General features: G+C 45.6%; 4 protein-coding genes and 1 long non-coding RNA gene across 5 annotated transcripts in view; 4 read left to right on the forward strand and 1 right to left on the reverse strand.

Annotated features, from left to right (window-relative positions):
• The first annotated feature begins 2,082 nt into the window (after positions 1-2,082).
• Positions 2,083-3,375, forward strand: LOC122456388. The gene is made up of 2 exons (XR_006275306.1): positions 2,083-2,888; positions 3,028-3,375. It is a non-coding gene; the product is annotated as an uncharacterized LOC122456388 (long non-coding RNA).
• Positions 3,376-12,412: 9,037 nt separating this feature from the next.
• On the forward strand, positions 12,413-81,650 carry LOC119841808 (peroxidasin-like). Its single transcript, XM_043496088.1, is given in 26 exon segments — positions 12,413-12,576; positions 22,606-22,677; positions 42,748-42,819; positions 43,059-43,130; positions 46,494-46,565; positions 48,730-48,801; positions 51,710-51,879; positions 53,727-53,844; positions 56,284-56,453; positions 57,539-57,811; positions 57,970-58,086; positions 60,397-60,555; positions 62,445-62,557; positions 67,896-68,052; positions 69,446-69,550; positions 70,354-70,409; positions 70,411-70,513; positions 71,571-72,765; positions 72,767-73,044; positions 73,047-73,071; positions 73,530-73,664; positions 74,401-74,609; positions 75,345-75,459; positions 77,726-77,819; positions 78,355-78,472; positions 79,519-81,650. Coding segments are annotated over 25 exon segments (4,212 nt in total). The 3' UTR covers positions 78,451-78,472; positions 79,519-81,650.
• A 3,735-nt stretch (positions 81,651-85,385) lies between these two features.
• Positions 85,386-101,263, forward strand: SRMS (src-related kinase lacking C-terminal regulatory tyrosine and N-terminal myristylation sites). The gene is made up of 8 exons (XM_038369889.2): positions 85,386-85,763; positions 92,752-92,873; positions 94,184-94,350; positions 96,435-96,576; positions 97,592-97,750; positions 99,358-99,539; positions 100,078-100,234; positions 100,964-101,263. Exons 1-8 carry the CDS (start codon positions 85,408-85,410, stop codon positions 101,155-101,157), a joined length of 1,479 nt encoding a protein of 492 aa, XP_038225817.1. The 5' UTR covers positions 85,386-85,407; the 3' UTR covers positions 101,158-101,263.
• Positions 101,264-105,581: 4,318 nt separating this feature from the next.
• On the forward strand, positions 105,582-121,875 carry PTK6 (protein tyrosine kinase 6). The gene is made up of 8 exons (XM_038370055.2): positions 105,582-105,948; positions 107,022-107,143; positions 108,808-108,971; positions 114,833-114,986; positions 117,810-117,971; positions 119,360-119,541; positions 120,734-120,887; positions 121,688-121,875. The coding sequence occupies exons 1-8, from the start codon at positions 105,725-105,727 to the stop codon at positions 121,873-121,875; spliced, it is 1,350 nt and encodes a 449-aa protein (XP_038225983.1). The 5' UTR covers positions 105,582-105,724.
• A 19,216-nt stretch (positions 121,876-141,091) lies between these two features.
• PPDPF (pancreatic progenitor cell differentiation and proliferation factor) overlaps positions 141,092-143,871 on the reverse strand; it is a 13,196-nt gene continuing 10,416 nt past the window's right edge. The window contains exons 3-5 of the mRNA XM_038370044.2: positions 143,261-143,338; positions 142,733-142,829; positions 141,092-141,471 (exon numbers count right to left, since the gene is read on the reverse strand). Coding sequence (XP_038225972.1) covers positions 141,357-141,471; positions 142,733-142,829; positions 143,261-143,338 — 290 coding nt within the window. The 3' untranslated portion in view covers positions 141,092-141,356. The remainder of the gene's footprint in view (positions 141,472-142,732; positions 142,830-143,260; positions 143,339-143,871) is intronic.

The raw sequence follows: 143,871 nt of genomic DNA on the forward strand, positions 1-143,871 counted from the left end.
AATCTAAACCTCCCCCATTGCAACTTGAGACCATTACTCCTCGTTCTGTCATCTGCTACCATTGAGAACAGTCTAGAGCCATCCTCTTTGAAACCCCCTTTCAGGTAGTTGAAAGCAGCTATCAAATCCCCCCTCATTCTTCTCTTCTGCAGACTAAACAATCCCAGCTCCCTCAGCCTCTCCTCATAAGTCATGTGCTCTAGACCCCTAATCATTTTTGTTGCCCTTCGTTGTACTCTTTCCAATTTATCCACATCCTTCCTGTAGTGTGGGGCCCAAAACTGGACACAGTACTCCAGATGAGGCCTCACCAGTGTCGAATAGAGGGGAACGATCACGTCCCTCGATCTGCTCGCTATGCCCCTACTTATACAACCCAAAATGCCATTGGCCTTCTTGGCAACAAGGGCACACTGCTGACTCATATCCAGCTTCTCGTCCACTGTCACCCCTAGGTCCTTTTCCGCAGAACTGCTGCCGAGCCATTCGGTCCCTAGTCTGTAGCGGTGTCTTGTGGGAGGAGAAGAGAGAGAATTCCTCAATCTAAGTACAGTAAATTATATATACCACTGATTTCAAAATCTTTTTGTATGGAAGATGGGTTTGGGCCATTATTGGGGGTGGAGTTCAGATATGTGCATTAACTCTCTTCTGTCACTCCCAACAGCTGCTAAGTTTCAAACCTTATTTCCAGGACTGCACATTTATTTTGAATATCATTTGATGCTGATGGACAACCAGGTAAATTTAAATACATAAACAAAAGGGAGCTATGATGGCTAGGGTTCCATAATAAAGACCTCAACAGCAACCTGTTTTCCAAACAGAAAAGACAAAATGAGTAGGAGAAGACACCAATTTCAAACATCAACTTCATTTTCAAATGAAGGTTGACTTTTTTTTAAAGTAACTGTAAGAATAGAATCTTCCTATTCAGAACTGTTCCCCATGTGTATAGCTGTCATATCTGCTGACTTTATTAATGGTCAATTCTGCAGATGATAGCAACTGGGTGGACTGGTATGTTTGCATATTATCTATTGCAAGATCAAGGCCCAAAATAGTTGTTACCCAAGCCAAGGCAGCTACAGGGAAAGTGCACTGAATTCTAGTCTGGCTTTCATATTAGCAATGGAATTCATTAAACTTTGATTGCAATGTCTTTGGGAGATGTGTGAGCCAGGAAAATTATTCATAAATGATCTGGAAAAAGGGGTAAACTGGTGGCAAAGTTTGCAGACGATCCAAAATTACTCAAGATAGTTAAGTCCAAAGTTGACTGTGTGAAGAGTTACAAAGAGATCTCATAAAACTGGGTGGGCAACAAAATGGCAGATGAACTTCAGTGTTGATAAATTAGGGTTGCCAATTTTGATTGGATGTATTCCTGGAGGTTTCATCACATGACATCTTTAATTAAAGTCCTTAATTTCTTGAGACTTCAGGGCAATCCTGGAGGATTGGCAATGCTATGATAAATGCAAATAAATGTTGGAATACATAATCCCAACTATATATACAAAATGACTGGGTCTAAATTAGCTGTTACCACTCAAGAAAGAGATCTTGGAGCCATCGTGGATAGTTGTCTGAAAACATCTGCTCAATGTGCAGGGGTAGTCAGAAAAGCTAACAATGTTAGGAACCATGAGGAAAAAGATAAAATAGAAAATGGCATAATGCCACTCTATAAATCCATGGTATGCCCACATCTTGAATCCTGCATGCAGTTCTGGTCACCCCATCTAAAAAAAGAGATATTAGAATCAGAAAACTTACAGAGAAGGGTAACAGAAATTATTAGGGGTATGGAACAGCTGCCATGTGAGAAGAGATTTAAGACTAGAACTGTTCATCTTAGAAAAGAGATGACTAACGGGGGGGAAGGGATTATGATAGAGATCTATAGAATTATTAATGGTGTGGAGAAAGTGGAGGAAGAATTGTCATTTACCCCTTCATGTAACACAAGAACCTGGGGTCACCCAATGAAATTAATAATCAATTGATTTAAAACAAACATAAGGAAGCACTTCACACAGTGCACAATCAACCTGTGGAACTCACTAATAGGGAATGCTGTGAAGGCCAAAAGTATAACTGAATTAAAAAAGAATTGAATAAGTTCATGGAGGATAGGTCCATCAATGGCTATTAGCTATGATGGTCGGGGTGCTCTGCGTGTCCCCAAACTCCATCCCAGCTTCTGGCAGTCAGAACAACAAGGAATGGATCATTCAATAATTACCCTGTCCTATTCATTTCCTCCTGAAGCATCTGGCACCGGTCACTGTCAGAAGACAGGAGGGCTAGATGGACCATTGGTTCGACCCAGTATGGCCATTCTTATTTTCTTTTTAAAAAAAATCCAGTTTGATTTTAAGGTTCCAAGCTCATAGCTGATAGTTAGAAAAAACATATTGCATTATCAAACTGAAGAAACTTGATCTGGAAGACACTGACAAATGTGGGACATTTCATGGCCTTTTTACAGTAATTTTTCAGAGCAGAACAGCACCTAAGTTCTTGTTATAATGCTATACTGCTCCAACAGATTTCAGTCTGATTGGAAAGAGGAGCTGTGGAGCCCCGCACAGAAAGTGTCAGAAGAATATATGCCATTCATGGCTGCAAGACTTCAATCAAAATCTTGTTGCCTTATTTTATAAATACCCAGACAGGAAGGAACTGAATTTAAATCGTTTCAATTAGAACTTCAAGTTGTCATTAAGCTGAGGCTATCTGCTCTTTGGATGCTAGCAGTTTGAATTACAGTAAGACTGAAGTGGGTATTTTTTAGCCTTTCGCAGTATGTAATCACGAGGGATTTTTGACGGCCACTAGAGGTCACTCTGTTCATAACCAAGAATCAAGTCTACAGAGTAAAGGTGAAAAGAAAAGGAGTACTTGTGGCACCTTAGAGACTTAAAATTTTTTTTAAATTTGTTACTCTAAGGTGCCACAAGTACTCCTTTTCTTTTTGCGAATACAGACTAACACGGCTGCTACTCTGAAACCAGAGTAAAGGTGGGAAGACTTCCAACAAATTTGTCTAGTTTTCAAACTGGTGCCAATGTAAACAGACAGGAAATTGCTTGAGGGTTAGACCAGAAACCTGGTGTACAATGTCTCTCTTTTCTGGCTGGAAAGCGAATGACTTTTAACATCAACTATAAGATTACCACCTAAAAGGTTTGGTCAGATATAATGCAGCAGCCGCAAACTATTTATAGTATGGTTGGTTCATTGTACCTCCCCAAAAAGAATTACAAATACTGTGTGTGTGTCTGGGGGGAATTATTTTGGTAACATATTCTGGAATATAGTATCTAAACTCTGGTTTGGGAGGTCATTAAGTAAGGGAAAACGGCGTTTTGTTTTGTTTTTTTGTTTTTTTTTTTAAAGGCAAGCTGGCAAAAAACCACAAATTTTAAATGCTCAAATAATATAAAAGGCTTGGGGCCAAAGAGAACCACAAAAAGCAAGGAAATACAGGATGAAGGCTAAAATTCCATTAACTCATTCTGGAATGCTTACATTGTACAATATATGTTGGTAGCCTAATGTTGAGAGAATCTGTTCTGGCTGGAACACCATCCTCCATTCCTAATTTCCTGGGTTTTGAAGGTTTAAATCAGACTCTTGTTAATTATGTTGTTGTCATTTTAATTGTATTTTACAGTTTACAAGGTGGAAACAATTACTGACTTAAAAAGAACTTTCAGTTGATCCCAAAGACAGAGAAGCCTGGAAATTTTCCATGTTCAGTGTTCCTGAAATAGCCCTATCCACTAATGAACTTTCATGCTTAATACACAAATTTAAAACTACACATCACTTTTAAAAATCATTATGAGACTTCCAGACTCAAAGTTTAAGCTTTTTATAAAAGGCTGGATGTCCAGGATGAAGAACAGTTAGGTCTTACCTTCACTTCTGAATTTTCTCATATAATGCAAAACATGGGCGCAGGGAGTTGAATTTCCTTAATTTAGATAGTATCATGATTTCCAACTCTGGATTCATTGTTTGTTTTACTTTATGCAATAAATAAAAGGCAATTTTAAAAAATGCTTTTATCCATAATTCATATTTTTCTACATGTAGGTCATGGCATCCCATCAACAAAGCATTTTATTAGTTGATCAAATTAGACCATATTGCAACAATCGGAGAATCCTAGAAATGAGAGATGAGAATTACTCGTTAGGTCATTTAGTCCATTTCACTCTTGCCTTTCTAGTCTGTGCTGGATTGCTCCTTACAGTACTGTTTATCTGCAGGTTGTTTATCTTATTTAGCCACTAACTGTACAGAACAAACCCACCCCTATCTTTAGCTGAATATTGCTGACTTATTTGTAGCACCATATGAAATTGGGGACCCGTTGCACTGTACTCATGGTGCTGTGACTACGCTTTATTTTTAGCTTGCCAACTCAGAGGTCAGAACTAGCGCAGTCTCCTCGAGCTGGAATTTACATCTCCAGCTTGAAGTGTAGACCTACCTTAAGAGACAGAGGGCTTGGCTACACTTGCGAGTTAGAGTGCATTAAAGGAGCTCCAGGCGCACTAGTTCACTACCCATCCACACTGGGAAGGCAAGCAGAGCGCTCTGACTCCGTGGCTAGAGCGCTTCTGGTACTCCACCTCGGTGAGTAGAATAACGTTTTGTGCGCCCCCGCTGGAGCGCCGTGGTGCCAGTGTGGACGCCCTGTTCTGTTAGTGCGCTCTGATCGGCCTCCAGAAGTGTCCCACAATGCCTTTTCTAGCCACTCTGATCATCACTTTGAACTCTACTGCCCTGCCCTCAGGTGACCAAGCATCAGACCTGCCCTTTAAATTCTCTGGAAATTTTGAAAATCCCCTTCCTGTTTGCTCAGCTAGGCGTGGAGTGCTCTCAGCGAATCTTTCCAGGTGATCATGCCTCCACATGCCAGGCGATCCCCAGTATGGAGCAATGGCGAGCTGCTGGACTTCATCAGTGTTTGAGGGGAGGAAGCTGTCCAGTCCCAGCTGCGCTCCAGCCGCAGGAATTACGGTTTCTTCGGGCAGATATCAAGGGCTATGCTGGAAAGGGGCCATGACCAGGACAAACTGCAGTGCAGGGTTAAAGTGAAGGGGCTGCGGAATGCTTACTGCAAAGCCCGCGAGGCAAACAGCCACTCTGGTGCTGCCCCTGCGACCTGCCATTTCTACAAAGAGCTGGATGCAATACTTGGGGGTGACCCCACCTCCACTGAGAGTACCACCAAGGACACTTCAGAACACAGTTCAACAAGGCAAGAGGAGGAGGAGCAAAGCGGGAGTGAGGGTACTGTGGCAGAGGAAGACACCCCAGCATCCCTAGATACATACAGCCAGGAGCTGTTCTCAAGCCAGAATGAAGGTAGCCACTCATGCTTGGGAAAGGACAAACACCAGAGGAGGTTCCCGGTAAGCAGCTTTTAGTTTGGGAAGGAAGTTATTCGGTGCGGGCTCTTGGGGTGAGGAGGGTTAGGGCTGAATGCATGCCTTGATGTGGAATAGGGCATTGATGTGCTCTCTCACATCGCAGTAATCGGCCTCAGTGATCTCTTCAAAGGTCTCATCCAGAACTTGGGCAATGCGTTTGCGCAGGTTTCTCAAGAGAGCCACTGTGTTCTTTGTCCCAGTAAGGCTAACTTGTCCGCGCCACTGTGTCGTGAGGGGCGGGGGGACCATTGCTGCACACAGGCAAGCTGCAGACGGGTCAGAGCGGAAGCCACACTGCAGTAGAAGACCCTCCCTTGCTTCCCAGGTCACCCTCAGCAGTGAGATATCTTCCAGGACAAACTCCTGTGGAAAATGTGGGGACTGTGTTCAGTATAGGGGGTCCCTGCCGCTGTTGGCTCTCCCCAAGGCACAGAAACCCAGAGGACAGCCGTGAAACAATCAGTCACGCTTGACTCTGTGCTTACTCGCCATTTTGGGGCTCCTGTAGGTTATGTGCACTTGCTTTGGGACTGGCAAATTATGTTATTGTGTAGACTGTGCTTGCCCTTAAGTACAGGGGAATCATTGCTCTGTCTGGTGTGAACAATGCTGCCTCTGTTAAGTGTTGCATTTTGCCTTTACAGATGCAACCTTGAGATCTCAACCGTCCGAGTTATCACCGGCCGAAAGACTCCAGACAATCAGAAATCGGCCACGTAGAAGCAAGGAAGACATGTTGCATGAAATAATGCAGCATTCAAGTAATGAAAATCAAAAAGTGCAGGAGTGGCGGGACAGTGAAGGGAGGATCCGCCAGCAGAATGCTGCTGGAACATGGCGCTTTTGTGTTGGCGCTCCTCAAAGCACGGATTCGTTGATAAGCATCATGGAGCACCAAGTGGACTTGAGGCAGGTGCTCGTAGCCATGCAGATGGAGCACTGCCTCCCCTGCAGCCTTTGTCCCCAAACTTTCTTTCCCTTGTGCTCCCATGTCACTTCCAACCCACTTTCCCCAACATCCGTGTTCTTACTGCCACCAGCTGCCTCCAACACCTGTAGCTTCACCACCCAGCCCTGAAAACTACAACCCTTATCCACTGCACTCAACCCCCATCACCATGCAGTATAGCCATCCTGAGGTGCAGCACTCATTGCACAGCACTCCAGACAGGATATACGCAAGTCTGTGATTGTACCATTCCCCACCCCATCCCCTTGAGCTTTTTGTTGCCCAATGTTTGCCAAGCAGTTTTCTTTTTCAATAAATGGATTTTTTGGCTTTGAAAACGTTCTTTATTATTGCATAAAGTAAAAGATACCTTAGCCCAGGAAAGAAACAGGCACTGCAAGTCAGCGTAGCAAACACAGATTCCTACTAACATAGGAACCACTGCACTTCACTCCCATGCAGGACACCAGACATTACTGGTGGCTTTCAGCCTCAAATTGCTCCCTCAAGACATCCCTAATCCTTGCAGCCCCGCATTGGGCCCCTCTAATAGCCCTCCTCTTTGGCTGTTCAACTTCAGCCTCCAGGTGTTGAACCTCTGAGTTCCATGCCTGAGTGAATCATTCACCATTCCCTTCACAAATATTATGGAGGATACAGCATGCGGATATAACCATGGGGATGCTGTCATCGGTCAGGTACAGCTTCCCATACAGAAAGCACCAGTGGCCCTTTAAACAGCCAAAAGCACACTCTGATCATTCTGCACTGGCTCAGCCTGTTGTTGAACCACTGTTTGCTTCTGTCAAGGCTCCCTGTGTAGGGTTTCATGAGCCATGGCATTAAAGGATAAGCAGGGTCTCCAAGGATCACAATGGGCATTTCGACTTCCCCTATGGTGATCTTCTGGTCTGGGAAAAAAGTCTCGGCTTGCAGCTTCCTGAACAGGCCAAAAGAAAAGGAGTACTTGTGGCACCTTAGAGACTAACAAATTTATTTGAGCTTAAGCTTTCATGAGCTACAGCTCACTTCATCGGATGCATTCGGTGGAAAATACAGTGGGGAGATTTATATACACAAACAGAGAACATGAAACAATGGGTTTTATCATACACACTGTAAGGAGAGTGATCACTTAAGATGAGCCATCACCAGCAGCGGGGGGGGGGGGAGGAGGAGAAAAACCTTGAAAGGAGGTGACAAGCAAGGTGGGCTATTTCCAGCAGTTAACAAGAACATCTGAGGAACAGTGGTGGCTGCGGTGGGGGGGGGAGAAATAACATGGGGAAATAGTTTTACTTTGTGTAATGACTCATCCATTCCCAGTCTCTATTCAAGCCTAAGTTAATTGTATCCAGTTTGCAAATTAATTCCAATTCAGCAGTCTCTCGTTGGAGTCTGTTTTTGAAGCTTTTTTGTTGAAGGATAGCCACCCTCAGGTCTGTAATCAAGTGACCGGAGAGATTGAAGTGTTCTCCGACTGGTTTTTGAATGTTATAATTCTTGACGTCTGATTTGTGTCCATTTATTCTTTTACGTAGAGACTGTCCAGTTTGACCAATGTACATGGCAGAGGGGCATTGCTGGCACATGATGGCATATATCACACTGGTACCAACATACCACCTGATCAACATCCTCTACAGAAACAGGGAAAGATTAAGAATGAGCTCTCAAAACTGGATACTCTCATAAAGAACCAACCTTTCACACAAACTTCCTCGTGGCTGGACTTTACAAAAACTAGACAAGCCATTTACAACACACACTTTGCTTCTCTACAAAAGAAAAAGGACACTAAGCTATCTAAACTACTACATGCCACAAGGGGCCACAACAGTGGTTCCCGTAACCCACCCAGCAATATTGTTAATCTATCCAACTATACTCTTAACCCAGCAGAAGAATCTGTCCTATCTCGAGGCCTCTCCTTTTGCCCTTCCACCCCCACGAACATGATACAGTTCTGTGGTGACCTAGAATCCTATTTTCGACGTGTCTGACTCAAGGAATATTTCCAACACACCTCTGACCAACATATTAACCCACAGAGACCTTCCTACCAACACTATAAAAAAGAAGGATTCGGGGTGGACTCCTCCTGAAGGTCAAAACAGCAGACTGGACTTCTACATAGAGTGCTTCCACCGACGTGCATGGGCTGAAATTGTGGAAAAGCAGCATCACTTACCCCATAACCTCAGCCGTGCAGAACACAATGCCATCCACAGCCTCAGAAACAACTGACATCATAATCAAAAAGGCTGACAAAGGAGGTGCTGTCGTCGTCATGAATAGGTCGGAATATCAACAAGAGGCTACTAGGCAGCTCTCCAACACCACTTTCTACAAGCCATTACCCTCTGATCCCACTGAGAGTTACCAAAAGAAACTACAGCATTTGCTCAAGAAACTCCCTGAAAAAGCACAAGAACAAATCCGCAGACACACCCCTAGAACCCCGACCTGGGGTATTCTATCTGCTACCCAAGATCCATAAACCTGGAAATCCTGGACGCCCCATCATCTCAGGCATTGGCACCCTGACAGCAGGATTGTCTGGCTATGTAGACTCTCTCCTCAGGCCCTACATTACCAGCACTCCCAGCTATCTTTGAGACACCACTGACTTCCTGAGGAAACTACAATCCATCGGTGATCTTCCTAAAAACACCATGCTAGCCACTATGGATGTAGAAGCCCTCTACACCGACATTCCACACAAAGATGGACTACAAGCCGTCAGGAACAGTATCCCCGATACTGTCACGGCTAACCTGGTGGCTGAACTTTGTGACTTTGTCCTCACCCATAACTATTTCACATTTGGGGACAATGTATACCTTCAAATCAGCAGCACTGCGATGGGTACCCGCATGGCCCACAGTATGCCAACATTTTTATGGCTGACTTGGAACAACGCTTCCTCAGCTCTCGTCCCCTAATGCCCCTACTCTACTTGCGCTACATTGATGACATCTTCATCATCTGGACCCATGGAAAAGAAGCCCTGGAGGAATTCCACCATGATTTCAACAATTTCTATCCCACCATCAACCTCAGCCTGGACCAGTCCACACAAGAGATCCACTTCCTGGACACTATGGTGCTAATACATGATGGTCACATAAACACCACCCTCTATCGGAAACCTACTGACTGCTATTCCTACCTACATGCCTCTAGCTTTCATTCAGATCATACCACACGATCCACTGTCTACAGCCAAGCTCTACGATATAACCGCATTTGCTCCAACCCCTCAGACAGAGACAAACACCTACAAGATCTCTATCATGCATTCTTACAACTACAATACCCACCTGCTGAAGTGAAAAACAGACTGACAGAGCCAGAAGAGTACCCAGAAGTCACCTACTACAGGACAGGCCCAACAAAGAAAATAACAGAACGCCACTAGCCATCACCTTCAGCCCCCAACTAAAACCTTTCCAACGCATCATCAAGGATCTACAACCTATCCTGAAGGACGACCCATCACTCTCACAGACCTTGGGAGACAGGCCCCCTGCTTGAAGCAAATACTCATCAGCAACCACACACTATAACACAGAACCACCAACCCAGGAACCTATCCTTGCAACAAAGCCCGTTGCCAACTCTGTCCACATATCTATTCAGGGGACACCATCATAGGGCCTAATCACATCAGCCACACTATCAGAGGCTCGTTCACCTGCGCATCTACCAATGTGATATATGCCATCATGTGCCAGCAATGCCCCTCTGCCATGTACATTGGCCAAACTGGACAGTCTCTACGTAAAAGAATAAATGGACACAAATCAGACGTCAAGAATTATAACATTCAAAAACCAGTTGGAGAACACTTCAATCTCTCTGGTCACTCGATTACAGACCTAAGAGTGGCTATCCTTCAACAAAAAAGCTTCAAAAACAGACTCCAAGGAGAGACTGCTGAAGTGGAATTAATTTGCAAACTGGATACAATTAACTTAGGCTTGAATAGAGACTGGGAATGGATGAGTCATTACACAAAGTAAAACTATTTCCCCATGGTATTTCTCCCCCCCACCGCACTCGCCACTGTTCCTCAGATGTTCTTGTTAACTGCTGGAAATAGCCCACCTTGCTTGTCACCTCCTTTCAAGGTTTTTCTCCTCCTCCCCCCTCCCCCCCCCCCCGCTGCTGGTGATGGCTCATCTTAAGTGATCACTCTCGTTACAGTGTGTATGATAAAACCCATTGTTTCATGTTCTCTGTATGTGTATATAAATCTCCCCACTGTATTTTCCACCAAATGCATCCGATGAAGTGAGCTGTAGCTCATGAAAGCTTAAGCTCAAATAAATTTGTTAGTCTCTAAGGTGCCACAAGTACTCCTTTTCTTTTTGAGAATACAGACTAACACGGCTGCTACTCTGAAACCTGAACAGGCCAGTGTTCCGAAAGATGCGTGCGTCATGCACCTTTCCAGCCAGCCTGCGTTAATGTCAATGAAACACCCATGGTGATCCACAAGCGCCTGGAGAACCATAGAGAAATTCCCCTTCCGATTAATGTACTCGGAGGCTAGGTGGGCTGGTGCCAGAATTGGAATATGTGTGCCATCTATCACCCCTCTCCAGTTAGGGAAACCCATTGTGGATGGCTTTGCACAAATGTCATGCATGTTACCCAGAGTCACGGTTCTTCTGAGCGGGATGAGATTAATGGCCCTGCAAACTTGCAACAACACGATTCCAAAGGTCGACTTTCCCACTCCAAACTGGTTAGCAACCGATTTGGTAGCTGTCTGGAGTTGCGAGCTTTCAGACTGCAATGACCACCCACTTCTCCACCATCAGGGCAGCTCTCAACTTTGTGTCCTTGCACCGCAGGGTGTGGGCGAGCTCCTCACACAGTCCCATGAAAGTGGCTTTTCTCATCTGAAAGTTCTGCAGCCACAGCTTGTCATCCCAGACTTGCATGACAATGTGATCCCACTACTCAGTCCTTGTTTCCTGAGCCCAAAAGTGGTATTCAACGGGGGTGAGCATGTCTGTGTATGCCACAAGCAAACTTGTCATATTTGTTACTCAAGTTGATATCGTCGGAGCCCTCACTGTCATTTTTGGCTCATAAGGAATAACTCGACTGCCAAACGTGATGTGCTGGTGAGACTTGTCAGCATACTCCTCAGCAGTTCAGGCTCCATTCCTGCAGACCAAAAGGGAAGACAGAGCACGCAGTACAAAAAACATTGAAAGATGGTGCCAAATGTGGATGGAAGCACAGGGATCCCTGGGATGCGAACTGATGCATCACAGGGCATTGGGACAGGACCCAGAATGCCCCTCACACGCTTCCCACAAGCCACAGTGCCAGAATGGGAAGAGGTGCTCTGTAGGATAGCTGCCCACAATGCACTGCTCCCAATGCCGCTGCAAGTGCTGCAAATGTGGCCATGCTAGTGTGCCTGCAGCTGTCAGTATGGACATACTGCAGCACTTTCCCTACTGACCTCTCTGAAGGTGGGTTTAACTCAAAGCGCTCTACATCTGCAAGTGTAGCCATACCCAGAGATTAATAAGTGACTTTCTCAAGGTTAGGTAGAATAAGTTAAACCCAGCTCTCCTGAATCCTGGGCCAGTGCTTTAACCAGAAAGCCATCCTTTCTTTCGCCTCTACAAAGCTGACTTTACCAATGTCAGAGAGCTGTTATTTGCGCTTTTAAACAAGTCTAGAAATGTGCCAAAGAGGGACATGAGGAGTTAATTTCCTATTCCAGCTGGGAGCCAAGGCGGGAATAAGTCAAAATCAATTGTGGATGACTGTGTACAAACTTTTAAATGAGGGTGGGGGAACAGTGTGATCTCAAAAATGTACATTATGGCAGAGGGGGTGGAAGGTTACACTGTCAAATTGCCTTAATTTAATTGAAAACACATGCTGATGAGTCCCCTCCTCCTCCTGGACCTCAAGGCTGGGAAACTTTTGTCAGCTCCCTGCAGTTCAGAATCAGGGAAAGTACACTCCAGCAAACGCAATGCTGATCAAATCTGCAGTTGTTCCCGGCTTCTTGCTTTTTCTTCTCTTGCCTGATTTCTCCTGCTCCTGTCCTAGCCGCTGCTTGTGCTTTAGGACTACAGTAAGATGCATGCATCTGATGCTGGAAAACATCCCTGAAGTCCCACCTCAGACAAACATATTGTAAGTAGTTGATTTCATTTTCCTGGTTATTTTGCATGATCAGCCTTTGAGGAGAGGAAAGAAAGCCATGCTTTCTACACCTTGCTTTTTCTGCAGGAATGCCTGTTTTGCAAAAGCCTCACCTCTTCAGAGACTGTCTCACTTAATATCAGTTAATGATCTTTAACTGGACACCTATAGGAAACTAAAAAAACAACTAAGATCACAAGAAAACAATGACTTTTAGCTCCAAAGCTAATCCCTAAGCAGAGTTTGTTTAAAGGAAGATGATAGATCACCTTTTACTATTGGAGAGACAGCTTTGGGGAAATGGGGGGACACTGGGTGTTTTAGTTTTGTGTATGCAAAGAGATGGTGGTTTTGTTTCTTGCTTATAAATGCAACTCCATTCCCTTATCTCCTCTTTCCTGTAGGTTCTTACTTTCCAGATCCAACTGGGGGAAGGGAGAGGGGAAGAACTGAAGGTTTATTTGGGGTGCCAAACAATAGTGACAAACCTTATACGTTCTTAAAATCCACTGGATTGGTAGTATTTTTTTTTTGGAAGTTGGGGTTACAGTGGGGAAGACTATGCATTGCTGGTTGTGTCTATTTCAATGGAAGATCTGAGCAACAAAAAGGGAGGGAGTTCATGTAGCATTTTGGGGCCAATCTGGGGCTTCTGTAGAACTTCTGGTAATAGATATGGAAGAGCAAACTTCCTATGCTTCTAAGGAATGGTAAATCCTAAAACTGCGGAATGGCTTTAAGATACATCTGGCCCATACCAAAGTATCTTTACACGTTATCCAGATATGATTTCTTGGTTTGGAGGAGTTGGGCAGTGTCAAAAGCAGACAGGAATTGTTAAAGATGTATAAATAGTTTTGTTCTCAGTTAAGTTGCTGTTGATTATGGAATTTGTTCAAAATTAACTAGCTGAGGATCACTTCCATGTGACTCTAGTGGATCAAATTCTGATCTCAGCTGGGATGTCTGTCTTAGCTTTTTCTCCCTAAAATTTTTCCACTGTTGTTGTTAGTGCAGCTTTTCTATTGGCAACAATGGGAACGCTGCAGGAGAAAGTCTGGCATTTTAACCACTATGGCATCTTCCTGCTCTGAGAGCAGTTAGATAACACAGTGGTTCAAATGCTAACAGTTCACACTACTGCTTCTCCTGTGCTACCACTGGTCCTTTTTGCATGTTTAAAAGTTCAGAAAATGTAGTTATTTGGGTTAATGTGACAGGCAAAGGTAGCAAACTACTGAGATCCAAATGGGATTATTCGGGGTTGGGCCCAGATGTCAAATTAAATAAGAGCCATCACATTTTGATGTATATTCCTGCACTGCGTTTAATATTTCAGACACTTTCTGAGGAAGATTTGTGGCTCCTTCTAGTCTAATGTGGTCCATCTAATTAAAAGCAAGGCTCATATTGATAAATCTTTATGGATCACCTGAGCCAAGTTAAATATTCTTTGTTGTTCATAGATCACTGCAAAGATGTACAAATAAAAAACACACTGTGGCTCTGGCCGTCCTGGGGATTTTATAATCTAATTGAAATAAATAGTCTTAAGAGGCAGCTTTCTGTTTTCTCTGTTATAAAAATGTTTAATAATTCACATGCTGTTTAAAAGTTGCCAGCAATCAAAAGGTACATCTTAAAAACGCCCACTGTTCCAGATTTTTATGACACAGTAGTACTTCTTCCTCTCAGGAAATGGCCCACTGCATCTGTGTGAGCATCTAGAGGTCTGGCAAACTTAAGATCCAGGTCATGAAGTTCTTATTTTGAGTAACAAATATGGAATTATGGTCATATCTCATAAGAGTCATCATTTTGGTATGAACAGAATGTAGTGGTACGAGATACAAATACAGAAACCCAGATTCTGGGCCCCAGCTCTGTCTGTGCTGCTATAAAATTGAAAGCATCTCCAAGTCCCCTGATGGGCATTCCTGTGATGGGTGGTGTAGAGCCAGTGTAGCTGGCTCCAGTGGCACTCTCTCTCGAGCACCCGGGGGAGGAATTGTGGCCAGCACAGACTGTGCTGCAGCAATTTCCTGCTACAGGATGGCCCTTGGGGGTGGGGGCTGTAGCCAGCTGGTGCAACTTAGAGCAATCCTTAGCCTGATCTAGGTGATCCCAGGACTGACTTAAACCATCCCTAAGCTGTTAATGGTTCCTTTTGATTCTCATTCCCCGCAGCTGGATGCAGCTGAGGATCAGGCCCAGTGTCTGGTTTTAGCAATGGAATATTTATCCTTGGTAATGAAGTCTGTTCATTTTATTCTGAGTATGGAACATGATGGCAGTAATGGCTACATGTGTACAGATAAGTAAGCTATAAAAATGCATGATGTATAACTGCAAATGTATTTTGGCTGCCGTCCATTCCACTGGAACAGGATTTGCCAGATGTGATTTGTTGGTTACCGCTGGGACTAAGGCAGTTCATTTAGCCAACAGCCCAAAGAAGGCAACAGCTGTGAAACATACACTCCGAAAATTTCAATAGGTCTTTAACCTCCTAAGCCATTTGTTTTAAAGCATGACATTTCCAACCATAAACTCTGAAACATATTGGTTTGGGGAGAAGAAGCCACCACTGGGAAGAAGTTCCCTGTAATGGAGGCTAATGGATTCCAATCATGTTATACATGGATTATTCTCCTTTGCATTATATGTAGATCTACTTCTGAGTTATGGGCTAACTAAACTTAACTCTGGGTACAAGAAAAGAACATGCAGCACCTGTGACCTGAACTCATTGCTGGCATGAATTGAAGATGACCCAGTCAGTCCACCTCCCTTTCACTGAGTTTGTCACGGATTATGCATTTTCTGTATCTGTCCAATCTGACAAATTTTGCCTTCCCTCGCTGTTTTGCAGCATTGTCAGGGTTCTCTCCCCATTCTGAACTCTAGGGTACCCGCATGAAAGACCCCCTAAGCTTATTTCTACCAGCTTAGGTTAAAGACTTCCCCAAGGCACAAATCCTTCCTTGGCCTTGGAGGGTACTGCTGCCACCACCAAGTGAGCTAGACAAAGATTCAGGAAAAGGACCACTTGGAGTTCCTGTTTCCCCAAAATATCCCCCCAAGCCCCTTCACCCCTTTTCCTGGGGAGGCTTGAGAATCATATACCAACCAAATAGGTAAACAAGGTGAGCACAGACCAGACCCTTGGGTTTTTAGGACACTAAAAACCAAATCGGGTTCTTAAAAGCAGAACTTTATTATAAAGAAAAAAGTAAAAGAAACACCTCTGTAAAATCAGGATGGAAGGTAATTTTACAGGGTAATAAGATTTAAAACACAGAGGATTCTCCTCTCGGCAAAACTTCAAAGTTACAAAAAAGAGGAATAAGCCTCCCTCTTAGCATAGGGAAAATTCACAAGCTAAAACAGAAGATAATCTAACACATTTCCTTGCTATTACTTACAATGTCTGTAATTTTAGATGCATCATTTCAGTAGAAGCTGGAATACTTGCTTGGTCTCTCTGTCTCAAGAGGGAACACACGGAGAGCACAAACAAAACCTCCCCCTCCCCAGATTTGAAAGTATCTTCTTTCCCCATTGGTCCTTCTGGACGGGTGCCAACTAGGTTAATGGAACTGATTAACCCCTTACAAGTAAGTGATTCTGTTCCTCTGGCTAGGAGGGATTTGATGTTACTGCATATATAAAGGTTGTTATCCTTCCCTTTATATGTATGGCAAGCATACCGTCTCAGCTGCTGTTCTCCTCCCCAGACACAGCTGCATTTAGTGGGTAAATCATGTATGTATGTAGTTTGTGAAACTCTTTGGGATCACTGGGGATAAAAGTTGTGATATAAAAATCCAGCGTATTAGCCTTAAGAAACCATATTGAGCAAATGTGTTCTTTTTGGAAGTGCTTCTCCCTTCACGTTGTTTCTACCCTGCTTCCCAAAATTTCTGTTTTACAGGTGAACTGGGGGGAAGGTGGGGGAATTGAGCAGTTACATTACACATATATGTTTAACACAGAGAGGAAGTTATCAAGTGTTATCTCTTTCCAGTTCATCCTCTTTTATTTAGGCTATGTAAATAGCCCTCAGAGTTGAACCCTTTTGTGTTGGTCAGAATATTCTCTCTGAAAACCTCAGTTTATCAAAAGGAAAATAGGAAAGATTTTCAATAATCGCCCTTTTCCCTATTTGGGGAGCACTTCTGCATCTTTCAAATGAAATGGAAAAACTTCCAGTGACAAAGGTCCCAAGATGCTCTTTGTAAGGGTAGTGGTTACCAAATTCTAACTTGGTATTGTATTCTGCCTCACTACTCCACCTCTGCCCTGCAATTCCACCAAAATCTTCTTTCCTCTTGCTGTCCAGCAATGAAGCATCAAATTTCTGTGTGCTGTTTATACAGCTGCCGCATTTCCTCAGAGAGGTGGCAGTGCTACAGTAGTGGGTGGGTGAAGCAAACCCATCATCTTTCTCTAAGCAAGTGCCTCTATTTGCGTGTGTGCGCGCACACACAGTAAAGATCTGTGGGCTGTGACTCAAAACAAGCTGAACAGATGTGACTAATGAATCAATATAGAGGCATGCCACAGCAATTTGTCTTAGACTGAGAAAGTCTATGTCTCCTTGTTGGACCCATTGATGGGGATAAATTTACCTTTGTGCTTCTGAAATTTCCTTTTGTTGCTCCTGGATCAGATTCGGTGCATGTTTTCAGGAGCTCAGGAGGAGGGGAGATCTGTCTTTAATTGATTTGGGCAATGTCTGAACAGTCAACATATGGGCAAGATCCAACGCATTGAGGGAGCCCTGCTGCTTGCTGACAAGAGTCCCAAGAAGAGGCTGATCTGGTTTAATTAGGATCAGACTGTAATCTCCTCCCTGCAAAAGAGAGCCCCTTGCTGCTGTTCTCACTTAATAGTTCAAATTATCTGGGATTGCTTGGGTCAGCAGTTGGCCATGTAATCTGCCAATTTGAAAATCTGTCTCAGGGCCAAATATTTATTCTTCAGACATCTTTTCTCCTCCCCATTCTAGCCACCACCAATTAAATTGTGGCTGTCTTGCCAAAGGTGCAATCAACAGAAGTGTTGGGCTAAGAGTAGGCTTTATGCATTAGCCCACCTCAGGTTCCCAAATGATGATTCACATAGTCTTCATGCATTTAGCCATGCAAGGAGCAATGCAAAGGGAAATCCGCACACTATCACAGGTTGGAATAAACAGGGAGGCACTCAATTCGCAAACCAGCAGAGGAATCATCTGCTTTCCTTGTACATAATAGGCCTATCCTCATTCTGTCTCTGTGGCATTTGTCCATCCCCAAAATAATTGGGGAGATCTCGTAGAATATTTGCTGTATTAGTGTTTTATGTGGATAAAATTCAGGGTGTGATGCAAATATTTTCTTCATCTGCTGTCACTAGAGGTAGGCCTGAACTGAAACCCCCAAATCTGATCGCATAGACGGACTCTGGGCAATTTCAAATTTGGGTCTATGCTTCATTCCTCAGGCATATCTCTACTTATCACATTATGGGGCAGTATCACTTGATTTGGTCCAACATGCTGTAAACCAAGTCAGACCCTGATCTAATTTCCATAAGCCAAAACCCAATTGAAGTTTTTGTGCCATAGCTATGTAGCATGCCTCACAGTTAAATAGCACATCTGCTAGTTAAAAGGCACTGGAAAATGTAGGGTTCTCCCTTCCGGAACCTTCTGAATGTTCCTGGCTATTGGGCTCCACTTTTAAATACGCTGTATACTGTCAAGTGTCTCCTGTGATGCTAGAAAAATGTATTTCCAGGAGACATGGTTCAATATAAACAGCCAGATCCTCGGATGGTGTAAATCAGTGTGATCCATTGATGTCAATGGAGCAATGCAAATTTGCACCATCTGAAAATCTGGGCCATGATGCATATGGCATCCTTAGGAAAAACTCTGTACTAGAGATTGTTCTATTAACCATGTTAGAGCTAGACTGCAGCCGTGTGGTGAGTAGCTGAGTGGTTCTATCAAGGGTGAATTGTGCTATGGAGACACCGTGCTTTTATGCAGATTCATTATAAGTCACTGAAGTATGACATAATTAAAAATATCAAATTGTCTTTATTCAAATGAACACAAGAGGAACTCCATTATCCTTAGTACAACTAGCTGTATCTCAATGTTTTCAGTCTAGGGTGCTGAAGACAAAGGCAAGCCGAAGTGTTAATGGTATGAAAGGAAAGTGAAATACGTTTTTAGTTACTACCGAACTAGTTCCTAGAAATTCTGTGTTGTGTGCGAAACTGAGTGTGGTGGTTATGGCCTGAAATACCATCTTCTGTTTAAATGACTGCCATCTCATCACACCAACATCCACAGACTGGGGTCAAATTTTCAAATGAGCATCGCATATTGGCTGCTGAGTTATGAAATTTTTGTCCTAAGTGTCACAATAGGAGCTTCTGGGAGAATCTGGCCTCAATTGCGGGTGCTGAGCACAGAAAATCTGGTGCTGAGCAATTTGGGAGACTGGCCTCAGGAATGGCTCTGGATTTTAATTAAAGTGTTACCAGAATTTTTCTCTCTTTCTGTGTAATCTTAAAGTTAAGCAGTCCAGCAGTAAATACAGAAAAGAAGAACAGCTGGCTCTATAGCGCAAGGCTCTCAACACTGGCTATATTTGATTTTTTTCCTGCATTTTCATCCTTATATGTAATCTAGTTTACTGATACTTGCTAACCAAAAATATTTCCCCTTGTCTCACAGGCCTGATCTACACAAGAAAGTTGCACCTGCCTAGCCTCAATCTGTTCTTAAACCGATTTAGATACACTGGTTCAAACCCCAGCACAGACGCTTATTTTGGTATGAGGGCCTTATTCTGGTTTGGCATAAACAGATTCCTAATTGACTTAAACGAAATCACATTAATCCTGGTTTAAACCAAAATGAGTATCCGTGCACCCATTTTACTAAATGGGTATAGATTAGCACCGTTCGCTAAACCAGTGCAACTCAGCAAGGCCTTGGATACTTAGGGTGTGTCTACATCAAAAGCGGTGCCCAGGATAGCCTGCTCAAGCTAGCTTGAATCCAGTTGAGACAGCACAAGCTGCAGTGCAGGTTAGCAAGCCAAATACGTACCCAAGGTTCATGTTGGACTTGTTCCGCCTACAGCAGGGGTCTCAAACTAAATTTACTTTAGGGCTGGTGACAGTCCTCAAATCCTCCCAGAGGGCCAATAATGTCACTGAGGATGGTGTTCGGAAAAGAAGATGTTTATATTGTATTTTTTATTTTGAATTTCTTAGACATAATAAAACTGTCTTACAACTTTATACAATTCTTCGCCTGTCAGAGTTTTTAGTGTTTGCCAGATACCTGGCAACGCTTCGGTTCTGTCAGTTTGTTGATGTTTGGCCTCAGTGACTGAGCAGTTGAAACCTTCAGGATTGCAGCAAGGTGGGCGTCAGAGAGTTGTGTTCGGGATTTTGACTTGTTTATATTCATTGTAGGAAAAAGTCATGCTGCCTCCATGGCTGACTCTGCCCGGCAACTAGTGATGGTATCTCTGTCCCTCTCCCCCAGCCAATGGGAGCTGCCGGGGGGCGGCACCTGCAGCCGACAGTGCTGGCAGCGTGTCTGCATGCGTCTCTCCTCCGAGGGCTGCAGTGGGGACGTTTTCGGGCTGCAGATGGCCCCTGGCCTACAGTGTCTTCACTAATACCATGGTGTGAGCTAGCTGGATTCAAGCTTGCTCAGGTAGACTAGCCTATGCTTAGCTTTCACTGTGCAGATGTATCGTTAGAGGGACAGATCCTCAGCTGGTATAAATGTTCATAGCACTAATGAATTAAGATCTCTTCAATGCTGAGTAAAGTTCAGCCCTGTACAGAGGGGCAGCATAAGGACTATACAACAGGTAGGTCTTGTTGAAATGGTACTTTAACTGCATTTGAATCCAATGGAGTCCACAGGTACTTAGCCCCTTGGATAGTCAGGTCCTAGGTATCTCAAATTGGGCCACCCCACAATTAGCAGCCATTTTGGAAAACACAGCTGTTAACCTCCATGTGCCTCAGTTTCCCTAGCTGTAAAACAGGGATAGCAATGTTCATCCATCATTGTAAATAAGTCTGAACTCTAGAGATGAAAGTGACCTGCTGCTATTTATCAGAGGTGTGCAAGTGGCAGCCTGAGCTGAGAAGCCAAGAACTGAATGAATCGTGAAGACTCCGTTTTCCTCTGGCCTAGCATGTTTTCCCTTCATGGCAGGACTAATGCCCACTGGCAGGTCAGTGCAAGCCGCACTGCTGTCACTGTTGTCCTGGGGGTTAATGGAAGAAGTCAGTATCCAGGGCCATCATTCTGCCTCTTTCTACCACCAGGAAGTTCATTTAAAAGCAGTGCCTAATTGCCCCCTTCCCCAAGGAATGTAGGGGATAACCCCCATGTCCTAGCCATTAACTCTGTTGGTAAAACAGCCCCTACTGTCATGTCTCTGTTCATAATAGATGGGCAGCTGACATCTGCTCAGCCAGTTCCAGCGTGAATGGTCCCAGAACTACCAAAATTTAATCCATTGCTGTGTAAAGCACCTTGTGTGTGAAAGATGTTACATTAAAGTAAATTCAATGCTAGCAGTAATTTCCATGGCATTGCAATATTCTTTCAATAAATGGCTTGCAGTTGATTGATTGCCTAGGTAACATAGTGATGTGTATGTGTAAATGCATAAATTGACTAAATAAAAACGAACACTGATTCCAGAAGCCATTAATTGCTTTGTATGCTCTCACTGATAATGATTCAGCGTACTGATTTCGGGAAGGATTATTCCACTAACAGCTGACAGGATCAGAAACAATACAACAAAATTCCTCAGGTTGGACTGTTACTATCTGATTTCGAATCCCCTTGTTATCATCCATCATTCTTCATGCTTCCCCTGGGTGAACGTTACTGGGGAAGGTGTGGTGGTATTTCTATGGCAAATGCTAGATTATGCATGTATTTCAGCCCAGTCTCCCTGTCCTAACTACAGCCCTTTACAGCAGTAGAGACAAAATTTGCCATAGCACATAGGACAATCGAAGGCGCCAAATGGATGCACATTTCCTGTAGAATTGTTTCTACTTGTTTACTTAGCTCTTATTTTATTATCCAATAAGCAGTCAAAATATAATATTTTAGGGTCCAAGTCAGTGCAGTTACACAGAGAGCTCTTTAAGTTTGCCACAATGGACTCTGCTAATTCTAAATGAAATGGAACTAACTGAAAATGCAGAATGGGAGAAGCCTTTGAGTCCTGCAGCATTTTGGAGCTAATTTGAAATGGTGACCGTACGAGGCTATTCAGAAAGATTTGACCATTTTAGGGCCAAAATGTGGGCCCTGAACTTAAATAAGAGTGTCTGCAAAACTGTGTGCATGCCTGTATACACCGGCATGTGCAGCTCCATTTCAGACAATGTGTTTGCAAAGACATGCAGGAGTCTGCCTGCAAATGTAGGGTTTCATGTGTGCTCCTCTATGCACCTGCAGCTGGAAACTTGGCCTCAGTGCCCATTTGGAAATGCCGAATCCTTGTTATGAGTCTCTAAAAATACAGACCCACCTGCATTCTGGCAACTAGGGGCAAAGTTTATGCTTTAGTTAGGTTTGCCCAAGTTGCATGTGCAGTTACCACATTTTGTGCATGCAAGTTAGGTAATTGTACAGGTAATCACAGAACATTAACCACTAGCAATCAGAGCAATAGTGTGTTACAAACTAGTGCAATTGATCACTTGACTCCTTTCAAAATGTGGCAACTGTGTGTCAGATTCTTAAGAAATGAAGGTGGAGCTCATAAATCTAGGGAGTCTCAGATTGCCTCAGCAAACAGTGGTAGCCACTCTGTCATCCCAGAAAGCATTCTTCATCTGATGTAGTTTCTCAAGCTCCTTTAGGCCTGACATGCTGAGGTCTAAAGCACCAGGATAGCTAATGATGTTTGTTGCTAATGGATAATCTTGCTCTCAGATGTATGCTGACTGATATCTCACTTTCAGGGATTTACGCTTCAATCGCATCAAAGAGATTCAACCTGGAGCCTTCAGGAGATTGAAGAACCTCAACACACTGTAAGTTGTCCCCATATTAAAAGGCGCCCAATTGTAGCGTGGTCGTGGTACAGAGAATGGAAGGAATCAGAAACATGAGACTCTTGGTTTTGCAATGTAACACTCGCTTATAGAAATTAAAGGATTTATTCGAACACTGCAAGTAACAACTCCAGCATATGCAGTCATGACATAATTTCCTCCTAGCCCCCATGAACCAAGACAGCAACATAATATCAAAACAAGATAACTTACCATGAAAATAAAGATGCAGGTCCACGTCTTGGTGGAGGTGCTGTCTGCACTGATCATTACGGGAACCAAATGGGTAGTTCACTGCCAATGTGACAGGCACCATTCTCTGGGTTGCGGGAGCTTAGGCATATAATGGACTAAAGATGTTTGGGTTAGATAAAGAGTATGTGCCATAAGTCTCACTGCTATATGAATGCATTGGTCGCTCCCTCTAATGGCTTAGTGAATATATCAGTCCTGCGGATTTGTTCAGCCCGGAGCTGTGGGATGCAACTAAATTCTCTGCATAAAATTTTGCCCCAAGTCCAACCCAGGCAACGTTTCTTACAGTTTTCAGTGAAACCTGCAGTTTAATGACTTCCATTTGAGCAATGAAACTCTTTTCTCATGGGGCATCCTGCCAACTGCCTAGGACATGTACAGCCAGTAGAGCTTAGAGAAGCCCCTAAGGACAGTTTTGGCCTTGGCTGACCCAGGAGCAGACGAACAGAGCAGTGGCTTAAAGCTCTTTTTTTTTTTTTTTTCCCTTGCCTGTCTCAGCCACACAGCTGACGACCAGGACACCCTGTGCACATACCACTCTTGGGTGGTTACCCTCCCATTACTCTGTGTGATATTCTGTAACCATGGTGTGAGATGAAAAAGCAATGTCTACATACTCTTTGCCTTCACTAGCTGCACTAAAGTGTGTTCTGCCGAGCTGCTGGTGCTCACTCCAACTCTAGCATTCCCCTTTGCTCCTCCTGTGTCGGTGGGAATTCAAGCAGACCACAATCCCTTCACTATACTCTTACCTCTGAGCCAAGATAGACCTTGCTACTTGTTCCACTGGGTAGGACTGATCTTAATTTGGTTTGGGGGGGCCTTTATTGTAACAGTTCATGTTTTGCATTGGAGAGAGCTCTGGTTCCTATTAATATTTGACCTTTTGTACTTGCAGCATCGTTCTGGGGCTTGCTAATTTATAACATTCAGGAACAGGGACTCCATATTCTTTGGCCTCTGAGAATGCCCATCGGTTTATTATAGCTTGCAGCAAGATTTGCTACTGACCCATCCACTAACAACTTCCCCCCCCCCATACTTGAATTAAAGGAAATTATAGAAGCCTTTCAGAGTAGCAGCCGTGTTAGTCTGTATTCGCAAAAAGAAAAGGAGTACTTGTGGCACCTTAGAGACTAACAAATTTATTAGAGCATAAGCTTTCGTGAGCTACAGCTCACTTCATCGGATGCATTTGGTGGAAAAAACAGAGGAGAGATTTACACACACACACACACACACACACACACACACACACACACACACAGAGAGAGAACATGAAACAATGGGTTTATCATACACACTGTAAGGAGAGTGATCACTTAAGATAAGCCATCACCAGCAGCGGGGGGGAGGGGAGGAGGAAAACCTTTCATGGTGACAAGCAAGGTAGGCTAATTCCAGCAGTTAACAAGAATATCAGAGGAACAGTGGGGGGTGGGGTGGGGGGAGAAATACCATGGGGAAATAGTTTTACTTTGTGTAATGACTCATCCATTCCCAGTCTCTATTCAAGCCTAAGTTAATTGTATCCAGTTTGCAAATTAATTCCAATTCAGCAGTCTCTCGTTGGAGTCTGTTTTTGAAGCTTTTTTGTTGAAGTATAGCCACTCTTAGGTCTGTGATCGAGTGACCAGAGAGATTGAAGTGTTCTCCAACTGGTTTTTGAATGTTATAATTCTTGACGTCTGATTTGTGTCCATTTATTCTTTTACGTAGAGACTGTCCAGTTTGACCAATGTACATGGCAGAGGGGCATTGCTGGCACATGATGGCATATATCACATTGGTAGATGCGCAGGTGAACGAGCCTCTGATAGTGTGGCTGATGTGATTAGGCCCTCTGATGGTATCGCCAACTCTGTCCACATATCTATTCAGGAAACGGGCTTTGTTGCAAGGATAGGTTCCTGGGTTCGTGGTTCTGTTGTGTGGTGTGTGGTTGCTGGTGAGTATTTGCTTCAGATTGGGGGGCTGTCTGTAAGCAAGGACTGGTCTGTCTCCCAAGATCTGTGAGAGTGATGGGTCGTCCTTCAGGATAGGTTGTAGATCCTTGATGATGCGTTGGAGAGGTTTTAGTTGGGGGCTGAAGGTGATGGCTAGTGGCGTTCTGTTGTTTTCTTTGTTGGGCCTGTCCTGTAGTAGGTGACTTCTGGGTACTCTTCTGGCTCTGTCAATCTGTTTCTTCACTTCAGCAGGTGGGTATTGTAGTTGTAGGAATGCATGATAGAGAACTTGTAGGTGTTTGTCTCTGTCTGAGGGGTTGGAGCAAATGCGGTTATATCGTAGCGCTTGGCTGTAGACAATGGATCGAGTGGTATGATCTGGATGAAAGCTAGAGGCATGTAGGTAGGAATAGCGGTCAGTAGGTTTCCGATATAGGGTGGTGTTTATGTGACCATCGCTTATTAGCACCGTAGTGTCCAGGAAGTGGATCTCTTGTGTGGACTGGTCCAGGCTGAGGTTGATGGTGGGATGGAAATTGTTGAAATCATGGTAGAATTCCTCAAGAGCTTCTTTTCCATGGGTCCAGCTGATGAAGATGTCATCAATGTAGCGCAAGTAGAGTAGGGGCATTAGGGGACGAGAGCTGAGGAAGCGTTGTTCTAAGTCAGCCATAAAAATGTTGGCATACTGTGGGGCCATGCGGGTACCCATCGCAGTGCCTCTGATTTGAAGGTATACATTGTCACCAAATGTGAAATAGTTATGGGTCAGGACAAAGTCACAAAGTTCAGCCACCAGGTTAGCTGTGACAGTATCGGGGATACTGTTCCTGACGGCTTGTAGTCCATCTTTGTGTGGAATGTCGGTGTAGAGGCTTCTACATCCATAGTGGCCAGGATGGTGTTTTTAGGAAGATCACCAATGGACTGTAGTTTCCTCAGGAAGTCAGTTGTGTCTCGAAGATAGCTGGGAGTGCTGGTAATGTAGGGCCTGAGGAGAGAGTCTACATAGCCAGACAATCCTGCTGTCAGGGTGCCAATGCCTGAGATGATGGGGCGTCCATGATTTCCAGGTTTATGGATCTTGGGTAGCAGATAGAATACCCCAGGTCGGGGCTCCAGGGGTGTGTCTGTGCGGATTTGTTCTTGTGCTTTTTCAGGGAGTTTCTTGAGCAAATGCTGTAGTTTCTTTTGGTAACTCTCAGTGGGATCAGAGGGTAATTGCTTGTAGAAAGTGGTATTAATTGCAAACTGGATACAATTAACTTAGGCTTGAATAGAGACTGGGAATGGATGAGTCATTACACAAAGTAGAACTATTTCCCCATGGTATTTCTCCCTCCCACCCCACCCCCCACTGTTCCTCTGATATTCTTGTTAACCGCTAGAATTAGCCTACCTTGCTTGTCACCATGAAAGGTTTTCCTCCTTTTCCCCCCCCTGCTGCTGGTGATGGCTTATCTTAAGTGATCACTCTCCTTACAGTGTGTATGATAAACCCATTGTTTCATGTTCTCTGTGTGTGTGTATATAAATCTCTCCTCTGTTTTTTCCACCAAATGCATCCGATGAAGTGAGCTGTAGCTCACGAAAGCTTATGCTCTAATAAATTTGTTAGTCTCTAAGGTGCCACAAGTACTCCTTTTCTTTTTTAAAAAAACAGGGGTTCCCTTGGTTTGTTCCTCTTTCACTGGAGCCGGCTGGCCAAACCACATGCATTCTGCAGAAACCCTCCTCTAGAGGTTCTCAGCAGGAGCAAACCAGGTGGAAAGGAAAGAGGTTTTCAGCCAGCCTCGGATTACGGGCATCAACCAGCTCTCATGATTTTATTGCAAGTCTCGCAACTGGTACTTGCATCTTTCCTACAGCCCCATTTTGTAGATTCAAGGGATTATTGCCTGAGAATCCAGGTCTCACATTTCTACAATTCTATGAATCTCGGCTTTTTTTTTTTTTTCTTAAGTTTCTATTCTCATGGTTGCATAAATAATCGGGAACCCATGAAGGAAATGTATTTCTGATTGTAGTGTGGCCTTTGGAAATTCCCTTAACCTCTCTGCCTTAGTTTCCTCATCTGCAAAGTGGGGGCAGGAATCGCCATTTAAGTACCGCTCACTGTGTTGTGGAGGATTCGTAAATGTGAAGTGCCCTACAAGTGCTAGGAAGCTTTTAGTGTGGGCAGTCTTGGCTAGAAACAAGTCCTCAAATCCTTCATCCGACCCCTCCTCCCACAGAGAGTAACACGTACCACTGGGAGGATCCTGAGAGGATTTCAGTCCAGAGGAGACAGGCAGGATGGCAGCAGGAGTGTGTGTGTGTGGCCGTATAAGGATGTGGGATGTGGCTGCAGGCACCAATGGTCACCCTCCACCTTGGAAGGTGAGATGACCGCACTGGAGAGGATGAGCTGCAGCCTGCACCTTACAATGGGCCCTGGGTTCACATGTTGGCATGTTATGGAAAGTTTAAATACAAATTGCTGAGTTGTTTAATACAAGCTCTCATTGCTGTAATTGCAAAGAACAGTGTCTGGCTATCATTTCCCCCTGGAAATGGCAGATTTTGATATGAGTAAGCCTTGTGTATATTACTTAGAAGACACAGGCCGGACCAAAAACTTGGGATCCCAGCACTTGGACAAAGTTTGGATCAGGGTCCAGGTTTTCCAGCCGAGCTTTAACTCTCTAATGAGCCAAACCAAAAGCCCTGGATTCAAACAGCCCCTTCGAGCCTCCTTCAAAATTTGGACTAATGGTTGGGGCTTTCTCCCATCTTTACTGTAAATAAATCATTACGTTACTGGACTGGGGCTCAGTCTGGTAGCGGGGGGCCCCATTTGCAGTGTACTGTGTAAACACGCACTGAGAGACAGTCCCTGTCCCCAAAGAGCTAAGTCTATACAGACAAGGAATGGGAAGAGACACCGAGATTTCACCAAGGGCCACAAGGCAGGTCACTAGCAGAACCAGGAATACAGCCCAACTTTCCTGACTCCCAGTCCAATCTCCTAGCCACTGGACCACTGAGCTCAGTTCACTTGGGGTGACATTGACTTCAATGGAGCCAAGATTTCACTATTAATCTCGCTCTGCTTCAATCCTTACCTTGTAAAAGGGGGATAATCTGATTCCTTTCTCCAGCCCTTTGTCTTATCTATACAGACAGTAAACTTTTGGGGCCAGGGACTGCATCTGCACTGCAGCCAGCACAATGGGGCCCCAGTCTTGGTTGGACTCTGTAGGCACTGCTGTAATACAAATACAAAATAACAAAAGAGTGTAATTTTTTATTCCTATGTGCTAAGTGCTCTGTGCTAAGCAAGAGAAGTTGTTCGTTCTTGTTCCAGTTCAATTGCACTCAGTACAAAGTATTGTCTAGAGGCTGCTTTCGCTTAATTGAGCCATTTTGTTTATACTTTAATATAAGATTTTCTGTTATCTAGCCCAGCCAAGAAGCCTGCTGTACATAGGATGAGGGAGATCCTGGCAAGATAAGACAGTGTTACATAGTATGTGTTTGCCTTGATCAGAAAAATAGAGCAATCTGCCACATGCTTCCTCCCTTTGAGGAGCATTGGGAGCTAGTATGTTTGGAATTAACATGATGCAATAATTAAATATTTATATATCCTAGGATTTTGTCCAAAGGCCAGTGAAGTCAATGGATAGACTCCTGTTCACTGAAGTGGGCTTGGAACAGGCTCCTAGAGTATCCATATATTGTGGGTGGGTGGAGAGAACACAATGTATCTGAGCAGTATCTCTGAATGAACAGTGATAGGGAAGAGGCTATGCTGGTACGATGTAGCGATTGTACCCAGGCCTGTTCCTAATGGGAACTGGACCTGAGTAGCTGGCTCAGGTTTCTGGGCTCTTAATAGCCCCGGATGGGTGGAATAATTGTGTGGATGACAGGGTTGGAGGAAGTGAGCTCTGATAGCCAGAGCCAAACACAGTGCAAGGTCACGTCCCACCTTATGCAGAGCTTGGTTGTCCTGAGTTCTGCCCTGTGCTGTTCCAGTCCTTGGCCTTACCAAGAAGAGCCTGCATTGCTTGGAGCCAGCCTAGGTATTGTGGAAGCTTCTTCTATTCAGCTTTACCAGTGTGCCAAATCAGTGCTTCGTGGAGAATACTGGTAATCCAGCCCTGTGCTTGAGGACCTCTAATGGGGCACCGGTTAATTTCACACCCGTCACATGCCGCTACTTGTGAGCTACCCACAATAGCTCTCAATGCTGTACTATTATTCTTTGGAGCATCTAAACCCCAATTAATATCTGGGGCCCACATTGTAGAGTCACCTAATGAAATGGCAGTCCCTGGTCCAAAGAGCTTATAGTCTGGCAAAAGACAACAGCTGGTTATAGCAAACAGGTGTGGGAAGGACAAGGTGGCAGAGGAACAATTATAATTAGAGTATTAAGCAGTGGTCACGGGAGGCTTTATGGTGACATGCGATATTGCCACAATAACTTGTTCTGATGGGTTGGGCAACAGAGCTGTGTGCCACCCTTCAGCAGTGGAATTGACCATGTGCTGTACATGCCCATCTAGCTCTGGCACATTATACGTTCCAGCAACTTTGTCTGCTCTGCTCCCAGGCCAACTAAAACTTCAAACCCCCCCCCCCCCCCCAGGCATGGCTGTGGGTCATTCTCTCGCTTCCCCCCCCCCCTTCACAGTTTTAAAATTAAATTGCAGCACAATTTAATCCTCCTGGAAGCAAGGGACTCATAATGCTAGCTAGAAATCAGACGTGTGGGCAGGTGCTATTAGGATGATGTATTGGTTTTATATAGCACCTTTCAGAAGGTCACATACAATGTGCTTGTGGATCCCATGCAATAATCAGTGCACTTTCTGTACTGCTGAAATTCAGCTACATCTGTGCTGATATGGGGCAGCTGTGATACTAGGCCAGCAATAAAATGCAGCAATGAAAAGGACAGGAAACAGAGGCAATACCTATCCAATTAAAGTGACTGGTAAATTAAAGTAGGTAAAATGTAATTGCTGAAGTTATTACTTGTCTAGAACACCAGGACCAATATTCCTAATCTTGCAAATAGCACCATGGGATACGTAAGTACCACGAGCAATCAGGAGAAAAGGCCAACGTAGATCTACATGGTGGATTTGTGTCATTTTGCAAGGGGCTCAGATAGGGCAAGGAGTGTGGAATGGATGTCTAGATAAACTAATAAATTTGTTAGTCTCTAAGGTGCCACAAGTACTCCTTTTCTTTTTGCGAAACCTAGATAGAGACAGAGAGACCTTAGACAGACAGGTGTGCCTCTTATCACAAACCCACGCAGACTTTTTCCACACAATACTGCCAATACACCTCAATCTAGGTGCGATGAGCTCCCTGCTCTTGCAGCCCTGGAGCTGTCCCGAGTAAAGAAAACAACTCATTCCAAATTAGGTCATGGTTTTGCGATGTGGACAGACGTTTGGCAGGAAGCAAAATGAGACAGCCAAGCTACTTTCAGAGGGACAATCTGCAGGCTGGCAGGCCTAAAATTGGAAAACACACCTCACTTTGGTAGGCTTGCGTGCAGATCTGCTCTACCTGCCTGACCAGCTGCTTGTGACTAGACAGGGCAGTGAAATGTACAAGAGTTCTGCTGTTCTAGTCCCTGATTCCGTGGGTTCTCCTTCAGGCTCCAATAAATGAGGACATGTGGTCCAGCCCAGATGGAGAGGGCTAGGATGGCTGAACTGGCCCTCTTTTCTTTTGGATTGGTAGCAGCCTCTCAGCTACCTCCTACTGATAAAAGGTTGCTCAGCGGGGCAAACTTTTTAGAAACACGCTAGTGATAAAATATCAGGCATTAAATGAAAGTGCTGCTAGGTAGTCTCCCAAATGAATTTTCCTTGGCTTAGGGAAAGAAGATAATGATTTCTCTGCCCTCTAGGCAGCACGACTCTGTGTGCATGTACGGGTACGTGTACACACAAACTTTTGCATTGGGGTGCCAATGTAACTGATTGCCAGAGTTGGGAAAAGCTACTGTAGCCGAAAGAAATATGAGCAAGCCCTGGAACTGCACATGCAAGTTTCTCTCTGGGACAACCTTACAGCTCATTGCTTCCTATCAAACAGAAGAATGGGCTTGCAAATTTCGCCCACTAGAAAACACACTGTGGCCATTTGAAGCAGCAGAAAATGACTAACCAGACTGAGTGGAGAGTAGCTGACCAGCACCTTCACTAGCATCCAGATAGCACTAAGGGGGAAAGTATTCAGATGGGAAAAATAAACCCAGGCCAGCAACAGATCCAATGACTTACTGAGGAAGGGGCCCATCCATGTTTCAGCTGCTTCCAGGGTCTTCCTCTGTCTGCCCAATCGCTTGGAACAAAGTTGCAAGCTAAAAAAGGGCCTTCATTTCTCCTAGCTGAAGTGCAGGCTGGGATAAATATTTCTTGAATCTAACAGCTGATTTTCAGGTTATGCACACAACACAGGAGCATAGTGTGTGTCATGTCTCCCTATAGTGGCTGGTCCACCTGAGAGGTTTAAGAGTAGTATTGCTACCAAAGAAAGGTGTTACTTCTTTAGTTCAAGTGGCAGAGACCCCTACTTTTAGTGTTTCCAATCCGAGGTTCAGAGTCCACTGGCATCCCATGTGGATGGTGCAGAGGAGTGATTGACTTTGCGGACTGACAATTGCCTTTTACCATAAAACCCACTGTATGGCCGTTTTCCCCATCACGCTGCAACAGCCATGCCTTCCTCTGGCTGCAATGGAATTTCCCAGGTTTATATAAATTAATGGAAATAGACTTCTTGAAACAAAGAAACAAACAAAGTCGGGGGTGGGAGTTTAGTAGATCAGAGCTCTGTGTTACCTATGCACCCTTACAAAAGTGTGTCTTAAAAATGTACAGCAACGTTTGACAGGAGGTTTTCAGGAGAGCATTTAAGCACATGCTTAAAACCAGTTGAAGTTCTGTGCTGGGGCTTTAGGCAGGAAGAATGGTGTACATGCAGTAAAATCAAGGTGTAGTACTTACGTTGTTGATTCAGATATTGTGTCCTGGGACTACAGGATAAGAATTCTGGTGGAGGCTTACAAAGGGCAGTTAAGTGCCCAATTCCCTTTGAAAGCCAATGGGAGTTGGGTGGCTAACTCCTGTTCCTGCCCCTTTATGACACTAAAGCATTTGGGATTGTCACCATTCCAAATTGGTATGCACAGGTCTGATATTTAACCAGACTGTAACATATCCTGCTATAGGACTAGCCTGACAGTAAAGCACAGCGAGAATCTTTGGGGGTTGACATTAAACTAGAACTGGGTGCAATTTTTCATACAAAACTTTTTGGGGGGGGTGGGGGAGCAAAAACTGCAGATTTGCTGTCACAGAAATGTTTCACGTATTTGTATCAGTTTCACTGGACTGTTCAGCTGGGAAAAAATGTGAAACAAAAATTCAAAAAAGAATTGAAATGTGTTGACATTTTTGAAACAAAGTATTTTGATTTTTCGGATTGTTTCAACACAATCTTTTTCCTTCAATCCTATGTTTAAAAAATCAAAAACATTTAAAAATGGTTGTAATCAAAACAAAACATTTCCATTTTTGTTGAATTGAAATGTTTTGTTCAACCTGAATTGAAAAAGAACGGATTTCCTTTTCGGTTTTTTTCAGAATTGCCGGTGAAGAGAAAAATCAGATATTTGCACAGTTCTAATTGTAACGTCCTGTGGTGGTGGTCAGGTTGCATCTTGCCACAGAGAATGGGAGACCAGGAGCCAGCAGCCCTACACAATTTGGGTGTTTGTCATTTGCTTAGTCTGTTTCCTGCAGCGAAACTGAAAGAAGCTGTGGAATTTGCTGATGGCTTGTTACAGGGAAATTTTTGCCCCATGCATCTTTATGGGTTTTGAAGTCACAAGGAAAATGACTTTTTTTTAAAAAAACAAAAAAAAACCCCACCCATTCCCTGTGAGATTTGTTCTGGATTTTTGTTTCTTTCTAATTTTCTTGATGCAAACATTCTCAAGGGTTTGAGGATGGGTCAGGGTCCATGTGCAGGAGTCCTGAGCATGCAATGCAAGGCCCAGAGGCAATGTGAGCTGGAGAATTAAATGCTGCTTCCCCACTGTTAAATACATACATACATACATACATAAAAATGGTCTTCCTGTTGGCTGGCAGAGGAAGGGCAGCAGATTGTGTGGTGAAGTCTCTGCTTTACGTTTCTTTCCAGGCAGGTCGGCTGTGGAATATCGGAGCTGACATTTGTAAACCCTCCCTGCGAAGGAAACCTTTGTAAACAGAATCTAACAGGGAGTGAGACAAGGAGGTGGGCTTTGAAACTGCCATGAAAGGAGCACACTGCAAATGTACTGAGGGTCTCTTGGGGCTTCTAAACAGCCTGGGCTGGAGTAAGATTTCCATGCTGGCTCCAGCCCCTTGCTTTCTTTCCCTGAAGCAGGAGGTTTAATAAACTGCAGTGCTTTTAAAAGAAACAAATCCAAGTTAGACTATTGAAAGGCTGCAAGCATAATATGCTCCTAGAGACCCTGTCTAGTCTTTTCGGTAGGGTCCTGCAGCGGCAATGAAAGATTATCCTAAGTTTTCCACCTTGGTAAGCTTTTAGGTCCTGTCGGCTGCCTGTCAGCTAGCTGGAACTCTCCCAGCCCCTGCTCTTCTGGTCCCTGTTGCATGGCCTATGCTGATCATTAATGAACTTGGGTTGATACAGAGCCATTCAGCCTTGCAATCTCTGCCTTGCGGTGATGAGCTTGTGGACAGAGTTCTCCCTAACAAAGCACAATGAGTCTTGAGGGTCCCCCCCATGCCCCTTTCTGTGACCAGTGTCAGTATCAGGAAGTTGGCACAACCCCTCACCTACACTAGCCTTTCACCACAGAAGATCCGGGAGTGCACTGTGGTTAGGTTCAAAGTTAATACGTTTGATCCCGTCTTAGCTCTTAGGCTTTAGAAGTATTAGTACCACCCCTCCCTTATATCCTTAACCCTCCCGCCTCGACAAGCCACTACATGCCACAGGCAGGATGACTCGGAAATCAAAGGATTAGGGTGCAGACCCAGTTCTGCTGTGCTGGTTCTGCTGCTCTGCGATGCCCTCAGCCTCCCTTCCTCCCACTCGCTTCAACCAGCTGGCACACCGCTCCTCTGCTGCGTGCGGCCGACACACAGCTGCAGCTCCTTCCCTCGGCCAAGGCAGCTGCAGCTGCTAGACAGATGCCGGGCAGCCATTCATTCAGGACGCCCAGCAGTCTCAGGCCTGCTCAGTCTGCCTCTGCAAAAAGGCACCTGGAAAAGCCCTGCACCCTAAGCCCAGGCCTCACAGGCCTGCTGGATATAATAGTCACGGCTGGTAAGCCTCAGAATCTTGCCACGTTTGTAGCTCATGACTAAGGTGCATTGACAGCTGGGCCTTGAGCTGGAATAACAAGGAAGCTGAAGAATAGGCAACAGAGAGCTGTATGTGAGAGGTTTCTGCAATTCCCACAGACCGTGCCCGTGGGTACGTCTTTACTTCAGGATTAGCCCAGGTGATCAGCACCCAGATCTGAGCACCTGGGTTAGCCTAGCCCGGGTGTGAGAAAAGCCCCTACCCAAGTTATTTTGTCCTCAGTGGTGCTGCGCTCACTTGTGTGTGTTGCTGGGATGTCTGGGGGCATATCCCAGGGTTCTGTGCATTGCAAGTCAACTGAGCCTCTCTGAGTCTTTCCCAGTGAATTGTTTAAGAACTTGTCTGTTTTTCTAGGCATATGGGGAATTGTGGGAAGGCACTGGAGGACAATCAGCACTTGAGAGGTTTAGCCTGCATCCTCACTGGGAAGTAGGTGGGTTACCAGCCACAATGAAAGTGGCCCCAGGGTCTAACCCTCATCACGGCCGGGCCAGCTAGCCCACATTGAAATCACCTCCAAACATGGGTGAGGGGTTTTGTGTGTGGATGGGAGTGGGGGGTTAGAGGCAACACCCAAGTAAGAGCCTGGATTAACTGTGCAGTGACAGCACACCCTGTAAGGGCTGGGAGTTTGCTAACAAAAGGAACATTGGGTATGCAGTTAGTGCTTAGAAGCTATGGTCATGGGTACTCCAGAGAAACCTAGGGTAGATGCATAGATAGGAATGAGAAGTGGGCAAACACCTCCAGGCAAATGGCAAATTTTTGCTTTTTGCCAGGTTTTTGGACAGGCAAATAAAAATATTCCCCATTTTGCGGAAGTGCATTAGGAAGCAGTGGTGACCCTGGACCAGTGTCCCAGCTTAGTGTCCCAGGGCTCTGTGCTACTGGAACTGCCACCTGCTGGATGAAATGCAAAACTTGAAGACTTGTGCTCATCAGAGCAGGTTGCAAGAGCTTGCGTGGCAGAGAGGTTCACCTTGGATCATGGATTAATTCTCCCAAGCTTATGCTCAAATAAATTTGTTAGTCTCTAAGTTGCCACAAGTACTCCTTTTCTTTTTGCGAATACAGACTAACACGGCTGCTACTCTGAAATCTCCCGAGGAGGATCATGCTCTGCCTGACTCAGCCCCTTTGCTTTTTCAGTTGCACATGTGCTACTTCTGCACTTTCTGCTCCAAACTGTTGCAACCTGATCATGGTAGTTAGTTTCCTTTTGCTCCAGAGATGGCTGCGTTTCCAAAGTGAGCCACATCTAGTGTTTGCGTCTATGTTGACAAATTTAAAACCCACTTGTGCATTTCATCAAGAAAGATTGCTGCTCTAATGAGAGCTGATATGCTTATATACATGTAAGATACAGTATGTCATTTCATACCTATACCTTTTGGGGAGAACGTGCTTTATTCTTCATAGGTAACACAGCATTTGAATCCCTGTTTTAAGGGCTGAACTCAGGGCATCCTTAACTACGGCAACACAGCTGGCACTTCCATAATCATCCTTTGAATGTCAACAGTGCGCTTGGTTCTGCACAAAACTCAGAAGCAGATACTGTTCCTGCCCTAAAGAGCATATAATCTGGCCCCACTCCTGGAAGTGACTCCACCCAAATGGACTCTTCCACCCATGTGGAATCTCTTAAAGTCTTCCTGCCTATAGGCCACGAGTAAGCAAAGCACCTAGGCATTAGCTTAAAGTTAAGCACGTATTTAAATCCCATTGAAGTCGATGGGACATAAGCATATGTCGAACATTAAGCATGTTCTATGCTTTGTGGAACTGAAGCTAAAGTCACATGCAGAATTGGAGCCCACATGTATAGACATTAGGGTGGGGAGGTTCCAAAGGCAGAGATGGGAGTTAAGTGCCCAATTCCTATTGACTTGTCAATGAAAATTGGGTTGCTTTGTGCCTTTGACTAGCTCTCTCTATGTTCTCAGTTCCCTGGCCATCTAGCTAACCTTTGCTATTAGGCTTCTGGTCCATTAAATTAACTAAACGTGATGTGCCAGACACACCACTCCCCACACATAAATTCCAGCTAGCAGGCATGTGCCACTTCTTCCTTGTTCAGCTGTCTAAAGTTACACCTGGCAAGCTCCCCATCACTGCTCTCCTAATTCATATCGGAGCTTAATTCTCTGGAGCTCTCAACAAGAATCCAAAGCATGATGTGTGTCAAATGCTCCAGCACGGTTGGTCGTGTCACTTTCCCATGACACGCTTACCCCCTTCCCCTGTGGGACGAGAGATGGCTCGGGTTGTGTTTATCTATTTCCCATTACGGAGTCGCAAGGTTGGAAGGAAAACCTTACGTCAATGGAATGTCATTGCCAATGCAGCTTTATTCCTGGGGGAGGAGGGAAGAGAAAACATAATTCTTCTTCTCTTCCACAAAATACAGGCAATTAATCAGGAGTTGTTTAGATGGAAATTCACTGAAGTCAGCCGGAGATCTACTGCAGCGTGAGGTCACAATAGGTGGTGTGGAGACTAATAAGTCCCAAGTGTTTTGGATGCCTGATGGAAACTCTGTATTTGTACATATGAGAGGTTAACTTCCCTGCTTTTGCTCCTTTCAATCCTGTTTTGGTGAAATGTGTTTGCTGCAGCCCTGGCTGAGTCTCCTTTAGAGGATTATCACCAGCCGGTTGTATTGGACTCAACCTTTAGATCCCTGTGTTGTCAAGATAATTGGCACGTTTCTGGGGTGTAAACTTTGTCTGGCTCTCCTCCTTGGGATTTGGGGCCCTCAATCCAAAAGCCTTCTGGTCCCAGACCAGTGCTGAGCGTTCCAAGCCACCCACCCAGTTTATGTATGCTCTCCCCAGAGTTCACACCGTGGGCACTCTGTATTACAGAGCTTTGGGGACCATGTGACATTATTTGTACAGGAGCAGGCGTTTGTGAAGGGCATAGACTCTACTGCTTTAAAATAGTCCTTTGGATTTCAGAATAAAAGGTGTTTGGGGGATGGGTTAGAGGAACCAGAGGGTTCTGTCTTGAATTATCTAGACATTTGAGGTACTACATAGTACTATTCCTGTAACCAAAGAATGTTGGTCTACTGAGAGCTGATTAACTCAATCCCCAGAATGATTCTTTCTTGTTTGGAAACTCTCCATTATAGATCATTTTATCAGCAAGAAGGAATTTCTGATGGTACATTGAAATAACTTTTAAATGCAGTTGTAACTTCTCCAACTTTCTCACAAGTACGTGCGACAATTGAGGCTGTTCTGGGGTGATGCTTTTTATACCATTATTTTAAATTGATTTCCCCCTCCAATGTGCCCACAGCTTATTTACTGTAAAGGGGGGGGGGGAGAATAAAAAAAGTAAGTAATATTGAGTGTAGCCCATGGCTTGCCAAATGGGAAGAGAGAAGTAACCACGTTAAATCCAAATTCACTATTTCCCCATCATCGAATAGCGATAATATTGTAAATTCTACAAAATAGAAAGAAATTAATAATTTAAAGTAACTTTTTAGCTGTGCTCAGCAAATGAGAACAAAATTTCAGATGCAAAGCATAAAAGAAATTTCATTTTTAATATTCTTGTTAACAGTTATGGGCCTAATTGATTGTTCCTTGTGTACCCAAAACCCCCAAAGAAATTTTGTAGGAATAGAACCTATGTCACTGAGGATACAATTTAGATATTTGGGGCCAGATCCTCAGCTGGTGCAAACTGGCATAGCACCATTTATGATCTGGCCCTTTCTTAATAAGATATCAAACAAATAAACTTTCTGATACTTTTTCTTTCATTTCCTTTCCCACAGGGGGTCACTGAGCCACACACAGTTATCTATTTTCCTTTTATCGAATCCTATCTCCTCTAAACATTTCTTTACATATGCTTGTCTGCAAACTTTAGTTTCAGCTTGTTCGTGCAAGATTCCTGCCCCCAAGGAAATTAGAGGGAGTTTGGGAGTTTTGTCATTGACTTCAGTGGGGAACAGGATTGATTCTTTAGGTCCCATCTTGGCAAACCATCAATGGCCCGGATCTTGCAAGCTGTTCTACATGGATGGACTCCCTCCCTGGTTAGGAGGTCCACTGCCTTGCAGCACGCAGCCCTGCTTAGAAACGGCTGTATCTTTTGGATCTGAAATTAACAAAACAAAACCAAGAATCCTGGCCTTTCTCCATCCAGTTTGTATTTTCAGGGGATATTGCAATGTGTAACCAACTGAGAACCAATAGAACTGTCGTTATTTTTATTCCCTGTCTCTAATGTGGTTGGATTAGCATTGGCTGCTCAGCAGATTACGTTGTACTTTATAAATTGTCTGCAAATAACCTCACTTTTGAGTACATTCCAGGGCGCATTGGAAGTGTGACAGTTGGGGTCAGGCCCCTCCGTGCATTAGGGAGGCCTGTGGCAGGAATCAGATATTTCTGCTTCTAATTGATTTTTAAACTCTCCACAGATTTTTGTGCATTAAACAATGGGGCAACAGGAATACAGATACATTGGTGTTATGTACGGTTTGCATTTACAGAGGGGGTTATTTTGCTTTGATCGAGGCAAAGGACTGGATCGGTACAGTCAGCCAAATAGCTGTCTGGCTGAAATGGGGTAGGTTGAAGTTTTAAACAGCAGCAGAGTTTGGAAATGCAGAGGGTTTCACTCTGAAATCAGCAGCTGAAGTCATTTCAGTTCCAAACACACTGTTGTTACATTTGTGCATAGAGACCCAGCCAAGATCAGGGTCCCATGGTACTAGGGGCTGTACAAAACACAGTATGAGACAGACCCTGCCCCTACTACCTGGTGGTTACCTGGCAGCCTGCATGAAATGGCTTGTTGATGTCCATTGTAGTGGACAGGTGTCCACCTCCCTAGCAATGACATCACAGTTGTTGCTAGCTGGCCACCTGTCTGGCATTCTCTGAACTGAGACCAAGGATTGAATAGTCACAGGGACCAACCTGCCTTCTTCCCGCCGGAGCTGATCCCTCCTACTCAGGATTTCTTTCCTGCTTTCCCCACTGGTAGGGAAAGGTTGGGAAGATGCTCTGTTGCTGCCCTGTGCTGTACTTATTCTGTGGGTAAATAGACAACATTATTCTCCTGGGCTGCTTGGACACTTTGTGCCGGCACTCAAGTGTTCAATCAGCAGAGAAGCTAATTGCTCTATATTTAGGAGCTGTTTCCTTTTTCAGCTTGGCTGGCTGTTGGAGTGGAGTAGGCTGGTCCAAGGATCTGATGTCGCTCTGCATCCTTATTGGGGAAAGCAGGCTGTGCAACCTTGGCCATGTCTATGGAACCATTGCTGCCAGCTGTGGAGAGATCTCTTCCACTATCTGTCTGCATTAATTGTTTTTATCTGTGTGTCCATCCCCCTAGCTACCTGCCTATTTATCTGTTGATGTTTTTAGAATGTGATATCTGGACAGCTCCCAAGAGACGACAGGCTGGATTTCCAAAAGCACCCATGTAACGTAGAGGTGCAAGTCCATTGACTGTCCATGATATTTGTGCTCCGAAGTCATAGGTGCTATTAAGAACCCCCCTTGAGAGCCTGAATTCCCAATAGACCGGCAGTCCTAATTTTTTTCCGGCATTCCCTCTGACAGTTGGGGTCCATGTTTTTATTTTCCAATGTATTTCTAAACTCTTGTTCTGCTCTTCCACTCCTACTATTCCTTACCCTCTCTCTTTTGCCTTCACCGCTTTCCTGTTCTCTACCCGTCTTTGCAGTTGTGAACTGTCTCTGTCAGAGAAGTGAGTTTTATACTTCCTTGGGAAGGCTGTGAGATTTGCGGTCATTCTAGCCTTCCCCAGCAATGGTGCCAGACCTTGTTCCTGTTGCGGAAAAAGCTCTACATCAGACTCTGGAAAGCTAGACCCTGGAAGGTGGTGTCATCATCATAGAGAGAGCGGTTCTGTAACTTACTCAGGGTCAGTTCCATGCAGTAATCCTGGAAAAATTAGGACCAAGACTTTTATATATCCAGAAAGTCTATGGCGATGCCCTAAACCTGTGAAAAAGCAGCATTCTCTTCTACACCTATCAAAAAAGCAGCTCTCTGCAATGAAGGAGCTCCCACCAGCTAGTTCCATCACCCACTCTCTTCTCCACTTCTATCCACACCATGCAGGGCAGCACTACCAAATAACTTCTCAGCCTTGTACATTGCAGTCTGAGCCATTGTGCGGTAACTTCACGTAGCCTGTGGGCTGCTGTGAAATGTGCTGGGCCCTAAACTCCAATAGAATGCATCAGAAGGAGCAGTGCAGTCCAGCAGCCCAGATGAGTGGTTTCCCATCTTGTGTTCAAGAGTTACTTACACATAGGCCTGGAAGGGTGAGATTTGTGTTGGTAAATGTTTATTTCACGGCGCAACACGGCAAACACACAATATTTCCTTTGATGATACTCGAAATTTACAAATAGCAAATAAAGAAAAAAAAAAAAAGTAAATTTGTTTTAAGGATATTTATTTGTATGTTTTGACAGGTGATGTTGAGAATTTGTGTATTGATGGTTACAAAGTTTAACTTTTTGAACCTCATCATCTACTGTCATTTAATTATTGTGTGCCAACCTGTTTTCTGATGCGCCCCCGTCCCCCTAATTTCTTCCAACTTTGAAAAATTGGAAAAAATCCTTAAAAAACCCACATTATAAAAATAAAAATTAAATTCTAACCAAAACTACTTATAAACTATTTAGTTTAACTGAGATTGCTTTTTGTCTTGACTGATTGCTGATCAGATTTGCATACCAATTAGATGTGCGGTTGCTGTGAAAGCACACCCAAATTGGTTAATTGTACAAACAAATATACCTTTTTGGTCACTGGAACATGCAATCATTCATTTGCCTGGATAATCATAGAAATTGCACGTGCAAATCAGATGTGCATTTGCATGGGCAATGACCTCTGTAGCTCTTTTATTAAAATCTGACTCCACGCGCACCAAAAAGAAAATATGAATAGCCTCATATGTCAGGACGATGTTCTTTACTTTTCATTTTTACATGTTTACCCTTAATTGTTAGATCACAGAACAATTTCTTGCCATTTTATAATTATTTTTAACCTATGAAATGGTGTTTTATTTTGCTCTGTCATTTGTGCTCTTACGCCCTATCAAAGCTTATCCTACTGGAAGACTCACCGTCTAGTATTAATTTTAACACCAAGGATTGGAGAGTGTCACATAAAAACCACAACACTGCAATTCATTTTTAAAAATTAGGACAATTTGATGCCTGAATGAAAATAACTGCAAGGGGCACTAGTGGGGGAGGGTTCTGAGTTACTACAGAGAATTCTTTCCCAGGTGTCTGCCTGGCGGGTCTTGCCCACATGCTCAGGGTCTAACTGGTTCCACATTTGGGGTCAGGAAGATATTTTCCCCAGGGTCAGATTGGCAGAGACCCTTGGGGGGTTTCGCCTTCCTCCTCAGCATGGGGCCTGGGTCACTTGCAGGTTTAAACTAGTGTAAATGGCAAATTCTCTGTAACCTCAAGTCTTTAAACCATGATTTGAGGACTTCAGTAACTCAACCAGAGGTTAGGGATCTGTAACATGAGTGCGTGAGTGAGGTTCTGTCGCCTGCGATGTGCAGGAAGTCAGACTAGATGATCACGATGGTCCCTTCTGACTTTAAAGTCTATGAGTCTAAGTGAAGGTAACGCTATGCCATTGAGGGTTCAGTTTACCTATGGCCTGGCATTGAGAATTCTTAACGTATCTCTACACTACAGCTGCTACCACGGCACAGCTACCGCACTGCAGCTGTAGCACTGTAGCGTAGACACTTCCTACATTGGGATTTTTCTGTTGATGTAAGTAATCCACCCAGCTGTTCAAGACGTCGTCGCTAGGTTGATCGAAGAATTCTTCCATCGACCTAGCCACATCTACATGGGGTTAGGGGACCTAACAAAGTCTCACAAGCCATGACATTTTTCACAACCCTGAGCCATGTGGCTAGGTCAATCCAATTTTTAAGCGTAAGCCAAGGCCTTCGGAGGCACCTGGGGACAGGCTGTAATCTGTAGTGGGGCAGCTACTGCAGTTGCACAAGCTTTGGGCCTATCTCCATTCAGAAGTTTAAATTGGTGTAACTATGTCAGGGGAGTGGGTTTTGTTTTTGTTTTCACCAATACAGCTAGACCGTACAAGTGTGGTTGCAATTATACAGTATAAAGGTATACTTAGACTGGCATGGCAATTCCCTTTCCTATATGGGAATAACTAGAGTAGTACAAAGCACCTTTATGCCAATATAACTGCATTTAGAGGGGAAATACTGGTCTAATTATACAGCCATAACTACTTTATACTATAGACAAGGTCTTAGTTACTACACTTTACAGCTAAGACTCCCCAACAGGTATCTGTGCTGCTGTCAGAAACTTTACACGTTTCGGGCATATTGCATTCACATGTGTTTGTTTTTTCCTTCTGGTTTTGAACAGGCTGCTGAACAATAATTTGATCAAACAAATTGCAAGAAGGTCCTTTGAAGCTCTGCAGAACTTGAAATATCTGTGAGTTGGCACCTCTAAATCCTATAACATCCAATAGCTTCTATAACTCTGCCAGTCAAGTGCATACTTTGTGTGGCCAGATCTTCTAGATGGCACTGACATAAGTATATCCCAGCTCGTATCCAATGAGAGCGCTCCAGCTGGGTCCAGCGTTATAGCTCTTTTCTTCATAATTTAAATACAGCAACATCCAGTTATCCTAATGCTTCACATTTCTCTGTTCTCCTCTCTCCCCAAAGCTACCTGTACAAAAATGAAATTCAGAGTATCCAGCAACATGCCTTCAAGGGGCTTCATTCTCTGGAACAGCTGTAAGTACAAAAGAGCTCTGTTTGCTGCTTGGGAATATGATTCCCTTTAGAAACCCTCGCTAAGACACCTCTAAACTGCTACATGTGGCACTTAAGACTGTGATGACAGGACTTCAGGAAGGTCCTTCCACACTGACTGGTCAATGCTGAAGACTGTTCTTATTTTCATTCAGTTGCCCATGGCCCCAAGGGATATTCTAGCAGCTGGAGATCCCTGTAGTGTAGGAATGCTCTGGCATGTTTCCCTTTCCCTTCTTGTCCCTAGACAGTTTCCTTGTGCTGGGAGGTGATGGGGAAGTGTGGCAGCCACTAGAAGAGCTTTATCCTAAGTGGGGCAGATCTTTACAGAGCAGGGCCCAGTATCTGGCCCTTTGTTTGAATTTTGGGGATAGGCTCAGTTTTTTTCTTTTATCCAATCCAGCTCATCTATTGCTGGAAATGAATGGGTGAAGCGAACAGGCAGCTGGGAAAGTTGAGTATTTATAGCAACTGTCAATATTGTGATGTTTGCATGCATTAAAATTGCTGCTGAAGTCCAACTTTGAGGTACCAAAGAATAGAAAGTCTTTCAGACCATGCTTCCTGGGATGCCCCGGGATGAAGGGAGCCTACATTCTGCCTAGTCACTGGATCCTGGAGCAATGATGTTTCAGCATTCTGTAATGATGCCCTCTCTGGACTTACTTAATTGCTCTGTTTGTCAGATAGAGCAATTTTTCTTTCCAACTGTCAGCACTTCATGGCCAAAGTGGTATAAGAAAATCAAGGGGTAAAGCATCCTCGCAAGTTGGGATGGCTTTGTGCATGCAAGGGAGGTTGGGGGGGGGTGCGGGTCATGAAAAGTCCCTGATGTGGGTGCGCATGCGCTCATGCACAGTGAGGAATTGTGAGCATGGAAGGCAGGAGGACAGAAAGTACTTGAACAAGCTAGTAGCTGCAGCCAATGGTGAGTCCTTTCTGCCTTGTGCAACATCACCAGCAACCAAGGTTCTGGAGCGGAACATAACCGGCTACTTTGCTGTATGAGGAACAATAGGATTCAACTTGCTCTCTGCAGTGCTGACAGTACTAAATGTATCTGATACCTTTTCCTCATCAACAAGCTCATCGGAAAGAAGAATCCTGGGGAGCAGATACTGTCCGTGCTGTAGCGTAAGGCCTCTTTTAGAGATGCACTTCTGGCCACAACCACATTTTAACAATGAACAAACCAGATTTGGTGTCAGAGGGATAAAATCCCCCATCTGTTTCTAATCTCTGGAACAGGCTTTTCTCCAAGCAAATTGGCCTTGCTCAAATCCATCTCACAAGCCAATTTTTCAAGTAAAACTAAAACCTGTTTGATGAACAGTATCAGCTGCTTTCCTCCGGAGAAATAAAAGCACGCAACTGAGACTTATTAAAACGCACTCCAGGCTATAGAATCTGAGTCATGGTGGTTTGGTCTTTATTCTGATAGCCAATCTCCTATCATGATTCATTCCATTATGAATGGAACAGCTGCAAGCTGGCTTATGCAATCATTTCTCAAACCAGTTGGATGCAACTGGTAGAACGTAGACTTGTAGAGTTATCAGAGGGTCACCTCTGAAGCTATACTTGGGTGACGTAAGGGGAGGAGGCTACTCCTGCCACTTTGATATTTAGGTATTTTTCCTAATAATTTCAGAGCAATGCTCAGGTTGTGGGTTGATGTAACAGCTCGTGGACGGGAGGGGGTGAAACCTTGATTATCCCTGTCTCTGTTTGTTTGTTGTCATGCACTCCTTCATCCCATCCATGCAAAAGGCTCCATTGGATGGCAGGCGTGGCTTGGAATGTTAGTGGAGCCGAGAACATCAGCCCAGAATTAATACGTTTTGGCAGAGCTGGGCTGCTCGTGTTAAGCACAGGTCAAACTTTTGCCACTCCATTGGACCACCCCCGCTAGGTAAACCCTTCCTCATTGCCACGTGAGGATGTGTTGTCCCCACTTCCACTGTCATTGTCTGACAGGTTTAAACTAGAATCGGTGGATTCTCTGTAACTTGAAGTCTTTAAACCATGATTTGTTACCTTCAGTAACTCAGCCAGAGGTCAGGGGGTCTATTACTGGAGTGGGTGGGTGAGGTTCTGTGGCCTGTGATGTGCAGGAAGGCAGACTAGAGGATCACAATGATCCCTTATTGCCTTAAAGTCTATGAGATGGCTATCCTGACTACGGTGGGGTGTATAATCCCGCACCAGCAGGGAAGGGGTTAAGGAGCTGCTTTGGGCTGGAGTAGCTGCAAGTCATGCCAGGAATGCAGGAGGAGTTTAAAAGGTGGAAGCTCCACTTAATAGGAGGCACCCCAGGAAGGGAGCAGACTGTTAAGCTTCCCTGCTCCCCAGAAGATGCCTGAGAGCGTGTGAAACCTCTGCCCTTACAAATAGGGAGCACAGACTCCCTGAGCTAAAAGGGGGAAGAGATTTTATCCCGTGACTTGCGCCGAAGACGCAGCGAACTCTGGGGTGGACCTTTGGTCCCATCCAGGGACCCTTTGAGGAAAGAGGTCGATCTCCTGGCTAGCACTGCCTCCAGGTTTTCCTTTTTCTTTCTCTTTGCCCTTTTGTTTAACTTTGACTTTGGCTTGTTTGTTCATTTCACTGGAGACCCCACAAGGGGGAGAAAGAGCCAGAAAATCTCAGCTGGACGACTGAGAGCCCACTGCCACGAAATCACCGCAGAACCCTTCCATTAGGCAGGCTGGACTTGTGTGAGTGCACTTTCCAAGTAACATCCAAACGGGGCGCTCTGATGAGGACAGATCCTTGACACCAACCTTTTGTCTTCAGGGTGTTGGGGGGCCCCTATGTAAGGCTACTTCCTCCCTTCCCCCAGTCTTGCAAAGGACTGCCCCATACAGACGCTAGGGAATGCTTTAGGCAGCAGGAGGGAGGTGGGGAAAGCCCTGTACTGTTGCAGCCACTAGGTCCAGTGACAGCTGCTTCAGAAGAACCACATAAAGCTCAGCCTAGGTTAAGAGAGTCTCCCACCAAAGCTATAGTACAGTAAGTTGTTAGTGGTGTTTCTAGGGCTAAGGGGAGAGCTTTGAAAGTCTGGCCTATGGGGTTTTTTATTGCTCATTACGGCAGAAGAGTTGACGGCTGACAAGTTTCTTGGAATGGATCGATAGGGCATGATTTCCCAACCCAGGCTGGTTTTGCACATGCAAATTGCAGATACAAATGTGAAGACCGTCTTCTGAAAATTTGCCCTGGACTGTGCACTGGTTGATTGACTGGTGGACATTTGTCTGGACCACTCTCCAGTGGTGAGCTATTGTCCGGCCTCGTAAGTTAGTTTTTATAACACCGTCCCTTGTGCTTTTCTTTTTGTGCCAGTTACCTTCATTTCAACACCCTGGAAGCCTTGGAGCCAGAAACCTTTAGTGACCTGCCTAAACTGGAAAGACTGTAAGTGAAGAGGAAGAGGGACTCCCTTGCTCTCAACACTCTTGACTTCTCATCATGTGGCCCATTGGAAGAGTTTCCATCTTGGGTGATGGGCAGGAAAGTTTCTGGAGTTTTAATTTCAGGATCTGATTACTTCTGCTTCATTTCCATGAAGCAAAGCCGGGCCTCTAAAATTAAGGGAGACCTGGAAATGCGTTTCCACAAATCAGAAGACTTTAGGTCCTTGCAAAGCAGAAAGGTTGGTGAGAATATTAGGGACGCTTCCCAGGGTGTATTCTGTGCATTCTGACACACACAACGGGCCCTGTAACTGGCCAAGCCGTATTAGAATTCTATTCCTGTTCACTTCTTTTCAGGTCAACATTAGTCCTGGTACCAGTGCCGGAACGGGGTGGGGGGAGGGCAAGGGGCCATGCCCCCCCCACATGGGCATAGTTTGGAGGGGGGGGCTTTGCCCCCCAAACTGCAAGCCTTGGGCAGGCTCGGAGCAGTGCCAGCAGGGCCTGCACCTCCTGGTGGGGGAGCTGATCACAGTGCAGCAAGTGCCAGACGGCGGCTGGTGGGAAGGGCAGGAGGAGGACAGGCTGCGCGGCTGGTTCCCAGTGAGCTTCATGCAGCTGCTGGAGGTAGGAGACCAGCTGCACCAAGTGCTGGGGAGAGGGGGGGCACAGGGGTCCAGGTCCATGAGGGAGTGCAGGTTAGGAAAAAAGAGGGCTCAGGAGAGATTAGGGGAAGGGGTGCAGGAATTTGCCTCCCCCCCCAACACACTTCTACAAAGGTTCTGGTGCCCTTAAGTCTTGGGCAGTTTGCATGAGAAAATGAGTGGGAAATGCAGTCAGAGAAAAAGATAACAAGAAAAATGTGTGTAATGCCCTGGAATGGCTAGAGAACTAAAGCTTTCCTTTCCAACTCCCCAGTACTACTTAAAGCAACAACACTGCAGCCAGAACAAGTCAAGTGGAGGTTCACAATCCACATTCAGTTCAACAAGCCCTCTCTACATTGGCAAACAAATGTGCTTTACATCCACAAACACTAGAAAGAGGCCCTGAGAAAAAGCCAGGATTCACACATCCCTGAACTTGAGGATAATCAGGACCTGGATCAAGAGGTTCTAGCTGATCTTTGTAACTTAACAAACTAAAACCATGGATCTAAATTTCAGAGAAGTTAAAACTCTGAATTTAAACTTCAAATCCAAATTGTGAGGCATGGCTGAACTCTAGGGCACCCATGCATGCATCTCACATGCTAGACTGCCTGTGTATTCCTCTCCTGTTCCATTGGTTAATACAGTGAGTTACTCACTAGCATCTGTCAATTTTCCTTTGTTCAGCATTTTAGATATGTCTGCAGACCCTCCCAGTAATCATAGACCAATTATTCCATCTTGCTCTCCCCTCATGCACACTGGTGTAACTAACTTCCTGTTCTTCTAAGAACCAGGAGCCTTGAACCATATGTCTCAGAAACCAGAGCTGAGCTTTGGTTTTATCTAGAAATAGGCCAATGGGCTGGTTATGGATCTGCACTAGATTTAGAATAGGGTTTGGGTTCAAGGTCCCGTTGATTCTAGGATCAGGTTTGGGTTTAGATTTTTAAGGGCACTGGGCTAATACAAGATGTTTTCATGAGATGTCTGCCTCCTTGAATTGACATTTTATAGTAATGGCTGCTCTCACAAAATTTCAGCAGTATCTGAATCTATGCTCAAAATAAGTCCCTTCTTGTTTTAGGTCTGAGCTAGAACCAAAATGCTAGGGATGGGTCCAAGGCTAGAGATTCAACCTCTTCCTTTCTGCCCCTTGCAGAATTTGAAGTGGTTTTGATTTAAGAATCTGGTTTGGGGGCTTTTTTATTTCAAATCCTGAGTCACTGTTTCCAGTCCACATTCAGCATTTGATGTTGCATATTGCATTGTGTTCACTAGCAAATTAACACTATCCCTATAGCCCCTAGAGAGTATCAAAATATTATACACACACACACACACACACACACACACACACACACACACACACACACACACACACAATCAATTCTGCACATCAGCAAGGTTGTGGTGATCACTCTTAGCATTTAAAGTGAGCCTTGACCTGGGACATTATCTATATAGTGTAGAACTCTGTGTAACACTTTGGCACTCTTGATATCCCCATTGCAGATTCTTGCACAACAACAAAATTTCCAGAATTCAGCCAGGAACCTTCTCTCAACTGGAATCCCTCAAACGGCTGTAAGTGGACGACATTGCCTGCAAAGAACAATTGTTTTGTCTTTTATCATACGGCCAGGACCTAGAGACCAATTGGACTGGCTGGCAAAGGTTCCAGTTAATGTAGTTCTGGGACAACTGTTATATCTAGTACGCTGTTGTGGCAGCCACACACACGAGAAGACTTAACCAGTTAGTGGTTTCTTCACATTGGTGACTGAAATTGCTGTAGTGCCTTCTGCACAATGCTGCAGCTGAGGGTCCCTCTTAGGGCTCAGTCCTACAAATTGCTCAGTACCCTCCACTCCCATAGTGTGGTTGAGCTCATCCAAAGCCCATTGAAGTCAATGAAATGACTCTGCTTGTTAGCCATCTTGGATTCCTTAGATCGATACACCCAGTGAAAGGAGAAATACAGTGGAAAGAGAAATCTTTTAGTATTTTTTAATCGGGACTTGGGGTATATCCTTGTGCTTCACTACACAGCCAAGGAGCATGGTTATCTTGCAACAAACACAAAGTTTATCATGTGAGATTTTTCATTTAACCTGTCTTTCTCCTGGTTTTCTCTTTCTTTTACTTAAAAATCCATCGGACCTTAGAGCTTTTTGTTGTTATGATCTTAGGAAATGAGCAGGGTGAAAAGTTTTGTGCACAAATCATGCGGTTCTGCCATAATTGAAAAATCTGCAGTAGGATCATGTTTCCCCGTTCCGCTGCAGCCTTCTCTACATTTGCTGCACACAGAAAAAACTCCTTCTCGTGTTGCATCATAATAATTAATTAATTGAAAGAAGTTGTAAAATGTTGCCCAAGTGTCAAGGATGAGTGAGATGTTTACAAAATATGCTTACATGGTGTGAATTTTTGTACTATCAAATATTGGTTTAACGAAGCATTGTACCCTTTTTCATTTTTCTTATGCAATTTTCACAAAGTGACACCCAAGAACCTTCCACAGCTGAACTTCCAAAAGGGAATGTGGTATAGTCTAAAGTTTTCTTCGGTCTCCTTTAGCCCTGCACCTAGAATTGACCCTAGTAATGAGATGTGCAGGGAAGAAAGGACAAAATGAACTCAGATACCATTACTCCCATCTCCCAAAGGTGGGGCATGGGTTATAGAGATGAAAACTCCTCTCCAGTCATGGTAGCATATGCTCTACAGCATCTAGCATTGGGGGTACCAAGCAACTGATCCAAAGCATGTTAAAATAAATGGGAATCTTTCCACTGGCTTCAGTGGGCATTGGCTTAGACCTAAGAACCGGAACGTTAGATTGGTATTATTATTCCCTATATAGTAATCTGAAATTTTATACCTCTGCACTCCTTTGTATGGGCACGATACACAACCACAAACTGTGTAGATGTAAAAATGTGTCCATAACATTTGTGCTTGTGTTCCCACAAATGAATTGTGGACACCAATATTGGTAGCTGGACAGTTAGTAAACTGAATTTCTAGTTTCAGGCCAGATAAAATAGCTGCATAATAGACAATGGTGCGTATTCTAACTATCCAGGTATAATTTGGAACGAACAAGCAGGGAGAGCTAAAACAGGATTCCTACCTTCAACAGTTAATAGTAGAACTGAACAAAGACTGGAATTTCCATCCTGCCGGAAATTTTGATATTTCAACATTTGTTTTTATCTCAAATGGAGACACACAGTTAAAATCAGATCTGGTTGGAAAAACTGCCAGGGAACCATTTTCCATTAGAAAATGCAGTTCAGTCAAAATCAAAATGCTTCAAGAAATAGTGTCAATTTTGCTGCTGATTCATTTCAGGGAAGAAAACAGGAGAGAAAGTCTTAATGTCAAAACGTCCCATTTTGACATTTTGGAATGAAACGTTTTAATTTTTTATTTTGAGTATAGAGGGAGATTTGAATGAAGTTTTGAATCAACTTTTTTGATTTTGAATGTTGTTTATTTTATATTGTATTATATATGATAACATAAAATAAAGTAGAAATCTTAACTAATTATTTTGATCTATCCAAAATATTTTTTCAGAGATTTTTCTTTTGCAGAGAATTTCTAGATTTTTGGCTGAATTGGAATGAAAACAAATTTTGAAATCACAAAATCCTGAAAGAAACAACATTTCCATCTTCTGCGTAGCTCTAGGTGAAATATTAAAATTTTTCATGGAATGAGAAGTTCTGAAATATTTTAGTTTTGAAAATGCCAAAATGAAATATTTTGACACTTCAACTTTCATTTTGGTTTGTTGAACTGACCCGAAACAAGATGTTTCAGATCACTTCAACATTACACAGTATTTCCCTGTGGTTGTGCATTGCTTCATGGGGGTTGCAGTTTAATTTGCTTGATGACCCATTCTCCTCTGTGGGTCAAGCACCCTGGCTCAACTACATCTGCCATGGTGCACCACACTATTCGGTTAGAGGGGACACTGGATTGCATCATGGGAGGTGGATTCTGGTCAGGTAGTCCATCGCATAGGACAGAATGAGGGTCTGAACTACAACCCCATGAGGCAATGTGCCACAATAAGGCTCCAGTTTAGCGGTCAGTTGACTTGAAATGAAACATTTTAGGTCAGTACAACCAACCGAAACATTTTGATTTGGGTCGAACCAGCTCTAATTCATGGTGTCATTGAACCAATGTGTATTTATCAGAAGCACTGATAAATTGAGGGCCAGATTTTCAAAAGAGCCCAGCCCTCAACAGCTGCCATTTTAGACACCTATACAATAGGGAGCTGTTGGATGCCAATAACTTCTGAAAATCTGCCCACTTCAGTTAGGTCCCTGGGCGGGAGCTACGAGCTCTTTTCAGAATCTGGCCGAGAGTCTATTTTGTAGTGTAGCCCAAACCGTTGTGTATGTTTGGGGAGGGCGATTGGGAAGGGGCTGGGAGATTAAATAACTTTTCTTTGATCTATGTCTCATAGACGGCTGGACTCCAATGCCTTGCTCTGTGACTGTGACTTGATGTGGCTGGCCGAACTGCTGAAGAAACATTCTGAACAGGGCAATATTCAGACAGCTGCCACCTGTGAGAATCCAAGGGAATTACAGGGCCGGTCCATCACCACTTTGACAACCCAAGAATTTAACTGTGGTGAGCATGCTTTTATTATTAAATCTATTCATCCAGTGATGCTCAGTTCTGAAGTCAGTGGGATTGCACCGGTGTAAACAAGAAAGGGGGTTGGCCAGCATCTGTGGGTTTTTTTTCTCCCTATGGTCCTGCTTTGCATCCACTTCCACTGCTGAAATGAGAGAGGACTAATGAGGTCAAGTGACTTGATCAAAGTAACATACTGGGAGTTGACAGCACACCTAGAATTTATGCCCAGGACCTTTCTGGCTACTACTCCTTTTCTCTAGCCATTAGACAACACTGCCTATTTCAATTACTTTTCAGCACAGTGCTGCAAGTAGGAAGATGGAGACTGGTGCTGTCAGCTTCCCAGGTGAATAGACCATATACTTAAGCTAAAAGAGCACCTCGACTGCAGTCAGTGTTACTTTGCATATCGGCATCACTAGAGGTGTCCATAACCTTAGTTAAATACTCTGTCATAGGTACCATATCAACTGAGCAATAAGATATATGACATGAGTGTCCCATCAGGGCATGTCTCTTTCACTGTAATAGTGATAGGTCCCTATTCAGCAAGGTACTTAAACACATGTAGGGTGACCAGATAGCAAGTGTGAAAAATCGGGACGGGGGTGGGGGAGGTAATAGGAACCCATATAAAAAAAGCCCCAAATATCGGGACTGTCCCTATAAAATCAGTGGGACTCCTCATGGGCTTAAAGTTGGACACAAGCTTATGTACCTTGCTGAATCAGGGTCAAAGGCTTCAGAGCACATGTTTAAATTCATCCCTATTCAGCTAAACAAGCACTGAAGCATGTTTAACTCCCATTGAAGTCCCCAAGACGTAAGCATGTGTTTTGCTGAGTAGGGATGGACTGCTGCATTGGGGTCACAGTGTGTAAGCCCATTTTGTAATGTAAGGGGTAAGGTCTAGGATATTGTACCCATATTTTCAGCCACTGGGTCAGAATTGGCCTGGGATTGCTTGGGGGGGCGTGATTTATTCATCTCTAGGCTTGGTCTAATTAGGCTTTAACTTCATCCTACCCTGGAGTTCCCCCAACACATGTATGTTAGGTCAGTATACCCCACCTTAGACAAATGCCTGGCAGTTACAAGAGTTGAATTGGCCTATGGTTTTCCCAGAGTTCTGTTCACTCATGCTAGGCTACATCTCACAATACCCTGCAATAGTACCACCCAGCATTTGGCATAAGCAGACAGGAAACTTGTCAAAGTTTTATGTACATTTGTTTTATGACTTAGTACAAGCTGGGAAGGTACTTTCACAGACGGACACCTGGAATGCTAGCATCCAAAACAAAAATAAGGAAGGGGCAGAACAACAAGTTAAGGAATGGAAACAAACTGAGGGGTTGGATTTTAGTGACCTGTAAAGAGTTTTGTAACCTGTTAAATCCTTCTATAAATACTCCTAGCTGAAATGTGGAACTGTGGGACCACAGCTTCTGTAAAAAGTGAATGTATGTAACCATGCTGCATGAGACCGCTTCCTGGAGAATGGTATCATATACAGGGGTGAAGGTAACTTACCGATACATTGGAGTCCTGAGCAGGGGGCATGGCCTCAACCAGAGGGGGCAGGGCCTTTTTATACCCTGGCCCTTTAAATCGCCAGCCTGGGGAAGCTAGTCCGGTACGCCATACAGTACCATACTGGCTTACTTTCACCTCTGATTGTATAGAATCTTTTTCCTATACTATGTTCTTACTGGCTTTTAGCAATAAACCTGACTAATACTGGTTATGATATTTCATAATGAACCAAAGTGTGGTGAAGCAATTGACTATACAATTTATCAACACTAGAGTGGGTTTTGTTAAATGGTGTTTTTCAGAGAGGCCTCGCATCACCACCGAGCCCCATGATGCTGACGTCAAGTTGGGAAACACTGTTTATTTCACCTGCAGGGCAGAAGGAAACCCAAAGCCAGAGATCATCTGGCTACACAACAAGTGAGTTGCGCGCACAGGCCCTGTGGGAGTGGCTGCTTTCATCAAGCGGCAAACTCCTCCATTACTGCTTGTGATTACAGGAGTCATTTCACACAAATTAGAAATGCATGCATCATTAATTGTATTTACCTTCATTTTAGTAGCACTCTCTAGTGAGCCTGTCAACAAAGTGCTGTCTTCATCTCCATTTGAAATGTTTTCCCAGGGTTTATACTTGCCCATAACTGTACTCTGCAGGCTGCAAGAAGTTGTCTCTAAAAACATTTTATTAACCTTTTGGCATGCTTGGCGCCACCGTGTTTGTGATATGTTAACCACTGAACTGCAGCCTCCTGTACTTGGTTTGTCCATGGAAATGTCAGCACTTGAAAGGGAAATTATTGGTGCAGAGGCTGTCGTGGAATGTGGCAGGGAAGGGGTTAACACGCTGTCCTGCCAGTGCAGACACCGATGCTGCATAATGATACTAGGTGCTGAAAAGTCACAGAGAAATAAATGCCTGACAACAAAACATTGGGGGCTTGAGCAGTCCTTCATTCTTCATGTTAAAGTATTCCTTGTTTTCCTTTGCTTCTGTTTCATGGGAATGTGGGTGAATGAATAGGATGCTCTTAAAAATAAAACCCAAATGATGAATGTTAGCATCCCGGTTGACACCCTGCAGGCAAAGTTTCGCTCCAGTGCAAACTTTTGTGGCTGAGTGATAAAGGGTTTTGTGATGGAAATGCTGGCAAGCTCCCACTCAGAGCAGTGCGAATGGGATCACACTAATTTATGTTCACCACACTGGAAACCACTATAACCGGGCAGTAATATTGGACAAGGGGAATTAATAAATGCTCATCAGGCATGTTGTTCTGCCTGGTGGATCCATCTATATTTTGGGGAGAGAAATTTCCTCTCCTCCTTTACAGGTTTCAGAGTAGCAGCCGTGTTAGTCTGTATTCGCAAAAAGAAAAGGAGTACTTGTGGCACCTTAGAGACTAACAAATTTATTAGAGCATAAGCTTTATGCTCTAATAAATTTGTTAGTCTCTAAGGTGCCACAAGTACTCCTTTTCTTTCTCCTCCTTTAGTCTTCTGCAGCCCTCCAAGGTTCCATCATGCTAGGACAAATGATATCCAACAGGGTGACCTTCTAACGCTGGCTGGGCTCCAGGAGTTGCAGCTGAATGTTGGGAGAGAAAAAAAATACTTCACTGCTCTCAGGTCCTGGAATGAATTCCCATGTTTGATTAGGACTCCACAGAGAGTTTACACCTAGCTCTTCTCCTAACGAAGAACCTCCAGCCCAGCTGAAATAAAGTTGGCTTTGCATAAAGCTTTAGGGATGATTTCATCACGGCTACTGCTTGCATAACTTGATGCTATTTTATATGTGCTTTCACTGATTTTTTTTAATCTCTCAGCTATAAAAAGATTCCTACTCTTACACTAAACATCTTAAAAAGCAAAGTTAATACTACAGCTGGGTGAAGTTTACCCAAGTGCTATTTTTAATTTTTTTTCAAAACTTTGAACCTTGTGAAAAAATACTTTTTCATAATCATTTTCACATTTTTCCCTATTTCTCAACGGCTTATAGTGCTGATAGACATTTTTTTCCAAATTTTGAAATTTAAGTGAACTTTTTTTTTTTAATTTTTGAAAAAGAAGTTTCAACAAAATATTCACAAATTTTTTTGTTTTTTTTTGTTTGTTTTTTTAAAGCAGCTCAGTCTAATATATTGAATACCATAAAACCTGTCACTTCTCCCCAAGCAAGCAGGGTTTCTGATGGGATTGCTACTAAGAGTTAGCAAGTTAGATGATGATCTAGCTGCCTAATTGCTATGCTGCATGTTTCAATTTTCAAGGACATTCCTGTCTACAGAGACAGGCAACCATTTAGTAGTCATTTTAGGGCAGACTGTCAGGGGAGACTTTACTTTTGTTCTTTCTTTCTTTCTTTCTAGTTCTCTTTGCCTGCAATAAAAGTTCCTCTGACTGAAAGTATCTGTGTATATCGGGGTGGAGAAGCAATGCTAAAAATCGTTTAGATGGTTTTATTGGATCCATTGCTATAATGATATATTTACTTGCAGTATATTATTCACCTGCTGAATATATCTCTGTTTTGAGTTCCAGATAGTGTGTGGTCCTTAGTGAACAAGGGAGAGAAAGCTGGAACTCAAGCTGAGAGGAAACTTGAATGTTTCTGCCTGTAGTTGTTTTCTGTATAAAAGGAATACTAGCTATGATTCCATATAATGACAGTTGGTGGAAAAATATTTGCTGTCAATTATGGGAAGCTAAAAAATAATTTGAAGAGACACAAACCTAATATTATGCATGCAATAAATAAGTAAATCGTTTGATGATGATGAATAGGGGGAAATGGTAGTGTTTTTCCTCTGTCCCTGCAAACTCAGCCTCTTTGTGCCTGGCTATGCTTTTCAGTAATGAAATTGACATGAAAGACGATGGGCGCCTTAACTTGCTGCAAGATGGAACTCTGATGATCCAAAACACCAAAGAATCCGACAAAGGCGTCTACCAGTGCATGGCCAAGAACATAGCTGGAGAGGTCAAGACACAGGAAGTAGTTCTGCGCTACTTTGGCACTCCATGTAATTGAACCGTAAACACTTCTTGATGGTCCAGATTATGGAAGGGAGTCAGTCAGATTAAGCCCTTCCTTTATTTGTGTACACTTTGGCAAGTGTACACCACTTCGCACACATGGTGCTTTGAAGGTTCCTAGCCGGCTGGAGGGGTGTTATGGAGCAAAGGGAGGGATGGTACCAGTGAAGCCATTATTATATGAATCCACCAGCCATCCCAACCCCTCAGAAAATGAACATGGCACATGAAGGCTACTGCTGCTCTGAACAACTAGGGACAGGTTCTTCAGAAAGAAGGGCCTCTTCTCTGTAACCCTAATACAGCACCCTGGATTGTTTCCTCAGGCTGTGCAGGAATGAGGATTTGCCCCAAGGACTCGGCTTGTGTAGCAGAGAGAGTCGGGAGGCCCCTATGATTCATTGAGTAAAAATCCCTGGAATTGTGTTGTCACATTAATTATCTGATGATGTTTATATCTAGTAGTCCCCGTGGTGTGCTAGGCACTTTCCAGACAGGAGTCAGGGCTGAAGTACGTCTTCTGGAGGCAGAATCCTGAGTCCAGAGACAGAAGGGGACTGGAGGAGGGGAAGTTTTAAGGGAGGTAATTGAAGGTGGTAAATAGGTGTTGGGGATTGCAGGCTTAAGAGTATAACAGTACGGAAGGGGAGGACAAACATCCCAAGAAAGAGGATCTGCACAGTCTCCAGGGATGGGCAGAGCATGGAAGCAGAAGAATCGTAGGTTTGGAGTAAGCCAGGGGTGGGGCAACATGGTTTTGTGGATGACACAAGCAACAGGGAAAGGGAGAGTGGAGTAGATCGATATCGCAGCCGAGTCAGTGGAGATGCAGAGTAGTAGAGGAGTCCTTCATCTGCTGTTTGGAGGTCATGGAAGGACTGGGTGGAGGGAGGCATGATGACACCAAGCAGACTCTGAACACATTTGAAATGCATTCTGGGTCAAGCCCCACTTTTCAGTGGAAAATTTGTTCTAATTTACCAGTGAAGCTTGCTTTGCCCCATTCTGGAGAGGCCTGCGCAGGAGAGGGCAGCAAGGCTGCTTGTGTCTGAAATGTGTCCCTTGCTTTCAGCCAAGCCCAGCTTTGTGATCCAACCCCAGAACACGGAAGTGCTGGTTGGGCAAAGCGTCACCTTGGAGTGTGGGGTCTCTGGGCACCCACCTCCTCACGTCATCTGGACTTTGGGCACAGGCTCACCACTCCCGAGTGATTCCCACGTTGCCATCACCAGCTCGGGAGGGCTGTACATCCAAAATGTCACCTTCTTGGACCAGGGCCAGTACAACTGCAATGCCAGCAACTCAGAAGGCTCCATCCAGGCTACGGCAAACATTATAGTGCAAGGTGAGGGACTCGATGACATTTGCTGGTGTTAAGCACTCAACCGCTGGGGTCAGGCGGCTAAACCCAGTGTCCTGGGCTCTGTTCCGCTCTCAGTGGCTATTCCTGTGTAGCTGGGTTTGGTTTTTGCCTACTGCTCTGCCATTGTCTTCTCCCCTCAGATACTCCCAGGTTCCTGGTCATTCCCACTGATCAGACTGTGACTGAGGGGCAAAGCGTGGATTTCTCCTGCACTGCTGAAGGCCGTCCTCCACCTGTTATCACCTGGACAAGAGCAGGTACTCCCCCAGTGTTACTGTCTCCTGTAAATACCCACCAGGCCTGGACGATGATAGCTAGGCTGCTCTGGGGCATTCTGCAGCCAATGGTGAGTTATCACCTAGCTAAGCTGAAGATTTATCACCCCAGTGAGATGTCGGATCCTGCGACATCCTTTGGGCTGGTGGTTGGCCTAGGATTGAGGTGGAAGGGTATTGCGCGGCTGTTCCCACCACTCACTGGGGCTCAGTGCAACTCTAATAAACGTTTGTTATACTACATGAAATACCCAGGTTCTGATTCACCCTCCCAGCCGCTTCAGGAGTGGCGTTAACGTGGTCCCGTTTTGTCCCTCCAGTAATTGGAAGGCCAAGAGGCCATGACACAGTCCTATAGTCTCTGTCGGGGACATGAAGGATTCTGGTGGGAAAGGGGGAGGCTGATGTGAGAGTACCAGGAGCCTAAGGCAGTCACTGAAACTCTTCCTTAGGGGTCGAAAGAGGCAATTTGGTTTCTGTATCCTGTAAATACCAGTGAGGTCAGTCGCTTCAGTTCAAATGAATTTCCTTTACCTTTGATGGATTAACTGCTGACCTCACGGCTGTAGCCCTGACTCCACTCTAAAGAGTGATTGTGCTGGGCTGAGCCTACAGGGCCAGCAACTAGCGGGCATTTGGGGGTGGATGAGTGGCTACTGTGGCAGGTTGGCTCTGCCAGGCAGCCAGGGGTGAGTGCAGGAGACACTGGTAAGAGCCAGCTCCCCACCCCCGGCATTCTCCTCGTCCAGCCCAGCATGGATCAACGCATGGCACAGCCCCGGGGGCAAGGCCAACCCTGGCCCCAGCCCATCCTGCAGGGTGCTCCCCTGGGCCCGCCAGGGCTCCCGCAGCTCACCGTTGGGGCAGACTGTCCCCAGTCACAAGTTGCCCCCACAGCATCACCCCTCCCCTGGTTGGGAGCTGGCCTGACCCACCTGTCCCCTCCACCAAGCCGGGACACTGCGCAGGCCAACGAAGCCACAAGCAGGGAGCAGAGCCCGCCTGGCAGGTGCATGCCTCTTACCCTGCTCAGGCACCAGAACCCTCTTGGCCACGACACCCCACAGCAGTTGCCCACATTGCCCACCTGTAAGGTTGGCCCTGACTACATTACATCACCCAGGATAACATTAAGAATCAGGAAAAGAACAGAGATTCTTAAGCCCATATATATTCCTAAGTAGAACTGTCAGAAGGAAGGAGGGATTTGGAGACTGTATTTCCTTCACTCCCTTTTCATCATGAAGTCCTTGGCAATGCTGAACTGCAGCCTGTTCCAGTCACTCACCTGGTTTGAGAGAGTAGGGGGCTGGACAGCCGTGGCTCATTGGTGACACCGCACTCCAGCTTTTGGTCATCACCGGGTTCTTTCTAATGGGAGAGGGTGCTAGAGGGGAGAACTTGCCTCTGACGCCTCCCTGAGGTTTCTTTTTTGCTTTTGAAAACTGACCTTGGGTGAACTTTGAAGTTTTGTGATGGTTCTCAGCATGGCTCCTCGGCGCTGACCCCATGTAACCGTGTCTGGGCCAGCAGCCAGTTATCCCTGGCCCAGGGGCCCTCCAGCTTTCTTGACGCTCCACAAGCCATAATGAATTGTTCTGAGCTGGGAAGAATTCCCTGCTGACACTGTGGCTTCCACAGCAGCAGACCAGCCATCAAGCCAGTTGAGGTCTCCTTAACTGGCATGTTCTCCATTTTCTTAACCCTTTCCTTGTTGCTGCCCATGTTTCAGGAGCAGCTTTCCTGTAGGATGGATGTTGAATGGGGTGCTGTGTACGAATGGAGTTTGTAGGCTGTCCAGCAATGAAAAGGTTAAATAAATACCACTTTAGTGTCTGACCTCCTAATATACAGGCAACAGGACTTCCCTGAATTAACTGCTGTTTGAACTACTGCCGACCTCTTACAAAAACATCCCATCTTGCTTGTGGGGAGTCCACCACATCTCTGGGTAAGTTGTTCCCATGGACATGCGAAGAGCATCCCAGGATAAATAGGTCTGGTGGAGCCTGGTTCATGCCCTAAATGACACCTGACCGCACAGAAAGGGTTCACATTCAGACTAAGTTCATAATCATCCATAAAGCAAATTAGGGATGACACCGAGGTAGAAGCAGCAGCTCTTCTTGACCTTGGCTGGAAAGGTGGTGATTATGCTTCAGGGCATTAATAGCAGGGGGTCTGGATTTTTAGAGTGGGAATGGGCAGATCCAGACACTCTCTCAACCACCCTCAATTAATGGAATAGTAACAAACAGCTTCCTTAATACATCATTCTGCTGTCGCAATCAGGTGGGCCATTGCCAAATGACCGGAGGCACAGTATCCTCTCCACCGGCACCCTGCGCGTCATGAGGGTTGCCCTGCATGACCAAGGCCAGTATGAATGCCATGCCATCAGTGCCGTCGGAGTCAAGAGCCTCCCGGTGCAGCTTTGGGTGACACCTCGAGGTACACCAATGCAGCCAGTGTGTGTGGGAAATACTAGCTGGCAAATGGATTGCATTCACTTTACAGTATGTTGAGTTTGACGCTATCTGGTGAGGAAGGCAATTGCCTGAATTCCTGTGGGATGGATTTCTCTTTGCCTTGGGAGCAGAGGGACCATAGTAAAGTTCCTTTAGAGGATGGGGGAAATACAGAAGTCCAGATTCTGAGCCAGTGTAAATCAGCATCGTCCCTTTGAAGTCAGTGAAGCCGCCCAGTTTACATCAGATCAAAGCTCACCTGACATGGATGGTGACTGGGAGAGAGGGACTACACACCAGTCCTCATCTAGTTGGTGAGTGTTAGTTTTAGTGCTCCTCGTGGATCTTTCACTGAGTGATGCCCTTCCGAAACCTACATTTAAATGCTGAAAAATACATTCAGGCTGGGACATTTTCAAAGGAGCATAATGAAATGAGAATTGGGCATCGAACTGCTTTAGACTCCTTTGGAAATCCCAGCAGAAACATTTAATTTCGCTTGATGTTTTCTGGTATTTCAACAACAACCAAAACTGAAACGTTGCATTGTTTAGTTTTAAAAAATTAGCTTTGGGTTCATTTTTTGGTAAAAGTTTTCAGTTTTTGAAAACTAAATTTTTTTTAAACTATCCTTTTTATGATTTTGTTTTTTTCCACGAGGGGGGAAAATAGTATTTTTATAGGATACTTTGAAAAATGACAATTTTGATATTTTCTGTGAAAAATAATTGTCTTTTTTTCCTAGCAGCTCTAGTTCTGGCACTCTGTATAAGTGGTACATCTTATTGAGAGGTCATTGTTCTGAACACTAACTGCTGGGCCAAATTTCATCCCAAATTTAGATTTTCCTGAAATTGAGCTTTTACAAAAGACAAGAACAGAAATATTTCCAAGATTTTTTTTTTTTAAATTCTTATGGAAACAATCTTCTTAAACAAAAAAACATGGCCCACAGGGTTTGCCCGCCAAACACTGCAGCATTGTGCCCCTGGTGAGACTGGGGGCAGATCTACACTATAGGGTTAAATCAACCTAAGTTATGCAACTCCAGCTACGTGAATAATGGAGCTGGAGTTGACATACCATAGGTCGATTTATTGTGGTGTCTACACCACGCTGGGTCGACGGGAGAAACTGTCCCGTCAACTTACCTTACACTTCTCGTTCCGGTGGAGTCGACAGGAGAGCAATCTGTGGTCGATTTAGCAGGTCTTCTCTAGACCCTCTAAATCAACCCCTGGTGGATCGATTGCCACAGCCTTGATCCAGGGTAAGTGTAGACATACCCTGGGGAAATGAAACTGCCTAAAATCACATGAGAAACTGACTAGCTTCTGTAAATTCATAGATTCGAGTTTCTCTCCTGCATAACAGGGAGCAGAGAACCTCACTCAGTAATTTCTGCATCAAGTCCATAATTACTGCTTGAGGTAGAGCAGATCATTTAGAAAGAGATTCAGTCTTGATTTGATGGAGAAATCCACCATGTAATTGTCTGAGCTGAGAGAAATACAAACAGCAGCAGAAGATGAACAATGAAATTTAAATGAGACAGGGTTGTTAGTAACAGAGACAAGAAAAACAGATGATATTTTAACTTGACAGTGTCCCTTTAAAAGTTGTTTGAGACAGCAGCAGGTGTCTGGGAGCCTTATTATCACTCACTGGTGAGATGTTAGGTTTCAGAGTAGCAGTCGTGTTAGTCTGTATCTGCAAAAAGAAAAGGAGTACTTGTGGCACCTTAGAGACTAACGTCTCTAAGGTGCCACAAGTACTCCTTTTCTTTTTGGTGAGATGTTGCTAACTCAAACCTCTCAGTTGCCCAAACCAAGAAATTTCTTGTATTTTTTCCCGTTTCTTCACACTAAACAGTGATCCCTGTGTTTCTTCACCCGCCACAAGATGTGATAGCTGAGACTGGGCAGGATGTTGTGATCACCTGTGCTGCCCAAGGAGATCCACGACCCACCATCACCTGGGCCAAAGTAAGAGAACTTAGAATTCCGCAGTCACCCTGTACGCAGCTGATAATCCCCACACAGCAGTGTTCCCGATATTGTCTCATTACTAGAGCAGAGTGAATAATTGATTTTTCGTTTCAGTGGCTGAGTCAAATTTATCTGAAACAAATTTGGTCAGTTTCAAACTGAAACTGAATTTGTTGTTTTTTCTGAAATGAAAAACTTGCATTTGGGTAGAAAAGAAACATTTCTAATGTTGATTCGAATCAACGTTTCAAAACTAAATGTTGAGTCAAAATGATAGTTTTAAAATACTGTTTTTTTTATTATTATTATTTTCAAAATGAGCCATTTCGACACTTCCCAAATTTTTGTTTTCGGTTGGTTGGGGGTACGGCCGACATTCTCTTCACCAAATTTGACTGGAATTCATGAATAATTTCGGTGCCCCCCAAAATGCATTTTTCTGCGAATTTACTGTTAACAAAAAAAAAAATTCAGTCAGCTCTAGTCATTACCTAATGCTGTCATGGTTTTAAATAAGTTTACATAGTAAATATGGGAGAAGATACATTTGATGGAAAACAATAAGGTTTTGAGGAACTAAATTTTCCCAACTGGATTTTTATATGTCAAAAACAAATAGCTGGGCCTTTAGCAATGTGGATTGTCCTTTCCATTTTAACAGCCTCCACTTAACCAACCTGTGACTTGAATGATCCCTGACACTCCCAAAGATGGGATATTTTAGTACAGTACAAATTGTCCTTGTGTTCGGGCGTCTCCATTGGTGGGAGCGGGCTGCATCACTAATACATTACAGTTCTACTTGGCTCTGGATCTGACATGGAAAAGCTGTGCTACTAAGGTAATACTACAGAGAGGATGGAGCCTGGCAGCAGTGAAAAAGAGGTTAAATTTTAATTAGCTTGGGAGCTCTCTTGGACACTGACTGTCTTCCTTAAGCATCTGCTGAGTTTCAGTGAATCCTGGGAGGAGAGAAAAATAAGAGGTAGCCGTTCAGTTCAAATAGGAACTGAAACTTTATTATTAATGGTTTCAGAGTACCCGTGGCACCTTAGAGACTAACAAATTTATTAGAGCATAAGCTTTCGTGAGCTACCGCTCACTTCATCGGATGCATTTGGTGGAAAAAACAGAGGGGAGATTGATATACACACACAGAGAACATGAAACAATGGGTTTATCATACACACTGTAAGGAGAGTGATCACTTAAGATAAGCCATCACCAGCAGCGGGGGGGGGGGGGGGAGGAAAACCTTTCATGGTGACAAGCAAGGTAGGCTATTTCCAGCAGTTAACAAGAATATCTGAAGAACAGTGGGGGGTGGGGTGGGGTGGGGGGAGAAATAACATGGGGAAATAGTTTTACTTTATGTAATGACTAGATCTTGGGAGACAGGCCAGTCCTTGCTTACAGACAGCCCCCCAATCTGAAGCAAATACTCACCAGCAACCACACACCATACAACAGAACCACCAACCCAGGAACCTATCCTTGCAACAAAGCCCGTTGCCAACTCTGTCCACATATCTATTCAGGGGATACCATCATAGGGCCTAATCACATCAGCCACACTATCAGAGGCTCGTTCACCTGCGCATCTACCAATGTGATATATGTCATCATGTGCCAGCAATGCCCCCCTGCCATGTACATTGGTCAAACTGGACAGTCTCTACGTAAAAGAATGAATGGGCACAAATCAGACGTTAAGAATTATAACATTCAAAAACCAGTTGGAGAACACTTCAATCTCTCTGGTCACTCGATTACAGACCTGAGGGTGGCTATCCTTCAACAAAAAAGCTTCAAAAACAGACTCCAACGAGAGACTGCTGAATTGGAATTAATTTGCAAACTGGATACAATTAACTTAGGCTTGAATAGAGACTGGGAATGGATGAGTCATTACACAAAGTAAAACTATTTCCCCATGTTATTTCTCCCCCCACCCCACCCCACCCCCACTGTTCCTCAGATATTCTTGTTAACTGCTGGAAATAGCCTACCTTGCTTGTCACCATGAAAGGTTTTCCTCCTGCTGCTGGTGATGGCTTATCTTAAGTGATCACTCTCCTTACAGTGTGTATGATAAACCCATTGTTTCATTTTCTCTGTGTGTGTATATCAATATCCCCACTGTTTTTTCCACCAAATGCATCTGATGAAGTGAGCGGTAGCTCACGAAAGCTTATGCTCAAATAAATTTGTTAGTCTCTAAGGTGCCACAAGTACTCCTTTTCTTTTTGCGAATACAGACTAACACGGCTGCTACTCTGAAACCAATAATAATAAAGTTTCAGTTCCTATTTGAACTGAACGGTTACCTCTTATTTTTCTCTCCTCCCAGGATTCACTGAAACTCAGCAGATGCTTAAGGAAGACACGAAAGCTTATGCTCTAATAAATTTGTTAGTCTCTAAGGTGCCACAAGTACTCCTTTTCTTTTTATTATTGTTGTTGTTTTATTTTATTACTATTATTTATTATTGCTGTTTATTACTTGTATTACGGTAGGACTTGGGGGAAACGATAAAGATTAGTACCCATAGTGTTATGTGCTGTACAGAATTCTATGGGCCTGACTCTTTTCATTTAGGACTTGTCTACATATGGAGCTATTCAGGAACAGTTATTTCTGAATAACTCTGTGTGGGCCCTCTTACTCTGGAATAAGGGTGCCTTGTTCTTTAGCTTAATACACCTGAAACTATGTTGACTTCAATGTGGTTAGTCCAGAGTTACACCAGTATAAATGAGAGAAGAATCAGGACTTACATATCCCTTGGCTTCAGCTGGAAAGCCAAGAAGAGACACCACAATCCAAAGAGAAGGGCTGCTCCAACTTTGTGATTCTATCGCTAGTCTCACAATATTTGACGTTTTTACTTCTTTGTAAACTACTTTCAGATCGGCTGATGAAAAGCTCTATACAACACCTTTATTTATTTATTACCCAAATCCCCAACTCCTGGAGACAAGCAACTGCATGGACTCTCATTTCATTTATTTTTAAAATAAGTTGCTAGCCTTTATGGTTGCAAAGAAAAGTTTGAAAATGTGACCTGAATGTGACCTGAAGGCTCAAAACTCAGAAGGCAAAGAACAAAAACTGTAAAATTTATTTCTTTTAGATCTCATGATTTTATCCCAATCTCATGATTTCTGGGGGCCTGACTCAAGATGTTGAATGTTTGGAGTTCTTAATACTGGATATATCTCACCCACCCAAGACCGCGACGGTCTGAGATCTCATGAGAGAGTCTGTTCCTCTAGAGGTTCAGAAAAACCTCTAAATTTTGATTCCTCAGCTGAACCAAACCTGTTGAGACTTATCCCTTGCTCTTCTCAACTTTTAATGTCTGTATTACAGCAGAACGATCCCAGCTTCCTGCCTCTAAGCTAGTATAGAATCTGGAGGAGAAAGTAATACGTGAAATTAATGAATGTATATGGATTGTAAGAACAGCCATACTGGGTCAGACCAAAGGTCCACCTGGTCCAGTATCCTGTCTTTTCACAGTGGTGAAATTCCAATTCCAGCTGCTTCAGAGGGAATGAACAGAACGGCAATTATTGCGTGATCCATCCACTGTCATCCAGTCCCTGCTTCTGGCTGTCAGAGGCTTAGGGACACCCAGAGGATGGGGTTGCGTCCCTGACCATCTTAGCTAATAGCCATTGATGGACCTGTCTTCTATGAACTTATCTAGTTCTCATTTGAACCCAGTTTTACTTTTGGCCTTCACAACATCCCCTGACAGTGATTTCTACAAGTTGACTGTGTCCTGTCTGAAGATGTATTCCCTTAGTTATGTTTGGTTTAAATCTACTGCCTGTTAATTTCATTGAGTGACTCCTGGTTTGTGTGTTATATGAAGAGGTAAATAACACTTCCTAATGCACTTCCTCCACACCAGGCATGATCTGATAGACCTCTATCCTATTCCCCCCTCCCCCATTGTCTCTTTTGCAAACTGAACAGTCCCAGTCTTTTTCATCTCTTCTCAGATGGTTGTTCCCGCCCCCTAATCATTTTTGTTGCCCTTCTCTGTACCTTGTCCAACTCTAATATTACTTTTTTGAGATGAGGCAATCAGAACTGCACACAGGATTCAAGGTGTGGGCGTACCATGGATTTATGTATTGGCAGTATGATCTTTTGTATTTTTTTTATCTATCCCTTTCCTAACATTCTCTTAGCTTTTTTGACAGCCGCTGCACGCTGAATGGATGTTTTCAGAGAACTATCCACCATGACTCCAAAATCTCTTTTTTGAGTGGTGGTAACTAATTTAGACCCCATATTTTTGTGTGTATAGTTAGGATTGTTTTCCAATGTGCATTACTTTGCATTTATCAACACTAAATTTCATCTGCCATTTTGTTTCCCAGTCACCCAGTTTTGCGAAATCCCTTTGTAGCTCTTTGCAGTCAGCTTTGGACTTAATTATCTTGAGTAGTTGTGTATCGCCTGCAAATTTTACCACCTCACTGCTTACCCTGTTTTCCAGATGACCTATGAATATGTTAAACAGTACTGGCCCCAGTACAGATCCCTGGGGGACACCACTATTACCTCTCTCCAGTCTGAAAGCTGACTATTTATTCCTACCCTTTGTTTTCTATTCTTTGACCAGTTACTAATCCATAAGAGGACCTTGTCTCTTACGCCATGATGACTTACTTTGCTTAAGAGCCCATGGTGTGGGACCTTGTCAAAGGCTTTCTGAAAGTCCAGCTATACTAGATCCCCTGGATCACTCTTGTCCACATACTTGTTGATCCCCCAAACAATTCTAATAAATCGGTGAGGCATGATTTCCCTTTATAAAAGCCATGTTGACTCTTCAACATCACGTTCATCTATGTGTTTGAGAATTCTGTTCATTACTACAGTTTCAACTATTTTACTTGGTGCTGAAGTTAGGCTTGTAGTTGCCAGGATTGCCTCTGGAATCTTTTTTAAAAATCGGCATTAATTAGCTACCCTCCGGTCATCTAGTACCTAGGCTGATTTAAGCAATAGGTTGCATATCACAGTTAGTAGTTTTGCAATTTCATATCGGAGTTCCTTCAGAACTATACAACCTATGTTTGGAAGCAGAGGGAGGTGAGAAGCTGGAGAAGAGTGTAACTAGCCTAAAGAATTGCTGGGGATGGGGTGAAAAGGACTGATGCTGCTTTCAAATACCTTTTCTGTGTTGCACAGAGATCTCCTGATATCTGCTGGCCATATCGATGGATGACAGCTGTGTTTGTTTCCTAGATAGAGCAGAGTCTAGGCTGAGGGATTATCTCTGAAACATCTTCCTGTCTTTTGCTCATGCCACAGGAGGGTATTCAGATCACAGAGAGCGGCAAGTTCCATGTAAGTCAAGATGGGACCCTTTCCATTCGAGACCTGGGAGTGGCTGATCAGGGCAGATATGAGTGTATAGCCAGGAATACCTTTGGATTCACGTCCAGCACCATGCAGCTGACCATCACTGGTACAGTGTCCCATTTCTTTGCAATGTTCTCTTTCTCTTGCTCTACTTGCATATTTCCTGTGTGGAGGCCTGTACTTTTAGAGAATAGTTATGTCGCTCCATTCACTTCCTTATGGGCAGGCCATTCAGACACCCAGGGCTTGCAATGGGTGGGCGAATGAGAATAGCTCTGCCAATAGAATGACAAGTTTTTAAACACTTGATTATAACCCTAATCCATTGGGGGAAGGGAGGCATTCTCCATTTTTCACACTACTGCTCTGGGTAAGAAGGAAGGAGAAGCAGGGATTGTAAGGAATAGCCGCCAGAGAGGTAACACTCATCTGTCAATCAGACTGCAGGTCAAGTGTTACGGTGTTAACCCTTGGAGGGAAGGGAAGAATCGAGGAGGAAAAAATTGGAAGCAAAGCAAGGGCGGTTTAAAAGCATTTCTCAAGCACGTGGGGGTGAATAACTTGCATATTAATCATTTATTAGATTAATTTAGCCTCCTTCTCTGTGCATGAATTGACTGTGAGGTGTTTAGGATGCTGTCTAACTTCTTTGTTTTTTGAAATTACTCACAGGATAATTAATGTGATTTGTCCGTGGTTGGTAGCTTGTTTTCCAACAGCGCACGTTGCATGTCAGTCCCCAGTGTCAATATCCAAATTTGAGCTGGGTTGATTACCTTTGGCGTGACGTGTTGGCCACAAGGTATTGTCTAGTTCTTGAGTGGGTGGGGGGGAACGCTTAGGGTATGTCTGATTCTGCACAGCAGTCAGGAGGTGCTTTGATCAAGCTAGTACCACTAAAACCAGCACTGAAGCACAGGCTAGCCATTCGAATACATATCCAGGGTTCCAGGCAGGCTTGTACACAGGCAGCAAGCCTGTGCCACTGCCCATGACGCTGCTTCACTGCTATTTTTGAGCAAGCTGTGTCTACACATGATACAATCACACCTCCCGATTGCAGTGTAGACATACCCTTAGAATCAGGATTCTGAAGTGCATACTCCTGCAGATGTTAAAAAAAACTCTCTTGCCATGAATGTACCTGTCAGTTAACATGTCCTTTAGAAGATCTGTGAACATGAAAGTGGGGCAACTACAGCTGAAGCAAATTCAGATACCTGATGCAAGTGAATGTTCACAGACCAAAATCTCCCAAGCGCATGTTGTCATCCTGCAGTGTGGTCTCTTGTATGCTGGTGCAGTGATTTCAGTTCATAACTATCCTGCAAACTGAGACACAAACCTACCCCAAGTTGTTTATGATGGCACACGGCAATGAAGTTCTATTTTTTAGTGGACACTGATGCACAAAAGCCTCACCAAGTTCTCTCAGAGTTGAAAAACCAAAGTAAAATGAAGTCATTTAATTTCCTCATTCTCTCTTGATTCCTTGAAAGCCACGGACGTTGGTCGGAGTGGTGACACCTTTGTAGCCACATCAATACAGGAAGCCATCAGCAGTGTGGACCATGCTATCAATTCAACGCGCACTGAGCTATTTAGCAAGTAAGCCTGCCCGGGGATAAGATCTGAGCTGCAGAAGTGACAGCAGATGGAGATCAGAAATATATTGAGTGGAGATGCTCTGAAAGCATGTATTATAACTCATTTCTATTATTATAAATCAGCTCAGGTTTCTGGTGACCCAAGTTAATAAACATAGACTCTATAGCAGGGTAAAAAATCATAATGGGGAGACCCGTTTGACTGTAGAATTTTTACAAAGGAACCCCTTGAGACTGTTTTGTAGGAGACCATACAAGTGGAAGAGGAATGGAATTGTAATATGAGCTGTTCAGAGACCGAGCACACAAGGAAATAAAGGGACAGCACAGTCAGTATATAAATGCAGATGACTTAGTTCAGTGCGTGGCAGTGGAGAAGGCCAAAAAATATGTATCTGAACTTTTTTCTTGATTAAAAAGTGGCTTTGGATTAAATGGAAATCTCATAAACAATTCATTTTAATTGAACATTTTGGGGTTGTCATAGGAAACCAAAAAAATTTGGCCTTAAACCAAATGTTATGGCATTTGGGTGCCAAATACTGAAACACATTTTTGAAGTATGAATAATTATGAAAATGTTCATCAAATTTTCATGGTGGGGGCAGGGTGGAATCCTTTCCTGATCAGCTCTAGAAAGCAGAGAAGTTGGATCACTAACATGAATACTTGTTGGATATCTCTCCTGCATAGGTCTAGACTGTGACCCAGGGTGCCTGAAACATCTTGTTAACATCAGGGAAATATTCATTTCAGTAATCAAGGATCCCTTGTAGCCCACTTTTAATTTTCTGAAACAGGCGACCCCAAAACTCCCAATGACTTGCTGGCACTCTTCCGTTACCCCCGGGACCCTCTACACCATCGAAACAGCCCGGGCTGGCGAGATCTTTGAAAGAACCTTGCAACTGATCCAAGACCATGTCCAGCAGGGATTGATCGTGGACATGAATGGCACGGGTATGACAGGTTATTACTGATCCAACAGTAGAACATCAGGAAATTCACAGGGAGAATAAGTTAAAAACAGCAACGCCAGACTGTGCAAGATGGGAAATCAGAATATTGTACTAAAGTTCAAAACACTTAAATATCAGTAAGGAACTGTCCAGGATTCAACACAAGTGATTAACTCTGCCCCTTATCCTGACCATCATCTTTCATCCAACTTTCAACTATAGGCAATGAACAGCATAGAATGCCCTGTAAAGTGGAAAGCGTAGCCCAATGGTTAAGGCCTGGGTTCACTTCCCACTCTACCACAGACTTCTTGAGTGACCTAGGCAAGTCACTTAGGCCTGGTCTACACCTCAAACTTAGGTCAGCCTAGCTACATGTCTCAGGGCTATGAAAAATTCACCCTCCTGAGACACGTAGTTAAGTTGATCTAAGCCCCGGTATATAGACTGCTAGATGAATGGAAGAATTCTTCCATCAACCTAGCTACCATCTATGAAGGGGGTGGATTTACTACAGCAACGGAAAAACCCCTTCCATTGCTGGAGCAAGTGTTTAGACAGAGCGGAAGTAGCTGTAGTTATGCTGCTGTTTATAGCGCTTGTAGTGTAGACACCGCTCCAGTTTGTGTCTGTGTCTCAGTTCCTCATTTGTCAAGTGGTGATAATGCCTTCCCCACTCCACAAGGCTGCTCTGAGGATACCTACATTAAAGATGTGAGGTGCTCAGATGGGAGCCATCTAATGACTATAAGACATAAAAACAAACCAAATGTACTAGAGACTGGAAACCAGGCCCACCAGGTCATGGCATGGCTCAGACACCACAACATCCTACATTACCCTCTTTGTAATGTTTATGCGAAACCCTGCCTCCATCCACCACTCCATGATAGAGCCAGTACCTCATTATTCTTCATTCACCCTGCCATAATCACAGGCCCTACATTCCACATACCGGCCAGCCATCAAATTGGCCTTTTCCAGCCCTCATGCGGGGTGGCAGGGTGTGTCTCTACGATGGCCATGCTCTAATGTGTTGCTTTGGGGTTCCCTCACAGGCTACCGTTACAATGACCTGGTCTCCCCTCACTATCTGAATGTGATCGCCAACCTGTCTGGCTGCTCTGCCCACCGCCGCACGCCCAACTGCTCTGACATCTGTTTTCACAAGCAGTACAGGACCCACGATGGCTCCTGTAACAACCTCCAGCATCCCATGTGGGGTGCGTCCCTCACAGCCTTCCAGCGCCTCCTCAAGCCGGCCTACCAGAATGGCTTTAACCTGCCACGGGGCTTCTCTTTGGCGGAAGACTCCAGGGAGCTGCCCCTGCCGCTGCCTCGTCTCATCTCCACAGCCATGATAGGGACAGAAACCATCACCTCCGATGACCAGTTCACTCACATGCTCATGCAGTGGGGCCAGTTTCTGGACCACGACATGGACCAGACGGTGGCAGCCATCAGCATGTCACGGTTCTCGGACGGGGCACCCTGCAGCGAGGTGTGCACCAATGACCCTCCGTGCTTCTCGGTCGTGATCCCGAAGAATGACCCCCGGGTGAGGAATGGGCGCTGCATGTTCTTTGTCCGCTCCAGCCCTGTGTGTGGCAGTGGGATGACCTCCCTCCTGATGAACTCAGTCTATGCCAGGGAACAGATTAACCACCTGACCTCTTACATCGATGCCTCCAATGTCTACGGCAGCACAGAGCAGGAGTCTAAGGAGCTGAGGGACCTGAGCAGCCAGACAGGGCTGCTGAAACAAGGGCAGGTGGTGCCCAGCTCGGGGAAACACCTCCTCCCATTTGCAGTGGGGCCGCCCACCGAGTGTATGCGGGATGAGAACGAGAGCCCCGTGCTGTGCTTCCTGGCAGGGGATCACCGTGCCAACGAGCAGCTGGGCCTCACAGCCATGCACACCCTCTGGTTCCGGGAGCACAACCGCCTTGCCACCGAGCTGCAGGCCCTGAATCCCCACTGGGATGGGGACACACTCTACCACGAGGCGCGCAAAATGGTGGGTGCCCAGATGCAGCACATCACCTACGCACACTGGCTCCCTAAGATTCTCGGGGAAGCTGGCATGAAGGTGCTGGGTGAATACAAAGGCTATGACCCCAACGTCAATGCTGGAATCCTCAATGCCTTTGCCACCGCTGCGTTCCGTTTTGGACACACGCTGATCAACCCCGTCCTATATCGGCTGAATGAAACCTTCCAGCCCATTCGCCAAGGCCACGTCCCCTCCACAAGGCCTTCTTCTCCCCTTCAGGATTACCCAGGAAGGAGGGATTGATCCTCTCCTCCGTGGTCTGTTTGGGGTCCCCTGGGAAAATGCGGGTCCCCTCGAGCTTCTGAACATGGAACTGACTGAGAAGCTCTTCTCCATGGCACATTCTGTCTCACTGGATCTGGCAGCAATCAACATCCAGCGGGGAAGGGACCACGGCATCCCCCCATACAATGACTTTAGGGTCTTCTGCAACCTCACGTCAGCACAGGAGTTTGAAGACCTCCGGAACGAGATCAAAACCTGGAGATCAGGGAAAAGCTCAGGAGGTACTGTGGTTTGGACCATGAGATCAGTCTATCAATGGTATTGCCTCCCCTAGCACCTATCAGCTGATTTGCTCTACGGCGATGGGATTCAGAAGCCAGGGTGATGGCCGTGGTATAACAACTAGAATACCTGGAGATTTCCAAGTGAGCAATCCCTTACTTCTCAACCTCTAGTACTGTATCAGGGGATTGGTATTTTACTCTTTGGGTTTCAACCTGAGTCCCTGGTAGCTATTTTCCAAGAGGACTAAATTGCCTGTTGTCTGTCTTGGTTACTACTCCTTATTGCTGAGGTAGGCCCTCCCTTCTGTTGTCTAGGTAGCTCACAGTAGTTACTGTCCAAATGTTGCCCAGATGAGCTCCTTGCACCCAGATTCCTATTCAAATGAAGCAATACTCCAGCCGAGATCACTTTCCGCCCTCTGATAATCTTTTCCTTTTTGCCTCTCACTATACAGTTTATATGGGACTACCAAAAACATTGACCTGTTTCCAGCACTGATGGTGGAAGATCTTGTCCCTGGGACCAGAGTTGGACCGACACTGATGTGCCTGCTAGCAACGCAGTTCCGAAGACTCAGAGATGGGGATAGGTAGCATCATCTCTGATCAAACCAAAACCCCCAGTATTCTGCTTGAGGAGATCACTCCTCTTGGGGGGACATGGAAGGAGCAATTCCTGATTTCCCCTGGGTTCAAAGGCTGTGATGGTTCTTTGGGTAGGGGAATAAGATAGGGCAGGCTCTGTTCTCCTCCCTTCTGTGTATCTGCTTAAGGACTTACGGCAATACAGGCATCTTATCTTGCTCTTAGTTAAAGATTAATTCACATGGGCTTCATTGGTACTTTCAAGGTGCTTAAGTTATGTCATCTGCTGTCTCTGAAGTGGGAATGCTAGAAAAGTATAGGTGTGGGAACAGGTTGGGAGCTTAATTCTGGGTGAATTTAGTGCACGTGATGTCAGTTGTGCCACCAATCGCTCTGGTTACCTACAGAAAGAATGCAGGCAGCAGCTGTGTGAGCCAGGGCATCGCAATCCTAACCACTACACTACAGCTATTACCGTTCTGAGCTTGTCTTGGTATGGAACTGGTTATACTATGTACCCCATAGAGAGGGGAAGGATCGAACTTGAGTAGTCACCTTTTAAGGCCTGTGAGACCCTCAGACTCAAGTACACTTAAACCACAAATTAAACTCAGGTCCTGAAATGCAAATACTTGCGCCCTACCCCACCTGGCCTAGCCTTTCCCCCCAATCTTGGCCTCTCCTTGCCCAGCATTACTGCTTGTTAACCTCCGTGACACCATGGATTGCAATCCCCTATAGGTTTTGGTACAGGAATCCTGGAGTCTTCACCCCAGCCCAGGTGACTCAGATAAGGCAGACGTCGCTGGCTCGCATCATCTGCGACAACAGCGACCATGTCCGACAGCTCCAGAGGGATGTGTTCCGGGTGGCATCCTACCCCCAAGGCATGGTCAACTGTGAGGAGATCCCGGCAGTCGATCTCCGCATGTGGCAGGACTGCTGCGAAGGTGGGCGCAGTGCCGTTGTTGTGCCGATTGGCATGTGGGTTCAGGTTGGGATGCGCGCTCGCGCTCTCTCTCTCTAAGAGATACAAGGGATGATTTTATTATCTACACAACTCCTCTGCAGCAGTAAGTCACAGCTTATTCTCGGGTCTCCTGATGTTAGAGCAATCACCTGGGACCTTTTGAAGGAGCAAACTTGGGTCACTCGTCTCCATAGGGAAGGATGCAGAAGATGCCCAGAATAAATTGTATGTCCCTGAAAAATCCATTGTTTGGACTCTTTATTAAGTTATCTTATGCTATAACCTGGGCACCCTTCCTTGCTGGTGCAGCTGTGCCCCTGCCAAGCCCTGTACCCTGACAGGTCCACCTCCCTCCAGCATGTCAGGGGAGGGGAGAGGGCATGGTGAAGCCACACTCAGTGACCTCAACCCTCCGCTGGCACCAGTGGCTGCAGTTCTAAGTGGCAGTGGGGGCTGGCGCTCAGAATTGGGGCATGGAGCTGGTGCCCCCTGATGCTCTCATCCCTACATTGAATAGTGCTCCAGCCCGGGAGAGGTTCTTGCTCCGTGTGCTTGTGCAGTGGAACACACCAACTCAGAACTGCTTGATGTAATTGTTATAGTTGCATGTAGGATGATGAAGGCTAAGCTGATTGGGGGGGAGGAGGGAATTCAAGCAAAATGGCGGGACTTTCCGACTGAGCATCGCTCCAAAGTCTCCTTTCCCTTCCTCCAGACTGCAGAACAAGAGGGCAGTTCAATGCTCTTTCTCAGCAATTCCGGAGCAAGAGGTCTCCCAGCTTCAGCTACCCAGAAGAAAACCTTTCTAAGCACAACCCTGCCATCCCAAGGTGCAGTGCCTTTTTTCACCTTCCCTTTCTCTACTGTCACAAGGTTTTTCATTTTTTGTGTGCGCATGTGTGTGATCATTTGAAATCTGCCAACCTGAGCTGAGGACTAGAGTGCAGGGATATTTGCAAAATATTCATGACTCTTTATACATGACTGAATAAACTGTTCTGTGTATGTAGAGTGCTGAATTCTGTTAAGATCAGAGCTATGGTGCTGTTTAAGGAACTATGATATTGCACAAATACAAACTCTGAGCCTGTCCAAAGCCCACTGGAGATGGTAGGAGTCTTTCTGTTGATTTTAATGAGCACTGAATCATAGAATATCAGGGTTGGAAAGGACCTCAGGAGGTCATCTAGTCCAACCCTCTGCTCAAAGCAGGACTAACCCCCAACTAAATCATCTCAGCCTGAGCTTTGTCAAGCCTGACCTTAAAAACTTCTAAGGAAAGAGATTCCACCACCTCCCTAGGTAACGTATTCCAGTGCTTCACCACCCTCCTAGTGAAAAAGTTTTTCCTAATATCCAACCTAAACCCCCCCCCACTGCAACTTGAGACCATTGCTCCTTGTTCTGTCATCTGCTACCACTGAGAACAGTCTAGATCTATCCTCTTTGGAACCCCCTTTCAGGTAGTTGAAGGCTGCTATCAAATCCCCCCTCATTCTTCTCTTCCACAGACTAAACAATCCCAGTTCCCTCAGCCTCTCCTCATAAGTCATGTGCTCCAGTCCCCTAATCATTTTTGTTGCCTTCCGCTGGACGTTTTCCAATTTTTCCACATCTTTCTTGTAGTGTGGGGCCCAAAACTGGACACAGTACTCCAGATGAGGCCTCACCAATGTCAAATAGAGGGGAACGATCACGTCCCTTGATCTGCTGGCAGTGCCCCTACTTATACATCTCAAAATGCCATTGGCCTTCTTGGCAACAATGGCACACTGTTGACTCATATCCAGCTTCTTGTCTACTGTAACCCCTTGGTCCTTTTCTGCAGAACTGCTGCCGAGCCATTCAGTCCCTATTCTGTAGCGGTGCATGGGATTCTTCCATCCTAAGTGCAGGACTTGTTGAACCTCATCAGATTTCTTTTGGCCCAATCCTCTGATTTGTCTAGGGCCCTCTGTATCCTATCCCTACCCTTCAGCGTATCTACCTCTCCTCCCAGTTTAGTGTCATCTGCAAACTTGCTGAGGGTGCAATCCACAACATTCTCCAGATCATTTATGAAGATATTGAACAAAACTGGCCCGAGGACCGACCCTTGGGGCACTCCACTTGATACTGGCTGCCAACTAGACATGGAGCCATTGATCACTATCCATTGAGCCCGACAATCTAGCCAACTTTCTATCCACCTTATAGTCCATTCATCCAGCCCATACTTCTTTAACTTGCTGGCAAGAATACTGTGGGAGACCGTGTCAAAAGCTTTGCTAAAGTCAAAGAACAACACGTCCACTACTTTCCCCTCATCCACAGAGCCAGTTATCTATTCATAGAAGGCAATTAAGTTAGTCAGGCATGACTTGCCCTTGGTGAATCCATGCTGACTGTTCCTGATCACTTTCCTCTCCTCTAAGTACTTCAGAATGGATTCCTTGAGGACCTGCTCCATGATTTTTCCAGGGACTGAGGTGAGGCTGACTGGCCTGTAATTCCCAGGATCATCCTCCTTCCCTTTTTTTAAAGATGGGCACTACATTAGCCTTTTCCCAGTCGTCCGGGACCTCCCCCGACCACCATGAGTTTTCAAAGATAATGGCCAATGGCTCTGCAATCACATCTGCATTATCACATACTGTATTATTGACAGAACATATGCAGGTATTTTGTGCCACTCTTTCCCTGTGAAGTGTCATCGCCGGGTGAGAGCACAGTGAAAACAAGACAGAATGAACATTGTAGGGGCAGATTTTCAAAATCTCAGGAGCCTAAGGCCACTCATGCAAAAAAAATCTGCCATTGCACCTGTAATCAGTATGTAGATTCACCAAAGTGTAAGTTCGGGGTTTGCACTCACAGTCATGGTAAGTGCATGTGCAAATTAGGCAAACAGTTGCATGGACGTTTCACCAGTGACTCTTGGCTCTTGAACCATTGAGAATCTGGCCCTTAAACTCCTTTTGATTTAGAAAAGCAGGAACGTTAAACACAGAACCTGAATGTACAGCCAGGGTCACGCTTTTAAATACCCGCATAGCCAGGAAATTCAAGAGTGAACATTTTCACAACAGCCTTCACTTTCTCTGCCACTACTTATAGAAATGAAGAGCCTTCCCACGACCGTTCCTCCGAGCAGGACCTTGAGTCCTTTGTGGCTGACTTAGAAAAGACCGTCTCTTTCCTACGGAAACAGGTAGGACTTCATAATGCACCGGGGCTCTTCCCCTCACTCACCTGTGAACAGGATGTAGAGCCCTGTATAAGCTGCCAGGTGTAGTGTGTGTGGCTTGTTCCCTCCCTCAGAAGTAGGAGTGACTGAGCAGAGGGAACTAGGGGTAGCCACAGGAGCCTGAGGGCAGAGAGAGGAGGGGAAGGGCAGGGCTGGTAGGAGACTCTCTTTTCTGGGTAAAGATTACTGTTGGGGTTCACAGGGAAACACAGACTCCGTCCCAGAGCCTGGAAGTCCAGCCTCGCATCTTCCATGAGCCTGCCTGGCCTTCTGAAAGGCCTCCAGAACGGGACCCATTCTCAGCATCCCTCTGCACCTGCTTCAGCTGAGACCCAGCAGTGCAGAGGCATGTCCAAATTGCACTCAGCCGTGGGAACGAAACATTAACCAGCCACCTCCTAGTCTCAGGGTGCACTCAAGTCTGGGGAGTTGGGTGGGGAGAGGAGCTTGGAGAATTCCCCACCGGGGAGCTGGTGCTATCTTTGTCCTGCTGTCCCAGGTCAACGTATTAGAAGGTCAGCTGAGGTGGTGGCATAGAAGCACTAATGAATATAGACGGTGGAAGAAGACTGGAGAGAAATGGAGAAAAAGATGATGACCTCATCTGCTTATGTGAGGTCAGAGCATGTCAGCTGGGCCGCCAGCATGGGAGAGGGTGCAGGGAAGGATAGACAGATTGGTATCAGACTGCTGATTATTATTATTGCTATTTATTACTTGTATTATCATAGCACCTAGGAGCCCTAGACATGGCCCGGGACCCCACTGTAGTAGGCCCTAAAGAATTTGCAATCGAAGTACTGTAAGTGGATTTAATTTACCCACAAATAATGACCCCAAAAGGGTCTCCAGAAGGCCATGTGGGGATCTCGGGTCACAGACCAGGGTGGACACAGGGACTCTCTTATATATCTTGTACAGATGTGTTCCCCTGTAACTCAACAATAGCTGTAGATGGCTGTTGGCCTGTGGACTACTGCTCTTCTCGTGTTAGCAGCCTTGCTAACTATCCTTGCTGTACCCCAAAGCCATGTGCCCTCCATCCAGTTCGCTCCGTTCATGAAAAGTGGGGCCTGGTGGGAAGCAGCATGAGCTCACTTAACTATTGTTCTGCCTAAGGAAAGCACCGTGGAGATTCTCACACCCTGGAAGGAGATTAAAAATGGCCCAGCTGGCAGTACACCCAGTTTAAGAGGAAGGATCTGTGACCAGACCAAACCAAACCAAACCAATCAGCATGTATCACAAACAGGAAGCCCCGACTCTGTGCGGTGGTGCTGCCCATCAACCACTCTAGGGCCAAGGGCAGGCAGATTGCACACCTGTGTGGTGCATCCCCAGGAGCTGTCCTCTGCAGAGAGTCAATGTTTGGGAACCCTATTTGGAAAGAATGAGTTTTAAGCTAGCTCAGATCATTTACAGCAAAGCCTGGAAAACTCGGTTCCTGAAGATAGTGGAGGACGGAAGGGGTAGCTTATACGTTAGAGGGCTCTGGAGTCTCTTGGTTGTATTTGATAGGCGCTGTTACGCTGCTGTTTGCATTGCAATAACATCTAGATGTCCCAGCCCCTTGATGCTAGGTGCTGTACAAACATGTAACAAGGAGATGATTCCTGCCCCCAAGGCGCTTACAATCCACCTGGTCTCTTTTCCTCCTCCCTAGGTTATTTCAGGTGATCTGTACACTTCACACTGCTCACTTCTCAGCCAATCTTCTCCGCTCCAAGAGGGCCCCGACATGACGGCCAGTGAGAACAACGTTCCATCCAGTCTGACTCCTCCTGTACCACTCCACCCCAGGGCAACTGTGCTTTCCCTGGTACCTGACTCTTCGCACTGACAGCTTAGAGCCCCTGAACCATCTGCCCCCCTCCACCGCAAGGGAAAGGTGTTCCTCCCAGCCTGCAAACCTCTGCACTGCCCTGTTTTAGGCAAGCAGACCACGTGCTCCCAGGATCCTGCTTTTCACTAGCAGAGCCCTCGCTCAGAAAGCGGAGACAAATTAAAACTGCTTCGATGCCCTCATCCTGTATGCTTTCCTCCTCCTCCTGCTGCAGATCACACCGCCACGTTGGCTTTTGCAGCAGGTATTCCTAGGGCACCCAACCCCATTGGGAATGTTGCGCACCTAGCAACACTTCGCCCAGACGAGCCATCTCAGACAGCAGGGTCAGCAAGGATTTGGAAAATCTGATCTCACATGTTTAAATTAAAACAAAAATCCTCTTATGTAACTGAGCAAACAAGAGCTTCCAGGACTGTGAAGCACTGCTGGCATGGCCTACAGTTAACACAACCAGTGATAAGAAAACCCCCCATCCATTGGAAATATTCCTCCCATCCTGGGCCTAGAGTCTGGTGCACGGGAATGCGGTACTGGAAACAGAAAGGAGGTCAGCTTACCCTTGATGCTTTATTCCCTCGGTCATTTTAAAACTCGTGGAATCTCCCCAATTAAATCTCTGCAAGTGAATCTACCTTTTGCTGCCCCGTGGCCACAAACTTTTCTTTCGCTCTGGACGGTGCTCTCCAAGCTTCTACCTTTACGCGTTTTAGCTGGGGGTGTGTTTCCATTCGTCTTTACCCTCCTAAGGCTTTCAGCTGGAAGATGTATTTACAGTGTAAATGTAACAGGACCTGACACACAACCTCGGATAATTAAATGCAATAGCCCTCTAGTTAATAGCCAGGAGTGGCTGTGTTCTATCAGTTAGCTATTTGGAGAATACTGTGTGTGGTATTTGACACATGAATGAATGTAAAGTGTTGCTTGTATTTATTATTCCCAGGTGCTCCACAGCTAAACAAGAAATATGTAACCAGCTTTTGGGGTCTACTTTGGAGGTGCTTTTCAGTGGTGCTATAATTTATACCCATGTGACTCCAGGGCAGCCTAAAACTTGTGTCAGTCACAGGCAGATAGTTTTTGCTAAGAACATACCTGAATCCTTAGTTATCTCTGTTCTTCCCATCGTTCCTTTCTTTTTCCCACCCTATATCCTCCCCCTTCCCACAGTACAAGGATCATAAACTTTTCCAGACATGCTTGTTCTTTTTTTTTTCTTCTTTTCAGGCCTGTTACTGAATCGAAGGGACCCAGAGCCTGTGATGCCCCTGCTAGGACTTGGAAGTTATTAGGAAAACATAATGTTGCTAGAAAAGGGGTGTGGCTGATGAGATTTTATCAACTATTTCTTGGTGTGCCAAGGTGGGTGAGGTAATGTCTTTTATTGGACCAGAAGATGGTCCAATAAAAGATATTGGCTCGCACACCTTCTCTCTCTCATAGCCCGGGACCGGCAGGGCTACAGCTACCCTGAATACATAGTTCTGTGGGACTGCAGCCCTCATTAAAAAGAGCAAGGGACACATGTGCTGATACCAACTGTCCAGCTTAAATGCCTAAAAAAGCCAGAGCCATGGTGGATTTTTCTCTCGATGCACATGGTTAAGGAGGGTGGGGGCATGTGGTGAGCGTAGTGGGAACAGCAGAGTTGTCGGAGTGTTTTACACATATTCCAGTGGGCAATGTGGATCTTGCTGTCTCTTTCCCCTACAAGTTGGAACCCCTACTTCCCCCCTTCTTTGATGCCTGCTCTTATGCTAGAAGTAAGAAAAGCACCACTTGGGGAAACTCCCTAAGCAGGAAATCCTCTCTCCAGTGCCCGGTGCTTGTGCAGATAGTGTGTGCCGGGCAGGCTGATGGGCAGCCATCAGTGGACCCTCTCAGGCCAGGTAGGGCACATTTGTTTTGCTTCTTCCTTGTAGGTGGGGAGTGGAGAAAGGGGGAAGTGGTGAAGTGGCAAAGTTTGCAGACGATACTAAACTGCTCAAGATAGTTAAGACCAAAGCAGAGTGTGAAGAACTTCAAAAGGATCTCATCGAACTAAGGGACTGGGCAACAAAATGGCAAATGAAATTTTAATGTGGATAAATGTAAAGCAATGCACATTGGAAAAATAACCCCAACTATACATACAAGATGAGGGGGGCTAATTTAGCTACAACTAATCAGGAGAAAGATCTTGGAGTCATCGTGGATAGTTCTCTGAAGACGTCCACGCAGTATGCAGCAGCAGTCAAAAAAGCAAACGGGATGTTAGTAATCATTAAAAAAGGGATAGAGAATAAGACGGAGAATATCTTATTGCCCTTATATAAATCTATGGTATGCCCACATCTTGAATACTGTGTACAGATGTGGTCCCCTCATCTCAAAAAAGATATACTAGAATTAGAAAAAATTCAGAAAAGGGCAACTAAAATGATTAGGGGTTTGGAATGGGTCCCAAATGAGGAGAGATTAAAGAGGCTAGGACTTTTCATCTTGGAAAAGAGGAGACGGTGGGGGGTATGATAGAGGTATATAAAATCATGAGTGGTGTGGAGAAAGTGAATAAGGAAAAGTTATTTACTTGTTCCCATAATATAAGAACTAGGGGCCACCAAATGAAATTAATGGGTAGCAGGTTTAAAACAAATAAAAGGAAGCTCTTCTTCACTCAGCGCACAGTCAACCTGTGAAACTCCTTGCCTGAGGAGGTTGTGAAGGCTAGGACTATAACAAGGTTTAAAAGAGAACTGGACAAATTCATGGAGGTTAAGTCCATTAATGGCTATTAGCCAGGATGGGTAAGGAATGGTGTCCCTAGCCTCTGTTTGCCAGAGGGTGGAGATGGATGGCAGGAGAGAGATCGCTAGATCATTACCTGTTAGGTTCACTCCCTCTGGGGCACCTGGCATTGGCCACTGTCGGTGGACAGGATGCTGGCTGGATGGACCTTTGGTCTGACCCAGTATGGTTAATCTTATGTTTCGCGTATATTCATGAGTACAGATCCACCAGTCCATCCTTTCCCACAACTCCTATGCAGCAGCCTGGAATGGTCCTTCATGGTGCCCAGGTCCATGGTGGATAGGGAGAGGACACAAGTTGGGTTGCACTTATGGCTCTCTGAGCCTTAGGGGTGGGGCAAGATGCCCCTAAAATCTGATCAAGTTTTGGGGCAGGCAGTTTGGGTATCATCAGAATCCTGGGGAGCATGCAGGGACACTGACACCGAGCCATGGGATTTGCACATGTTGGTTTGCTACCCTGTGTCGCCTCTTCATGGTGTTTTCTGGACTCCTACAGCTGCCTTCTGTGGTGGCTGTGAAATGGGAATTACCTGTCTGTCTGTACAACAGGAAACCCAGTGTGCTTTACTAATGCGGCACCTTGAGACACTTTGTTCCTCACAAAAAGCAAATTTACTAGCCAAATGAACTCACGTGTGAATTTTTGCACTCAACATCACTGGAGTTACAACTTTCATAAAGGTGTGTGTGTGAGAGAGAGAGAGAGAGAGAGAGAGAGTGTGTGTTCGTTCAGTGCTCATGAGCATTTATCCTGAGGAGAGCCAATAGCGCTCTACTCTGACCCCATCCCAGGTCACTTAGGAACCCATTGGCCCCACTTTGAGCAGCCCTGTGGACTCTGGAACAACAGTTCATAGATTCCCAGGCCAGAAGGCACCGTTGTGATCAGTGTATAATACAGGCCAGAGACCTGCCCCAAAGCAATTCCCAGAGCAGATTTTAGAAAAATATCCAAGCCAGCACTTGGCATCTTAAGAATAAGTCAGCGAGTGGAGGAGGGATTTACTGCATCAGGGAATGGAGGATTGGCTACCTAAGGAGTGTGAAGTTTAAGGAATGTAACTTTATAATATATCCAGGTGAATAGATGGCTCTCGTGACCACAGGATCTAAATGGCTCCTGTGAGTTAAAAGATGCAAAACCACGACAGATGCAATTCCTAGAGCCAAACTCAAATGAAAAGAAAAATTGAGATCCAGATAAGACAGGTTTTCAGCTAAATTTATAACAGTCTGAATTTTGTTACTGAAGGGGCCTTAAGTTAACCACTTAAGTGATCTAGTTTTGCCACCTAATTGAAAATTGCAACTTAGGCTGTCCAGATTACTTAGGTGCTGTGGTCCTCTTAAGTAGAACTCTTAAATAGCTGAGACCACTTAAATGGCATAATTATTCAATAAACCTCTGTTCAAATCATTACAATATGTCTCTTCCTCTCTCTTTTTTAAACCACTTCTTTCAAACAAACAATTTGCATCCTGAAAACGAACCAGTGTCAGCCATGGAATTCCAGAGACAATTATAGCTAGGTTTCAATTCAATTTTTATTTTTTTATAATTTCTATGGATAATATTGATGTTTATTTTTAAACATTTTTTTCTGATTTTTATCAATTTAGATTTTTACACTTCTGGGAAATTATGCGGGGGGCAGAAAAATAATTATTTAATTGACAGTTGACGTTGAGATTCAAAAAGTTACAGCTTTATAACTATTCAAATGCAAGCTTAACATCTCACGTCAAAATATACAACGTAAATATCTTTAAATCAAGCTCTAAGTTCTCCAGCAGCATTTTTTCTTACTTTGCCTAGCAGTGAATTTCGGTCATCGTTGGAAATATTTGTTTGTTGGTTTGTGTGTGTACGGTGAAATTGACATCTACCACTATTGACCAGTCCTATCCCTCCCACCCTAATGATGGCAGCAGAGGACAAATAAGAGGCACAGAAGCTAGAATGCAGGGAGAGCTGATCACCAGTCCAGAGACATGCAAATCTCACTTCCATGGAAACTCCATGCAAACGTCAGCCCATTTCAGCTGGGACTTTTCACATTACATAGCAAACCTGAGGCTACATAAACGGTAAACTCTGGACAAGAAATGCAACACACCTCTCCCATTTATTCAACAGTCTGTTTTATATGGATTGCATCCACAAAAGAGTTCGTTTAAAACAAAAAGCAAGGCAGTTGCAGTGGAGGGGGAGTTAGAGTGCTCCAGACAGGTAAAGCCGGATGTCAGAACCTGCCCAGGCGGAGGGCTGTAAGTGCTGAGCAAAAAAATATTTGAGGCAAAAATCCAGACCACTCCTGCTGAAAACCTCCCCCTCTTACGTTCTCTCACTTGTTGTCTCTGGAACTCATGTTTTAACTCTAGCACATTTATAATATAATAATTTATGAGATAATTTATCTGAAAGATCCTGCACAAGATAGAGGGAGATTATTATTTAACTGAGATTTACCACTTGTACGTACAAGTCCCTCCTACCTACCAGAGATTTCTGTTTGTCAGTAACTGATAACTACCAGAACATATTTTTGGTTAATTTCTAGTTCAAAAGGTTCCCTTGCTTCTTAAAGTGTAAATAGAGTTGACTAATGAAGCAAACTCCAGCTGTGATTGTCAGACCAGATGTGTGTGTAGGTCTGAGCCTATGGCTCCAGCCAGCAACGAGTTACACCTGATCTTCTCGTTTCACTTTCAGAAGTAGGAAGTTCTCAGTTAAAGACAGTACAGGTGCCTATTTCAGCACTGAGTTGGCATCACACGCCTCTGAGCGTTGATTTGAACAGAGGCTGTACAGGGCTCAGGACTAAAGACATGGGACCAAAAGTCCCTGCTCTGCTGTGGATAAAGCTGTAGCATAGCAGCCTCACGCTTGGACACAGCTTTGTTTGGAACAGGGATGGAACAACATGTCAGGAAGCGTTTGACCTTCCTGACCTCCTTGTGGAACAAACTCTGGCCAAACACCGTCTCTGCTGACAGGCCCTCACAGGGGGATTTTGAGCCTGATCCTGTCGCCCTGCGGCCAGACCTAGAGCCGGATCCTGTCCTCCCCAGCTCCTCTCTCTTTAGTGCACTGTATGATTTCAGAGCCAGGAGTGCAGAGGAGCTGAGTGTCAGCCGAGGAGACAAACTCTGTGTCCTCAAAGAAGAGGGGGAATATGTCTTAGCCAGGAGGCTTTTGGGGGAACCAGCGCTGGGCTACGTCCCTGCTAATTACGTGGCAAGGATCAACAAGGAAACCTCCCATCAGCTGTAAGTACCAGCTCTTCACTGTGGCTTGTGTGGGGATAATCTTTTGTAAATGAAGCACAAAGCAGGGGGAAACTTGGCAAGCTGGATCTCCCAGCACCAGTTCTATGTATTGATCTAAGGCCTGGCAGAACTGAAAGCTGTCCTCCCAGCTAGGGAAAAAGAACAAAGGCTGGGCCTGCTGCCTCTACATTGAGGCTGTCCCCGATCTGTTCGAATTGTAGCAATGTCTTGTCTCTCTTTTATTTGTAATTTGCATTTTGTATTGTCAGTAGTCAGGGCCTATGGCAGACCACGGTTATTGGGCTGCAAGTGGAACCGGCGCATCGCACAGTTCTGGGCCAAACAGAGAGATGTCTGAGCTGTTTGTACAGCACCTAGCACAACAGGGTCCTGCTCCAAGCCTTGGTGCTCCGGTAATACAAATAATAATGATCCCTGGCAGGTGGCTGCCAAGGGCCTGCTCCACTCGCAGGTTCTGTTCTGGTGTTGCTGTGTCGGTTAGGGTGTGATTATTTTCTTTTAACTGAAATAGTGATGCTGGTAAAACCCCCAGCTTGGACATATTGATACCAGTCTGAAGGGGTCTTGTCCCAGGTATAGCTGTTCCTCTTCCTGTTCGAGAATACACTGTGCCAGGATACATCACCTTTCCAGTGGTATAGCTGCCCTTTAGACACGGGGAGTTAGACTGGTTTGATTAAAGCAATGCGAGGTATGTGTAGACAATGCTTTTAACCCCTCTTTGTGCTGCATCAGTCCCCCAAACCGCTGCTTGTCCTCTTCTCCCAGACTGGGGGCAGCAGGTTGTGGGGGATGAGGCTAAGCAGACAGCTGTTGCAAGCTTGGCAGAGGGAGGCTGCTGCCCTGCTGAACCCCCGAGCCCCACCAGACAAAACCCCTGTTTCGGCACAGCCATGGGCCAGTCGAGTTCTCCAGCTCCAGCACTGGCCCAAGGGGAGGGTGTTGTGGAGCTCCAGCAGCAGCAAGCTACTCTGACGAACCAGTCCCCCACCCGCCAACAACTCCCCAGCAACACCTTCGCAGCTGCTGATTTTAATTTTAGAACATTAATCTCTTCCTGCCCAGTGGGCGAGTGAATTTACTATTCTATAAGGCAGCGTTTCTTTCCCCACTCACAATGATCCAGGTCCGACATGCTTTGTGAAGCACACCTCAGACACTTTTGTTTTCCCAGTATCAGGCCCCTGAGTCAGCCAGTATCATTAGCATATTACACACACGCTGGAAGCAAGCATTGTGAAAACTCCGAGTGGAGTCCCAGGAAAAGTTTCTCCTCCAGTCTTTCAGGTCTATTCAGGTGGCAGCTGAGCTCTTGCTTATCTTCCTGAATATGGAGTCAAAGGGGTGGAATGTGGATGAAAGCATCCGATACACACCACAGTCAGTTTTCAAAGTGAAACCACTTTGCATTTTAAAATAAATAGGGTTCCGTTCCATTTCTCCATCTCACTGAGATCAGAGAGACAGGACACCAACCCAAAAAAATGGTGATGTGGTACAACCAGAATACAGGGTTTTCAGCACTGATAGAATAGTTTCTTTTCATCAGGCTCCAGGTAGGGCTGAACTGAAAAATACAAGAAAAAATGGATTTTTTGGGACGTTTTTCATCAAAATGAAAAAAACTGTGCAGGTTGAAGGGATCAACAGGTTCCAGACAAACCGGTTTTGCCATTTTTGAATTGGTTTCCCTACTTTCCCCCCCCCCAGACAAAACTGTCCACCAGATTCAATCTGAATTCACAGGTAGGGTCGGTCACCCCAAAAGTGCATTTTTTCAGTGAATTTAGTATTTGCCAAAAAATAAAAATTCCCCCAACTCTCCACACAACCCCATCCAAGCCCTAGTATCAGTGGCAGGGTGGGCATTGTACCAGTAGCCATCAGTACATCCCGATGCCTGTCAGATGCAGGGGCATGACACTTGTGTAGTCCTGACCCTCATCCACTGATTGGGGCTGGGTCAGTCTTTACCAGCACACCTGTGTTTCACACCTGTATTACAGGTGGCAGGCACATGAAGTAAAGGAACCCACCTTTTCTTGCTGGTGGTATCAAACCTCATTTTAGATCAGGAGTGACAATGTTTGTGGTAGTGCTTGTGTAGAGCATAAACCCACAGTGCAGTTTAGCTGTTACGATTGGCAATGCACCAGGACAGCAGAAGGCAGGTTCAGGCAAAGCTTCATGGGCCCCATGAAGAGAGTAGCTGATTTAGAATAATTCCAGGAGAGGAGTAAAAGTCATCAGTACGCCTATGTGGAGGAAATTGATCCTTAACTTGTGGAGTGTTCTGGCTTCGTTGATGCTATGTATTCCTCACTTTCTTGCCTCACCAATTCATAGTTCCTTTAATAATCTGCAGCCAGAAATAATCTGTGTGGCAGAGAGAAATTAATGGGGCGTATGCACCAGCATCCCAATTTCTGAAAAGCAGCTTCTGAATTTACCACCAAATGGTCTCGTGAGTGCAGTTTTGCAGGAGCAAAGAATCTGATCTCACGGAGTTGCCCAAATCACTGGCTGCACCCCTACAGTACCTGGTAGAGTGGGAATTTCAGAAGCAGTAATCTAGCTCAGTGGTCTCCAAAGTTTTTGGATTGCACACCCTCCCCCTCCACCCCCCCCCCCCCCCGGTGCTGCCAAAGAAAGGAGAGGGCAAGACCTGCCGCAGGCGTGCTGCCGAAGAAAAAAAGGAGGCAAGACCTGCCACAGGCGTGCCACTGGAGGGGAAGATCTGCTGCAGGCGAAGAAAAAAAGCGTCGAAGTGCTGTCAGGCGGCGCTCCTCCTGCCACGCACTCCCTGGAATCCTCTGGTGCACCCCACTTTGGAGACCACTGACCAAGCTCACTGAAATCCAGTGGCAAAACTCCGCGCCTCCGTGGCAGAAGCCTTGTGCCGCCGCTGAATGCTTTTTGGGACTCCCACCTACATATCCACGTATTCTCAAATACACCTGCCATTGTTTGCACCCTACGACCAGCCCCTAGTTATCTGGGAGTGCAAGATTGACGGCTGAGTTGAGGCCCATATATAGGGCCCTACCAAATTCATGGTCCATTTTGGTCAATTTCATGGTCATGGAATTTTTAAAATCCTAAATTTTATGATCTCAGCTATTTAAATCTGAAATTTCACAGCGTTATAATTTTAGGGGTCCTGACCCCAAAAAGGAGTTGGGGAGGGGGCTTGCAAGGTTATTGGGAGGGGTGGGGATTGTGGTACTGCTAATCTTACTTCTGTGCTGCTTCATGGCAGTGCTGCCTTCAGGGCTGGGCAGCTGGAGAGCAGCGGCTGCTGGCTAGGAGCCCAGTTCTGAAGGCAGAGCTGCTGCCAGCAGCAGCACAGAAGTAAGGATGGCCTGATAGGGTATTGCCACCCTTACTGCGGCTGGAGGGGCACTGCCTTCACAGCTGGGCACCTGGCCAATAGCTGCTGCTCTGCGGCCACCAGCCGCTGCTCTCCGGCCACCCAGGTATAACACAGCAGCTGGAAGGCCAGGGTCTGCAGATGAGCTGCCTGCTCCGCACAGTGTGTTCACTCTGCACCCTCCTACGCAGCCGGGCAGAGGGTTGTCTTCACTTGCGGCCTGCCTGTGATGCTGTGATTCTGCTCCCATTGGAGGCGGGGGTCTTGATGGCACCGCCTGGCCCCATGCCTGGCAACCTAGATTCATTTTTCATTTACAGGGTGTATGTGCGCTTGCAGCTTTCCCAGAACTGTCACGCTAGGTGAAGAGACGAGAGGGGGGGACTATGCTAACAGCCTGGGGAGGAAGCAGCTTTCCTCAGCTAGCCGGGGTGTATTGCAAGTCAGCCGGTTGTGGGGGAGCGAGATGAAGAGCCTCTCAGATCCACGCCACATCAGTGCTTGTAGCTGAGGCAAATAATCCCTTTCCATCTCCTTTCTGTGCAGTTACACCAACCCCGGGCCCCAGGACAGGCTCAACCTGTCTTCCCCCCTGCCCCTCCCAACAAGAACAAACAAGAACAGGAAATGCCAGCTGTGTCTTGGGCTGAGTATACGACGCTGCTGGATGGATCAAGTCCCTGGTAAATGCAGGCTCAGGGGCGCCATTCATCCTACACCTTCTGGGAGCCTCTCCCGGTGCCTGCCTGGGGGTGTGCAGGGATACTAACAGACCCTTTCATTGCTCATCCCTTTGTAACAAACACCAGTGCAGCTTTCTGCAGCAATGGCCTCTAGTACCCCAGCAACTGCCTTTACTCATGTATTGGCTGGGAAGCGATGACCTCTGATGCTTTCCCAGATGATTTTTAACCATAGATTTGCACAAATTATAGGACTAGAGGAGTTGGAGGGGGAGGACGGAGCCGAGATCCACTTGCATCCATCAGAATGTCTGACTGGCAGGATTTTAGGAGCAGTGCAGTTTAGGTTAGTACTTACATTGTAAATTCCTTGGGGCAGGGACTGTCTCTTTCTGGGTTTGCACAGCGCCTAGCACAATGGAGCCATGCTTCACAACTAGGATTCAGAGGCACTATGATAATACAAATAAATGATGTAATTAGAAGAGTGGTGAGAAGAGCTATATGATAGTGTTCCTGGCCCCCTGAACCCTTACACACACTGAATGGCCATGTATACATTTGTGCATACAAATTTTAGTACCTAGGTGTGTTAAGATGGGATAGTCCTGGTCGGAGACAAGACTGGCTCTGGGCAGGGACTGTGCAAAACGTCCCTTGTGTGGTGTTTAGTGAGCCCTCCACACTTAAGGAGCTTGCAAGAGTTCTGCTGCATTCTGTGTCCAGTTGCAATTGGCTGTGCCTGTAACAAAGAGCTTCTTGGAGCCCTGCCTGCACTGTGTCTGGGAAGCTCAGCCCTTAAAGGTCCTGTCCCTGATAGCACACCTACCACAGCACCTCACACCTGACCTGCAGCCCTGTCTTGCTATTCCAATCTTAGACCTCTTTTGGTCAAAGATTGACGATTGTACGGCATTTTGCCAAACGCAAAGGGTAGTTTTGTGACAGGGCAAATAGAGGAAAGACCACCGGCACATTTTCACTTGTGACCTAATCCATATTTGAACCTGGATTTTTCTAGAACTGAAGGGCAAATAAGTGTCTTATTTTAGGTGCTACCAACCCCTGCTAATTCTTCCTGCTTCCTTAACTGCTGAATTAAGAGCAACATGGCCGGTACCTTTGGTGGAGTTAAGTGTTTATAGGAAACACCATTGGTTCTAAAGATCTGCTCTTATCTGGGGCAAAGTGCCAGGCTTTCCTGTACTCTCCTCCGGAGTCCAAAGAATGAAGGAAATAGTTCAGCGTTAACAAGCTGTGATACCAGATAACAAAAGGCCTCAGTGAAACTGAGCTAATCATTCAGCAGCCTCTGAGCGCAAAGGTTAGCGATGACATCAGACAGTGTGATTGTTTGCTGTGCGATTGTTTGCGGGTGCTCCTGTCTCTGCACTGCAAATCAGCTCTTCTGCTGCTCATTAGGCAGTTGCACAAACACAAATAGTGCTAACCACAGGTAGTGTGGGCTGGAACTCAAGAAGCAGCATCTCTGCTATTCCAGCTCGGTGGGGACATGGGGAGAACATCTGGCATCCTGATCTCCTGTTCAGCCCTGCCACTGGGGGGTTGGATACAAGCAGTTTCTGACCGACCCTCAGCACTGGCATTGGGGACTGGGGTTTCTGCTCCCTTTGTGCCACATGAGACATACAAAGCCTCTGCAGAGGGCAGGGAATGAATGTAACATGGTTGATACCCAAGGGGAAGGAAGCTGTGTGGGAGACATTAGGAAAACAGTGTGTTCGTCTGATGTGACTAGTCCGGGAAGCAACATTATAAATTAAGAAATTGACATCAAAGGGCAGCTCCTTCAATACTGAGGTGCATGCCTCCATAATGGGGGTGGGTGAAGCTAGCAAACTGCGCTGCCTGCCTGTATGTGTGCAGCCACAATATACATTACTGAACTGAAATCGACATCTAAGGGCAGCTCCTTGAGTACCGGTGAGCATGAGCACTGTAAACTAGCAAACCTTTTCTCTAGCTTTCACGTGGGCAGCCCTCACACCAGATGGTCAATGGGCTAAGCAGGGCTGGGTTACAGATGACGAGGTCTTTTCAAAACAAAGGAAATGGTTGGTGGACTCCGCATCCAGCCCCACGTCCATGCTCACATGAGCAAACACAGTTTTATGCACCAATATAACCCACTAAATGCCATTCCTAAGAAAGGCCAGATCACAGAACTTCAGCAACACCCAAACAAATGATAAATATGCAAATTAACCCTGCCAGCAGGTGGGGGAAAGTCACTTTCCCCTCTTCATGTCTGGGGGGAGCCGGAGACCTTCTATTCCCTGCAGGCCTCCTAGTACCTGGGCTGATACATGCAAAGGCTGGTCTGTGCCTGTGCCTTGTGCATTAACCTAGCCCATGCAGGTTGTTCCTGCTGCAGCAGACAGCTCTTCTTCTAGAAAAAGAAGGAAAAGGTGCATCTCTCTCTTGTGCACCATGGGCACTGGCCACCCCATTTTTTACTTGCTAGTTATCGGGTGCTGGAGTTTTTTTCCAGCAAGTCTTTTATTATCTGGCTTCGGAGGTTTTACTGGTGCCCATCGCTCCTGTATCACACCACCTTCTGCATAAAACAGAGCAGTGCCCGTGAGCCCACCTGGGCCAGACCTTCAGCTGGTGTCAATCAGCATAGCTCTGTCGAAGTCCGTGCAGAGCTGCTGATTGACCCCAGCTGAGGCCCTGACCCTCTGTCGCATGTCCCCTGGCGCATGCTATGGCTAAACGTAGCCAGCTTCAGCCACACAGTGCAGCGCCCAGCACAGTTCACACTGCCCATTTCAGTGCATTATTGGGCTTTACTCTGACTCCTGTCGTCTCAATGCCTCTCGAGGCCCAGGCATGGCTAGGGTCTTCTCCTGGGGGCTCAGCCGCTCTGATCGGCCATTTGTCTTTCTTGCAGCTGGTACTTCAGTGGAGTCAGTCGAAATGAGGCCCAGCAGCTCCTTCTCTCACCGCCCAATCAACACGGCTCCTTCCTCATCCGTGACAGCGAGAGTAGCCAGGGAGAGTATTCTCTGTCAGGTAACCCCCAGCACTCTGCAGAGTCTGGCCCTGCTGCTTTCTGTGGCCCATTTCTGCCCTTGCACCACAAAGGGAGCGCAGCACTGCCCAGGAGCAGAGGGTGGCACAGCTGGTGAGGAAGGGAAGTGAAGATGGTTGTGAGCCACCTTGCCACCTACCTCCATCCTGGGGGCCTGCCAGAGGCCAAACTCACCCCTGGAATAATTTAGAGCAGTCTCAAGGCACTTTTTGGTGGGGTCAGTTTTACATTCCCTTCTCTCTTGGTCGCCTTTCCCAGGACTGTGCCAGGCCCAGATGTAGATTTGGTAAGATGAGGGGAAAGGGAAGTGATAAGTATGTACCACACGCAAGTGGGAGAAGCCCCTGGGCGAAGGAACATTCTGCCTGCAGAGCTGGGCTCACCAACATGCAGGAAAGAGCAGGGATGTGTTTAAAGTAGTTTATAGCATCCTGTTAAGATGGATTCACTTCAGCTCTGAAAAGGGACAGAAAGCCACTCCAATGGCCATTGAGCACCCTGCGTATCTATGCAAATATTGATCGCTGAATCATTGTCGGAAAGGAAAGTACAATGCTCTCATTCAGGGATATGAAAGCCATAAACAATTTATAGCTTCATAAGACAGCTTCATAGTCCTTAGCCGCAGGGTTTATTTCTAGTGGATTGTTCTATTGTTCTGTGGATTATATAAAAAAAGAAATTCTCACTTTAAGCTATCAGGGCCTGATTCAGGTCTCATTTACAGTGATGTAAATTCATAGATTTTTAACACCAAAAGAGCCCATTTTAATCACTCAGTCTGACCTTTGGCATGACACAAGATGAAGACCCTCACCCCAGTAATTTCTGCATCACGCCCATAAACTCTGTTTGCAAACTAGCATACAGTGATATTCAGTCTTGACTGAAAGACTTCAGATGATTGGAGATCGCACCATGTCCCTGGGTAAATTGTTCCAATGGTTAATTACCCTCCCTGTTAAAAATTTACCTCCAGTCTGAATTTGTTTAGCTTTAGCTACCAACCATTGGATCTCGTTGGCCTTGGTCTGCTAGATAAAGTGCTGTCTACTATCAAATCTCTGCCATGTGTTAGTATTTAGAGACCATTTATAGACCAAGTGACCTGTTAACCACCTCTTGGATAAACTATCTAGACTGAACTTCTTTAGTGTGGAAGTCAGTGTTACGCTGGTGTAAAAGAGAGCCAAACTGAGGCCAGAGCCAGCAATGCTCAAGAGGGGACTAGTGCTGGTTGCATGGGTCACTGAACTCTGTTTCAACTTCTCCTTTGCTTTTTCCTTTGCAGTCCGTAATCATGCTAAAGTCACTCATTTCCGGATCTGTAAGGAGCCCAACGGAGGTCTGTACATACAAAAGGGACACACTTTCCCCAACATGGAGGAACTGCTCACCTTTTACATCGTAAACTGGAAAGTTGTACAGAGCCCCTTATTACAGCCCTGCATCCCTAAGGTCTGTGTACACAACACTAGTGTCAGCTAGTTTCTTTCACTCTTACCCTCATCTTAAACCAGATGCTCACCATTTGCTTGCTGGCCTTGGCCGTTTTCTTTCTTCGTTATTTCATTTTAGTCTTGTAACTTGTTCTGTGATTGTGATGGGGTAGGGAGCCGGTGATTTTCTAGGGGATATGGTGGCCATTAGAACAGGGGCATTCTGAAGGACAACACAGGCAGTTTCTTGTAGAACTGGTTGCATTCTTTTTTTTTTTTTTTGGCGCCAAAACAAAAATGAATCCGAAAACTATAAACATTCTCCAGTGGAAGAAATGGGGCCAGAATGAAAAAAAAAAATCCGTGTTCATTCTGCCAACAAAAATAAAAAATTCTTTCAGTGAAAAAATGCTGAAAATTAAAAATGTTTTTTTCAGCATTTTTTCACAGAAATGTGTCCATAATTTTTTGAGCAGCTCAATAGTCGACACTTTAGTAAATGAAAGGTTTAAAGAAAAGGAGTACTTGTGGCACCTTAGAGACTAACAAATTTATTTGAGCATAAGCTTTCGTGAGCTACAGCTCACTTCATCGGATGCATTTGGTGGAAAATACAGTGGGGAGATTTATATACACACACAAAGAACATGAAACAATGGGTTTTATCATACACACTGTAAGGAGAGTGATCACTTAAGATGAGCCATCACCAGCAGCGGGGGGGGAAAGGAGAAAAACCTTTCATGGTGACAAGCAAAGTAGGCTATTTCCAGCAGATAACAAGAACAATTGAGGAACAGTGGGGGGGTGGGGGGGAAATAACATGGGGAAAGTTTTACTTTGTGTAGTGACTCATCCATTCCCAGTCTCTATTCAAGCCTAAGTTAATTGTATCCAGTTTGCAAATTAATTCCACTTCAGCAGTCTCTCGTTGGAGTCTGTTTTTGAAGTTTTTTTGTTGAAGGATAGCCACTCTCAGGTCTGTAATCGAGTGACCGGAGAGATAGAAGTATTCTCCAACTGGTTTTTGAATGTTATAATTCTTGATGTCTGATTTGTGTCCATTCATTCTTTTACATAGAGACTGTCCAGTTTGACCAACGTACATGGCAGAGGGGCATTGCTGGCACATGATGGCATATATCACATTGGTAGATGCGCAGGTGAACGAGCCTCTGATAGTGTGGCTGATGTGATTAGGCCCTATGATGGTGTCCCCTGAATAGATATGTGGACAGAGTTGGCAATGGGCTTTGTTGCAAGGATAGGTTTAAGTGTCCTTTTAATATAGCTGCCCTCTTATCCATCCATCAGCCTCTTTGCTTTCAGGCTCTGCTGTATTAATTATAAGGTTAGGGAGTCTCTCTTGTTCTAGGGCTTTTATCTGATTTCCCTTTCTTCAAGTTGAATTGCATGGGGCTTTCTCAAATACTTACTCCATATTCAAGGCCATCTTTAAGGTCATTGGTTCCAATTCGGAGTGAAAAAGAATTTGAAATGTAGGAACTTCCTCTGGAACAGAAACTCCAAGTTTCAACCAGCTCTACCGAGAAGTTTAATTTGCAGGGGACAGAGACCAGTTTCCTATAGCTTCACTGAGCACCCTCTTAACATACAAATCAATAGTAATGGTGCAGATGGGATGGTCTGTCTGTGATCTGAGCGGCTGCTTCCTGCTACATCCCCCTTCCAGCAGCTTCTCTGCCTTCACGCTTCCTGTGAGAGCTAACTGCTTACCAAGAGAAACCAGAGCCCTCAGTATCCCTTGAGCCTTTGTAGTTCCTGATCCTAAAATGGTGGCAGATTCTGCAGTCTCAAAGTTCTGTTCTCGTGGGCATCTCTGGCTCCCAAATGTGGCCAATGCTCCAAAGGCAGCAGCCACGGCAAAGGATTCTGGGACACATCTGAGGGTCAGAAGTGCACACGTAAATGAGGAGAATCAGGATGAAGAGGTGCTGTTTGGGACTGGACTGGATGCTGACTTTGGTTGCTTTCTCAGCCTATGCCCAAGTCTGCCCTGGTTCATAAAGCTGCCTCTACCTGACTAGCTGGATGGCACAGGCCTGAAATGAAATGTTCTGTGTCTCTATACATTTAATACAGACACCTCCGGTGAGAGATGCATGGGAACGGCCCCGTTCAGAATTCACCCTCGGGAGGAAACTGGGGGAAGGATACTTCGGAGAGGTGTGGGAAGGATTGTGGAAGAACATGGTGCCAGTTGCCATCAAAATCATAAAACAAGGTGCGTGGATGCAAAGGCAGGGAACTTTAACCATGTGCCACCTTGTCTCTTACACTCACAGCCATGAAAGATCTCTCCAGTCTATTTCACTTCCTCCTTGATCATCCCAGCCCTCATGTAATCAATCAGACTGAATAAACTAACTGTCAATAGGACTCCTGCCTGGCTTAGTCGGGCAACCCTAGCTCAGTAAGGCTACTTGCCTGGAAGCAAGGTGCATGCAAAAGCATCCACGCGTCTGCACACACCCATTCGAAAATCGGGTCCTATCTACGCTGAGGCCTTTACAAAATGGCTTCTTACCCCCCATCACTCTGGAGGCCTCATGGTAAGACACTGTTGTGTGGAACAGGGGCTCTCAACCTTTCCAAAGTACTGTCTCCCTTTCAGGAGTCTGGTTTGTCTTGTGTACCCCAAGTTTCACCTCACTTAAAAACTCCTTGCTTACAAAATCAGACGTAGAAATACAAAAATGTCAGAGAACACTAGTACTGAACAATTGCTGACTTCTCATTTTTACCATGTAATTATCAAATAAATCAATTGGAATATAGACATTGTACTTACATTTCAGTGTATCGTATATAGAGCAGTACAAACACGTCCTTGTCTGTGTGGAATTTTAGTTTGTACTGACTTTGCTAGTGCTGTTTATGTAGCCTGTTGTAAACCTAGGCAAATATCTAGATGCGTTGATGTACCCCCTGGAAGAGCTCTGCGTCCCCCCAGGGGCAGGCTTACCCCAGGTTGAGAACCACTAGTGTGGAAGGCCCTTCTGCACTCAGCAGCTACCTGAAAATGGCATCTCAGTCCTAACGAGAACAATCTCAATAAATGTTATTGTTAGTGAGCTGTGAGGGGATGGGGTGCATGAGCGTGAGCCGTGAGAGCCGAGGAGTGGGGGCGGGACTGGAAACCTCCCGCAGCCACGGGGAGAAAGCCAAGTTATGAATGGCAAGGGATGAACTTAGCGAGAAACGTACTCACCCCGGAAACGTGTCGGCTTCCTCCACAGCTGACATGAAGGCGGAAGACTTCACCAAAGAGATTCAGAACCTGAAGCGGCTGAAGCACGAGAGGTTGATCCAGCTCCATGCGGTCTGCTCTGTGGGCGAGCCCCTGTACATCGTCACCGAACTCATGAGGAAAGGCAACCTGGAGAGCTACCTCAGCAGTCAGTACCACCCGGCCCTTAATGCCTAGCGCTGCGCAGGGAGTCACCCGTGTGGCAGTGCCGCTCTTGGAACTCCAGTCTCCCAGCACTCAAGAGCACCTCGAAGGGACTGCAGGGCCCAGTCGGGTGCCTCCGCCCTGCCCAAATTAAAACGGCAACAACGCGCTAACGTCAACAGAGGCAGCCCGCCGAGCTCTGCTCTCATTTACGTTGGGGCGAAGGCAGGATGGCTCCACCCCAATTGATGGAGCAATTCCATGCTTACCCCAGTGTAACTGAAAGCAGAATTCAGCCCCGGGTACGTTCTAATTCACCATACATCATCCAGGGACAAGTCGCCATTTTTAATTTTTCAATCTGTTACAGAAGCCCTCGCCCCTACCACCAGTAACTGTGCAACGGGCCTCTTTGCAGAAAAGTCTCAATAATCCTGAGCACCCAGATCTGAATGTAAGGCCTGGTCTTCACACCGCTTTTCGTACTGGTATAACTCACTTGGTTGGGGGTGATTGTTTTACTGAAATATATATACTAGAATAATACCTCATGGGTTATATCAGTATAATGCTGTCTTATCCCAGTACAGTTTATTCCCCTTCCTTTATGGAGGGTGGTAGTGCTCAGACTATACCGGTGTAGTGAAAACAGTACAACTTGTGTATGTCGACAAGGCATAGGGTTCCTCAAAGCTCCTGCAGGTTTGAACTCCTGCCGTCACTTGACGCCCCTCTCTAAGAAGAGTTGCCGTGGCGCATTGAGACATTCGTGCAGTCCGAATGGCATGCTGCTTCATTGTTCACCAACTCCAAAGGAGGTTGTTTCACTGGGGGACTGGGAGAGTGAGTGTTCAGCTCCCCAGCCTGCTCAGCCGCAACCTCTGTTGGAAGCGAATTGCCAAAACTTGTCCCTTGGGTATTGGCATCTGAAACTGATAAAAAGGCAAGTCTCCTGTTGCCATCTTGATGAGTCAGCCCTGAAACTGCACAAAGAACATGCCTGTGGTGTTTATTTCTCTCATTCTTTTCTTTCATTCCCCCAAGCAGGAAATAGTCATTAGGGAAACAAATCACACAGCTCCCAGCTGGGATCTGTTCTTTCCTAGGTAACATCCTCCATTGACTAATGGAACCTCCTTTGGGGCTATGGATCCAGCAGGACTCATTATCCAAGGAGCAGCAACTCCCAAGTAGGATGGGTTCTGAAACACAACTTCCAGCCAAGAGTTAGACTCCGTGGCTCATACTCCTAACAATGGCTCATACTCCTAACATACTCCTTATGAGGACCATCTTCCTCACTGCAACAGAGCTCACAGGGGTCCAGCACCTGCCAAGCACTGAAACACACGCTTAACTTTACAGACATGGAAGTCAAGGGGAACTTGCACGTGCTCAAAGTTAAGCGTGTGTGTGAGTGCTTTGCAGAGGTGGGGGCCGAATAACGAAGGCTGCACACGTTCATAATATGAGTGTTTATTTTGTCAGTTCCTAGCTGCGGGTCTCTTTCCCAGCAAGGATGTACTGATTCCATAACGTGCTCTGTGAGGTTTTTAATGGATCAGCCTAAAACAGAAAGTGATTTTGGTCCTTTGATCACTGGTTTAACAGGTCTGGAAGGGAGGGCTCTGAGCACGCTCCACCTGATGAGCATTGCTTGCCAGGTGGCCGATGGGATGACGTACCTTGAAGAACAGCACATCGTTCACAGGGACTTGGCCGCTAGGAACATCCTTGTGGGAGACAACCTCACCTGCAAAATTGCCGATTTTGGACTCGCCAGGCTCCTCAAGGTTGGTCTGCTGGAAGCTGTTGGTCCCTTTGCCTTACTTATTTCCACATTCCTGTCCCTGTCCCCAAGGGGCTCCCAGTTTCAAAGCCCCAGTTCACACTAGAACCTGTTAGCCCCACCCTTGAGGCTTTTACAAGGTGGCACCAACCTACCAGCTGGTTAGACTTAAATACAGCTGATTAACTAGCTGAATGCCACAGAACAGACAATTCCACCTCTCCCCAAGCACTGACTTTTCTGCCTGCCTAGAGGATGAGAAACTAGCACCAGGCATCCAGCCTTGGCTGTCCCAGGTTGACAATGCCGAGAGCTACAACTAGACCGAGGTACTGAAACATGGTCTCCAGTTACATCGCGTATGCCAGGACACAATCAGTGTCGGCCCTGAAACGAGTGCACTGTTGGAGAGAGAGAGCTGTGGGGCTAGTAGGGTTACTTGAGATAGCAGTTTAGGCTTCTCCTGCCCCCGTGCCTTTGAGAGGGGATATTGTGTTTGTTATTTCCCCTTTGCTCATGGCCCATCTCCTGCTGCTTTTTAGGATGATATTTATTCCACCAGCGGCAGCACCAAAATCCCAGTGAAGTGGACAGCCCCAGAAGTAGCAAACTACCACACCTACTCACTGAAATCTGATGTTTGGTCCTATGGGATCCTGCTCTATGAAGTCTTCACGTATGGGCAGACCCCGTATGAAGGTATGGTGCCCACCCTTCCCCCTCCTCTTTACCAGCTGTGCTGACTTTCGAGGGATACTGTACCACGCTCTTTCAGAGAATGTCCTTTAGGGCGCATCTACACAAGAAAAGCACCTGTGGTCGCAACTCCTGGAACCCAGGTCAACTGACTCGGGCTCACACTGTGGGGCTAAGCATAGACATTTGGGCTGGAGCCCAGGCTCTGAAACCTGCCGAGGGGTGAGAGTCTCGCAGCTCCTACCTGAGCCCTAATATCTATCCATCTAGTTTCAGCCCTGTGGTACAAGCGCTGCCAGCCTGAGTCAATTGCCCCAGACTGAGACTTGGTGCCACGGATTGGTTTGGTTTTTTGCAGTGTAGATGTACCCTCGTTGTGCTCCCTTTACACAAGGCTGCTGTCCTCTGGCTCCCCACCTCACCAACATCCAGCAGACATCTCTGATGAAATGTGTGGTCCCCCCACCCGGCCATCCAGCCTTGCTGCCGGGAAAGGAGGTCTTTCAGCACAGTGCATGGAGTCGCTGCACAGCCAGGAGGTAGTCTTGATAGTTGCTTGACACAGGTTTCTCTACACATGGGAGGTGCACTTGATGAGGGATCGAATGGTGCTGGAGAAGCCGTTCCATACAGGCTGGCTAGACTCTTCACAGCCACCCTGAGCCATTTGGAGGGATAAACTCCACAACGTGATGGTGAATAGGGTCATTGGAGTTTCTTGTTTCCTTACAGGAATGACGAACCAAGAAACCATACAGCAAATCAGCATGGGCTACCGCCTCCCCAGGCCAAGCACTTGCCCTCCTGAGATCTATATCGTCATGTTGGAGTGTTGGAAGGGTAATGCTGAGGAAAGACCCACCTTCCTCTCTCTGAGAGAGAAACTCTGCTCGATTTACAGACGGGTGCACAATTCGCTCTCCTGATGGAAATGGCCCTACGCCTCACCCCCATGATTATTTGGGGTTCTGTTTCCCACACTCACCAAGTGTAGCAGCACTGCTGGAGGTATCCATTCCATTGACTAACCTGTGCAAGGCTTGAGTCCAGCGGGCATTCTTGTGTTGCACGTTTCAGATGAAGATACACAAGGCCTTCTCCTTAGGAGGGACAGAAAACCGTGCTCCATTTTGGAGACATTTAGCCTCTTTGCTATGGTCTGGCTGTGCCCTCCACAAGAGGACTATTCATTATAGATGCGGTACAGCAAAGACGTCACCTTGGGTATAAGAAGTTCTTAATCTAAAAAGTGCAGCAGGATTTCTCGAGCTACCCGCTGCGTTGAAAGTGAAGTTTCCCGTTTATTTTGTCTGTGTAAACTACTGATTGCTATGGATTTATTCATGATGTGTGTCTGATTTATTTATTGATCAATGCATGTAAACCCACCCAGTTTTCACACCGCATGCAGACAATGTAACTCTTCAGAGTATTTGCTAATATCAGTGGCAGGATCAGACCTGACCGTGTTGTAGTTCACAGCAAGAAAAAGCCATGTAAAGCCCTGTTTCCTCATGGGGGTTCAGAGACATCCAGGCATCCTACATATGGGCAGCGTTTGGGTCTCAGATCTGCCTGGACTTCTCCCTCTATGCCTGGAACTGTCAATTACCACTCCCACCATTCCCCACAATTTGGACCCACTCAGATATAATTGTACTCCTGTAACCATCATCCTTCCTGACCCCTCCTGGTGTATATTATTAAGCTCTCATTTGTCTGTCATATTCCTCATTTAGACTGTAAGCTCTGCATAAGAGGGACCTGGCTTCTCGATATTCCCCAACTGTGAAACAATAAATCATCATCATCGTTAATTCATACTCCAGGGAGAGCTGAGCCCTGAGCTCCCTGACTTTTAGCACCACTTAGTGGCTGTCTGAAGTATGCCATTCTTTTTATTTGTTAAATGCAAATGTTAACTGTACATTTAAATACAAGTATTTTAACCAACTTTCTCTGGTTTTCTCATCAAAGTATTGGAGGAGGCTCTGTGAAGCTATTGGAAGGTTCTCAAGAGGATCTAGGAAAGGGTCCTCTTAAAAAATAAAAACACATCAACTATGTGTATATCCATCTCTTATCATACTTCCTATCTTTCTTGTGCATTGGGATAGTTTGTACTGGTGCCTTTAATAATGATGCTTTAAAAAACTGCCAACTGTCTTGAACTCTTTTTTCCCTTAGACTCGCTTCCCATGGGATTGTACCTACCAATTCCCTGCGTTTGCTAACCTCTGCCTTCTTGAAGTCCATTGTCATTATTCTGCTCTTTTCCCTCCTACTGTTCCTTAGAATCAAAAACTCTATCAACTTTATGATCACTTTCATCCAAGCCTCAAATTCTCAACCATTTCCTCCCTATTTGTCAGAATCCAGTGGAGAACAGCCTCTCCCCTGGTTGCTTTCTCCACTTTCTATAATAAAATGTTGCCTCCAATGCATCTGGAGAATTGGTTGGATAATCTGTGGCCCTGCTGTATTATTTTCCCAACAGATGTCTGGGTAGCTGAAGTCTCCCATCACCACCAAGTGTTCTGCTTTGGGTGATTTTGTTAGTTGTTTTTAAAAAGCCACATTCACTTCTTCTTCCTGGTTAGGTGGTCTGTAGTAGAAACCTAACATGACATCAACCTTGTTCTAACCCCATTTAGCCTTATCCATAGCCTTTCAACAAGTATGTCTCCCATTTCTATCTTGATCTCAGAAGAAAAGATAGTAAATATGGTAGGAGCCCACCGGGGCTTAACTAGGAGATCATCAACAACCTGAAACTCAAAAAACAGTCATAAAAAAAGTAGAAACCAGTCAAATTACTCAAGCTGAATATAAAAAACAAAAACAACGTTGGCATGTAGGGACCAAATTAAAAAGGCCATGGCACAAACTAAGCTAGGGATATAAAGGGTAACAAGAAAACAGTTTACAAATACATTAGAAGCAAGAGGAGGACCACTAAGGACAGAATAGGGCCATTATTCAATGAGGGAGAAAAGACAATAAGAGAAAATGCAGCAATGACCAAAGTGTTAAATGCCTTTTTTGTTTCAGTTTTCACCAAAAAAAATTAGCAGTGATTGCACCACTAAATAATGAATATCAGTGTAAATGAGGTAGAATCCAAGGCTAAAACAGGGAAAGAACACAGTAAGAATTACTTAGACATGTTAGATGTCCTCAAGTCGGCAGAGCCCAACAAAATACATCCTGTAAGACTTATAGTACTGGCTGAAGTATTTCTGGCCATTAGTGATTATCTCTGAAAACTCGTGAAGAACAAGAGAGATCCCAGAGGACTGAAAAAGGGAAAATATAGTCCCTATCTATGAAAAGAAGAATAAGGACAACCCAGGGAAATATAGAACAGTCAAGTATCAGGGGGTAGCCATGTTAGTCAGTATCCACAAAAACAACAAGGAGTCTGGTGGCACCTTAAAGACCAAAAGATTTATTTGGGCATAAGCTTTTCATGCATCTGAAGAAGTGGGTTTTTTACCCACAAAAGCTTATGCCCAAATAAATCTGTTAGTCTTTAAGGGGCCACCGGACTTCTTGTGGTTTTTATAGATCAGTCAGTTTAACTTCGGTACCCAGAAAGATAATGGGAGCAAATCATCAAACATTTTGTAAGCACCTAGAAGATAATAAGGTGATAGTAACAGTCAACATGGATTTGTCAAGAACAAATCATGTCAAACCAGCCTAATATCCTTTTTTGGCAGGGTAACAAGCCTTGTGAATAGGGAGAAGCAGTAGCTGTGATATACTTCAACTTTAGTAAGGCTTTGGATGCAGTCTCACATGACCTTCTCATAAGCAAATCAAGGAAATATAGCCTAGACAAACCTACTATAAGGTGGATGCACAACTGGCTGGAAAATCATACTCAAAGAGGAGTTATCAATGGTTCACTGTCCAGCTGGAAGGCCATATCGATGGGGGTCCCGCAGGGATTTGTCTGGAGCCTGGTTCTATTCAATATGTTCATAAATGATTTGGATAATGGCACAGGGAGTACACTTATAAATTTGTGGATAATACCACCCTGGGAGGAGTTGCAAGTGCTTTGCTTTGGAAGCCAGGATTAGAATTAAAAAGTACTTCCCTGTGTCTCAGTTTCCCCTATTGCTGGACTGTGAACCATTGATAACTCCTCTTTGAGTATGATTTTCCAGCCAGTTGTGCACCCATCTTATGTAGGTTTGACTAGGCTACGCATTTTAAGATCTACAGGTGAAAAGCCCTGTATGGACCCCGTCCAGTACCCAGCAAAGTCAAGATGAAGTGTTTCACTGACTTCAACAAGAATTGGATCAGGCCCTATAAGAGGCACAGGGTAGGGGGATCCCATGAAAGTGGGACCGCACATTCAGCTGAGTGGCTCTTATGAGGCAGTTATTACATATGGCACATAACGGTGCAAGGCAATATCCTGGCCTCTGTTTTGGGGCATGAGAGAGACATTGACCATAGCTCTTTGCCCCAAACCAGAGGCCAGGATATTGCCTTACACCCTTATGTGTCATGTGTAATAACTGCCTTTTTAACATGCGTGAAATCCTCAGGCTAACTCAAGAATCGCCACTAACCCTCTAAAATTCCATTTTATTCCCTATTCCCCTCCCCTTCGCCTCTTTCCCCATTTTCTCTCTCTTCCCTTTCCTCCCTGTTTAACCTCCTTGACCCTCATCTCTCTCTATAAATTCCTCTCCCTCTCTTGTCTTCTAGCATCTCTGTTTCCCCCCTTTCTCTCCCCTTCCCCTTTCCCATGTAGCAGTCTACAGCTGGGTAAAATTCACTCTTGGGACGGCTACACTGCAATCAAGGGGTGTGCTTGCAATCTAGCTAGCTTGGGGACCAATAGCAATGAAGCCATGACAACACAGCTAGCCACCCAAATAATACCTAGGGTCCCAGGTGGGCTTGTATAGCCCGGGATGAAGTCTGTCCTGCCATAGCATCACTGCTATTCGTACGTGGGTGAGTTAGAGTAAAGATAGGCCCTGTATGTCTGCACACGTGGCAATCACACCTCCCAATTGCACTGCAGATGTAAAGTGAAACCTCATCGTGTCACACATGGTCCCTCCACCTCTGGCCTTTAGCGAGGCAGCCCTGCTTGCTTCACAGGGTTGGTGCCTTGCACCCATCTGAGACCTAGCAGTAATTCACTTGGCTTCCTTCTGTCCTTTTGTTGCCAAAAGAGGTGTGGCTTAAGGGCAGGGCTGTGATTTAGCTATAAAGAACATGATATGCAGAGGGCATTTTGCAAAGTCTGCTCCTGGCAGGTACCATCTGACCTGCCTCTAGCGAGATGAGTTGGCAGAGTTACACAGACACCTTTGGAAGGCAGCAGGAGACAAGTATTCCAGGGCTGCTTGGCACAGATGTTTAAAGAGCTCATGGCTGGAAAACTATGAGAACCTCATTGACCTTGGCTCTGGTGCGCGGAGACCTATCTTCCGCCATAATTCAGCTCCTCCACCCAGCAGCATGAATTCCAGGCTTGGAGCCAGTCCTCTGTACACCAGCCTCTGGGACTTTGATGCCAGGATACAAACAGAAATCAGCTTCCGGGCAGGAGACCTATTCCAGGTCATCAGGCAAGAAGGAGAATGGTGGTGGGCCAAGAAAGTCAATGGCTCGAACAGGATCCTAGCCGAAGGTTATGTTCCTTACAATTATTTAGCTAAGCAGGAGACAATGGAGGCAGAACCGTAAGTAAAACCACGCTGGGATCAGGAATCATAACCACTATTTAATGCTGGAAGATCAGAGGGCTTTGCATTTGTTAGCCAAATGGCAGGTTAGCCAAGCCAAGCAGTTTGGTGTCAGTGTCTGAACCTGATCCATAGATACTCACTTGTTTCTCTAGAGGAAACTACCACTCTTTTACAAAGAGTTAGGTTACAATGAAACTCCGGGGCAGCATCCCACAAGGCAAGACCCAAGGGAACCTATGTCTGACCCACATATGCCCAGCTCTGGATGACGAGGGCAGCCTCTGGACAGGGAAGTAGGGAGGATTAGATATCTAGGGCCTGAGTCGTGGGCATGCTCTGTCTGCCTTTGTGCCATGCCAGTGACCCAGAGCAGGAATAACCTTAGGTCAACAAGCTTCATTTATGGCTGTTTTGCCTCACCAATGTGGTGCAAAGCAGGGGAAGGGTCCTGGGAAGCCTGGCCCCCTACTCTTTGGCTGTGAATCCCAGAGAGACATTAAAGGTATATATGAAAAGAGGGTGGGAATGGCACTTCCCACCAGTGACTGGCTGATGCTCTTTGTTAACCAACTGCTGTAACTTAACTAACTTGTAAAGCGAACTCATCCATAGGGTTAATGGGGCCCAGTGGCTAGTGCCTGGACCCCAGTGATGAACTAGTGGGGTCCTGTGGAATATAATTAGCCAGCAGGTAAGCCAGCATGAGGAAGCTCTCCACCAGCAGCCACCCTGGTGCTAAACCTCATGGCATGAATTTATGTCCAGGGAGTTCAGATCTGGGTGCTTCCCAAAGACAATGCAACAATCCCAAAAGAAGTCAAAGATGCAGAAAGAGACTGAACTTTCCTTAGCTTGGGGGATGTGTTTATGGAGCGGGGGTAGAGTCCTGTCCCCTGAAGCAGGTTCTTTGTGATTTGGGGGATGCAGAACAGCGACACAGCGAAGTCTCTCACTGACCATGGAGTTGTTACAATAGAAATAACTAGGTTGATGCAGAGATCTTCATGTGTGCTGACGCTCTAGAGAGACTCCATCTCAACACAAGTTTATTTTCTTTCCTCCTCCAGCTGGTTTTTTGGGCAGATCTCGCGTTCTGAGACCTTACACAGGCTGCTGTCAGATGAGAATAAGACCGGGGCCTTTCTAATCCGAATCAGTGAGAAAAAAGATGCTGAATACGTGCTTTCAGGTAAGTCTAGCTATTTCTCTCCCTCCTTCTGACTCACCCTCTGTAAAAAGACACCATCCATTTTGCTTAGACCTCTGAATACAGAATTTCCTTTTCTGGACTATTGATCAATTTCACAGGAGCCAGCCATACTAAAGAGACACTATCCATTTTTTTTAATTGGCTAAATTGGAAGAAACTTCGCCTTTTGGATAGAGTGCCCTTTCATTCAATGGTATGTCTGGATTTCTTTCTTTAATTCCTTTGTAAGAAATAAGGGTTTTTTTTCTGCTCCACTTGTTCCTATTAATAAGGCATTTTCCTGTGAAATTGTTTAGCTTGGTTACTCCAGGGAATTGGTGAAACTGACCATAAACAAAACTTTGTCAGATGCTGAAAATACACTAATACCTCTTCCACCCATTTCTTTCATAGATAGTGAGCTGGGTAGATACAAACTTTTTGGAAAGAAGTGTGTTCAGCAGGCTGGCGTGTCTCTTTAAGTAACCACGTGACCACTTTCCATTCCACAGTATAGAAATCACATACTTATTCCCCTCCTCCATCCCAGATCACATGCATTGAAAGTTGTTCCTTTAAGCCAACAGCTCGGACTGCTGCTAGAAATGGGGATTCTGAGCCTCTCTGTTACAGGAAGTCAGCAGTAAAGTTTGCAGCGTGCAATTCCTATGATTAAACTCCTGCGGCTGCACGAAGCCTCAGGACAATACCTACCAGGAAACAGAGCAAAAATAACCCAGATGTTGCCAGGAATGAGGGATTTAAGTTAAGGTCAGGGCCTTAAATGTAAACATGTATTAAACCTAAAAAACTTCCATAGTTCCAGCTGAAACCCGGCCAGCTTGTGAGTTCCAGGAAGACTTGTGGGAGAGCGTGTGTCTAACAGAGGTGTGCATTGAGTCAGTGTGCAGCAGGGAACAAGGATCAGAAACACAAGATAAAAGGACACTGGATTCTGCTCTGTAAGCATTGGCAGTGTTTGAAGGGAACTGACCCACTAAAATTACTAAATGCATTGCTAGTCATCACTAATACACATTCTTGTTAGCTACATATTTGGTTTATTTCTGTATCCAGAGTGAGCAAGGTGCTTTATAGACACTGTTAGACGTGTTCTCTATCTCCAGGGATTACAATCGCCATTACATCAAGGGCCTTATTTCCAAAGGTGCTGAGCACCCACAACTCTGGAGTCAATGAGAGCGACAGATTGTTCAGCACCTCTGACAGTCGGGCCTGAAGTTAAAGCAAATTGGTGATTTTAGTGAGGGATCACCACATTCGATTCTGAAACCCTGGTGCAGGAGGTAGGCAGACCCTGAACAAATCCACACTTTTCCCCCACCAGTGACAGGTGTGTGAGGAATGACTTCTTGCCTCCTGGCATGCTGTCAGTTACTGGCACAGGAAGGTAGTAACACATTTAATAAAAAGAAAAGGAGTACTTGTGGCACCTTAGAGACTAACAAATTTATTTGAGCATAAGCTTTCGTGAGCTACAGCTCACGAAAGCTTATGCTCAAATAAATTTGTTAGTCTCTAAGGTGCCACAAGTACTCCTTTTCTTTTTTCGAATATAGACTAACACAGCTGCTACTCTGAAACACATTTAATGACTGTTTTGCATTGTGTGCTCCTTCTGCTTCTCCTCCTTGATTTCACAGTTCGGGATGACTCAACTGTGAGGCACTACAAGATTTGGCGGAACCCCCAGGGGAACCTCTACATGAACGCGGTGTTCTCCTTCCCGGATCTGCGCAGCCTGGTGGAGCATTACAAAGCGAAGAACCTCTCCCACAGCCTGAGACTGACAATCCCCTGCTGGAAGGTAAATCTGAGCCAGCCAAGAACTGCCAGGATGATGCTTGTGGTGGGAACGTTAGTTGGTGAATGGGTCAGGATATGGCAGGGCAAGCTTGATGTCTTCTTGCATGCAGGCCTGGAGGTCAGATGGGCTCAGTACAGGGATGACTGAGTGAAATTCTATGGCCTGTGTTACACAGGAGGTCAGATGGGCTCGATCACAGGGTGAAATTCTCTGGTTTGCGTTGTTCAGGAGATCTTAAAATCTATTAGTTAGACCAGGGGACTTGAAATCAGAAGACTTGGATGCTATTCCTGACTCTGTCACCGACTCTCTGATTTTGGGCATGTCCTGAAACCTACCTGTGCCTCAGTTTCCCAATCTGTAACATGAGGAGAATAATATCCACTTTTGTGAAATCATTAGGAGGCAGATGCCATCTAAGCACCGAGGGCCAGATTTCAAATGTATATAAGTGGCTGGAGATGCAGATAAGCACACAGTAGTGTTTTCAAGAGCTAGTAAACAGGTTAAGCCCCTAACTCCCATTGAAATGAATAGAAGTTAGATGCCTAATCTGTTTAGGCATTTTTGAAAATCCCTCTAGGCACTTACCTGCACCTTCAGGTGAGTAAATACCTTTGCAGATCTGGCCCTAAGTATTCTTATTGTTAGGTGATACATGACTTGGCACACTTATACCATGAGAGAGATATCATGGTCTAGATCCTGCCATGAGTGCAGGGGACTGGACTAGATGACCTCTTGTGGGCCTTCCACTGGTATAATTCTATGACTTCAGGAACTCAGCCAGAGGTTATGAGTCTATTATAAGAGTGGGCGATGTTCTGTGGCCTGCGATGTGCAGCAGGTCAGACTAGATGATCACAATGGTCCCGTCCGACCTTAAAGTCTATGAGTCTATAAGAGCCATGAGAATGATTAAAGTATTGGATAACATGCCTTACAGTGATAAACTCTAGGAGCTCAATCTTACCAAAGAGAAGGCTAAGGGGTGGCTTGATTACACTCTGTACGTACCTGCATGGGGAACAAAACTTTGATGATGTGCTCTTCAGTCTAGCAGACAAAGGTATAACAAGAGCTATTGGCTGGACATTGAAGTTAGACAAATTCAGACTGTAAATAAATCACCGGTTTTTTGGGGGTTTTTTACCAGTGGGCTGTGGTGGAGTCCCCATCACTGGCCATTTTAAAATCCAGATTGGGTGTTTTTCTAAAAAATGTGCTCTTGTTCAAACAGAAATTAATTCAGGGAAGACCCATGGCCCGTCTTATCCAGGAGATCACGCTTGTTAATCACAATGGTCCTGGCTAGCCCTTATAAATCTGCAAATGAGTAAATAAATCAGCCCCCAACACAGAAATGCACAATTAGTGTCAACCAAACACTGCCATCTAGTGACTGCACGTATATTATATACTCCTGGGGAATCCTGCCCCACGGCACACACGCAGAATTCATACCCTCTGCAGATTTCTTTGCTTCCCCACAGGAAAATGGAGAACCAAAGAAATCTGTGGGAGACACATGTCCCTTCCCAGGCAGCCCGGACATCTCTCTTCGAGCACCTGGAGCAACTGGTGGAGATCACAGCTGGGGGTGCGGGGCCAGGCGCGTGGGGGGGGGGGACATCAATCACCACCAGGCAGACGGGGCTGGGTGTGACTGAACGAGCGCGAGAGGCTATTGCAGCACACCCGGCATGGAGGGATAGAGCTTCCGGTTGTTTGGAGGTAGGTTCAAGCAGGCTCTATCCCCTCAAGAAGAGCAGAAAATGTAGCAGCCTGCCTGCTTAGTTATTAATGTTCCTACTGTTGTTATTGAATTGTTCCCATTCTTAATCAATTCCCCCAGCAGCATAAAACAGGTATAAAAGTTTTAAGGCTCCTTTACATTGCCAGGGTGATGTAAAGGTGCTTTATTGTAAATGACAGGAAGGGAATCCTCAGCTAGGAAGATCTATGTGGTTTCTTGCTTTTTTCCTCTGCCCTAGTGGCACAATGGGATTAGATTACAGCTCAGGATCTATTTTATTTACCTATTTAAAAAAAAAAGACTTTGAGGGCAAATAAAACATTTGTCAAGCAGTCAATAAAATGTCAAGACAGTCAGACCTAAGCACTTCCCGAAGCAGCCAGCCAGGTCCAGATGAAGTTACCAAAGGGATATTCATTCTTGTGCATGATGTGAATGGCTTTCACATCCTGCACCGAAAACAGCTACGTCAACTTCTCATACTCGAGAATTCCCTGCAAAACTGCATGCGGAGGGGGACAAATTATTTTGCGCGTCTGCAATCTTGTTCTCAATCATGACCGACAGTCTGTATTTTGTTGATCATTTTGCCTTAAAAAAACCCCCCAAACTGAAGGAAGATACGGCTCAAGAGGAAGGCAGAAACAAGTACACTGAAAAACAAAACACAGGCGGAGAAAGAATGTGTAGAGGTGAGTGGAAATATCAGAAAATGTTATAATACAGAAATATAAGATAAGTAGCTTAGAAGAGCTATAGCGATGGGGTCTCTTCACTTGCTCGGAGATCTTGAATTGACAGCTCTGGTTTTAAACTTTTTTTTAAGTGATGACTATGGTCAGTTTTCTGTTGATAATACATTCTACACTGTCACTTTTGCACTTTCATGTGATGTTCTACAGTCGATTGTAATTTATTAATGCACTTTTGTTATTGAGTGTGAGTCTCCTTGAATAGAGGCATAAGCCAAATAACTAAATATTACAATATATATGTAATCATGTGATCATTTACTATACTACAAATCTAAATTAAAATCTAGACGTTTGGAACTAAATATAACGTGAATAAATGTATTAATCTAAGATTAAAGATGTTACATGGATAGTAAACATTGGTGCTCTCTCAAGACTCATCTAAATTCTCTACTTTCAGATTTGTATAGCATGAGTGAAGACACTAGCGGGTGCCAACATCCCTATGTCAAAGACGGACCACCCACTTGTGGGAGAATTTCTTGACAGCAGGGTCTAGAATGGTGGTGCAATTCCTGATAGGACACAACTGACTGAGTCATACTCACCTGAAGTGTACCTCAAAGAAAAGGAAAACTTAAAACTGAAGCTCAAAGACAAGAAAATCTCCGTTATCTTTGATGAATGTTGTGATGATGAGGCAAGATCAGTTCTGAATGTACTGTTTACACCATTACAACCTGCTTGCCATGAGCATATTAACTCTTTTTTGGTGGATAACGTGTTTTTAATGCTGTTAATCAGTCAGCTGTTTCACAGGCTGTAGTCAAAGCAGGAAATGAGTACCAACTTGATTATGAAAATGTTTTAGTAATTGATACTGACAATGTTAGTTACATGAAAAAGGCATTTGATTCTGTGTTTTCTACACTGTTTCCAAATTCTGTGCATATCACCGGTTTAGCACGTATTGTTAATTTAATTGGTGAATCATTTAGAAAGCCTTTTCAGCTGGTTTCTACATACGTAAAGTGCTTTGAAAACATGTTCTATAACTCTGGTAGTACAAAAGTGAGGTACCTCCGTTTCATGAACCAGAAACTGCAAGAGGAGTCTCCAGATGCAAAAGCATCCATGCCTTCTAGCCCGGGTAGAACACACTGGAACATCTGGTTCCATGATGTTCAGTATCACTCTAAGAACTTTCAGTTCTACAAAGAGTTCTTCAGTGAAGAGAGCAACAGCAACTCCTCAGTTTCTGTGCAAACTATTCAGAAAATGCTGAATGACCCAACAAAATGTGTGTTATAGAAAGTACAGATCACTTTTGTACAGATCACTTTTCTAGCACAGAAAGATGAACAAAGTCTGTTTAAATCTGGCATTTGAGAGCAGGAAGCTTTGCACTGTTAAAACATTTGACCTTCTGGAAGAACAGCAGATATATTTCAGTTCACATCTAGAGCTCCCTTCAGAAAGCACCTCAGAGTTTTTCAAATTTAGGGAAAACTTATCTCCTGTTGAAAGACTTGCCTTTCTAGATCTCTTTAAAGAGGCAGTCCATGAGGCTTCTCAAAAGCTTAACAAATATTTGTCCTTTGGACAACCAGGTCGGAATTTTCTGAAGGCTTGTAGGTTATTTGATCCTCATTGTGTTTACATCTTGCCAGTACACTGTATGAGTATTTTCAAGCAATACCTGGTTTTTTTGAGGTACCTGAACAGGAGCTAAAACTGTACAAGGAAAAGATCTCGCTTGAAGCTATTCAAAGTAAACCTATTTTTGTAGACTTGAAGGCTCTTTGTTTTCTGTACTATAATTTAAATAAAAATACTGGATTATATTGAAATGCAGGACAATGATTAGGAAAAATGAATGACTTTCATGTGTGAAAGTCTGAGCAATTTAAAGTGACATTCTACTTTATTTTTATTTTGCTGTTTCATGTTCTGTAATGTAATTTAAATGAAAATACAGAATTATAAGTGGAATGCAGGGTATTGGTTACCAAGTATTTCCAACGTAACTTTTATGTGTTTAGGTAATGCTGGATTGTTGTGACTTTTTTCTGTATTGTAGTTTAAATAAATTACTAAAATAACTGAAACTGGCACGATTATGTTGCATTATTTTGACAAATAAAATATGCAGAATTTTGCAGAATTTTTAATTTTTGGTGCGGAATTTTTTATTTTTTTGGCGCAGAATTCCCCTAGGAGTAAAATTATATGAGTTCTTTCAATGCTGTATATACATCCTATTAGTCGTTGCCCATTTTGTAAGATCAGCAACTATAGAAATCAAATTTGCTTGGCAAAAAATCAATCCCTGGTGTAAATATTGAAGTCAGGGGAGTTACCCTCAGAATAATGGCAAATTAATGCATAAAAATATCAAGAAATGGCAAAGGAGACTGAAGGAGCAAGGTATCAGGATAGCATCTCAGCTTGGCAGGTGGTTTGGGTGTATATTGGAGCTCTGTGAGGGTGGAAGATAGATGCAGACCCCCAGATACCACTGTATGTCATATGACTAAGGAAGCATGATACACTCACCCAGTGACATGAAAATAGCAGCTGATACGTAGACCATTCCTTAACCCTTTCACTGCTGCCTGTGCACACATGCCTCGACTGCAACAGAAGAAGGATGCAATGAAAAAGCCTTGTCTTGCAAATAGGACACCTGTAGAGGAGTCAGCCAAGCCACCAACTTTTGCTTCATAGATATTCATATTGGAAACCTTGAGATTTGGCAACAAAAAAATCATAGATTTAACCCTAGGGGGGAAATCATTTCCAATTGTGACTATGTCACACAGGCTGCAGTTAGGAACTTGGCCTGGAGTGCACCTTTGCTCTCTAGATAGTAAAGTCTCATTTGTTTTTGAAATTAAAAAAAAAAACACTTGGTGAAGTGGCATGGGGTTTATGCTTGTGGACACTGCCTTTCATGTTTCAAAAGAGAAAGTAAAGAGAAGGTGGCATTTTTGCAAGTGAAGAAACGTGTGTTGCCCTGCCCGCAAATGGTCTAATTGTCTAGGTGCTTACATGGTGTCCCTCAATGTGGTCTGCAAAACATCTCCATGGTATCTGAGCACCTCCATAGTAATGACACGTTGGAGGAGCACAGTATCCTGGAACGTCTTGTTGTCACCGAGTGGTGTAGAGCGAATGTAACACCCTTTCTCTGGATGTATAATCCCATTGATCACCCTGATCGATTGGTTCATCAGCCCTCGCAAAGAGCACCGATCACAACAGAGAGCACCGATTCATGTTGTTCTAGCCAGTCCTTCAGTCACCTGCTGGCCAGGCTGTCAGTGGCAGATGTATATCTCCATTATTTCCCCTGATGGACTTTCTCAGGCTGAAACATTATAAAGTTGTTTTGTTGTTGTTTAATCTAGCAAGAACAAGAGCCCCTGCCTCACTGGGATGACTGGGAAAGACCCAGAGAAGAATTCAGTCTGGTCAAGAAGCTGGGAGCTGGATACTTTGGAGAGGTCTATGAAGGATACTGGAAAAACAAGGTCAAAGTTGCAATTAAAACAATCCCCAAAGGTGAGAGCTTTTATTCTGGAGGAATGTTTGTATTCTTTATTTAGAGAGGGTAGCAGTGGCTTGTCTTCTCTCTGCTGCTTCAGCTTCCCCCACTGCCTGGCTAGTCTCAACCCCTGGCCAAACCAAAACTCTACCCTTTTCGGGATAATGAGAGTCCATTGACAACAAACAGCTGTTCTAACGCAAGTCTAAGCCTTCACCCCTGAGTCCAGTGGTTCTCACGCAGCCCTCTCCTGAACAAAGAACATACCCCTCCCACAGTTCCAGAGCCTTGCCTGCTTCTTTGGTCTTTTTCCTGGATCTTTCTCAGACTGCTTCCCACAGCCCTTCCTAGCCTCCTTCCCTGATTTCCTCTCAGCAAAGACCCCAGTCACTGCAGCAGCAGGCTTCTCCTACCTGTCAACAGAAGATTATTATAGGAGGAGATTGGGAAAAAGAGAATTTATATTCCTGCTCCCTTTCCCAGCATTCTTTTCTCTGGCTTATAATTGCAAGGGTGCCTCTGGGAACTACAACTCCCAGAATGCCTTCTTGCATGGGTAGGGTTGTATCGCTGTAGACCTGCCTTCAACTCTGCGGTAGAGGATCATCAGTCGTTGTTGTTGGGGTTTTTAAGGGTAGTGAAGAAATGCAAAGTAGTTGTAACCACTGTGGTTATGGTGCAAACTCACCCCCACCCCTGAGGTTTGCCTTTATCCTTGACTTATATAATAACAAAGCCCTTGGCAGGCCTGTATCTAGAACATGAGCTGTAGCCCCAACTCTGTTCTGAGCAGGCTGTTCCTAGGGTTTCTCTTTGAAAGGCCTTCCTCCTGCTTTGTCTGGCTCCAGAAAGGCTACCCTAGGTTAAAACCCAGCCAGGTCTATGGATTTTAGTGTGTTAGCCTGCATCTTGATGAGTATTGAGAGACCTTTTCACTTGTGTTAAGCTAATTGAGCCAACATGATTGAAAAATCACTTCCTTTGTGCCCATCAGGACATGGCTTTGTAGTCCTGAGATGGAGATAATAGGTCCCACTTGGTCCAGCTGCCAAAATGAGTCACTAAAGTCCCATGGCTCCATGCAGGGTCCTAAAGCTGATACCAACGTTGGCCATTTTCCCATATTGGGTATGGTGGGTCCCACGCTTTTCATGGCGGGGGGGTGCTTGGATGCCACCCCTTGCCCTCTTGGGGAGCTGAGGGTCCCGCTAGTGGCCCAGGAAGGTGGTAGAGGAGAGAAGCGGGGAAGGGTTCTGGGCTTGCTCCTCACTCTGAGCCCAGTCCCTCTCAACCCCTGTGGGTTTCTTACCCTCTTCCCCCTTGGGTAGGGTTACCCTCAGTCCTTGACACTCAGGGAGGGAGTCTCCCTGCCCTGCCCTGCCCTGCCCTCCCCTCCCCTCCAGTTCTCTGGTCTTTTAATTCTCAGCAACACACCTCCAAACTCCAGTCCTCTCTCCTTCCTCACACCACCCTGTCTGCCTGAAGCAGGGGTTTTTTATTAGGTTCCTGACAGGGCCTTAATTGGCTACAGGTGCTCCAATTAACCTGTAGTAACCTTCCCTACTCTACAGGGAACCACACCTTAATTAGCCTAGGGCTTATGCCTGCCCACTTCCCAGCCCCCAATAAGATCACTCTCCCACTGCTCCCGGGCCCTGCTGCATCACACCAGTCACCGTATTGGTATGCTGAGAGGTACGGGTGACTGAATGGGTCACAAACCTCTTTGAGATGGGGTGCGAACGCACCCTTCAATTAACACAACTCTCAGGATAAGTTAAGCACAAGCGCCTCCCCTAAAACAACGGGGCGGGGGGGCGCGGAGATTGTGAACTCAGCCAGGAGTTTTAAACTGGGTGGGCAGAGCAGAGGGGCTTTTGACTGAGGTGTGTGTGTGTGAAGGGAGAACACACAGAAACTAAGACCACATAGAAGAGAGAGCAGCTGAGGCAAAAATTCAGAAAGCCAAGCAGTAGCCTGTGAGCACTATGTGACCCTGGAAAAGCTAGAGACAGAGCTTTTGAGTCTGGTGTTGGCTAAAAAGGCTTGGGGCTGTAAGCTAAGACACTGCTCCTTTTGTTCTTGACTTCTCCTGCATTCGGAGAAGCAGGACTTTGGGCTTTGTACTTTGGACTATTTCCTTATAAATAAATAAGACTGCATCAAAGAAAATGCCAGACTCCATCAATTTCTGCTTCCAGCTGGAATATCCTCACGGTCCCAAAATTTGACTAGCTGCTTAGGTCGAAAAGGGTCAACAGTATTAACATTTTTCAGAGTAGCAGCCGTGTTAGTCTGTATTCGCAAAAAAGAAAAGGAGTACTTGTGGCACCTTAGAGACTAACAAATTTATTTGAGCATAAGCTTTCGTGAGCTACTCAATCTCTCAAAATTGGATACGTTTATGCCTTTGGAATTCTTCTTTCTATCTTTCTTTCTCACATGCTTCAACTTGTCAAATACAAAACCTACTGCTATCCAATGAAGTGAGCTGTAGCTCACGAAAGCTTATGCTCAAATAAATTTGTTAGTCTCTAAGGTGCCACAAGTCCTCCTTTTCTTTTTTAGTATTAACATTGTCACCTCAAGAGTAACACCAGAGACTAGCTCTGTGAAAAGCCCCATTTTAGGATACCGCATCTCTTATCTACAAAGGGGTGTTAGTGGGACAATTTCTTTGTCCAAGTATTCTTAGTCGCTTTATGATGGACATGAATGCCCATGTCTCCATATCTCATAGGTTTCTGCCAGTAGCCTTGGAAGAGGTAATTCAATGCTAAGATCTCTATTAAAGCACCTCATTCCTTTCCATTCTCTTTTCTTACACGGGTCCTTTGCAGCTGACCTGACGTACCATGCCACTTTTAAGAATGAAACTGAGGTAATGAAGAATCTGAGGCACAAGCACATCCTCTCCCTCTATGCCATATCTTCTGTTGGAGACCCTGTCTACATCATCACCGAGCTCATGCTCAAAGGAAACCTGCTAGATTTTCTCCGAGGTAAGGCAGAGTAGTGGTGCTCCCAGATGACTTCAAGCCACGGTGAGTGGAGAAAGAGGTTTGATCTTCAAGCCACCCTCTCCCTTCTTCCATAACTTACGGCGATGATACAAGCTTAGGTTAAAAAGAGGGCACGGGAGGATAGATCATAAAAACTAGAGGATGATCTCCCGGAAGGAGCTATCTCTGGAACAAGTATGACTGATCTAGTAGTAGGTGAAGCCAATGGTAGCTGTGGTTGTTCAGGCAGTAGCTGTCTCATGTAGGGCTCCCAACAACTGAAGCCTCCAAAATAATTGGTGGCCATTTTTGAAAATGGTGGTCTAGTCTCTTAGGAACCACAGGGTACCTGAAGGTTCTGGGATTAAGCAGGTGGAAAGTGACCCAGGGCTCACTTTTTGAAACCACCTAAGTGTCTTAAAAAGCTAAGTCTCTCATTGGACTCCTAAGGTCCAGATTTTCAAAGGTATTTTAGGTCCCTATACCCATGGGAGTTAGACACCTAAATACCTTTGAGGGTCAGAGCCTAAGTCATTTTTAAAAAAGAAATTTAGGGTCCTAAGTGACTTTGTTGCTTTTGAAAATTTTAGCCCAAGACAGTTGTGACGGGAAGATACTAAACCCATGTCAGTGATTACCTTATACTTTTTGATGGCAGAGATAATTTAATTGTGGGGAAAAGTCAGAGGCGCAATTTCATCCTTGCTCTCCATCCATCATTGGTTTTAACAACAGCAGGGATGGAATTGATTCACAAAGTTCAGTGATGTCAACTTTTGTCATCCAAGGAAGAGCAATACAGAGATCTATTGTGTTGGGGCAGGAGGTGTTTCCAGAGATGTTTTGATTTTTCCCCCCGATCTTTGGATACATTTACATTGTTCAGAGAATAAATGGTTAAAATTTATGCTGGTAGGAAAAAACATGGTAAAAATTTGCTGATTTTTTTCAATATTTTTCCTATTGTTTTTATCAAAGCTGGAAATTTTGTCTAAATTTCAAAATTTGAAAAATATCAAGTTAAAATCTCTCAAAATTGGATACGTTTATGCCTTTGGAATTCTTCTTTCTATCTTTCTTTCTCACATGTTTCAACTTGTCAAATACAAAACCGAGCCTATTTTATCAGATGACGGAAGAGATATTAGATCTACTGTTCTACCTCTGGAACTCTCTCTGGAACTTTTTGACTGAAATTAAATTTAACACATGAGCATGCTCTTACCCCTGTGTGACTTCTACACAGGCTTCCATGACCTGCTAAGATCTTGCTTTGCCTTTTCACCACAGTGTGCCTTCCACCATCCAGAGCTATTTTCCTGTCTTTGATCCACATGGCCATTGGAGCTAGATAATAATAGAGGGATCTTTTGTTCACTTTTTATCAGAGTCAGAAGGAGAGCATCTGCAAACGACTGACCTGGTTGACATAGCATCCCAGGTGGCTGATGGGATGTGCTACTTAGAGTCTCAGAATTTTGTTCACCGAGATTTAGCTGCGAGAAATATTCTTGTTGGAGATAACAACATCTGTAAAGTGGGTGACTTTGGCCTGGCCAGGCTTATTAAGGTATTGTAAATCAACTCAGGGCTGACAACGGTTGGCTTGGAAAGGGGAAGTAAGGAAATGTGATTGCTGGACCCTGATGAATCCCTCAGTGAGCTTATGATAACATAATTGTGGGGGAGGGATAGCTCAGTGGTTTGAGCATTGGCCTGCTAAACCCAGTGTTGTGAGTTCAATCCTTGAGGGGGCCATTTAGGGATCTGGGGCAAAAATTGGGGAATTGGTCCTGCTTTGAGCAGGGGGTTGTACTAAATGACTTCCTGAGGTTCCTTCCAACCCTGATATTCTATGATTCTATGAACTGAGGCCCACTGATGGTTAATAACCATGAGCCATAATCTGCTTACAGTTACCCTCATGCAACCTGCAGATGGATTTACTCCATGGCACTCTGAATACATTCCCCTCTGAGTAATGTTAAAATGTGGCTAACTTTGGACACACAAATTAATGGAGCAACAGGCGCATTTGCAAAGGAATTCTCTCAGAGCCTGATTCTGCAATCTATTTTCATGCAGGATTGTGTTTACTCATGTGAGTAATTCCATTCAACTCAGGGGGTGACAAGAGGTGAGGAAGGATTGTAGAATAAAGCTGGCTGGAATGGATCCAATGATCAGTAGATGGGAGAAGCTTTCCACAACAGGTGCTTCTCAATCCTGAAACAACATTGACGACGAATACACTAATGATCCCTTACGGCCAAATCCCTCCCAGTTTTCTGTGGTTGCAGAAGGCCTGGGAGCTGCTGAACCAGTATGGTTGCACTGGTCAAGAGTTGGGGGGCAGGATATGGAGACAATGTGGGATGTGAAGCCATCCCATCGAGGCTCCCTGTCTAGTAGCACGTAGGGAAAAGGCCAGGGATGGAATCTCAGGGGCGGGGGGGGGGGGTTGTGGGAGAATGAGAGAGTCATGGAATATTATTCTGGGCTGACATGGACTGCATAGAGGAGCTCCACAACTTGTGGGGGAGGGTGATTCCTCTCTTTCTGCTTTGCCCAGTTTTTCAGACTGGTCTCATGCCTGGTCCTTGGAGAGCAATTAGCCAGTCTCACCTGCTGTAAAATCCCAGTTTTGTTTCCTGCAGTCCAAACCAAATGGCACCGATTTTTGACATCTGGAGGGAGCAGAGCCCTGCTTCCAGGAGCTGTATCTACCTCTCCTTTTAATCACAAATCCTTTGTGTTTGCAGGCTGATGTGTACTTGTCTGATTCCCACAATATCCCCTATAAATGGACAGCCCCTGAGGCCATTTCCCAAGGACGCTATTCCATCAAGTCTGATGTTTGGTCTTTTGGGATCCTTCTGTATGAAATTATCACCTATGGACAGATTCCATACCCAGGTATTGTGCCTTATGCTGTGTGCAACTCCTCGCCATTCAGCCTAATTTCACAGAGTTTCGTGGAAAGCACCTGCTTTGTGTTTGGTTTGGAGCCCAAGGTAGATTCATCGGCAAAAAGCCGTGATGACTAGAGCCGTGCAAATAATGGATTTTTCAGGTCACTGGCTATTCCAAAAAAGGAAAGAAAATTGTTTTGATTTTGAGCATTTTGGAAAAGTTTTTAATTTTTTAAAAATAAGATAATTAAAGCAAATTTTGAAACAAAAAGTCATTTCAAATGGGAAGACCAATACATTTCATTTGGGATTTTCTAAATGAAACATTTTGGTTCTTTTGGCATTTTTTAAAAGTTGTTTTGGAACAGAAACTATTTGATGAAACTGACCCGAATGCACATGTTTTGATGTTACCAAATATGCATTCTTCACTGAAAATAAATGTCAAAAAATTTCACCCAGCTCTTGTGCTGACAAGATACACACGTTACAGGCATCAAAGCTTAGGAAAACACTCTTCTTCTGAATGCATCACAGTATAAAGCAAGGTTAAAGTCTCCTTTCTGTCCTCAGTTACACCAGCATATTTCCCGCTGACTTCCATGAGTGTAACTGAAGGCAGAATTGATCATGGCAATTTATATTCCAGACGCTTTTCCAAGTGCATGCAAATATGCTTCAAGGAGGAATAGTGGCACTTATCCCCAAAGATACTGGATTCTGGTTGTTATTCTGGCTGCACTTGGGTGACTGAAGACCCCCTGCAGTTATGCTTCTAATACACTTTTTCTTCCTTATTTGTAGGTATGAGTAACAGCGAGGTTTGCAAAAAAGTCCAAACAGGTTTCCAGATGTCCCGCCCACCAAAGTGCCCACCCATGCTCTATGAAATCATGCGCAAGTGCTGGCAGCTCAGTCCAGATCAGAGGCCTGACTTCCAGCACCTCAAAGGGAAACTCCACAGCTTCACGTACTACGAGAACCCAGAGTGATAGCTGTACAGAGGAGCCCTACTTTTACTGTTTCCTTTCACCTCTTTTTAATCTCGACATTTCTGTTATAAAGACTTCTGGATATGAAACCAATAGCTCCCTGGCCTCTGAAACAAGTACACAATGTAGGTCGGATATCTGCAGGCTTTTCCTAGATCATTTTCTGAAGAATAGGGATTCTGTACTAAGGATACATGCTTAAAGAACAGGAACATCTGTTTCCAGAGAAGATGAATCTATTTCAGAAGCTAGGACTCATGTCACTTGTTATCAATCATTTCACACAAAAAATCTGAAGAAACACAAGCAAAACCATTTGGGGTTGATTCTCTCCCGATAAGAGTCAATATATTCCTTCTGTCCGCCTTGCAAATTCATTTCAAGACTTCCTGCTGACCAGATCATTGTATAATTATGTCTGATCCGTAGACGCGATGGTGTTCTGTAAGACTGAATTTTTGCAGTAATGTTAGAATGTGTAAATAATTAGCAAAATATATGGCAATAATCTACATGTCCCGGGGGAGCCTTTATCGGACTCCACTGTGAGGAATAACAGAATGATCAGCTGCACAAGACTCCAGGTCTTGTAAAGGGAGCAGTGGGAATCTCTTTACATTAGTCTACCCACCTTTTCCAATAGAGAACACCTGATTCCATTCAAAATGTGCTGTAGGGGGCCCATGCATTGAGCTGCAACTTTGGATTCTGTTGCTTTGCTTCAATACAAATTGTTATACACTGACTGGTGCGCTGGATGGGGTCACTGCATGCTGCCACAGTTCAAAAAGTACATCATGATGATCATTAATGTACAATGCATTGGGCATCCAATTCTGCACCACACATTGTGAGCAATCCAGGATATATATTTTAGAGTGATGAGGGTTAGCCCCAAATCCATTAGGTTCTCTTTCAATCCATTTTTTTAATTTGCTTCACTCCACATTATGCATGTATTTTAACGATTTCAAATCACCAGCTGGGCAGGGGATGGAACTGCATAGTCCTAGCCCAAAGTCCAGGTAAATGCTTGCCCGAAAAGCTCCCAAGCATCAAACTCAGACTGTGGTGAATCAGCAGAGGGAAAGTTCTGCATCCAGACATCTTCTACCGGGAGTGCCCAGCCCTGCTTTCAGTTCTCCGGCTTCTGAACGGAAGGATAGTCACCCTGAGCATCTCAGCTGGCCTGTGCAGGATTCCAAGTGCAGACTATGGAGAGGACAATGAACGGTTGAGGTGGAAGATGCTGGGATGTAACGCTACACCCTGAATAGCAAAGAGTCAGGGCGAGACTTTCTAGGGATAACTAAAATAATGGCATTCAGGTTTATTAGGAAGGAGCGGATATGAGACATTGGAAGGGATATAAACCCTCATGCCCCAGGGCATAACCCCACCTCTAATTAGCGGGGCTGAGGAGGAAATAGGCAGGTTATCCCAAGACTGTGTATTGCACTGAGACAGCTAGTGCTGGCCGCTGTCAGACACAGGATATTGGACTAGATGGCCCTTGGGCCTGGTCTAGTCTGGCATTTCTTATGTTCCCATGGAAGGCCAATGGGGAAAATACCATCCCCTGCTTAACATATAAAGCAATCTGAGTTACTTCTGTGAGGAGCCACTGGGTGTGAAGGGGCAATCACTACAAAGTGAGCGCCCTTAGGGAGGGAATGAGCGGAATTAGGTTGTTAAGACGTTGGCAGGGGAGTCGAAAGAACCACTTTCAAGCCTTGGTCACCTAGGGGAATTAGAATCGTCTGGAGTCAGAGTTTATTCATGGCCTAGCAGGGTGGTCGCTCCCCAGCAGGAATAAGTGATGTGGATGAGGTTTGAGTTTCACATCCACTATAATGGCAATCATTAGAGGGCTGCCCACTTCATTGCTTCTGTAAGCCAAGCTCATGGCTTCCACCCAGGGCTCCTTGCAACCCTCCATTCCTCCCCCTTCCCCCCCCAAGATTTGTGTGTGCCACTCTTCCATCCCCCGTTATTTCAGGGAATAACTGTAACCCTTCCCCCATCCCTCCCTCATTCTGTGTCCTCCCTGTTCCTGCCAACCCACATATCAGGATCCCCTGCTATCCCCACTTTCACCCATTCCCTCCTCTCTCCCATGCCAGGGGTTCTGTGTCCCCCCTTCTACCCTCTTCCAGAGGCTCTGGGGCAGGGCATGCCACCCCTTGAGTCCTGGGGTTCTATGTCCCACTACCCCCACAACTACCCCAATTCCAGGTGTTCTGCATGCCTCACCCATTCCTGGGGTTCTGCTGTGTTCCTCCATTCCCCACCTCCCTCCCATTCCAGGGCCTCTGTGTGCTTCCCTTCCTCCCAGAGGCTCTGTGGGGCCCCCATTCCACCCTCCCACCCCATTCCTGGGTTTCTGTCTCTCCCCTTCCCCCTATTCCGGGGGCTTTTCATGGGATCCCCTCCATTCCCTCCATATCTTCATCTGTATGTCCACCCCATTGCTCTCTATGCTAGGGGTACACTGTGCCTGTGGCTCTGTGCACCCCCATTCCCTCCTCCATGGCAGTGGCTCTGTGTGTCTCTCCCAGTCCAATACCCCTCATGGAGCAGGCTTTGGGGAGGCAGTTGGGAGGAGGGTGGAAGGAGCTCCTCGCCCTCTGGCTCTCTTTGCTGGCCGAGCATCTGACCCACAGCTCTGAGGCGGCTCAGCCTAGCGAGCAAAGAGCAACCACCTTTTCTGGCTTTGCAATTCTCATCAAAAATCCAGCCCGTTCAGCCCACTGACAGCTAGAACGTTCCTGGAAATTTTGAAATTGATCCACTGGGGTGTTCAAAAGAGATTGTGTCACATCCGGGCAAAGCTAGAAATGCTGCCACATTACATAAAGAGCCTCTCTGGTCTTGGCCAAGATTGACAAATCGTAACATTTTCACCCTCCAGAATGTCACAATACAGTTTAGGCAACCGCAATGACTGTGAATGGTAGGAATCAGTTGGTATCCTCCTGGTTCCCCTTCCATCCCAGTTGTTTGGCACATTGTTTGCAAGTTCAAGTTCCAGGTCTCAGTCCTTGCTTTCAATGACCTGGGCCCCAGCATACCTAAAAGAGCCTAAAACCCCAAGATGAGGCCTGAGCTCAAAAACCCTGCTCCTCACGCACAAAGGAATTTTCTATCACAAAGGTAACAGCTCGTCTGTTCAGGAGATGGAGCTTCCTTGAAGGTTCAGAACTCACCACCTTCCACGCCACATGCAAGGCATGCTTCTTTGACCTCCCTTCTCTAAAGTAAACACAGAGCAGCATGTACAGATAAACAAAGAAGCCACCCTACGGAAACACTACTCAGTTCTCCCCCAGCGAGACGACGAGATACCACACGGGTACCGATGTGTAGGCATGTTGCTTAATGCCCAACCAGCAAGTGTTCTGCTGTTATGGTGATCAGTGTGGGATAAGACGCTACACCAAAGGTGGGCAACCTGCGGCCCACGGGCCACATCCGCCCCGCGGGACCGTCCTGCCCGGCCCCTGAGCTCCTGGCCTGGGAGGCTTTTCCCCCTTGCCTGCAGCCACGCCGTCACGCGGTGCAATGCTCTGGGCGGCGGGGCTGCAGAGCCTGACCTGACTGGGTGCTCCGTGCTGCGCAGCTGCCTGTCCTGGTGCAGCCGCGCTGCCAGCCTCCGGTGCTCCAGACAAGTAAGGGGCCACGGAGCAGGGGCGGGGGGTTGGATAGAGGGCAGGGGAGTTCGGGGGTGGTCAGGGGTGTGGATAGGGGTCGGGGAGGTCAGAGGGCAGGGAACAGGGGGGGTTGAATGGGGGCAAGGGTCCCGGGGGGGCAGTCAGGAAGGAGAGCAGGGGTTGAATAGGGTGGTGGGGGGCAGTTAGGAGCAGGGGGCAGTTAGGGGCGAGGGGTCCGGGGCGGTCAGGGAGAAGAAGTGGTTGGATGGGGCAGGGGTCCCGGGTGGGCAGTCAGGGCAGGGGTCCCGGGTGGGCAGTCGGGGCGGGGGGTTGGATGGGGCGGTGGGGGGCATGGGATCCAGGGGTGGTCAGGGGACTGAGAACAAGAGGTGGGTGGATGGGGAAAGGGTCCCGGGGGGGGCCATCAGGAAACGGGGGGGGGGGTTGGATGGGGCAGGAGTCCGGGGGGGGCGAGAAGCAGGGGGTCGGATGGGGGCGGGGTCCGGGCCATGCCTGGCTGTTTGGGGAGGCAGAGCCTCCCCTAACAGGCCCTCCATACAATTTCAGAAACCCGATGCGGCCCTCAGGCCAAAAAGTTTGCCCGCCCCTGCACTACACAGAAAAAGAAGAGAAATCAGTGGCCAGAAAGCTCAGAAGTCTTTTGGCCACCAGATGGCTGCAGACTGCACTGTACAAAGATTGTCTGGGCGTGACGCGCTTTGCCTGTCTGGCTCAGGAACAAAGAAACATGTCTCTGCACAGTCGCTACCCTGGACAAAGGCAACCCTGGCAGTTTGTAATTTGAGCCCCCGGGACCCAGGGGACCAGGGGCGGTTCTGGCCGGCTTGCTTGTTGGCAGGAGCATTAGTGTATTCCTGTTTAATGTAAACGATATGTGGGGTTGCCAGGCCGGTTTCCCTTGTTTTCTCCGTCTCTGTGCACCCAGGCAAACAGTTGTAATGCCTCACGTGACGCTGCTTTGTTAGCAGAAAGGAACACACCCAGGCAAGCGCTGGAGAGGTGAAGTGGAACAAGCAATGTCATGCAAGATCGCTCTATGCATAGCATGGGCTGGAGAGAGTTCAGCTGAGGTCTTTGCGCGTCAGCTGACCCAGAGAAGAGTGGGTCAGTTCACAGGGGGATGGCTATGCGCAGTATGAAAGCTTGCACTGTGCTGAAGCTGTGGGCGTGTCGGTCTGGACCTTGTTTTCCATTAATTTGTATTGCCAACACTTTAAGCATTCAAAAACCATGAGCCAGTCCCTCTATCCCCCCCAAATCATGTGATTGACTTAAAAATCATGAGCGCTTAAAGCAAGGGTACCAGAATGGTGGCGGGAGGGAGGGGGCAAGGGGCTATGGCCCTCATACATTTGAAAGTGGACAGCCCTGACCCATCCACTTTTCACCATGGGCCACGCCCTCTTCTCCCTCCCCCCTCTCCCCCCCCACCCACCAGGCTGGAAGCTGGAGCCTGGCCCGGGAAAGAGCAGCTTGGGGAGCCCAGGCAGCTGTGGAGAGCCGCGAAGCCTCCACCTGCCTTTGGCAGGAGGTCTGGGGGGCAGGGACATGGGTCAGGGGCTGCTCTTGGGTCCCCCCACCCCCAGCAGGTGGAAGGGCCCCTTTAGGGTAGCCGACTTTCTAACTGCACAAAGAGGAACACTGTTGTCCTGCCCCCTGCCCCACCCCAAGGCCCCGCCCCGCTCACTCCATCCCCTCTTGCTTCATCGCTCGCTCTCCCCCACCCTCACTCACTTTCACCCGGCTGGGATAGGGGTTTAGGGTGTGGGAGGAAGTGAGGGCTCCGGCTGGGGCCAGGGATAAGGGGTTTGAGGTGCAAGAGGAGGCACCGGGCTGAGGCCAAGGGGTTCAGAGTGCAAGGGGGGCTCAGGGCTGTGGCAGGTGGTTGGGGGTGTGGGATGCAGGCTCCAGGAGGGCGTTTGGGTGTGGGAGGGGGACTCCGGGGCACGGGAGGGGCTATGGGGTGCAGGCTGAGGCTGGGCTCTGTCAACAGTAAAGCAGACAAAAGATGCAGGCTGGGCATATCAGGGAGGGTTTCTGTGATGAACAGTGGGAATGGAAATACAATGACCATAAATGAGCTTTTGTGTATTTTTCTTTTAAGGTTTGCTTGGATTTAGTAGTGTTAGCATGCTCAAGGTCAGACAGGCCCCTACCATGTCATCTAGTCTGACCTGTGTCTCACAGGCCACCAATAGCACCCGCACTCCAAGCCCAACAGTGGAGGGGGAGCCCCCTGGAAAGGAAAAGCAAATAAAAGGCATCAATGCACTTTCCTAGCACATGCGAAGCAAGCAAGACCCAAGAGAAACAGAGTGTGAGAGTCAGCGAGAGCCCTGCAGAATTCCCCTTTCTCCTCCATGGGCATTGTTGACACACAGTTTTCATAAGCATTGCTGTGACAGCCCTTGTTTCCTTAACAACGATTCATGAGCAAGCACGGTATCATAGCACAAGTTTATAGCCACAGGAAAGACCGCCTCCAAGATGTCCTGAAGGGACCTTTATTGAAAGGGGTTTTGGTTTTGTACACTGTGGTCTGCAGAAGGAGGGCTGAGCTGTAGCAGCTGAAAAGCAGCCTTGCTTCACGGCGGGGGCGGGATTTTATTCTGTGATGATCTGTGGTTTTGGAAAGGAGAGGATCACTGCTCCTCTCCCGGCAGGGTGACCAGACAGGCAAGTGTGAAAAATAAGGATGGAGGTTGGGGGGGGGGGGTAATAGGCACTTATATAAGACGAAGCCCCAGATATCAGGACTGTCCCTATAAAATCGAGACAGCTGGTCACCAGATCCCCCAGGCCCTTCCCCCTGTGCATTTTGAGTGCTAGAAGTGACACTAAATGAGTCTGGAAGCATGGCCGCATCCTCTCCAGCCAGGCTCCTGGATCCCTTTATGCTAAGTGCATTTAGTGGCGACAGCTGACGTGCAGAGTCAGCATCTGTTGGCAGAGAACAGTAGGTGCCAGGGGCATGAGCGGGGCATGGCTTTGAATGGAATGTGTTTTAAGATGGCTAAATGGAAATGCCTACATTTAGGAACAAAGAATGCAGACCATGCTTCCAGGCTGGGGGGGGCACTAACCTGGGAAGCAGTGACGCTGAGAAAGAGTTGGGGCGGGGGGACATCAGCTGAATATGAGCTCCCACTGTGACGCTGTGACCAAAAGCGCACATGCAATCCTGGGACGCACGGATAGGGGGATCCTGAATAGGAGTGGAGAGGTTATTAGGAATTATTTGGGGGCAGGTCTCTGGCCTGTGTTATACAAGAGATCAGACAAGAGGCTCCCTGCTGGCCTTGCAATCCATGAATCCAGACTCATTAACCCAAAGCCTCCACTGCATTGGGCCACGTTAGCTGACCCCCCCCCCAGACACCAAACAGAAAGGGGCTGCGTGTTTATTGAGTCCTGGCCCGCAGTTCAGCTTTCAAACCCAAACTAACCCAGTAGGACCGTTCCTTGCAGTAGATTGTTCCCCATACATACAGCAAGCGCGAGGTGTTTCCATCAAGCTTCCTGCCCCTCTGGCATCTGGGATCCTGTATGGTGTGTGGGGGAGGGGGGGAAGAGGAGGAGGAGGTCAGCAAGGCCCTACCAGTCTAAGCACGCCAATTCTGGAAGCTGCACAGGAGAGGAAGGCATACAAAGCCCAGTCCCTGCCCCCCCCCCCCCAATATCAGGACAAAAGGAAGGAGAAGCACACACAGTACAATTCTCTCTGGGAGCTGGGCCAGAGCAGAAGATCTCTAGCATGATCTCCCTTTCTACAACTAGTATGGGGAAAAGGAGTGCAGCTCCAGAGGATAAGCTCAATGGGCTAGGTCAGACTGGATGCTCAGAAATGCCCTTTAAAAATCTATGAGTCTATGAACTCCTGATTCAGGATTGTTATGCATCCATCCTGGAAGCTGATGGACCTGCTAGCTGTCTTCCATTCTGGCTAGATGAAGGAACATATACCCCTGTTTGTGACAGCTGAAACGATATTTCATCCCATGCAGCGCACCCTTTCCTAAGCAGGCTCTATATGGTGTGATGAGACCTCAGCACCGGGGTGGATTTCACTCAGGAACAGTAGATAGCTTGGATTAGTGGGGACAGCCGTGGTATTGAGGAAAGGCTGCGGACCCAGGCCAAATCCCTGTTGTATAGCTCTCCAAGGTACCTGGCTTGGCACAGTCTGTGATGGGCTATGCCTTGAGGGTCCAGCTGGAAGCAGCACAGAAAAGAGGGGCCTTGTTACTCTCTGACCCCAGGGAGAGAAACTCCCTCAGCCAATGTGCCCGTGGAGAGTTCAGTGGTTTTCAGCCTGCGGCTCCCTACCGGCTGGCAGTATATGCAGGTGCTTGGGAAAATCAGTTTGTATATAAGGGTCTAAAACAATCAGCCAGGGCCCTTTCCCTCCAGTATACAGGCCAACAACTACTCAACCCTTGAGTGCTTCCGCCACAGACCCATGGACTCACCTCAGTTATAGGAACCAGCAGTGGCCATTCCAGCTTGCACTGTGGGATGCTTGGAGTAAAAACCGTCTGTGACATTTTGGGGATCCCCCAGAGCAGTGAAGGATTTGCTCACCACCTGCCCTGTGACCTTGGGGTGCCTGAATGCCGCAGATCCCTTACACCAGTGGCCAACCCACTAGCACAAGGTCTCATCCTGGCTTCCACCAGCCTAGTTACTCCTTGCAGGGTGACATCGGCCATCCTTTGAGTCCTGCGTCTCTCCAGATTCGTCCTTCCTGAGTTCTTAACTACCAGACACGTAAACTTTTCCCCTCTGGTTTGTCACCCCCAAAGGTGTGAAATCATCCCCCTCCTCCCAGCTATCAGCTCACTTTGGCCCCCACATGCCACACAGGTTGCACGACAGAGACATGTGTTTAGTAGAAAATCCACAAATTTAGAGAGGAAATAATACAGGAGAGCAAACAAATACTAGTTATATAGTGTAAACATCAAGATGCTACTTCAGGCTTTACACTGCTCTATTAGCTAAAATCCCGCCTCTAATACAAGTTACCTGTTGCTTTTGAACAGCTTCCCAGCGTATGCCCTAGCCATGGGCGGGTGCAGGATCCAGCATCCACAGACAACCTCCCACTTCAAACCCCTTCCATTTTAAAAGAGCATGGCATGTTCCAGCCACCCCATTTCCTGCTCTCGCTATATCCCCAAACTGAGATGGCCAGGAGAGGTGCAAGCTATATTCCCCTGTGTAAAGGGAATCCTCAGATGGCTGCCTACGATCTGGTTCAAAGATATGGCCTGGTGCACTGAAATTCATCAAGTGACAGTGCATCACAGCCCTGTTAAGGGGTGCCCCATTGCTTTATTGGTTATTGTTTTCCCCTTACTCTAGGACTGATGCTGGCAAAAATAATATCAAATGGTTATAAAAATTTAATCCAAAACCTTGGACAAGCTTTTACTCTCACCCTCCCCCCTACCCACCGGCTAGTTCAGTCAAGTGCCCAACAAGGAACTGATAGGGGGGAAGGGGGGACTGAAATCATGTTAATGAGCTGAGACCACTGTCTGAAATCCATTTTGGGGGGTGGGGGCAGATGGAAGAACAAATACACAAAGCCTCACTTCAGCTGTACCATGCTTCACTATCTACCTGCAGTTACTTACTATGGGATCTGGTCCCAGCTGGCTCTTCTCTCCATCCTGCTAATGCCAAAATTGCCGTGCAATGCGACAGGAGGCGTTGTCTGAATCAGGTTCTTATGACTCAGCAATCACCAATGTGTGATCATTAATGGGCCTCTTTGCTCTGCTGTTCATGACCGTCAATTTGTTTTTCCTTTTTTAATGGCCAAGTAGTGTAAAAATTGAAGCAAAAATAGAATAAGACCTAGGCTGATAGAACTGCCGCTCCCCTCTCTGAATCTATCCCTCTGCCCCCTTGGTTCAAAAACAGAATGGCACCTGGCAAATGCTAATGGTTCATAGTCACTAACCCACAGGGAACCCCAAGATTTGGTTAGACAACCTTGCTGGCAGGAAGAGGGGCGGTGGTAGAAAAAAGGGAATGAATCCAGGCTTATCAGCACTCTAGCAGCTCCCACCTTGGCTTGTTTTCCATTCAGCAGAAAGGATCGCCCACAGACACCACACAATTGTTACTAAAGGCTTGGCTGCATGCAGAGCCAGTAATTGTATCAACTTGAGAGCCCCGAATTAGCCCCTGGCTTTACTTCCCTTCCCTCAGCGAGTTAAACAAATAGAGTCACCTGCTTTCTGCCTTTAGAAAGGATCATGTATAAGGTGGGGCTACATCCTAAAGCCTTTGCTCAGTATTTATTTAGTCCTTCCTCAGTCAAAATGTCAAAGGGGCCAATAAGAATGACTATCTAGGCTCTTTCCATCTGCAAAGTGCTAAACTCACATGAATTAATTTACTTAGGTCAAAACAGCAACAATTGATAGACAAACAGGAAGTGAAACAAAGTTTCAGACAAGCTACTCCCTTGGGTGATTTATATGTGTTTGCAAGAATCTCTTATTTAATGTGTTAGGATCTGTGTCTGCCTCTACTTGAAGGTCACAATGATTTTGCCATTGCTTTTAACAGAAGCAAGATCTAAGCTCTCGTAATCCAGAGGGCCCCAGGCTCCCAGGGTGTTGATTAACTTGAGAAGCTGGCACTATATTTGCTCCCAGAGCTGAGATGAACCAGCCTGTGAAATTCAAAGACAAACAGAGCACAGCAAGGTCCCCAAAACTGCAGGGGCCCAAGTCCCCCACTTGCTGCACTTGTTCTTAAGGAAAGGAGTACTGGTGGCACCTTAGAGACTAACATGTGCCAGCAATGCCCCTCTGCCATGTACATTGGCCAAACTGGACAGTGTCTACTTAAAAGAATAAATGGACACAAATCAGACATCAAGAATTGTAACATTCAAAAACCAGTCGGAGAACACTTCAATCTCTTTGGTCACTCGATTCGGGGAGGGATAGTTCAGTGGTTTGAGCATTGGCCTGCTATACACAGGGTTGTAAATTCAATCTTTGAGGGGGCCATTTAGGTATCTGGGGCAAAAATTGGGGATTGGTCCTGCTTTGAGCAGGGGGTTGGACAAGATGATCTCCTGAGGTCCCTTCCAACCCTGATATTCTATGATTACAAACCTAAAAGTGGCAATTCTTCAACAAAAAACTTCAGAAACAGACCCCAACGAGAGACTTCTGAATTGGAATTAATTTGCAAACTGGAAACAATTAATTTAGGCTTGAGTAAAGACTGGGAGTGGATGTGTCATTACACAAAGTAAAACTATTTCGCTATGTTTATTTCCGTCCCCCCACCCTACTGTTCCTCACACGTTCTTGTCAACTACTGGAAATGGTCCACCTTGATTATCACTACAAAAGGTTCCCCCCTCCCCCCCCTCGCCTTGCTGGTAATAGCTCACCTTACCTGATCACGCTCCTTACAGTGTGTATGATAAATCCCATTGTTTCATGTTCTCTCTGTGTGTATATAAATCTCCCCACTGTATTGTCCACTGAATGCATCTGATGAAGTGAGCTGTAGCTCACGAAAGCTTAAGCTCAAATAAATTTGTTAGTCTCTAAGGTGCCACAAGTACTCCTTTTCTTTTTTGCGAATACAGACTAACACGGCTGCTACTCTGAAACCTGTTAAAGTGCCACAAGTACTGCTTTTCTTTTTGCGGATACAGACTAACGGGCTGCTACTCTGAAACTTGTTCCTAAGGATGGCCCTGGCTGCCCTCTTTGAAAATGAAGGGCAGCTGCGGCCTCCAGCAGAGAGATGCAAAGGGGACACTTGTCTCATTTCACATGCAGGTGAGGGGCACATCTGGGGGTCTCCAGATGTGGATGGGACTCAAGTGTTTCCTGTTGTTAGAGTATCATTAGAGTCAACCTCAGAGGATCCTGCACTGCCTTCAGGCTGTTGGGAGTGCTGCATGTGGGGTGGGGATGGAAGAGAACAGAAAGGGTTATTTGGAAACACGTGATCTGCCTGTAAAGAGTAAGACTGTTGTGGGACAAGCTAGACAAGCATTTCCTGTTGCTTAAGATGTTTACTCCACATCCCAGAGCTGAAAGAAGAACACAGGAAGACAGTTTTCAGGGATTTCACTGTCACAGCACAGATCAGAAGAGCAGAGCAGATACTCAAACGCAGATCTTTGCTTCCTGTTTAGGTTGTCCTGGAGAGGTCTCCTCTACACTCACAGGCACAATCAATCTGGTGACGACAAGTGGCCATACATCTAAGAGCAATATTCTGTGTTTATTCAGAAATGTATTCAGAGCCACAGAGTTGAAAATTGCTTTAGAAAAGTTGGCAAGCCTTATCATCCAGTGGAAACTGAGGCACAGAGCCATAAAGTGAGTGTTCCCGTTATATGCAATGGGATTGAGAACACTGCCTTAAAGACTGGTTATTATTATTGTTCTCCCAGGACACTAGAACTTATATTCAGCATCCAGTTTTCCATAGAGCTGTGATACATATATTTTCTAATTAGGTGCAAAGTGACACAGTAAATCAGTGGCACTTCCAAAAATAGGACCCAGAAATCTTCTGGCTCCTTGGAGAAAAGCCCTAGAGAATATAACTTTTCTTGAGATTTTTTAAGCCATCCAATAGAATACTATAATCCTCTATGAGATTTTTAAGGCTTTCAGAATAATTTCTATCAAATTCTATTAGTTTCATACCCATTAAACTCAGAGGATCTTTTCCATAAGGGTTTGCTCTAACCGTTAGGCTACAGAGCCTCATAGGGTATACCTACACTGCAAGAAACTTTCCCCGCACCTCCTCAGCGGCAGTGACCCCAGGTCAACTGACTCAGTCTGATGCTATGGGATTACGGCAGATACCCTGCCTTAGCCACAAGGCTAGCCTTCCCCTCTGCTACATGAAAGAGGTTTGGCGTTTTCCTTTCTGACAAATGATATTACTGGTTATTTCAACTGGTTAGAATGCTTTCAACTAAATGGATTTGGCTGAAATACGCTGTTTTGTCATAACAGAAACATTTCATGGAGCTGGATCGATTTCAGCAATGTTTTTGATGGGAAGATTTCTGAGGTTCAGGGTGGACTCCGTGGTCACGTCTGAGCAGATAGAGCAAGAACCCGAACTGAACACCTGACCTTTCTGATCCCAAAATGACCATTTTGACAAAAATCTGTTTCACAAAAACGGTCAAGCGGTTGGTTTTTTTTTTTCATTCCAGTGAGGAAGAAAACCAAATTTTGAAACCTTGAAAATCCTTGCAAAATGGATTGTTGTCTTTGGGACAGCTCTTCTGGTTATTTTGGCCTCCTTTCCAGGAAAACTCCTTGTTTATTCAGTAACAGTTTTGGGAAGCACCTGGTCAATGAGGCGAAACACCCAAGAGGGGAAAGATTGCCGGCAGATTGCATCAGGGTTTTGCTGTGCATAAGCAAAGCCTCACTGCACAGTCTTGGAAGCACTCCCTGTCCCTTCCAGAAGTGGGTCTGCTCTACAGCCCCCTTATTAAAACAAACACATCAGTGCTGACAAACTTAGTACCGCAGTGTAACCGGATCCCTGCAAGTCATTCCCCTTTCCCCACAGCAGCTGTTCCCCTGACATCCTGAAGGCATAATCCCAGTGCAGAGGATCCCAGCAGTCCTTGCCTGGCTCTCTCCCCCTGCCCCCCTGCACGCCTGCCCCTCTCCCCGGCCTGCACCCCAAGGAAGCCATCTGCTCGCCCACATGGAAAAGTGAGCTAAGGGTCAGCCAAGCAGGAAGGGGAGAGGGGTCAGACCAGGTTTCATTTTGTTTGCATTTCTCTCTGCATTAGGAGTCTGGATTGTCACTTGGCGGGGGGGTCTTTTATCATCTATAGCTAGAAACCTGATATAAACTCCGCGGTAATATCAACAGCCACGGCCGTCCATGACAAACAAGAAACCACAGCAGACCTGCTTGCGGCCCGCTCCAAAGCCGGTTGAAGTCAATGGGAGCCTTGCACAGAGGGAGAGAGGAAAGCTGGTTTTGACGTTCCGGCACCTCCCTGGGAGAGGGAAGGATTTGGGGGCATGTGTTTCAGCAAGATGCCTATGGCCTTGCTCATCATGTCCACAAATTTCCCTCGTTGCCTTTGCCACAGCACGGGAGAGCCCCAGCCTTAGTCTCAGCTTGCCCGGCAGCCGGGGCAGCTGGAAGAGTACTCTCTAGGAGCTAGGGCATGTGATGATGATGCAGAAAGCTGGCAACGCGACTGGATTTTAAATAAGGGAAAAATCATCAAGCCTAACCCTGGTCCTTTTCTGCTTTGCATTGTTCACGTTAAAGCTGACCTTATTTTGCTCCCAATTCCTTCCTGCTCCCACCCCCACGAGACAGCACCAAACTGCGCTAAGGGGCAAGTCCTGACCCCGGTGACAGTCCAGAGTTACCCCTGGGAGAGTGGCTCCAATCTGTGACTGAGACCAAGGAGCATCTGATGCACCCCGGCGGGGGTGTGTGTGTGTATGGGTGTGCGCGCGTGCAAAACTGGTTTTGACCAATCTATGCTTTGGGCCGACTGGGAGCTGCTCTAGCTTGCACGAGCTGCCAATGGTTCAGGGGGCTGTTACAGTAGTACAGGGCAGCTCTAGTCACGTCCTCTGGCCTCCCACCCAGCCACCTACTGCTGCCACAGGGAGGTGGATAGTTTAGGAGCTAGCTCCTGGCCTGCCCCTTCACTGGATGAGAGACTCAGGCCTGCTTTGCACCAGAGGGGAGGCTTGAAGTGGCCAGAAGAAAATCTCCAGTCCCTCTGAGCAAGTCACAGAGAAAGAACATGCATGTTTCTGGTTTAAAAGCTCAGTAATCATGTATGGGACTCGAGTCATTGAGCCCTTTCCTGAGGGCAGCAAAAGCAACATGTAACAAGGTTAATGGTTAAAGCAGCTATAGAAACTCAGCCCTCACTCCATTGCCTTGGCACAGGGCTCTGGAAAAATAAACCCAGGGAACACCTACAGCCATATTTACCCAGGTTGAGACTATGAGCACGGGGTGCTATCAGTATGGGCATTGGTTCCCAAAGCTGAGAATCACAAATACAATGTTCTGAACTGCCCTTAATTCAGGTTACCTGTGCCCTGTGTGTATAATTTTCACACAGGACAGGGGCTTAGTCTTTGCAAGCAGGGAACCCTTCATAGAAGTTTTTTTTTTAGAACACATTGCTCTGTCTGCCAGCCAGCCATTCCAAGAGGGCTTAGACAGTCAGCAGAGTCCCTCATCCATGGTTTGATCCAAGTGATCAGCTTCTGCAAGGTGCTCAGCATCTTTAGTTCCTATTATTTCTGATCCCAGGAGATGCTGAGCACCGGCTGCTCCTACTAGCCCCAATGGGAGCTGGAAGGGGTCAGCTCCTCACAGGATCAGGCCCTTAGTGGCTGGACTTGTGCGGCATGGGGCATAAAATCATGATGGTCTATCAGCTGTTTCCTGAGGCTGAAGGGAAATGTTCTCGTATAGGGCATGGTATAATCACTGCCACTTCCTCCACCCACTCAGAACATGGATAACTCTTTTAATAGGCTTTGTTTGAACCCAAACTAGAAATCGATTAAATTCTGCATGATGTTTCATACATTAGGCACAGCCATCTTGCAGGTAAAATGTCTGTCTTCCATAGCCGGATCAGTCTCTGCAAGGAAGTTAGGGCATAACCCAAACTCCTCCTAAATGACTGGTGGGGGGAAGAGAGAGAAAAAGAGTTAATTTGAATGGCTAGTTCATCAGCAGCTGCAGACACACCACTTAAATTTGGACATAATGAAGGCTACATCCGTGTAATACTGTAAACTGATCTAGTCTGAGCAGGGATATCCTGCTGTTTGCCACCATAACAACAAAGCCAGCACTCAATACCATATAGTCAAGAAGGGAAAGTGGCTGGCACTCAATGGCTTTTTCAATTTGCTTCACGGGTCAGGCACAGCAAATTTATCAACTGGATGATATGATGGGTTGGACTCAATGACCCAGGAGGCTCCTTCCAGTCCTGTGTTCTTACAGACTTAATGTGCAGGTCTGGCAATTACCAAGTGACAACCCCTCCCTCATCTTATTTGGAAATGGAGAAACACTGATGGGAAATTATTAATGCACAGCACATGTGGAACCCCCCCAAATTCACTCCTCGGAACAGAACTCCAGTTTGGCTTAGATCCTCAGCTGTGTGCAATATTTGCTGGCAACAGCTAAGGATTAGGAGGAAAAGGGGAGTGGGGGAGGAGGGGAGAGGGCTGCAAAGGAGCCAGCTGTGCCTCCTTGGTCCTGCTCCTGAATTTATACTGGCCCTGGTCATAAGCTTGCTCAGAGCAGCCTCAGGTGATGTGAAAGTCTGTGGAGAGAATGGTTGGGTGTTGCTCTGGCCACTGTTTTCCACTGATTCCAGACTGATCGAGGAAGTCATTTTATTTTCCCCTCAAACACTTTAAGAACATCTGGAGCTCATTAAATGCAGAGTGAATTGGTCAATGCAGCAGTTACACACTTCGCTGTCATACACACTCTTATGAAACACACACCTGATTGCCTTCCACTTTACAAAACTCAGGAACTGACCTGAATTTTCCCTCCCTCCTATCCCAACAGCGTATTGATTTATTGGGTTAAGTCACTAGCACTATTCACATCAAAGGAGGATCTGACTCAGTGTGCACTTCCATTTAAACATTTATTTCTAATCTTTTTAATAAAGGCTTCATGTCTTTCCACAAAGAATAGCATTCCTCTGTGAAGAATAAGCCTGAATAGTAAGATATGAGAATAAACCCTGTTGAATATGCCATCTTCCAATTTTATGCATCTCTTTCCAACCCCTCAGCCTTTCTGTAACTAAGCACCTGTGGGATTGTCTAGGATTAGCCGTATTAAAGGGTCATTTTTTTCCTTGTTGAAAATGCAAAACCAGGAAGTCAGACCAGATTTAGTTACAAGACAAGAGAAAAGCGTCAGCCCTTTATGTTTGGACTGGGTCTTGATAAGGAGTATGTAATTTTTAAGGAAAGATTTATGTTCCAAAACAGAGATTAAAAAATAAGCACTTGTTGGTAACTATTTTACATGTACTGTGGATTACACAATGGTTCTAGAGCAAAACAAGCCTCTTTGGACACCTTATCACAAGTGTTAGTGAATCAGTAATCAGCTGTTTTCATACACAAGCCATGCGAAGGTCCGACTGCTGGTTTCTCTTCTTTTCTCCACTTGCTTACAGTATTTGAGGTTTTGGCTTTTACTCACACACATTTTGCACTAGCTCCAGAGAGACACTTGCCCATACAGACTAAGGCAACCCTGCATCACGGAACTGTTCTGAAGTCATTTCCAGCAAGGAACTGAGCAAAGACATTTCCCCATAAACTTTGACCACCCTGATAGCATTAGTCATAGGTTAGTTTAAGGTTTTGTTCATATCCTACATTTTGCTTTGACTGTAGACCAGTTAATCCTGTCTCACTCAGCACGAGGGTGCACTAGCCCTGCCTTCCTTGAGATCTATTACAGCTATAACTTTGAGATTCTAAGAGACTGAGAAATGTTTATTTGGGGGTAGGTCAGCTGAGCAAGACATTTTCCACAGCTTGTCTTTTCCCCCCAAAAGTCATTGAGCTGTGACTTTTTGGCCCATCCACAAGATGATTGCTTTCACTTCTAATAGAACAGTATGAGCTGGTTTGGCTCAGAATTGTGGGAGAGGTTACCAAATTAGTTTAAAATCTACCAGTAAGCCTTTATAGCTCTGAATATCTTCCTGTTCTAACTAGGGATAGAAATAACTGTTTGCAGAGAAAATTGGTGCCATTAGAACTTGATCATTCAGTCCCAAAGGGGCCTGCACAAACCTAGTTTTCAAAGCTGTGCACCTAGTCTTCATGCAAACTTGACTGAATTGTAGATGCAGACGAGTGATTGGCTATGTTGCCCAGGAATAGCGACATTAGCTGTTTAACAAGAGCAGACAGAAGTATTTGAAAGTTTGGTCTTAAGCTTTTATTTAAATAAAATCTGAATTTATTTTTCTGTAAAAAATAAACCAACTGATAGTTTCCAACCATGGAGTTGATAAGATTAGTCTGTGCTATTAAGATCTGTGCTTGAGACAGTAAGGCCATGCAATGCATAGGCCACATCGCTACAGCACCCAGCCCCTCATTTGCTCTGAAAACACTGTACTAGACAATTAGGGAATGCTGCAGTAGGATCAACTTCCATGCTTCTCCTCAGCTGGAACCCTTAGGTTCGAGGAAAGGTTAACTAAGCAGGACAGCTGTTAAAAGTTATCTAGAGACACAACAGCCATGATAGCAGTCTTAGAAGAGTTTACTACAGCAATTTCAAAAGCAAAGAAACAAAGATTCCTATTAATGTAGGTCAAGTGCTTTGGTTCTAGGGCATTTATAACATGCAAGTTTTACATTTAGGCAAGTGCAAACATTTCTTGCTGGGGCAGCGGTATGCACAGCTGCTGATGGAACAAGCCTTTTGTTATTTGTCTGGAAGGTAGGAACTAAAAGAAAAAGGGCCATTTTAAGAAAACAGGGGCTTATGGCTCCATGCATGTAGGATATGATAGATACAGCCTGTCAAGCAACTAAGCAACCTTTCATTGCATTTCAGCCTGCATTTGGGTGTCGATACACACATCCATAACTGCAGAGGTCAGTCTTCATTTTAATTGTTGCAGAAGGGGTAGTTTTTTTTGAAGTGCTTGTTTCCCAAGATCCTCCTGTACCTGCATTAAGAACTGGGTGCCTGAAAGCCAGAAGGGCTATTTGGCCTCCAGTCGAGACTCAAAAAGGTAGCAGCAGAAAACCTAAGTGAATTTTACGACAGGGCTTTAATCTTTCTCTCTATTGGCAATGGGTCAGATGCTGAGAACAGGCTATTGCTAGAACCAAATGATCAGAATTATTCTGTTCTCATCATGATTGATTAGAAAGAGCTTCATATTCCCTCAATACAATTAAGTGACCTTGAAAAGTGACATGCTACCCCCTACTCAGATGGCAGGGCCTTCATTTTCACCTACCTATGCCTTGTGCAAGGCAAGTGATGTTCTATGCCAGGTACGCCTGAGGGGGACGGCTATCATCTGGAAAAAGGACAACCCAGTGACAGGACTGGCCACTATGGAAGGCTGCAGAGCTACCTGCCCGTTCTGATGAGAAGCAGTGAAGGGGTTTCAAAGCCTTAATTGAGCATGTTCACAATTCCAGGGAAGAGACCGCACTTTCAGGGGGTTAATTAACCTGGAGCTGCAGTTTGTCAAGCATGCTGTCTATCTGTAAGTAGCCATAGTTCTGAGAACTCCCCTCCTTGTCACCAAGATTTAAGGGAAACTGAGCTAAGGTGAAATTTAGCATGAAGCCAGGAGATTTGTCCCCAAGTTCAGGTCCCTGTCCCATGTGTGAAACACTCCTGGGCATAATGCTAACAGCCTCCCCTCCAAGACAGAGCAGTAGCACCCAGCAAAGGGCAGAGCTCATACTGGAAAGAAAAGACATTAAAGCCACACAGCATTTAAAAGGCTGCTTAAGTTTATTAGTTTCTTTGAACAAGTAAACAAAAAGTGTTACCAAGGCTGTATGGAAAGAATGCAGTCAAGTTAATGAAACAGTACAAAGGCAGTGTAGAATTTGTTTGTTTTTGTTTTTTAAAAACCTACATCTAAAATACTTAACACAGCCTGTCTATGGGGAGGGGGAGTGGAAAATGGGCTCTGACTCCTAGCGTTTGGATCAGAAGCAGCAACCAGGCAGGCAGCAGGAAGATGTGCCAGCCTGTTCACGCAGATGGCCCAGTGCTCTGTTTGCTGGGCTCACTGGCATGGTGCTTCCTCATTACTTCCTGAGCCAGGCCACAAGTGATCATGCCGTTGGCCACCTGGAAAGTTCCTGAACTGGAAGACAAGAGAGACACTGGGTGAGGGAAAATGAGGAAAAAAAAAAAAAAAAAAAAAAAAAAGCACAAGAACACTTTAAACACAGCTGCCTCGGATACAAGGCTGGTGAACTGCAGCTCCCTGCTCTCATTAGAGCTCCTTGTATGTTCCTACTGCAGTGATTCCAGGACAGACTTCTAGTGAGATTCTCGGAGTCCAGAGAGAGATGGTGGAAGCACCCGAACTCAACCATCACTGCTCCAGATTGAGCAGCACTTCCTGACTACAGTGAGCACCATCTGCAACAAAAAAGCTGTGCTAGCTGACAACAGCGTCTTATTGGTGTCAACAGCTCCATTGTTTACTGGCTAAGACAACTGGAGCTATTCCCCTGCCCTCTTGACTTGCTAGATCCACAGGGCTGCATGCAACCATGTGTGCACACAAACTAGTTAATCCACATCTGCACCTGCCATTTCTACTGCCACTGCCTGTGCGAGCTAGGCCTGAATCACCACCCCCAGCATTTAATCTCTGGCTCTTTTCCTGCACTTCTTGGGTTTGACCACTAAGCTTTTGAGGACACTTTCCTTGAGGGCCATTATGTTTGGCCCTTTTATTGTACCAATTTTCAATGGCTATAAAGGAAAAATCCTTTCCTCCTCTGGAACTTTTAGTAGAATTCAGCAGACAGAGAAGGACTTTGTTCGTGACATGCAGTGTTGTTGTAGCTGAGAAACTAGCTTGTCTCTCTCACCAATAGAAGTTGGTCCTTCAGCCACCTTGTCATTGGGTTCATGATGGCTTTTACACAAAGAGAAACAGTTTAATTCAAAATGGCCATTAGCATCCCCTACTCCACCCAGTTAAACAGATGTTCCAGCTTCCACAACATCTGAAGAGACAGGCCCAGATCATCATGGGGAGTTAGGCACCTGAGGAGGATATGGGTCTTGGAGTTTTTAGGTCTAATATCTCCTCATAATAATGGGTGACAGTGCTACCGTTCCCCAGCTATGGGGATTCCTTTTGCTGCTATTAGCTCTTTGCTGCTGGGTGGATCGTGAAGATTCAAAGCACTTCAGAAGAGCATCTGGAAAGTATTCTAGATATGCAGTGCAGAATGCAACACAGCAGAATTATAAGACATTACAGTTTGCATTCCTCCACAACAGTCCTCCCTTGTCCTTGCCATTCCAATATTCCAAGCCACCCTTCAAGCTTCTTAGTTTATCTCCATTACCATATTCTGAGTGAGTTAAAATTAATGACCACTTACTTCTCTGGGGATTCTGACACAGTTGTCATGACAGGATGGGTTGGCTTTCCAAAGAAGAAGCTAGCCCACCAGTGACCGGGGTCAGACTTGGGAAGACCTGAAAAGCAAACAAACATACTTATGAAATGACAACTAGGTACAGGCAGCTTGATTAGGAGGTACAGCAGAAATAGGTACTTCCCTGATTACCACAGTGGTCTTGCTACACATGCAAGCAAGAGGACAAATTAAAGAAGCTGCCCCTCTGCAGTGGTGCCTCATGAAGGCGTAGATGCCAGCTACTACAACTTCCAGTTCTCTTCTATGCAGTCTCTCTAGGGCTTTTTCTGCCATTATAAGCGGTTCTGTATAACCCATGGATAACGTACTTAGTTAACACTGAGAATGTTTTTGAAGCTACACTGATCCTCTGAAGAGCTATGGAGAAGGTAGCTAGTTTTGTATTAAAATTAAGAATGTTTTGACCACAAGAGTTCCCCTCTGTAGAAGGCTGGGACAGAGAGCCCAGGCTGTAGGAGAGGTGCTTACCCGGATGGTGAGGAATAACCTCCCCAGAGTATTCAGCACTTCCACAGGAGCTGTTGCTGGAAGTGGAACCCAGACGCCCTGTGAACGAGATTGCATCCCATCAGACCAACATTCCCCTCTGCCAATATTAGATCTACTGCTGTAATGAACTTCCTCACTGCAGTTAGTACATGGTTTGCCATTAATGATAAAGTATCTGCCACATTACTGTTTCTTAGGTTCAAGTACCAGTTTCCATACCAGCTAATTTCCTGTTCTGAGTATCAGCTGGTATGTGCCAGCCTTTTAATGGCATCCACCCTAGACAGTAAGCATTAGAGCATGTCTGAAGGACCCGTTAATCTGCCATCACACATTTGGAGATATTTTTAAGTGCTCCTTTACAAGATTTCCTGGCATGGTGTTTTAAGAATAGATTCTTTTACACCCGAAGGGCAAAGAAGAACCTCAAGTAGCTTTCTAAACAAACTAGGAAATTACAAGCAGCAGCGGGTTAATGCCACAGGTTGGAACACAGATGGTGCTACGTGGACATAACCTTACATAAAGATTTTCCAAATGGTTTTGTAACTCTCACTCAGCAAGTGGAGACAAGTAACTGAGCATAACCC

The sequence above is a fragment of the Dermochelys coriacea genome, chromosome 13, assembly GCF_009764565.3.
Source record: "Dermochelys coriacea isolate rDerCor1 chromosome 13, rDerCor1.pri.v4, whole genome shotgun sequence".
Taxonomy (NCBI): Eukaryota; Metazoa; Chordata; order Testudines; family Dermochelyidae; genus Dermochelys; species Dermochelys coriacea.

Excerpts from the sequence above, each read along its gene's own strand:
- SRMS (XM_038369889.2), top strand. The coding sequence starts at position 85,408 with ATGGAACAACATGTCAGGAAGCGTTTGACCTTCCTGACCTCCTTGTGG. Across the intron at positions 96,577-97,591 it reads CATCAAAATCATAAAACAAG|CTGACATGAAGGCGGAAGAC; the intron begins GTGCGTGGATGC and ends CTTCCTCCACAG. Across the intron at positions 97,751-99,357 it reads CCTGGAGAGCTACCTCAGCA|GTCTGGAAGGGAGGGCTCTG; the intron begins GTCAGTACCACC and ends CTGGTTTAACAG.
- PTK6 (XM_038370055.2), top strand. The coding sequence starts at position 105,725 with ATGAATTCCAGGCTTGGAGCCAGTCCTCTGTACACCAGCCTCTGGGAC. Across the intron at positions 117,972-119,359 it reads CCTGCTAGATTTTCTCCGAG|AGTCAGAAGGAGAGCATCTG; the intron begins GTAAGGCAGAGT and ends ACTTTTTATCAG. Across the intron at positions 120,888-121,687 it reads TGGACAGATTCCATACCCAG|GTATGAGTAACAGCGAGGTT; the intron begins GTATTGTGCCTT and ends CCTTATTTGTAG.